Source organism: Erpetoichthys calabaricus, chromosome 14 (genome assembly GCF_900747795.2).
Source record: "Erpetoichthys calabaricus chromosome 14, fErpCal1.3, whole genome shotgun sequence".
In the NCBI taxonomy this organism is placed as follows: Eukaryota; Metazoa; Chordata; class Cladistia; order Polypteriformes; family Polypteridae; genus Erpetoichthys; species Erpetoichthys calabaricus.
In genome coordinates this window covers 23,872,501-23,987,154 of record NC_041407.2, presented here as the reverse complement: position 1 = coordinate 23,987,154, position 114,654 = coordinate 23,872,501, and the positions used below count along the sequence as shown (strand labels likewise).

The window sequence follows — 114,654 nt, the reverse complement described above, 5'->3', positions numbered from 1 at the left end:
GATGAAACTGAGGAGAGGAGTCAGGTGGTGAACTTTGAGAATTGTCTGCAATCCAACATCAGCAAAACAAAGAAAATGGTTATTGACTTAATGGTTATTGACATCAAGGAGCCTCTGCGCCGAATCATTACTTAGGGAATGAATCCGGAGGTGCAGATACCTGGGGGAACCGCATCAGTAACAAGTTGAACTAACACAGAAATGACTGTGCTCCTTTAATGTGGGAAGAGGTTCCAAAATTCTGTGATGGCCAGTGTGATGTTCTACACTGTAGTGTGCTGAGCTGGTAAAATCACTTCAAGAAAGGCCCACTGAATCAACAAGCTGATTAAGAAGGCAGGCTCTGTTATGGGATGCATTCTCAACCCACTAGGGGTAGTAGAAAATGAAAGAATAAAGACAAACTGATGACCAAAATGAACAATGCTGCACATCCTCTCTGTGACACAATAGCACTGAGGACTTCCAGCCAAGAAATTATTCAGCAAAAATGTGTCGAGAAACGCTTCTGGGGCTCCTTCATACCTACAGCAATACATATTCCTTAGTTTGTATTTCACAAACCACTCACTGCTCGGAGTCATTTTTAATGAGAGAAGTGCCACATAAAAGTAAGTTGTCTATTTCCTGAACCTTCTTTATCTTTAATGGAACCACGGTGAGAACATCACTCAACAGCACTGGGAGCAAAGCAGGAAGCAGTCGTGGATATGGCACCACTCCATCACAGGGCATAAGCACATCCATTTCACTTAAAAGGAGTCAGTTTAGAATTGCCAGTTAATCTAACCTGTAAATGTTTAGGATGTTGGATGAAACTGGGGTATCTGGAATACGTTCTTGTGGATGTGGTGAGAACATGAAAACTCTTTGCAGACAGAATCAATAAAGAACTAAACAAGGGTGATAGAACAGTGAGACAGCAGTTATGACTGACATAAAAATGAAGAGGCAAATGGAAAGCAAATTACCATTAGAATAGCTGCTGCTCTTTATGATAAATCCTTCAATAAATTAGTTTGCCCGTACAGTACAGTATATAGCACCCTAAATATCATAAAATATCTTAATTCCTAAACTGCATCAAGTAGGAATGTAACTTTTGAAGTCTAATCCAGAGCCAACCAATATTATAGAATATAATCTAACCCTGCAATGAGGCTTTTAGGTTATGCAGCGCATCCAATTTAAGAGCTCAATACAAGATTAGGCCACATTAAAACCATAAGAAATGAGTTAAGGTAAAAAGCTGTTAGTTTCAAACAGTTTGTTCACTTGGTCAAAATATAGGACACGATGAAGTGAAAGCCCGTCTTATTTAACATTAAGATAGTAATGGAAAAAGGAATTTGATTACAGTCTATGAAAGTAATGGGTAATGATCTACGAGTGTTTATTTTTCCTACATCATATTACAGTGAATTCAAAAAGTATTCTGACCCCTTTACTGTTTTCACATTTTGTTATACTGCAGCCTTGTGCTTAAGTCATTTAATGTTTTTCCCCACATCAAGCAACAATCAATAACCCAGAATGGCAAAGCAGAAATAGAATTTTATAAATGTTTGCAAACTTATTAAAAATAAAAAGCTGAAATATAACATTGACACAAGTATTCAGACCCTTTGCTACAACAATTGAAATCTGGCTAAGGTGCATCCCATTCTGTTCATCGTTGAGCTGTTTCTACACCTTGATTACAGTCCACCTCAACTGCTTGGAGATGATTAGGAAAGGCACACACCTTTCTATAGAAGCTGTGAGATATGGCCGGCCATTCATCCCGGCCGCCAGATGGAGCCCTCCTTGCAGCATGGAGGTGACCCGAATGCCAGCAGGGAATCATGTAGAGTGGAGTTATAATGCACAGCCCTGCTGGATACCATGGGGGCCGCCAGGAGTCGCTGCAGGGAGGCCCAGGGATTTATATTTTCCGTATAGCCCGGAAGTATTTCCAACTCACAGGAACGGAAGAAATGATATACTTCCGGGATGAAGAAGAAGAAGAGAAGTTTTTGCCTGACCCGGAAGTGCTGGATAATCACATGGACTGAGGGCTCAGAAGCACTTCCGGGTCGAGGACTATAAAGGACTGTGGGAGATCCCAGACAGATGAGCTGAGTTGGGAGGCAGGGTGGCTAAGCATCTGGGAGTGGAGGATTGAGTATTGTTTATTGTAGTGATTATTGATTTATTAAGTATTGTGGAGAGTAGGGTGCTTTGTGCACTTATTTATAATAAATATTCATTTTGGACTTTTATCTGGTGTCTGACGTCTGGTCTGAGGGTTCAAGGGGTCACGGGGACCCTTAAACAGTCGCAAAGGCCACACAGTTGAAAACGTGCATCAGAGCAAAAACTAAGCCATGAGGTTGAAAGAACTGCCTAAAGTGCTAACAAACAGGATTATGTAGAGCCACAGATCTAGGGAAAGATACAAAAAAAAAACATTCAGCAGGACTGAAGGTTCTCGAGAGTGCAGTGGTCTTCACCATTCTTAAATGGAAAAAGTCTGGAACAACCAGAACTCTTTCTAGTGCTGGTCACCCAGCCAAATGGAGCAAACATGGGAGAAGGACTATGGTAAGTGAGGTGACCAAGAACTCAATGGTCACTCTGGTTGGGCTCTAGAGAAGGGGAGGAATGGCCCCCCCGATCTGAACCCGAGCGGTGTTTTGTTATTGGACTTCTGTGCTCATCACAGATTGTCCATAACGAACACCATGTTCAAGCATAGGGGTGTTCATATGTGCACTTGGCACCAGGACACCCTAGGCCTCAGTTCGATGATCGACTTTGTGGTCGTGTCGTCGGACTTGCGGCCACATGTCTTGGACACTCGGGTGAAGAGAGGGGCGGAGCTGTCAACTAATCACCACCTGAGCTGCAAGGCGAAGCTCTCAATTTACCAGTCGATCTATGTTCCTACCCTCACCTATGGTCATGAGCTATGGGTAGTGACCGAAAAGAACAAGATCGCGAATAAAAGCGGCTGAAATGAGTTTCCTCCGCAGGGTGTCTGGGCTCTCCCTTAAAGATAGGGTGAGAAGCTCAGTCATCCGGGAGGGGCTCAGAGTAGAGCCGCTGCTCCTCCGCATCGAGAGGAGTCAGATGAGGTGGCTCGGGCATCTGATCAGGATGCCTCCTGGACGCCTCCCTAGTGAGGTGTTCCGGGCACGTCTAACCGGGAGGAGGCCCCGGGGAAGACCCAGGACACGCTGGAGGGACTATGTCTCTCGACTGGCCTGGGAACGCCTTGGGATTCTCCCGGAAGAGCTAGAAGAAGTGGCCGGGGAGAGGGAAGTCTGGGCATCTCTGCTCAAGCTGCTGCCCCCGCGACTCCTTGGTGGCAGGGCCCCGGGGGTGGATGAGATACGCCCGGAGTTCCTCAAGGCTCTGGATGTTGTAGGACTATCTTGGTTGACACGCCTCTGCAACATCGCATGGACATCAGGGACAGTGCCTCTGGATTGGCAGACCGGGGTGGTGGTCCCCCTCTTTAAGAAGGGGGATCGGAGGGTGTGTTCCAACTACAGAGGGATCACACTCCTCAACCTCCCTGGGAAAGTCTATTCGGGGGTTCTGGAGAGGAGGGTCCATCGGATAGTTGAACCTCAGAACAGTGTGGTTTTCGTCCTGGTCGCGGAACAGTGGACCAGCTCTACACCCTTAGCAGGGTCCTGGAGGGTGCATGGGAGTTTGCCCAACCAGTCTACATGTGTTTTGTGGACTTGGAAAAGGCATTCGACCGTGTCCCTCGGGGAATCCTGTGGGGGGTACTCCGAGAGTATGGGGTACCGGCCGCCCTGATAAGGGCTGTTCGGTCCCTGTACGATCGGTGCCAGAGCTTGGTTCGCATTGTCGGCAGTAAGTCGAACCTGTTTCCAGTGACAGTTGGACACCGCCAGGGCTGCCCTTTGTCACCGATTCTGTTCATAACTTTTATGGACAGAATTCTAGGTGCAGCCAGGGCGTTGAGGGGGTCCGGTTTGGTGGGCTCAGGATTGGGTCACTGCTTTTTGCAGATGATGTTGTCCTGTTTGCTTCATCAGGCCGTGATCTTCAGCTCTCTCTGGATCAGTTCGCAGCCGAGTGTGAAGCGGCTGGGATGGGAATCAGCACCTCCAAATCCGAGACCATGGTCCTCAGCCGGAAAAGGGTGGAGTGCCCTCTCAGGGTTGGTAGCGAGATCCTGCCCCAAGTGAAGGAGTTCAAGTATCTCGGGGTCTTGTTCACGAGTGAGGGAAGAATGGAGCGTGAGATTGACATGCAGATCGGTGCGGCATCCGCAGTAATGCGGGCGCTGCATCGGTCTGTCGTGGTGAAAAAGGAGCTGAGCCGCAAGGCAAAGCTCTCAATTTACCAGTCGATCTATGTTCCTACCCTCACCTATGGTCATGAACTATGGGTAGTGACCGAAAGAACAAGATCGCGAATACAAGCGGCTGAAATGAGTTTCCTCTGCAGGGTGTCTGGGCTTTCCCTTAAAGATAAGGTGAGAAGCTCAGTCATCCGGGAGGGGCTCAGAGTAGAGCCGCTGCTCCTCCGCATCGAGAGGAGTCAGATGAGGTGGCTCGGGCATCTGATCAGGATGCCTCCTGGACGCCTCCCTAGTGAGGTGTTCCGGGCACGTCTAACCGGGAGGAGGCCCCGGGGAAGACCCAGGACACGCTGGAGGTACTATGTCTCTCGACTGGCCTGGGAACGCCTTGGGATTCTCCCGGAAGAGCTAGAAGAAGTGGCCGGGGAGAGGGAAGTCTGGGCATCTCTGCTCAAGCTGCTGCCCCCGCGACCCGACCTCGGATAAGCGGGAGACAATGGATGGATGGATGGATAAAAAGATTACAATATGGCAACTCAGGCCCCTTTTTCAGGCAAGATGTAATACAGAAACTGGAGTTCTCTATGTTTATATACACACTCTAGGACAAGAAACAACATTGGTAAATCTTTAAATGAGAAATTTTAAATGTAAAAAATTAATAGATTCATTCAGGCTAGGGTTAATTTAACAAGAGAGAGAAGAACAATGTATGGTCAATATCTTTGGATAAGATAACTGTCCAACAAAGTCTTTTGAAGTTTGTAAGGAGTTTTTCTAAACAATGTGGGTCTGTAGACAGGCTGTCTGTCATTCTGAGAGATGTAAACAATCGTCATATCTGGCCATAAAACTCTTGTCTTTATTCAAGCCATGTTGTAATGTATTAAATTTTAGCATAAGTATAACTTCCCATTCTTTTCTCTCTTGCTGTGTTTTGAAGTTGCCCATAAGCACTATGACTTTAAAGTCCCTCTCACAGTGTCCATGGCTGTTGAAGTGGGCCGCTACAGGAACATCTGTGTTGCCACGTTTAATGTGGAACCTGTGGAAATTCATTCTCTGGCGGAGTGTTTGTCCAGTTTCTCCCACATAAGAGTGCAGTGTCAGGATATTTCATGCAGAGAATGAGGTAGACTACATTAGATGATCTGCAGGAAAATGATCCCTTTATGTGATGTTCAAGTCGGCAGTATGGTATAACTATACGGTCTGAATCATAAATGTGAGCACATGTTTTGCATCTTTTCTGTAGACCTGGAGATGTGCCATTTTCTGTTGGTTCACTTAGGGAGCTTCGGACAATTAGTTGTTGAAGGTTTGGTGCTTGTCTGTATGCCAGGAGGGGAGGTTCAGGAAATACATTTTTCAGTGTTTGGTCATTGTTTAGTATTGGCTGAAGTTCTTTTAGAATTTTTCGAAGTGTTTCAAGATGTGGGTTGTAGGTGACAACAAAGGGGGTGCCGGTTCTTGTCAATGTCAATTTATTTATATAGCTCTTTTAAAACAACATAGTAATGCTGTGGCCAAAGTGCTTTACAATAATAGAATAAAAGAAAAACAAAATAATTAACATAAAACAGAAACAGAAATAGAATATATGAACATAAAATAAAATACATAATAAATAGAAGTAATGTTATATACATAAAAAATAGAAGTAATGTTATATAATCACAAAGAGGAAGAAATCAGTATTACTGAAGGTCACCGAATGCAAGTGAATAGAAATGAGTCTTTAATCTTGTTTTAAACAGTTCAATTGTAGACGACTCCTTTATGTGATGAGGTAAAGAGTTCCACAGGCGAGGAGCAGCAGCTGCAAAGGCCCTGTCCCCCTTGGTTTTACACTTGGTACGAGGGACAACCAGAGACAGCTGACCAGAAGATCTAAGCACTCTGGATGGCTGATGTAAAACACACAGTTCAGATAAATAGGCAGGAGCAAGCCCATGTAAAGATTTAAAAAATAGCAGCAAGATTTTAAAATCAATTCGAAAATTGACAGGCAGACAGTGTAAAGAAGCTAATATAGGAGAGACAGAGTCATACTTTCTTGCCCCAACCAGAAAGCGAGCGGCAGCATTTTGGACCAACTGTAACCTGCGTATCAGAGATTTGTTAATCCCGGAATACAGCGAGTTGCAGTAATCGAGGCGAGAAAAAATAAACGCATGAGTAGCTATCTCAAGATCCCTAGAAGATAAAAAAGGCTTTATCTTACCTAATAGACGAAGTTGGAAAAAGCAACTCTTGACTACCGAATTTACTTGTTTCCCAAAAGAGAGGTTACTGTCAAAGGTAACACCAAGATTGCGGACTTGAGGTTTGGAAAAGACAGAGAAAGAGCCGAGAAGTCCAAGACCAATTTGGGCTTTAGTTGGTGGACCCACTATAAGCACCTCCATTTTATTTTGATTTAGGTCAAGGAAATTATTAGCCATCCAGGATCTTAATTCAGACAGACAGTTGTGGAGTTGATTTGTTTTAGAGTTGCAGACAGGAATATAAACCTGAGTATCATCAGCATAGCAGTGAAAAGCAATGTTAAATTTCCTAAAAATAGATCCAATAGGGTGAAGGTATATGGAGAATAAAATAGGACCAAAATGGATCCCTGAGGAACACCATATTTAAGAGGAGCAGTAGATGAAGAAGAGGAATTAAAAGTCACTGAAAAGTGTCTACCAGTTAAATATGACTTGAACCAGTTAAGAGCAGCCCCTTTGAGCCCAACAAGATGTTCAAGCCACATCAGCAATATTTCATGGTCAATAGTGTCAAAGGCAGCAGACAGGTCAAGGAGAAGAAGGACTGCCGCATCACCTGAGTCAGTAATAAGAGAGATGTCGTTGAACACTTTCAGGAGGGCCGTTTCAACACTATGATAACGCCTAAAGCCAGATTGGTAGATCTCAAATAAATTATTGGAGCTAAGGTGATCAACCAATTGATTATAAATAATTCTTTTTAATTAATTCTTTTTTTTTTCTTGTTGTCTTTGTTTTTATATTCCAGAAGGTGGTCTCTGGGTATGGCAGTAGCTCTTCTTATTTGAGTGTCTCTTGTTTTGGGGTGTAACCTTGTCTGATGAAATCTTGTCTGAGCTCCTGCAGTTGTTTATCCCGGTCTGTCGGGTCTGAGCAAATACTATAGTACCGTATTGCTTGGCTGAAAATAATGGAGCGCCTTATATGCTTGGGGTGAAAGCTATCACTTTTCAGGTAGGTCTGTCTGTCTGTCGGTTTGTGAAAAACAGAAGTTACAAGGGTGTTGTCTTTCAGTTGAACGGTGGTGTCAAGGAAGCTGACTTCTGTTTTTGAGTAATTCAGCTTCAGCTTTATGTTGGGGTGAAAACAATTATATTCATTATGAAAATGGAGGAGGTCCTTCTCACTGGCAGTCCAGATTATGAAGATGTCATCTATGTAACGGAGATACAACATTGGTTTTACGATGCACATTGACATGAAATCTTCCTCCAATTTTGCCATAAATAGGTTTGCATAGTGAGGTGCAAAGCGACAGCCCATTGCAGTCCCCATTTGTTGCAGGTAGCAATCTTGTCCAAAAGAGAATAGATTTAGTGAATTTTATCATTTCTATTGCTGACTTTATGGGTAAATCATGTTGTTTGGGGTACATTTCACATGCCAATATGCCATCATCATGAGGGATGTTTGTGTAAAGTGCCTCAACATCCATTGTGGCCTGTAAGGTTCCCTCAGGTAAGGGGCCTAAAGCCCCTTTTTTGTGGCCAGATATGAGGACTTTTTACATCTCTCAGAATGACAGACAACCTGTCTACAGACCCACATTGTTTTGAAAAACTTACAAACTTCAAAAGACTTTGTTGGACAGTTATCTTATCCAAAGATCTTGACCATACATTGTTCTTCTCTCTCTTGTTAAATTAAACCTAGCCTGAATGAATCTATTAATTTTTTACATTTAAAGATTTACCAATGTTGTTTCTTGTCCTAGAGTGTGTATATAAACACAGGGAACTCCAGTTTCTGTATTACATATTGCCTGAAGAAGGGGCCCGAGTTGCCTCGAAAGCTCGCATATTGTAATCTTTTTAGTTAGCCAATAAAAGGTGTCATTTTGTTTGGCTTTTCTCTACATTCATAATGGCTAACACGGTACAACACCCTAGTACTACTGATATTTGAATAACTCTCAACTTGTTACTTATATAATGATGCTCTTAGCCTTATATTTTGGCATGAAATAATCTATTCTTATATTTACACCTTCTTCCAAATAGAAAACAGTTATGGATTGAACGTGAAATATACAGTACAGTAATCCCTCGCTATATCACGCTTCGCCTTTCGCGGCTTCACTCCATCGCGGATTTTATATGTAAGCATATTTAAATATATATCGCAGATTTTTTGCTGGTTCGCTGATTTCTGCGGACAATGGGTCTTTTAATTTCTGGTACATGCTTCCTCAGTTGGTTTGCCCAGTTGATTTCATACTTGGGACGCTATTGGCAGATGGCTGAGAAGCTACCCAACTTACTTTTCTCTCTCTCTCTCTTGCGCTGACTTTCTCTGATCCTGACGTAGGGGGATTGAGCAGGGGGGCTGTTCGCACACCAAGACGATACGGACAAATGCTGAAAGATTACCTTCACATTGCTACCTTCTGTGCAGCTGCTTCCTGAAGCGACATGCTGCACGGTGCTTCGCATACTTAAAAGCTCGAAAGGCACGTATTGATTTTTGCTTGTTTGTTTCTCTCTCTCTCTCTCTCTCTGCTCCTGACGGAGGGGGTGTGAGCTGCCGCCTTCAACAGCTTTGTGCCGCGGTGCTTCGCATACTTAAGCCAAACAGCCCTATTGATTTCTTTGCTTTTCTCTATCTCTCTGACATCTGCTCCTGACGCGCACTCCTTTGAAGAGGAAGATATGTTTGCATCCTTTTAATTGTGAGACGGAACTGTCATCTCTGTCTTGTCATGGAGCACAGTTTAAACTTTTGAAAAAGAGACAAATGTTTGTTTGCAGTGTTTGAATAACGTTCCTGTCTCTCTACAACCTCCTGTGTTTCTGTGCAAATCTGTGACCCAAGCATGACAATATAAAAATAACCATATAAACATATGGTTTCTACTTCGCGGATTTTCTTATTTCGCGGGTGGCTCTGGAACACAACCCCCGCGATGGAGGAGGGATTACTGTATAATCATTCTTCTTCTTTTGGCTGCTCCTGTTAGGGGTTGCCACAGCGGATCATCTTCTTCCATATCGTCCTGTCTTCTGCATCTTGCTCTAGTATAATCATTACACTATACAATTCATAACCAACTTTGATTAGCTAGAGTTAATTACTTTCAGTTTTCTTTTGAGAACTGTGATTTGTTTCTGCAAAGTTTTGATTTGATTAATAGACATTTTAGAATTATTTTTTTCACAGACAATTCCACTAAAACTTGCTTACATTAGAGGCACTAAATGGAGTCATCACTCGCCCAATGTCACCACAGGATTATGCAAGTAATATTTCTTGGTTTTTTTTTTCTTATTACTTTACTCTATACAGTGTGAGTGTTATATTGGTTGGACTGGCGTCCTGACCAGGATGGAGACAGGTTCCTAGGAAATCCTGCCGACTACACCAGATATGACCAGCAAGGGGCACAGTTGTGCCCTCATCCAGTAAGGATGTCACAAGAAGGCAGCTCCTGTCTGCCGCACACTGGACTGCCAATGAATGATGAGCCCAGTTTGTGTATAGGCACTGTGGCGTAGTGGTTGATGCTTTGGTCTTTGAACCTCAAACCCTAAAGCTGTGGATTAAAATCCTGCTACCTGTCTGAGCAAGCCAGTTCACCTTCCTGTGCTACACATTGTATCTCAAATGTTGTAAGATGCTTAGGAGTGATAATAATATCTTGTACCGGATTTTCCATGTTTCCTCTCATTATCCAAAGATAATTAACTTAACTAATTGGCACTGCTTAAGTATGGCAGACACTGCCCTGCTGTGTGTCTGTTGTATGATAAGATGGATGACAGAATGGATTAGTTTTGCGCACTGGTGTGCAGAAGAGAGTCAGCATACTGTGAAATCAAAACAGAATAAACTCAGGTCAGATATCTCAGTAGATAAAATATTTGTACAAAGATTTTTAAAACCTATTTTAGGCAAAACAAATTACAATTTATTTACACTGAAGAATAGAAAACGTTTACATAATTATAAAAGCAAATGAGGGTCTCTGGTTCATACAAATCCTACAAACACAAACAAATAATTAAGTTCTTAATAAGTAAGAGTGCCTTCTGGTTTTCATTCCAAATGAAGCTCATGGCAACTTACATATCAGATTATTAGAAAATAAATTTACAGTAAATTTGAATTTCAGAGGAGTGAAGTCTAGTACTCCTATGAGTTAGTGTTAGTAAATTCATTTTCATAAACTGAGACCGTTGTGACAGTGTTTAAGAGGTGGCCTTAAATGCACGTGGCTAACGCTTAATGTTAACCTTTCAGTCTACCGAGGCACTTGAAGCACCTTCAGAGTTAAAAAAAAAAAAAAAATGAAAAGGCATTATTTTATTCTAATAGAAACTTCTTAGGGATCAAGGAGAAAAGGAAATGTCATTTAAACATGCAATCCCTTTCTCTACTTCAAAATCAAATGAGGAACTTCCTGAAATGTAACACTTTACCGTGAAGCATTTATATGATTACCTGTCTCAGAAGCAATGTAGCAACACCTTCATTCCTTAATGGTGGCAAGTCACTATTGTCCCTTCAGTCATTCATGATTCATTGGTAATTCTTGACTTGTATGTACACTCATGTATACATCTTTTTCAACACCTTAAAATAATTTTTGTTATTAACAATAAGCCAGCTGACCAACTGTAGTTGTCACACAACCATGAACTTATCACCAAGTACCCTTTTTTTTTTCCATTTTCACCAACAACTGTACTTTCTCTGAAGTGATCTGGGAGGGGTGGAATGCAGCTTCACAATAACGTATTCTTCATGACAGCAAAGCGAGTTCCTGTTTTACTGTAATCCTTTGTTAAAAATGATTCATAGTTTGGTGACATTGCAGCCTATTTCAAGGTCTGCACGCCCCAACTAAATCAGATGTAAAGCATACAGTACAGCTTCATGACCGAGATGTGGTGGCTCAGTTTTTGTTATCAGAATGGCTTTGTGAGACCTACTGGTCAGATCAAAGTGCTTCTGTGTTAAAGATATTCTAACAGGTTTCTTTTTTATTTACTTTCATGGCTTTGAGTCTTCACTCTTACATATCCAGTGTTTTTCCAGTGTTCCGTTGAATTCCCCGACAAACTCCTCAGATGTTTCTTTTCTCCAGTTCCAATGTTGTTTCCTAACGTATTTCCAGTCTCTTTTACAACAAAGAAATACTTGTTCTCTGCAGTCAACTGCAGCGTCTTACTGGAGTTCAGAAAAGGTCAAGGGAGACATAATTATAATTGTCACGCAGAACTGTAATTGAAAAAGCACCATTTGTTCAGCAGCCACACTGGAACTTGTCTTCTTGTCACCTTCGGCGTCTGACATTCGCTTCAGCTGCAAAACAATATTGAATGCAGCAGTTGTACTCAGTTATTTCTGGTTCAAGTCTGCTTTGTATTTTTTATGTTTAAATTATCATTAAAGAGAATAAGAAAATGCAACTTTCCCATTGAATCTGTAAGCAAAGTTAGGGCTATGGAGAAAAATCAATAAAGACAAGTTTTTTAAAACAATATACAGGTAAAATTCCGTGACAGCGAACTCCCAGGGACCTAAAAAATATTTCGTTGTAACGAAAATTTTGTTGTAATGAGATTCTGTATTTGTCGCTATAGTGCTTTCTTCAACTTGCGTCCAGTCGTTTGCAATCATTTCAACAGCTTATTTTGCGTTAATTTTAATGTCCTCCTGCCTACAAGTTATGCTGAAGAGAATTTTTCTCAGCATTTCCTTGTGATGATACACTTTCAGGGTGCGAATGATGCCCAAACCCAATGGCTGAAGCGCTGCCGTGCAATTGGGTGGGAGGAATTCAACGCGAACATTATCTAAATGTGGAAGCATGTTGTGGGCATCATAGTTATCAATCAGAAACCGAATCATCTTTTTTTTTTTCTTCATATTGTGAGGTTTCTGAACTCTTTTGAGGACCCCCCCCCCCCCCCCCCAACGGGAACAACACACTGAAGTGCATCCTGAAGCGCGATTTGTCCATTGTTGGTGCAGGGCAATAGGAGGCTCACAGCGCTGCAGTGAAGTGCCACAGAAGCAAATCATAAAAGATCAGGGTCGCGCTATAAGTCCCTGTCTTGCACCCCAAAACATGAGGCTGAGTCTCAGTACTTTAGCAAAACCAGCTTTACTTAGCTTGAAACAGGAACAGCACAGTTATTTATTGTAGTGGGATCTGCCACTCTGCTATACACAGACACAGCAGTCAGGCAGGGTCGTGCAGGTCAGTGATCAAGTAATCCTGTTATCTGCATTTACAATTTACGTGCTCCTAACCTTGCATCACCCATCGAGATCTTTTCTGTTTACTTTGGCAGAGAGACGCTGCATATCTGTGAGCCTGCTATTGCCCCGTACAGACGCGGAGATCGCACTTCGGGACGCTATTCGGCTTGCTGTCTAGTTGGGGGAGGTCCCAAGAGAGTTTACAAACTTCACATTTTCTTGATCGACTGCCGCATTAATAGAAATGTTTATTGAACCACATAGAAACTGCTTTTTCGACGTCTTCAAATGCAGCAGTACACATACATTTGCAACTGAGATTTTTCTTCTTTTTTTGCACTCTCTTTCAAGAAAACTGACAGTGTCGTTGGCCAAATTCCGATTTCACTGGCAACGCCTTTTTTCTTTTTGCCACAATCGAAAGCTGCAAAAATTAAGTTTTTTTCCTAATATGAACTGTTATCGTTTTCTCGTGTCTGCCGTTTCTATAGGAGGGTGACAATGAGTTAAATTCCAATGGATGTTATTCAAATGTTGACGAGCAATAAGCAAAAGGTATCACTGAAAACCGCAGGTAACAAAAAAGGCAAAAAACAAAAAACAAAAAAAAAAAAACAGTACAAGGAAAGTTCAAAGACAGAAAAAAAAATTAAAGTGTTTCTGTTTGGGGATCTGCTGAATGTACTTCGTAGTAACGAGATTTCTAAAGACTCATGTCATATGGGGAAACTGTCGGGATCATAAATATACTTTGTTGTAATGAAAATTTCGTTGTAAAGATATTCGTTGTAATGGAATTTTACCTGTACTGTAAAAATTTGATTAGATTGCTAATAGTGGCTTTCAACATAACAATAAAGAATCCAGTATTTATAGAGCTGACTGTAATATAAATATTTAAGTACAATATGAAAAATCTGCTTTTGAGGCATCCAAAACATATGAATCTCTGAAACAGTAATTGTATAATGTGCTTTTGTCCTATGTTCATTTTAGACAGACAATGCCTCATTCTTTTAAAAAAGCTGTTGTGAGTGCTATGTTGGATAGACTGGCATCCCGACCAGGATGGAGACAGGTTCCTTGCCAGGGCAGGAAGCCGTAATGGAAGGACAAGGATGGTCTGGCATCCCAATCAGGATGGGTGCTAGTTCCCTGCCAGATGGGAGGCCTGCTAGGAAAGACAGAAGGTGGCTGCTCTCAGGAGTTATGTCTTCCTCTTTGTCCACACGATGGCAGTGGTGGAACTCACATATGGATACCAGCAGGGCAGGTTGAGAATTGTAGTCCCATGGAACAGCCCTGCCACAAAAGGGAGCTGAGGGTGATTGTTAGACTCTCTTTGAAGAGCTTTCGCCTGACTCGGACATGCTTCCAGTGTGCAATGCTGTGGCAGAGAGGGGAGTGAATGAGACTACATGGGAGGAGCAGAAAGAGACAAGAGAACATACTGTATTATACTGTTGTGGAAAAGGATTTGGAGGTCTGTATAGGTACTGTGAAAATATTTCTGTTTCAGCCCAGGACAATGCAGTGTAGTTGTGTTTCAGGGTTTAGGGGCACAGTGGTGCCCCTTGCTGGTCATATCTGGTGTAGTCGGCAGGATTTCCTAGGAACCTGTCTCCATCCTGGTCAGGACACCAGTCCAACCAATATAGCACTCACACTGTACAGAGTAAAGTAATAAGAAAAAAAAAAAACAAGACATATTACTTGTATAATCCTGTGGTGACATTGGGCGAGTGATGACTCCATTTAGTGCCTCTATCCACTCTCTGAGATCTCTCTCATTTTCACACGTGAAAACAAACTTTCTGTCTGGTGTAACCACTGTGATTCCACACTTCCATTTGTTCCCTCGGGCTCCTTTAGGAAGGCTGTTTGTCACATCGTAGCCGTGCTCCTTCGAGCCAATGAACACAGAGCCCTTCTCTGTTGCATCCTGTAAAACAAATAATGTGAAAATGCCAAGGTCCCCACAAATACCAAATTATTTGGACTGAAAAAAACTATTATCATTTCCTATCTTAAATGTTTATTTAATACAACAACTAAGAAATTAATTGGAAATACTTTTTATTTTGGTCTCAAGCTATATTATACAATTCTTCTCCTATGATCCACCATGTCCTCTTATTGTTTACTATAATTTAGTTATTTAATTGCTGAGATGTACAACTGTAATAACAACTGGCTTATTCCCAAGATAACATAATGGTTGACACAGTCAACCATCAGATTTACCTTGGCACCCTCTATGATCTTGGCATCACTAGGACTGCTCTTTGGTGGACTGGGTCCTATCACTTGGTCAGATCCTGACAGGCAAGGAGATATGTCAAGGGTGCACCAGATAAGCACAGGTGTCCTCCAAGGATCGGTGTAGGGCCCTCTGCTATTCCCTCTATGCAACCTCCTCACAAGACCTATCATCCAATCCCATGATTTCTCTTATCACTGTTATGCTGATCATACACCGACCTGTCATTCCTTCCACAGGACCACACTGTATCAGTTAGAATCTCTGTGTGTCTCACTGTGATATCAATCTGGATGAGGGAGCACCATCTCTAGTTCAACCTGGGAAAAACAGACCTTCTTGTTATCTAAGCCTGTCCAACTATTTAGTACACCATCTCTGCTTAGCTCAGTTCATTACTGCTAACACCTGCTACATCTGTACACACCCTTGGGATGGTGATCGGTGACCACCTGTCCTTCATTGACGATGTTGCAACAGTCATAATCTTGTAGATTCACTGTACAGTAAACAGCATCCACAAGATCAGAGTGTATCTGATAGAGTATACAGCACAACTCCTGATCCATGCTTTGGTGTTGGCATATCTGGACTACTGCAACTCTCTGTTGGCAGCAGTATTATCATGCATTACCAAGCCACTACAGATACAAAATGCAGCAGCAAGTCTGGTGTTCAAAAAGCCGAGGTGGGCACATGTCACTCCTCTTTTCATATCACAACATTGGCTCCCTGTAGGTGCACATGTTAAGTTCATATCCTTGATGCTTCCCTGCAGAGTGGACAATGGGTCAGCACCTACAGTATCTCACAAAAGTGAGTACACCCCTCACATTTTTGTAAATATTTTATTCTAGCTTTTCATGGGACAACACTGAAGATATGACACTTTGATACAATGTAAAGTAGTCAGTGTAGAGCGTGTATAACAGTGTAAATTTGCTGTGCCCTCAAAATAAATCAACACACAGCCATTAATGTCTAAACAACTGGCAACAAAAGTGAGTACACCCCTAAGTGAAAAATGTCCAAATTGTGCCCAATTAGCCATGTTCCCTCCCCGGTGTCATGTGACTCATTAGTGTTACAAGGTCTCAGGTGTGAATGGTGAGCAGGTGTGTTAAATTTGGTGTTATCACTCTCACACTCTCTCATACTGGTCACTGGAAGTTCAACATGGCACCTCATGGCAAAGAACTCTCTGAGGATCTGAAAAAAAGAATTGTTGCCCTACATAAAGATGGCCAAGGCTATAAGAAGATTGCCAACACCCTGAAACTGAGCTGCAGCACGGTGGCCAAGACCATACAGCGGTTTAACAGGGCAGGTTCCACTCAGAACAGGCCTCACAATGGTCGATCAAAGAAGTTGAGTGCACATGCTCAGCATCATATCCAGAGGTTGTCTTTTGAAAATAGATGTATGAGTGCTGCCTGCATTGCTGCAGAGGTTGAAGGGGTGGGGGGTCAGCCTGTCAGTGCTCAGACCATACACCGCACACTGTATCAAATTGGTCTGCATGGCTGTCGTCCCAGAAGGAAGCCTCTTCTAAAGATGATGCACAAGAAAGCCCGCAAACAGTTTGCTGAAGACAAGCAGACTAAGGACATGGATTACTGGAACCATGTCCTGTGGTCTGATGAGACCAAGATAAACTTATTTGGTTCAGATGGTGTCAAGCGTGTGTGGCAGCAACCAGGTGAGGAGTACAAAGACAAGTGTGTCTTGCCTACAGTCAAGCATGGTGGTGGGAGTGTCATGGTTTGGGGCTGCATGAGTGCTGCCGGCACTGGGGAGCTACAGTTCATTGAGGGAACCATGAATGCCAACATGTACTGTGACATACTGAAACGGAAACTGGGCTGCAGGGCAGTATTCCAACATGATAACGACCCCAAACACAACTCCAAGATGACCACTGCCTTGCTAAAGAAACTGAGGGTAAAGGTGCTGGACTGGCCAAGCACGTCTCCAGACCTAAACCCTACTGAGCATCTGTGGGGCATCCTCAAACGGAAGGTGGAGGAGGCGCAAGGTCTCTAACATCCACCAGCTCTGTGATGTCGTCATGGAGGAGTGGAAGAGGATTCCAGTGGCAACCTGTGAAGCTCCAGTGAACTCCATGCCCAAGAGAGTTAAGGCAGTGCTGGAAAATAATGGTGGCCACACAAAATATTGATACTTTGGGCACAATTTGGGCATTTTTCACTTAGGGGTGTACTCACTTTTGTTGCCAGCGGTTTAGACATTAATGGCTGTGTGTTGAGCTATTTTGAGGGGACAGCAACTTTGTCCCATGAAAAGATATAATAAAATATTTACAAAAATGTGAGGGGTGTACTCACTTTTGTGAGATACTGTATATATATGTAGTGTCATACACATGCACATGAAAGGCAGTCAATGGGCTTAACTAAGGGTAAACCGCCGGGTCGGGGGTTGACAAAGTGCACTAATGTCTTTTTTCCCTCCTCTGCAGATCACCAGAAGGAAAGACCACTTAAACCCCAACCAGGTTCCACTTCTGTCTCCAATAAATGATAAGTAGTAACTGATCAAAAGAGGCATCTTCAATCAACATTCCTTGATCCAGTGTGCCGCAAGTGCTGTTCAGGGTAAAAATACAGAAAAGAATATCGCAATATTATTTCTTTCTAACTAACACCTTTGCAGTCCAAACTGGAAAAGAGGAAGCATTTTTGTTAGGTACAAGAAAATTGCCCAGTGGGAAACATTCTAAGGTCAAAGGATCATGAAAAAGACAGCAGAGTATTTCACAAAAGAGTAAAACGGTAAAGCTTGATTGGAGCAGCATGTGTTCATTAAACAAAACAGATGGGCATCCAGTTAGAACAGCAATAAAATGCCTGCAAATCATACAACTAAATTACGTTTTAACTCTTAATTACAAATACTTCAATATAAGCATCACTGGATAAGTCATTCTGAAATATTCAATACTACTGAACTGAGAGCAAAGCATGTAAGATACCAGGAGTTCCAGTCTGTAATGCAAAATTTCTTTAAAATTTCATGGCTGCTGGCTAAACATGAGTAGTCATTTAATGATATTGTACTCATCAACATATTTTTCTTGACAGAGCTGTGTCTGTTTGAAGGTTTTAGAAATGAGAACATGTAATTTGCCAAATCAGTAACTTGCAAATGACCAAGTAAAAGAAAAATAACACCTGCCTTTGAATTAATTTTATCAACTAAAAATCAACCAACATGGGGCATTGACATAGGTTTGAGTTTTGTGCAAGTTAAAAACATTACATTTACATAATAGTATTTGGTTCTTTATTATCCTACAATTGTGGGTTCAGAAAATTAATAGATGGAGATCTTCATGAGTGCCTCACAGCTCCTGAAGAATGGGTACAAACTCTGGCCCAGTCACTATCCACAGAACTGCTACTCACTGGATGCTTTTTGCATCAATCTGATTAAACTCAATAAATAGTTTTTAGTGAAAATCACAGGAGATCAGCATTACAGAAATACTCAAACCAACCTGTCTGGTACCAACAAACGGTCCAAATCAGTGAAATCACATTTTTAAATGTGTACATTAACTGAAGCTCTTGACCTGTATCTGAATGAGTTTATGCACTGCAGTGCTGTCACATGATTGGCTGATTAGATATTTGCATGGATAAGCAGATGCACAGATGTTCCTAATAATTTTCCCAGGCAGTGTATATTTACTCAGCCAATGCTTTTTAACCAAACTAACTTACAAATCATGAGTAACTATTACATTTTTTAATTTTATCTACAACTGAAGCAGATTAACTGAATTGCCCATTTAACGAGTCAGTCCTAGAGAATGAACTGCAAGGCTCACTTTTTAAATCCAACATCTTATTCATTGTGTCGCATTTCATAAACTTCTAATCAGAATAATGGATGATACATTGAAAGCTGTTCATTTGATGTATGTTACATCGTTGCTGCTTTGATTATCAATGGGTAAAGTGAATGCAGCTTGTGGACACATCATCATGCACAGTGGCTGTGCTATCAAATATTCTTTGACAGATGGTTCACTTCATTAATAGATAAACAACATATCCTCTTTAATAAAACCCTTTGTGCATCCAGGTGTCCGTGTGTGTGTGTCTTCTGGTGAAGTGCGCATGCGCGGGGCTTCTGGTGAAGTGTGCATGCACGGGGCACAGTGTGATGCGCTATATTACTGTCAGAGAAAGTTAGAGGCGTTTTACGGAAATACAAACCAGTATTACTGCGAGAGGAAATTAAAGGTACACAATACAGTGACGCATATTACAGCCACATACAAGCCAGTATTTACTGTCAGAGGAGATTAAAGGCATATTACCGACGCGCACGCCTGTATTACCGCCAGAGAAAATTAAAGGTATATTACGGACGTACAAGCCAGCGGACGTACAAGACAGTATTACTGTCACAGAAAATTAAAGACACACAATACAGGACGGCAGCCCACAAAGAACGGTCAGATCAGCAAGTAAACATCAACAAAAGAAAGGCAGAAAGAAAGAAAAATACGACCAACAAAAAGAATGAGGTCAAAGTCCCTTGCCATTTAATATAGACTGTTCCTACTAATGTTTATGGACTACTGTTCTAGCGCCCGTTATTGTAATGGGCTAAATGACTAGTTCTTAATATTACAATAGAATAGAAATAGCCAAAACTAGAAAATAGTATAAATATGTGAAGTCGCAGTAGTAATTGAAACATGTAACAGTGACTGCTGTCACTGTCCTGCTCCACTGACAGATTGAGGAGATCGTTCCTCCCCCAAACTATGCGACTCTTCAATTCCACCCGGGGGAGTAAACGTTAACATTTAACATTATACAAAGTTATTGTCTGTTTTTTACCTGCATTATTATAAATCTTTAATTTAATATTGTTTATTGTATCAGTATGCTGCTGCTGGAGAATGTGAATTTCCCATTGGGATTAATAAAGTATCTATCTATCTATCTATCCATGTAAAGAAATCAATTGATAAATTAATTTGCTTTGTCAAACCTATCATTTGATTGCAACACTGTACTGTATTTTGAATGAATTGAAGACTACAATCTCATTCATTTCAGATGCCAAACAAGGCATGCAATGGACAAGGGTAAAGAATGTAGAAGTGATACACAGTGAGAAACTATGTTAGGTAATACATCCATTTGGAAAACCCTCAGAATTTCGGAGAATTCATTAGAAAACCACTCACATTCCCAAGGGCAAAATTAAGGGCTTGTGGCTACTTACAACTTGTTCTCAAATGCACAAGGGAAGACTATCAGACATGCTCACATTATTTGAGTTCTGTCTACGAAACACACAGGACATGCATTCCCAGATAGCACTTATACCCTAAGTGCTATGATACTTTTTTGGATGTGCATATTATATATGCAAGTATACTTTATGCTTCTGTATGCCTTATACGGTTGAGTAGTGCTTACTGACAGTAATATTGAAGTCCACCTTCTACGTATGTGCGGTCACCTACCTGATTCCAAAGAATGTAGAATGAATTACTTTGTGGTAACATTAGACCCCTCATTAATGTGAATAACATGAATATTTGATGGCAATTACAATTTATACTTTTATTGTAGGCCTCATCTGGCATGTTTGTTAAAACAAGTTATCAAGAGTAAACATCCATAAAACTGAATGTATTTTTGCAGAGATAATGGAGAATTATATCTAGCACATTGGCTAATAATATATTTTTATTATTAAAATCTATAGCTACACAATTTCTATACTATTTATTCACTTTATGAGGATGCATATTTACATACTGTTTAAACTGTATGGTTATTCTGTGTTAAATAGCTACACACAAAGGATTTATTTGTCTGTATTATTTTCTTCCACAGACCATTACTAACAGGCTCCACTGCATCCATAATGTGCAAGAATTTTGCCTGAAAACTCCAAATCAGTAATGGTGGCCATGAAGAGAGAAAAAATTAAGCATCTTTCTCTCTGAGAAGCCATTACTACAAATCGCTGATTATCTTCATCATTTTCATTTTGTTGTCATAAACTTAATTCCAAAACAAACAAGATATGTTTTAATAAACCAGGAACTTTGCCACTTAAAATTGGCTATTTATTTTAAACTCTTTAGCTTTAAATTCTATTTTTTTATATTTGTTCACTGTAGGCAGCTTGGGTAAATGCAGTGTGATATAATATTACTAAATAAAGTAACAGAAAGTGAGTGAATGAAGCAAATGACAGCATGCCATTAGTGCAGAAAAATATCCTTAACTTCTAAAATTCAATTCAAAATCATTTAACACATGTTATGTTGCAAAGAGCACTACTCCAAATTGCTCATGTTACAAAAGCCACTGAATGTAAAAAAAAAAAAAAAAAAAAAAATTATATATAAACTGTATATACATATATTGTGGTGGACAGCGGGAAAGCCTGCCCAGCCGGGATGCCTGGAAGGACCGAGAGAGGGACAATACCTCCCCTGGACCACGAGAGGGCAGCCGCCCTGGTCCGCCTGGAGGATTGTGGAGCCCTGGATTGCAGCACTTCCGCCACACTCAGAAGTCCTGCCGACAGAAATTCTAGGTACACCCTGAGTGCTTCCGGGTGCTCATGCGGCACTTCCGCCACACCAGGAAGATTGTCAGAGTAACTGGAGCACATCCGGGGCATTATAAAAGGGGGCGCCTACATACACTGTATGTATGTGTATATATATATATATATATATATATATATATATATATATATACACATACATACATACACTAGGGGGCTCTGCCCCCTGCTCGCTTCTCTCGCTCACCCCCGGGTTTGGTTTACCGGATATACAATTTAAAGACATTGTTAGTTTCATGGGAATTGTTACATATGAATTATTTTCACTTTTATTTTAAAATTTTTGTAAAAACAATACTTTATTTCCGGCCCCGGGCGTGCTTACATCTCTTTCTCGCAGGACGAATAACGCTGCTCGAGTTGTGAAGGGGGTGCGGCTGAACGCACGCTAAGAGATGCCTTCGGATCATCTGCTGTCTTTCTGCTGCTAGCGAGCTGCCTGTTCTGCTTGACTCGCTGCCCGATCATTTCAAAGCCTGTGCAGCAGCTGTCCTTTTGCCATTTCACATCTCTGTCACTCGCGTTGTGAAGGGGGTGGGTTGGTGGTGAGGGTAACATTGGCTGAATGCACACTAAGGACAAGCAGTCTGAACATCTGCAGGCTTTTTGCTGCTGGTGAGCTGCGTGTTTTGCTTGTCTCTTGTCGTTGTTTTAAGAGCTGGGAGCACATGAAGCGTGTCTCCCAACAGCAATCCAACAACTGCTAGGTTAGATGTCACATGCTAAGGAGGTGCCGTCGGATCATCTGCTGTCGCGCTGCTATCATTCTTCCATGCTGTACTCTGCCCTCCCTCAATCGGACCTAACAGTCACTTAAAACAAAAAAGGCTTCAACTTGGCTGGGATGCTACAATACATTCGAATTTTACTGCTTTCATATTCTTTACCTTTCTCTGCATGTGTATTGCACCATCGTTTGTTTGAGCCTTTCGAATTCCACTGCCTTCATAATCTCTTATCTGCCTTTTTTTCTCTCCTACGCTTTGGGTCTCTTTTTTCCACGCTGCTCTTTCTTCTTTGCTTAACGTATTGTCCTTATACGCTTTATATGTGCTGAGAGCACAGGATCTGTGTATGCTACTTGCCTTTACATGACTAAGTCTTCCGTGCTCTTATTTGATATTGTTTGTGTCTCACGGGTCTTTTAAGTGTCTTCCGAGAACTTCCAAGAAGATCACGTCTCATCGACCTGCTTTTCCTTTCCAGGATTTTTTTTTTATATATATATGAGATAGATAGACACACACACACACACACATAAACACCACAGAAGCATGACAGGTCTCTTACAGGGACTTATGAGTCGACTAGAGTTAGAGTAGCTCATTTGTCTCCACCTTTTCCTAATTATAACACTAAATTCATGCATACACCCATCCTTCTTAGTCTCGTAGTACAGGCAGGTTGACTGGCCACCCTACTTGGTCATGCATGTCTCTTTTCTTATCTTCTCTCATTAGTTGTAATTATGTCTGTCTGTCAATTATTGTCTTTATTACAGAAACTGACTCCCATCCACACATAAGCATTTCCCTGCTTTTTATCCTGCTGCTAAGATGTTAATTATTATTAGATTAAATTAGATAAACTTTATTAATCTCATAGGGTAATTCAGAAATTCACAGCACATACTACATTTCTAAGTATTATATTCTACTAGCTATGGCCAATAGCAAATGGTTTAAAAAGCTGAACCTGATAAAATGAAAGCAGAATAATGAAACCCCATTAATTCATCACTAGCAACACTAAACACTTAAATACAGAGCTTAGCTCCATTCAGTTGCTGTCTTCATATCTTACCAGTGGGCACTTGAAGTATAGTAGTCTCCTCTCTTGAGAATCGAGGACAAACCACCGCTTTTTGAAAGGCTCTCTGTGCTAAAATATAAAATATTATTCAGTTTTTCTTGAAGTATTTAACAAATTCATAATGTAAACAGAAAAATACACTGGAACACATAACATAAAACATAAGCAGTATATCTTAAAGTGGGTCAGTTTATGCTGCTCCTGCAGAGATTTGGCTTTAAAAGCACTGGCTCTTGGCTTCTTTAAAAATAAAATGACTGCTATAGTGAAAGTAATGGACAAGTCAGTCAACAATCCTAATTTGATTGGCTAGGGAACTTCCAGGCTAAATACTGGCAGAAAGAGCCAGAAAGATCCTGTAGCTTTGTTATCAAAGAGACATGTGATTTATCTTTGTGGATGACATGCCAAGAATTACTCACTGAGAGAAAATGAAGATTATACAGTAAATGTTTAGACATACCATTGGCCCAGTTTTCTCCATGTAGCCTTGTTTTAAATAGTTCCTTGTTATCCACGGCAAAAGCTAACAGAGGAAAACAGAGACACATGTAGATAGCCCTAATAATAAATTGCTGTTATAGATTACTAATATCAGTAATTAAATGTAGCCAGCTTTCAGGAGCCATGTACTTCATCCAGAGACAGAGATCCCTCCTTATTTTGAAACTACAGAAATCATTCTTGAAATATATATCTCTATAGAGTGAGAAAATTTCAATCCTTGTGCATAGACTTCAGCAATGCAAACCATTTGTGAGAAAGAATCTGATCCCCAAATTCATGTCTAGTTTAACTGCACAATGTTTTAATTCTCGGGCTCTATGTAAGAAACATCTTACATTTACAGTATACGTGAACAGTACATTTCATATTACCAAATTGACTTCTTCAACAATCACAATAGCTATCAGGTAGAGTTCATGAAAAGTATTTTAGACTTCACAGTTATTGACCTCCTGGGCTATACGAATATAAGTCTACAATGGAAACATAATGTTTAGTTGTAACACAATGAATATAACTGAAATGGCAGGACCACTAGAAGCAAAGAAAACAAAGAAGACTAAAGATAAAAGTTTAGGATTCACACATTATATTCAAGAACATCCAATAATGTAAAGAGAAAACCGGCAACTCTAGGTAAAAAAAATGATATGGGCTCAAAGTGAGAATTCTCACTGTGCCGTGTCCATGTGGTTTCCAGAACAGGATTTCTTACTCTGTAAAGTCTTGAAGAGCTAAAGGTGCTTACCTTGTGGGGTCTGTTTTGGGGATGAGGGTACTATTATGTACTTTACATTACTCTGCATTGTGTAAAGTCTGAAGAAAGGTTACAAATACTGCTCTCCAAGCTTCTTTACATAGCAGACTTAAATAATAAAGAGTGCGGAGCTTCTGAGGCAGGTTTCTTTTTTTAAGCATGAGGCAACACTTTTTTTTATATATTTCTATATGCAGGTCCTGTTGGCCTCAGCACAGAATAACACAAGCACTTCCTGTTTTACGCAGCTCAATAGCAACAGCCAAAATGCTTGTGCAACTTTTAAAAATAGGTTGCTAAAGTCAGACGTAACTTTGAATTGACAAACAAGTATTTAAAAAGCTGTATTAAGTCTTTATTGGTTCAGAAACATCTTATATAATAGCAGACAAACCACCTGCATTGGGAAATAACACAAAACTATGAGTTCATAAAAGAGAACTGCCACTTTACATGGTGAATTTATTTACTTCAGTGATCTTCAATGCCATGATACTTTCACAGTAAATACCATCACAAAGTACTTCACTAAATAAAGACAGAACTAGGGCTCTGTGATGGACTGGCACATGTTCGAGTGTGTCCAGCGCCGGTGGGATAGGCTCTGGGCTCCTTGCAATCCTGAATTTGATTAAGCAGCATTGAGAATTTTTATGATGTTATGTTACGGTTCACTAAACTGTAGGTTCTTTTTTCTACTCTTCTTTAACTGGTCTCCTCTTTTGAATTCTGCCAGATTTAAGCTTGTGCTTTTTCTGATGTTCATATTGAATTCGTTATTTGAAGAAGAATATATCCCTCCCCTCCTTTGAAACAGAAAACAGCTAAGGCACTATCAATAATCTTGTTCACAATGGAAGGCATTTAGAATTTATTCGTTCCTCATAAGGTAAATGCTGAAATTCATATTGCTTACAAGAATTGATAACTACATAAAATGTCTGCTTTCAGAAAAGCTCACCTCTAAATCAGTGGCAGTGGGGAATGCAGTTTTCAGATAAGAAAAGCGAACTGCTCTGATTGCATTGTACCAGTGCACGATCTCCTAATAGAAAGAAACAGCAAAAAAAAAAGTTTTCAATGTTTTTTTTTTTAACAATGTGTATATAAAAACACACACACAAGTACAAACAGACAGTTGTGTCAAAGAGATAATTAATGGATAATGGATATGAGCTCATCGCCATTACAGAACTGTGACTGGTTCCTTATGAAAAATACAACAAGCCCTAACAAAAACCTAAATCTTTTCTTAATTGTTAGAGCTTAGGCATACATGAAAAACTGTTCTTTTCTTTTGTAATATTCTGTAAAAAGCCTGAAAAACAAGTTCTATTAGTATTACAGACACAGTAACACAACTTACAGTGCATCCGGAAAGTATTCACAGCGCATCACTTTTTCCACATTTTGTTATGTTACAGCCTTATTCCAAAATGGATTAAATTCATTTTTTTCCTCAGAATTCTACACACAACACCCCATAATGACAACATGAAAAAAGTTTACTTGAGATTTTTGCAAATTTATTAAAAATAAAAAAAACTGAGAAAGCACATGTACATAAGTATTCACAGCCTTTGCCATGAAGCTCAAAATTGAGCTCAGGTGCCTCCTGTTTCCCCTGATCATCCTTGAGATGTTTCTGCAGCTTCATTGGAGTCCACCTGTGGTAAATTCAGTTGATTGGACATGATTTGGAAAAGCACACACCTGTCTAGATAAGGTCCCACAGTTGACAGTTCATGTCAGAGCACAAACCAAGCATGAAGTCAAAGGAATTGTCTGTAGACCTCCAAGACAGGATTGTCTCGAGGCACAAATCTGGGGAAGGTTACAGAAAAATTTCTGCTGCTTTGAAGGTCCCAATGAGCACAGTGGCCTCCATCATCCATAAGTGGAAGAAGTTCGAAACCACCAGGACTCTTCCTAGAGTTGGCCAGCCATCTAAACTGAGCAATCGGGGGAGAAGGGCCTTAGTCAGGGAGGTGACCAAGAACCTGATGGTCACTCTGTCAGAGCTCCAGAGGTGCTCTATGGAGAGAGGAGAACCTTCTAGAAGGACAACCATCTCTGCAGCAATCCACCAATCAGGCCTGTATGGTAGAGTGGCCAGACGGAAGCCACTCCTTAGTAAAAGGCACATGGCAGCCCGCCTGGAGTTTGCCAAAAGGCACCTGAAGGACTCTCAGACCATGAGAAAGAAAATTCTCTGGTCTGATGAGACAAAGATTGAACTCTTTGGTGTGAATGCCAGGCGTCACGTTTGGAGGAAACCTGGCACCATCCCTACAGTGAAGCATGGTGGTGGCAGCATCATGCTGTGGGGATGTTTTTCAGCGGCAGGAACTGGGAGACTAGTCAGGATAAAGGGAAAGATGACTGCAGCAATGTACAGAGACATCCTGGATGAAAACCTGCTCCAGAGCGCTCTTGACCTCAGACTGGGGCGACAGTTCATCTTTCAGCAGGACAACGACCCTAAGCACACAGCCAAGATATCAATGGAGTGGCTTCAGGACAACTCTGTGAATGTCTTTGAGTGGCCCAGCCAGAGCCCACATTTGAATCCGATTGAACATCTCTGGAGAGATCTTAAAATGGCTGTGCACCGATGCTTTCCATCCAACCTGATGGAGCTTGAGAGGAGCTGCAAAGAGGAATGGACGAAACTGGCCAAGGATAGGTGTGCCAAGCTTGTGGCATCATATTCAAAAAGACTTGAGGCTGTAATTGCTGCCAAAGGTGCATAGACAAAGTATTGAGCAAAGGCTGTGAATACTTATGTGCATGGGATTTCTCAGTTTTTTTATTTTTAATAAATTTGCAAAAACCTCAAGTAAACTTTTTTCACGTTGTCATTATGGGGTGTTGTGTGCAGAATTCTGATGAAAAAATGAATTGAATCCATTTTGGAATAAGGCTGTAACATAACAATGTGGAAAAAGTGATGTGCTGTGAATACTTTCTGGATGCACTGTATATTCTTTTAGGATTAGCATCACCACAAGCAAACTTTAAGCTGGTGTAGGATTTGAACCCATAGTGCTGATTGTGTGAGGCAGCAGCAAAAAACCACTGTGCTGCTATATGGAGTTTCCATGCTCTCCACATTGTGTGGTATTGGTAGTCAGTATCTCAGTATACCGGTAGTATTAAGAAAGTACCGAAAAACACCATTTATTAAAATGGTACTAAACCAGCACTACGATAGTTTTGGTACCGGAAGTAAATTGTAGCATACAGGCACCTTGTGATTTGTCATATGCCAACATGATTGGAACTCTGAGGGGGAACCCTGTGCTTTGACATAATCTGTGTATTTCATTAGAAGCTAGTAGCATGCAATGAACGAGCAAACTACTTTGTTCTTGTCTTTGTCTCTGAACGAATGTATTGGTTTATTGATATTAAAGAGCAAATCTTTTCAAGGCATGCACAGGCCATGCTACATTTTATGTAACATTCCATGAAAGTCTGGAGTGATCGTCTTAACTTCACTTAAATGGCTGTGGCTGCTGTCTTCAGGAAACAGCCTATCAGTAAACTGTTTCATGGCGACAACCATAGCCAATGACTGACTTGGTAGGTGACAACAAGCACCACCCATTGATCGGTTCACTCTGACTGAGTGACAGTGACCATCTCAGTACACTGACTGACTGAATGAACCAGTATGCTCCCTCTACTGATCGGGAGAGAACCATTGCAAGTTTGTTCACAAACTGCAGACAATCGACTCGCAGTACAATACACTGAACTAGTTCACTGAAAGAATCAGTTCATGTACTGAACTGAAAAGAGACTTGCAGTACACTGAATGGCAGTTCAGTTCTCTGATGATATATGTACTGTATGGGAGACTGCATCAGAAAGGACGGGATATATAAGAAGCAAACAGTGGGAGATTAATCCAAAACCAACAATAATTTTATTTAGTCATACTTCAATGTTCTCACAGTTTTATCATGATGTGTGCACTATTCTAAGGTTCTATTTGTATGATTTGGTGGAGTGGTGGCTCTGAGTCTAGGGATCTGCACTGGCAATCAGAAGGTTGTCGGTTCAAATCCCGTAAATGCCAATAGGGACTCTGCTCTGTTGGCCCTTGAGCAAGGCCCTTAACCTGCAATTGCTGAGCGCTTTGAGTAGTGAGAAAAGCGCTATATAAAATGTAAAGAATTATTATTATTATTACTGATGAAATTTTACTTATTGTCACAATTCAATAGAGTATCATTATTATTATTATTATGTGTGAATTACTTATGTTGTTGCTTGCTTTTTATATTGTTTGGTGGTTAAAGTTGTTACACTGTTATGATACTATTCTAGATTTTAAACTAGAATATAGCTGCTTTTGAAGTGAACAAATCAGTGATTCAAAGATTTGAATCATTTTGGTGAACTGAATGAAATAAATCGAATCTCTAAAAGGAATCGCTTTGCACATCACTACTAGAAACACCACGGGAGACCAGTCCCATGTCTTAGTCAGTTTTTGAAGCAATAATGTTATATTGGTACGTTGGAAACTCCAAAGGGGACATTCGTTGTTTTGACATGAACAGTGCAGCAGAGCAAGTTGGCGCTGTTGTGTGTGGCAGGGCAGGGAGGTGCACGTGTGTGCAGGCTGGGGGAAAACAAAGCAGCTGGGAACCAGGTTGGGGATATACTTTATTTGCTTTGGCATCATTTTGGTACAGGTACTGAGGTGTGAAAGATGGTATGAATCCAACACTACTGTGTAGTGACTTTTTCTCTTGGTACTCCTACCACATTCCCAAAGAAGTGCATATTAGGTTAAGTGGCAATTGTACACTAGGTATGGGTGAGTGTAGCTGGTTGCATTGTTAGGCTTTGTTATAGCCTGACTAGGGGGCTCCGCCCCCTGCTCGCTTCGCTCGCCAACCCCTGGTCTTGGGTAACCCGAAATAGATTTGAAAGAGATTATCTATCTCCGTCAGTTGTGGTCTTTCGTTTTCAACCCGTGCCTGCTTTGCTTCCGCAGTTTCAGACGCGCGTTGTAGGCGCCTGCGTTCATTGATCTTATCCAGGTGGGCTCGTGTTTGTATCGTTGAGCTGTATTGTGTTTGAATTTGGTGTAAAGCGTTCAGCGGTTTGTACAATCCCAAGCAGCACATTATTCCTAACTTCACTCCGCAGTAGTGCCACTCACAATATGGCGGTGACGACTGCGCCTTCACTCCGCAGTAGTGCCACTCACAATATGGCGGTGACGCCTGTGCCTTCACTCCGCAGTAGTGCCACTCACAATATGGCGGTGACGCCTGCGCCTTTCGTACTATCTTTATGGACCTGTGGGGCCTCCGTAGCCTCTCACGTTTGACTCTGGGGTGCAGCGCAGAATCCTCTTTTTTGTGTGGTTGTGTCGTTAGTGGTAGCTATGGGCGCGTTGTTGCTTCATTTCTCATTCACGTTAGTTGAGCTCTTTCGTTCTTGGGCCGTGACTCCTTCGTTCGCGGTGGATACGACTTCGCTTGCAGTTTATGAGACGCGCGCCTGCGCAGTACGTCTCATGGTCCCATCGCCGTGTCCCTGCATCCATATCTGGTTTATTCTCGGTTAGTAATATGGATACCCATCAATGGTTTGCTGTTGCTTTTCACCTAATGTTTTCAGGACATGTTCTGGCACCTTAAGATGCTGAATGGGATTAGTGTGAATTTATACCCATAAACCTGCCAAGGACTGATAGGAAGAGAGAAAATTAAAGAAATTATTTTGGAAATGAATTATATTTTGTATATTCCACAAATCATTTCTATTGTAAGTAGTACCTGATGACTAGAAAGTTAGAAATGAGACTCCAGTCCAACACATATCTACTCTATATATATAAAATCCTAAGCGTAAAAGTGCAACGATTTTATGTGACTTTTTATGTCACGTTTTTTGTCACGCTTTAAATCAGGCTTATTTTAAAACCTATATATATATGTTTGGTATCATTCTTTTCAGAATGTATCGAACTTCAATATGATGTTGTTAGATTTTCAGATTCTTATTCCATTTTTAAATTCTAAACTAAAAAATATCAAGAACTCATGTCCTGCGAGACGAGATTTTGTGCCAAGAGATTTAACCACTCCCCAGGCCGGAAATAAAAGATAAAGAGTAGGACAGCTGCTGTACAGGCTTTTAAATGTTCAAAGCGCTGGGCGAGATCCAGATCATGCGGCACGGCAGCAGCAGTAAACCAGCAGCTAATCGAGCAAAGAGGAGATAAAAAAAAAAAAAAAACTGTTTGTTTTCCATTGTATCAACGTTTAAGAGGGGGTTCAGGAGGAGCAACCGCGTCTCCTTGGGGTGAATTCAGCCCCCCTCTTCACAACGCGAGCGGCAGAGACATGAAGTGGCTGGTGTGTAGTGCAGGTCCAGGGGGTTGGCAAGTGAAGCGAACAGGGGGTGAACCCCCTGGTACTAATGAATAATAAATTAGATCATTTAAATTATTTTTCCATGAAAGTAGTATGATAAATAATATTAGTATTGGGACAGTTTACCTATTTTTATACAGTCTACTACAATTCAAACATGTAATGCAGAAAAAAGAGGTAACCCCAGTGGAAACAGCACGAGAAGAAACTAATTTCTAGGCTTGCTTTTCATATAATCGAACAAAAAATTGTTTAGTGGCCTCAGTTGATGCTTTGACACCGAGAGTATAAGACAGGGCATTGTGTTGTCCTAAAAAAAAAAAATTGGGAAATGATTACTGGGGTTTTATACAGTAGGACGGCCTGCAAGGGCATGCTTTGCTCTTCAGACCCTATGTAAACAGATAATTGCCATCCTGATCAATATCCTAAAGAATGTGAAAACACTACAGCTGTAAAACAAAGAAGAAACTGACAAATCTGAACATGGTAGAGAAAAAGGAGTTGAGGAACAAACAACTAAAAAATAGGAAATAAAATTTGCAAAAAGACACACAGATAGTATCTATATCTTTAAAAAAAAGTTTAGAAAAGCCAACAGTCTATCTTAATATTTGTCTTATATTTGGAACATGGCAAATGCAACACCCACACCATTGCATACACGCTGAATACAAGCATGCTCAAGGACATTTTTGGTCATATATCATAATAGTTCAGTCATTATGAAAAAATGGAAGACAATAAAATAATGGTAGTTATTAAAATTTAGTAAGTAAAATAAATAAAATTCAATACAATGCAGAAAGCACATTTAACTGGCTAGGAAACCTAAAGGTGCCATAGGATCCAATTTAGAACATTTTCTCATAATTAGTTTATATTTCACACATTCATGCCATAGCTTATTGCCCTTACCTTTGCTTCTTCATGGTAGACAAAAATATTTCTTGTGTGTTCATCTTTTAAACATGTGAGCTGTAGACCATGATTGTGTCTAATCTTTTCAGGCTGAAATAATGCATTTAGATCTTTGACAAAGATCACTGCTTTGGGGCCTTTGGACTGTGACAAATGAAAAGAGAGTAAGGTTCATTCTCTGTGTGTATTTCTGCATTTCTTAGGAAATACAGGAGTACCTTAGGCAAACACCCAACTTTATTTTTTTTTATCATAAAGTAATGTTTCTGAAGGGTGTGATTATTAGAAAGCAAACAGAAAATGAAGAGCAATACTTGTATTAGTTAAGAATCGATTTAAAAACTATTGAAATACTCAGTTACTCAACTACAATGAAGTACTCAATTAAAAATGAGCAAAAACATTGGCGTTTAGAAGAGGAGTCACTGATATTAACTGTTTTCACAAGCAACATAACTTCACAAATGACATATTTGTAGATGTGCTATTCATATATTTGAGTGGCTACTGCTTTATTTAACAATAATAAACTGCATGTGTACTTTCTTTACAAAATTAATCTGGACCTAAAGATAGCCAAGCAATTTCATAAAGCAAACTTTCATTCAACAAGGAATTTTAATGGAGGTGGGAGCATAAAAAATGATTTTATCTTTCATATCACTTGATATTCTTTGTTTTAATTACAATTTATTATATAAGAGAATTGGTATCTCAATAATTGAAAAGGGCTCAGACTGTATAGTGTTCCAGAGACTGTCAGAGGACACCATGTCTTGATGTTCTAGTAACATTATTGGATATACCCTCACACAATTGGTGACCATGAAGTGAGAAGTCAGACCAGAGTGAATTAGGGCAAAGTGTCCCTTACAAGAGATAATGAAGAAGGATATTATATGAGGAAATGAACAAGCTACCCTGCTGGTTACTTAAGGACAAACTGCTGTAAAGCAAGGCCAAAAACTGTAAGAAGGTGTTACCATGCTTTTGGTTTGTTATTTTGTGTTTCTACCTGTATTCATTCGAATTAAGCATTTTAAACTTTATTTATTATACACTTTTGGTAATTTGACCTGCAGTTCTAAGTCCTGCAGACAAACAGAAGTCAGTCAGTCATTTTCCAACCCACTATATCCTAACACAGGGTCACGGGGGTCTGCTGGAGCCAATCCCAGCCAACACAGGGTGCAAGGCCGGAACAAACCACGGGCAGCACACACACCCACACACCAAGCACACACTAGGGACAATTTAGGATCGCCATTCCACCTAACCTGCATGTCTTTGGACAATTTAGGATCATCAGTCCACCTAACCTGCATGTCTTTGGACTGTGGGAGGAAACCGGAGCACCCGGAGGAAACCCACGCAGACACGGGGAGAACATGCAAACTCCACGTTGGGAGGACCCGGGAAGCGAACCCAGGTCTCCTTACTGTGAGGCAGCAGTGCTACCACTGCGCCACCATGCCGCCCACAAACAGAAGTTCCTTAACAATATTGTTTCCTTCATTTTCTAAACCCTTTTTTCCTTTTACCCAGCAGATCCTGAACCTATTAGGATCTAAATTCTGAACCAGTTTATTGCAGGGCACAGTCTTACACACAATCATTCAATCATTATTCAGTTTTAAAGCTGCTAATTAACCTTATAAGCAAATCTTTAGGGTGTTAACAGAAATTTTGAAGAAGTATACAGCATCTCTATATTTTTGGTAAGTAAAATTAACTGAAGGCATGTTAACACAGGATTGTTTAATTTATGCATGGATTCTGATGATAACTTCAAAATACGTTCTTCAATAAGAACATAAGTGCACAGGTTAAAGTTTAATTTAGATTAAATTTCCCACAGATATTATAAATATTTTTTACACTGGGACTATAGATCAAAAAAAATATCTGATAGTATAGTTGAAGTAATGATGTAGGAACCTTCAGATCTTAACTTGGTATTGTCAGATGAGCAGGAGTTAAAATATGCTAACAAATAGAAATGTTTAATCTCCCAGGAATACTCCTTTCCTGACCAAGACCTTTCACTTACTTAGATGGTGTCTCCGGCTGGGACACCCCGGAGGACCGGAAGAGGGCTTACGCCTTCCCCAGACCACATGGGGGCGACCGCCCTGGCGGCTATGGGGACCACAGGTACAGAGCTTTGAAGTTCAACCTTGTAGGGGCCCGTGGTCACCACCAGGGGGTGCCCCAATGCCTTGGGAGCTCTGGACCTCAGCACTTCCGCCACACCCGGAAGTGCTGGGGGGGAAGAGGATCGGGGACACCCGGAGTGCTTCCGAGTACGCAGCCGGCACTTCCACCACACTAGGGAGTGCCAGTAAAAGATTGCTGGGAAGTACCTGGAGCACATCCGGGTGATTATAGAAGGGGCCACCTCCCTTCATTCAGGACTTGAGTCGGGTGTAAGAAGGACGAGGTCTGGGAGGAGGCAAGGAGCTGGCCTGAAGAGAGAGGAGGCATTGTTGTTGTTGGCCAGGACTTTGGGGACTTGGGGACTGTGGTGCACAAATAAACGTGTGTGGGGTGAGTTTAACGTGTCTGCCTGTCTGTGTCTGGGTCATGTTCCACAATGGATAACAGTGTGAATGTCTACACATACACGAAAAGCAGATGGTTGTCTTTTCAAACTTTTCAAGTCAGTGGTTACTGTGCAAGTGTTTCTATGTGGGAGGCACATAATGTGTCAAAATCAAAGTGGACTTGCCTGATTGATGTGGATGTGATACCATGCCACCTCCGAGGTGTGAATGAGGCACCTGCCTGTCTCATTAGGTTTTCATATCATATTCTTTACAGGTATTTCTTAGAGTTTTCAAAAACCACAGATCCCTACCTCCTCCTTGTTGTAATACTTCAAAGTATAATCATCCATTGAAAGAATAAACTTCCGTCTTAAAAACTGGCTGTTTTCTTTCCCTCTTTTCCAAAGGAACCCCTGATGTGAACCTAAACAGTTAAAAAAGAGATTGTATTCAAAATATCCCTACCAGTTGAACAATGCTACTGAATGGAAACTAAAATTTTTTTTGAAAAGTACACATATTCAAGACACAAAGTAAATGTGTCAATGGGCTTTGTTTTAATGTCATTTACAACATTTTCCATCTCACTGCAAAGGTTTCAGCTCAGATAATAAGACCGAGATCCGCATCAGTAGTCCTGGGGCCTCATGTATAAACGGTGCGTATGCACAGAAATGTTGCGTACGAACCTTTCCACGCTCAAATCGCGATGTATAAAACCTAAACTTGGCGTAAAGCCACGCACATTTCCACGGTAACTCATTCCTTGGCGTACGCAATTTATCCGCCCGGTTTTGCAGACTGGCGGCACCCAGTGTCAAAGCAGTGCTACTGTTCCTGTGTGATCACCCTTTCTTTCTTAAATCCACATTCCTGGCGCGGCTTTATAAATACACTGAAATTAACTGCATATTGTTTATTAGTGTAATGCATCTGATTGTAATTAACCTGTAGCAATATAATGGTCCAGGGAATAGCCATAGTATTCCAAATACCATAACTGCTTTAGCGTTGTAACTCTCACTGCATCTTCTTTCAGCTGATCTCGTTAAGGGTTGCCACAGCAGATCATCTTTTCCCACATTACTCTCACTGCACCACTCGGAGTATTTATGTCACTGTATCTGAGTGGGGAATCACAGCAGCAGCTGATTGGAAAGAGAATTATCGGTATACAGAATGAAGCAGACGCTGCCTGAGCCACAGCAAACGCTTTAGTCCCTGTACGGACTTCACGGTTTAGAAACAGTTTCATCCCAAGAACTCTAAACACACTAAATCAGTCCATCAAGTGCTCCTTGTAGAAATGTTTGGACTTATAAGTACAATTACCCCACTGTAAACTTGCACTACAGTTATAATATTGCACAACCTGCGCCACTTTATAAAGGGTGTATTTACATGTGATGACGGTATTCATTTCTAAGACGAAATGCAGCAAAACATGTTGATTATATTATACAGATAAAACTTTAACTTCATTTAAATAATCTGTATTGTTAATAATTAAACATGTGAGGACACGGTGCCGCAGCGCTAGCTAGTTCAGTAATTGTTCCTGACTTGCGCTGTATTCTTGCTGGTGCTGACGCGACACTGGAAAGATAGACGGATATAATAATTAAACACGTACTACTAAGATATTTCAATGTTCCTTAAAAGTTTTGAAGAATCGAAGTTCTAAGCTTACAGATGGCTTCACGTCTATTACATAGCTTATTGTGTGGCGATTGAGTTTTTGGAGAAAGAAAAGTAAGGACAGGAATTGGAGGTTAGTACGTTTGAAAGAGACAGTACTGCTGTGATAAATTATTTCATTGAAGGTCGCGCACGGCGCAGCAAGCCTCTTGCGTGAGACATGAACAAGCACTGCGCCACCGTGTTCCCATGTTTAATAACATGCTTTCATTCCTATCATCATGAAAAAGATATCACGTATACATCTCAGTATTTTAATTATTCAGAGAGCTGTAATATCAAGAATGTAATGGATTATGTGTCCTGTCGGAGAAAGAGAAAGCCCGTTTAAAAAGCAGGTAGTGATTCATACACACAGAGCACATAGAAGATCAAATACAGAACAAAGCATTTAACATGCCACTTTAGTTACAATGGGATTTGAGAAACTAGTAAATTAAACAATTTTAAGATGAAGTTTATGATGTTCTACTTTAATGGCAAAATAAACTACGTGATTAAAGTGGAAATTTCGAGATTAAAGTTGACATTTCGTGCTTTTTTCCCCACTGTGTGCCTTTTTTTTGTCTGTACCCTAATAAGCTTTCATATGACACTCAGACGGTGGGCTACGACTCGCTTTTTCACGGCGACTTTGATATGTGATTTCTTTTTTATTTCGGGCACTGTGCGACTTTGTGAAGTTGAGCCTTCGAGTTTCTCCGACACTCTGTCACTCGATCAGCTTCCTTTTGTTGATTATACCACTGTTTAAACCAACAAATAGTACGTTTTTCCTTTGCCTCCACTTGGTATTCGCTGTAATTCTTATATTTTCCCCTGTGCTTTTCCCATTGTCTTTTCACAGAAGGCTATTTATATTGATTTGAATATTCAAAGAGGCGTAATTCTGGGAGGAGTTGGGGCGGGACAGAAGGCGCGTGCACGTGCGTTACTTTTCACGCTGATCGGGATTTATGTAGTGGAAGAACGTGAAAGTATGCGTGCGCACAGATTCCTGCATCTGGATTTTTCTGTGCGTACGCACAATCCCGCTTTTGTGCTTACGCCATGTTATAGTGTGAGTTCTACGCACGGCGTTATACATGAGGCCCCTGATCACATACTGTATCAAAGGGGTGGAGTGTCTCTTTTTATAAAGGTTCTCCCTGCATCATAATGATTGATTGTGAAAAGAACTTACCATAGTTACTAATGATCTGCGGCTGTGACTTGTCTCCAGTAAACTCCCGTCTCTCATATTTGGCTCTTATCCATTGTTCCTTTAAAACCCTGTGGATGAAACCACACAACCCTTTTATGAATATCTCTTATTTTGTAGCTCTAAAACCAATGGTCAGCCATATAACCAGACAATTTAAACACACTAATCTAACAGCCACAAGTATCATATTTTGTTCTATCTGACATAATATCCTACTATACTGTACTATACGGATTGAAGCTCTGCTTTTCGGAGTTATCATTAATACATCAAAACAAAGCATTCCACAAAGCAAATACAACACTAGTGTTACTAGTCAGAAACACCTCAAAATCAATCAAAGTTGCTATCATATATGAATAATTTCCTAAAGTGGAAACCAATACTGAACAAACAATTCTTGGAACTTACACACAGTCAGAACTCTTTGGTCGGTAGTAGAAGATTGGCACATCTTTCTCATATATGGCTTTTGCTGCATTGTTCCCAATGCATTTCATGTACTGAAGAGGGGAAGGAGAATAAAGCAATGAACACAAAAAATAATGCATATTTCAAATTTATTTTGAAATAAGAAGAAACCATGAGGGTGCTACTAAAGAGCATTGCTGGGAGCTGGAGGCAGATGACATTCCGAATTAATCTCTATATTCTAAACTTAATTCTGGCCTGTGTCCCCACCACCAATCCCATGATGTTCCACGGGGCGCCACCGATCCCAACTCCCACTGCCATTACATGGTTTTCCGGTGGAATCCTTCTGGATATTATTGGTTGCTCCTGCTCCCTGAATGCTCAGTAGAAGAAACCCGCAAGCCCTTTGTGAGCACCAGCCACATCTTCCATCCCCAAGGCTCACATTCCCATCCACCTGCTTCCTACCTGTCTTGTACCGGCTCTTTCTCACTCACTCCTGTGATTATCTCCATCCTTTAACCTCATACTCACTTTTCGTTTTCTCTTCTTTGTCCTTTCCCACGTTTTTTTTTTTTTTTTGTTCCTCTTCTTGTCCCATGCAGGGATCTTTTAACTTGCCTGATATACATGGATGTGATACCCTGCCACTTCCGAGGTGTGAATGAGGCACCTGAGTTACGCTCGCTTTCACACATGTATGTGCAATCAGCCAGGCAACCCAACCAACCCCAGAGTGAAGCACTCTTGCACACACCCATGTCTGATTGGAGGCTGCAGGCTACTGGGACCTGATTATTTATTTAAAACCAGTCCTACACCACAGACCACTTATCACATACATGAAAAGTAGATGGTTGTCTTTTCAAACTTTTCAAGTTAGTGGTTACTGTACAATTTGCACATGAGTGTTTCTATTTGGGAGTTACATAAAGTATCAAATTTAAAGGAAAATAATCCTGGCATACAAAAAATTGGAGATGTGGTCTTTCTGCATTGATGCCATTTTGTTTCTGCACACAAGTGTAGATTTGCGTACACATAAAGCATAAATTGGCTTTAGATCGCAAATACATTCCTATATTATCTCATCCTGATGAATTTTGTCTTGACCTTTTCCCGTCTACTGATATGTATACTATATATTTGACAATGTCAGGATTAGGTCAGAAGTGGAACTTACAAACCATACACCAAAAATAAAACAATAGTGTCCTATCACACAAGTCGATATTACTTTAAGTACTCTTGCCCTTCCAGGATTCTTATACAAACTGCCAATACAAACACTCACATATACACTGGCAGAGTGCAACATATTTTGCAAAAACATAAAATGTTTGATACTCTTTTGATCTTACATTTCAGACAATAACATTAGTGTTAATTTTGCTTTATAATTTAAACTTGCAGATACTAAAGCATTTAGTTCAAATTTGGTGACATTTGTGTACCACTGACAAAAAATTTAATGTATGTGACCATTCCCTGGTTGGGTAGTACGTTAACCAAGTACAGAGTTGACATCATAACTAACTATATTCATAGTTCACACATTTTTCTTGATATGCTATCTTCTTAAGCATGATGAACAAAAGATGTAGCTCTGGTCATACTGGACTTTGGCTACTTGATCATAAATAAAAAAGGGTTCCTGTTGTCGGAATGAAATGTATGGTGCAGAATTTATCTGCTCTAAAGTGTACCTCAACAAGATCATCATCCCAGAAGTCTAGCCGGATGGATTTCACCCTGCTGACTTCCGGCAAATTCCGATGGGTTCCTGAGCAGTTCAGACAAATGAAGATCCCCAGTCTGTATGAGGCCCAATCTGGATCTGAAAAAAACAATAACAGTACAAGCAGTCAGTGATAATTAAGCACATTCAAAAGACAACACATTCTAGGTCGAAAAACGACTGCTTTAAATGTCTTAAGTCAATCCTCATCTTTTAAGTAGCACAGTAAAGATTTGACTCTTTCAGCTTGTACTGCAGTAATTGAAAGGCAGTGTACATTTACATTTATTTGCTTTGTAGACGCTTTTATCAAAAGCGACTTACAAAAGAGGTAAACATAATTGAGTAACATTAGGCTATGGCCTGTTTGTTCAGCAACTGTAGTAGGATAGGTTACAAAAAATTTGATTGCCACAAGTAAAAAAAGATGTAATAACTAATAAATATACAGTCATGGATTACAGTCAATAAAGTAATTAAAATTAGTCTAACAACAAATTAACCAACAGTATAAAATATCACAGAGCAAAGTTTTGGTTTTTTTCCTATCAATTAGACTGATATTGCCGAACAGATGGGTTTTTAATTGCAATTTAAATACAATGAGTGAGTCAGCAGTACAGATGGAGGTGCGTAGGTCATTCCACCAACTACAAGCTACATAGGAAGAGAGTCTGGATTGAGACTTGATACCACATAGAGGTGGCATCACCAGACGCTGTTCACTGGCAGACCTGAGTGGGCGAGAAGAAGTATAGGACTTCACCAGGGTCTCCTTATTTTAAGGTGCTGACCCTTTGAGTACTCTGTAGGCAAGCAATAGGGATCTGAACTTAATGCGTGCTGCTACAGGGACCCAACGTAATGACCTAAACAGAGGAGTGACATGAGCCCATCTCGGCTGGTTAAATACAAGATGCTGCATTCTGTTCCATCTGCAGTGGCTTCATAGCACATGCGGTTACTCCTGCCAGAAGCGAATTACAGTAGTCCAGACATGACAAGCGTAAAAAGGGGTTTGGTCAGGTGATGAAAATGCAGAAGAGTGGTCACAAAACAGGCAGTGATCTTAGCCAGCAAGTACAAAAACATCAAAGCACCAAAGCTGTTAACCAAAAATCTAATTTAATAACCTAAGCAAAAAATTTTTTACTGATTATGACTAAGGGAAGCAAATATTGCTAATAGTGTTTTAGTCACATTCGAACTTAGTAGAATGCTGTTGTTTTAAATACCTTCTGGACAATGATGTCACTTCCAAGTATGATATAGTAGCATGGGAAATGCATTACCAACAATAATATGGCCACCGATCAACAAAATAGCAGTGGTCATGAAAAATTAAATGAAAAATAAATAAAATAAATAATAAAAATTATTACAACTACAAAATGGAACAAGAACAAAATGAATAACTATCAGGAACAAAACCTAAGAAACATTACAAGTATGTCTGTTTCCAGTTTTTCTAGTTTAGCCAAAGTTGTTTTAGGGATGAAGCCTTGTGTTTCAATTTTTGAAAACTCTTCACTGCCTCAGCTCCAGACAGTATGTAACATATGGACATGATTAGAAAAAATAAATTACCACATTAGCTGATGACACCACAGTACCTGGGCTAAGCAATAATTACAATTACAAAGTACTACGTTAATAAAGAGGTAGTGTGGCAGGTGGCCGGGTGTGGTCATCAGCCGCCTGCCTATCTAAGGGACCGCCTCCCTTCAATCAAGGCTGGAGTCGGGTGAGGAGTTGGACGAGGTCAGAGAGGAGGCGGCAAGGAGAGACCTGGAGTGTGAGAGAAGAAAGAGAAAGAGAGGTGGCTAAGTGAAGCCTGGACTTTGGGAGACTGTGGGGGTTTGTGTGTGGCGGTGCACGTAAGACTTTGTAGATACTATTGTGTAAATAAACGTAGGGTGATGGCTTTAAACGTGTCTACCTGTCTGTGTCCGGGCCGTACTATTTCACAGTGGCGTAGGCGGCAGGATGCTCCACCTGGGACAAGGCGGGGACCTGCATTTAAAAAAATGTCTGTGAATGGCCCGGCACAACAGGGGAGCTCACCCACGTGACGCAGGGGTGGCGTGCACCCAACCCCACAGCTACAGAGTGTGTGGTGGACCATTAGTGGTCCGCTGTTGGACTATGTGTTTCAGGGGCGGCTCAAGGACGCGGCAGCAGCAAGAGGAGCTGCCGAGAAGGAAGGGCTGTAGCTACGACAGCCGCAGCAGCTGCAAAGCTGGCCAGAGTCTCGTCTCCGTGTGAGGAAGGAGGACGAGATGGCCGCCGACCGGAAGTCCCTCCTTGCGACAGGCATGGGGTTGGATAGCGTGTCCTGTGTGCCCGCCAGCGATTGGGACCAGGGAATGTCCATCCCGTGCCAGCCAGACACCCGAATGGGCCGGAGGAAAGGGCCCATAGAAAGCAGTCAGCGAGTGGCACTGCTTGTCAGGTAAGCACACTGTCGACTGACTTTCTCTCCCTGGCAGCGATTCTGCAGCAGTTGCAGAGATGCCTTCTGCTTGCCGGATTGCCGCCACCTGAGCGATGTGCCCTCCAGGCAGAGACGCAGGAATCAGAGGGGACGGCCGTCGTGCCAAAACAAGTGCCGCTGGCGAAAGGGGAACGGCGCGGCGCTGGAACTTCTGAACCGAGGCGCACAGCGGGGATGGTGAGTAGGACCGCCCACGAAAAGCTGCGGACGCCGGGAGGGCAGGGTCTGTCCTTTTCCTATAGGCAGGCTCGAACCGTCGCGGCGTCCCAAAGTAAGAGGAGGAGTCGGAGGAAGAAAGCTGACTCCTCCGATATGGAAGGACGTGTTGCTGGGTGCACACGTCCCACGAAGGGCCGCCCTCTGCCAAGGCAGAGGGAAAACCCGCAGGCTGGGAGGTGAAACGTGAGTGTGCTCCAGTTGGCGGTCCCGTGGCGGGGACCACGGAAATCTCGGATGGGGAGGCCAAGAAAGAGAGAATCGGGGTGCCGGACGGAGCAGAGAGTGTTGGGCCAAGCAAGGAGGAAGCACGCCAAGGCGCTGCATCAGGGCAATGTCTCCGCCCCTTGTTTTTCTTTTTATTTTATAGGTCCGGGCCCTAGGCTGAGATATATCGACCTGCCACTGAGGAAAATCTGTCCTCGCGGGACGGGCCGCTGGCTCCGTGGGGTCTCAGCGTGCGGGGGAGTATTGTGGCAGGTGGCCGGGTGTGGTCATCAGCCGCCTGCCTATTTAAGGGGCTGCCTCCCTTCAATCAAGGCTGGAGTCGGGTGAGGAGTTGGACGAGGTCGGAGAGGAGGCGGCAAGGAGAGGCCTGGAGTGTGAGAGAAGAAAGAGAAAGAGAGGTGGCTAAGTGAAGCCTGGACTTTGGGAGACTGTGGGGGTTTGTTTGTGGCGGTGCACGTAAGACTTTGTAGATACTATTGTGTAAAACAAACGTGGGGTGATGGCTTTAAATGTTTCTGCCTGTCTGTGTCCAGGCCGTACTATTTCACAGTAGCAAATGTGGAGGTAACAACATTGTGACTTCTGAACATTACATCTTGCAGTTTCAGGAGATAGACGCTACATTCCACACTACTATGTTTTTAATCAGTTAGTGTTTTTTAAATAAAAATGATCTGTATCTACAATAGCATTTTCAAATCATTTATCAAAGTATTTTCATCCATATGAAAACACATATGACAAACTCACCCACACAGCATGGACATCTTAAACCGGGCATCCATTTTATGATTTTGGCACAATTTTAAGCCCAATTTACAGTTTCCAACACATTTTCGGAGTTGGTCCAAATTTCAGCCTTCGTTTTACATGCCGTACGAGTATGGTTGTAATGCCCAATTGCCTCTCACAACTGGGCTGTATCAGAATTTCTGTCAGGTCATAAATTTCACTCACCTGTCTTGTAATGTGAGCAGTCTCATGAGCCAATTTTTTGGTTCCCTTAAAATTTTCCAAAATTCACAGGGCTGCAACCACAATATGTGTGCACCATATGTGTATAGCTGAGCACCCACATGGTAGCATGTTAATCAGATTGAATGTGCTTGTGCAGATTGAACACATATACCACTGGAAAGTCTATCGTGTAGCATGAGTAGTCCATTGATGACAATTTCTAAAAGTTACACAAAATTCAATTTAAATGCATATAGGTAAGCAACACAACAAGCACCATGGAAAGCAACTCTTCTGTGTCAGCTATGTTGGAATATGCTTTTCTCCTGTGAAGGGTAATTAATTATTGAATCAGACATTGTAATGAGCAGAATCCAATCAGGGAAGAGGCACATAATAATCATGAACCAACCAAACCATGATGGAGTCTGTGCATTTTCAGAAATGTTCGTCTTCATTCACCTGTCTACACTGAAATGCCATGCTGGCCTATTCATAAGTCTCCAGTTATGTGGTGCACTTGTAGCAGGGCTACATATTAATAGTGTTTTCAATGTATGTGCTGAGTGCGTTTTGTTTCCATCGTTTGCTGTTCATATTGTGTGCATCAGTAAATGTTGTCCCCGTAAATACAGAGGGGACAGATGAGGGAGAGAGACCGCAGCCCCAGGATGGAAAGCACCTTTTCAAAATCAGTTACATCCGGCTCTTTACTATTTAAACGATCAGGAGGGAAAGAAGAGAGAGAGGAGGAAGGAGAAAGATAGAGAATTCATTAAACGACATCGAACCACCACTTCCTGCTATTCTTCTCATTACGCTTTGTATCCAGTTTGTTTTTCATTCAGCCGGATTCACTTCAGCTCAATCACTGCCAGAGACCCCAGGGTTGGACTTCATTATCTACCACACACTGAGGAAACACAATGAGATTGTTCCATTTTCTGGGAGATTCAAACACATCCATTCTTTGTTGATCAGTCATCCATATTCAGGACAGTAATATAACCGGACTCAAGTTCACGATCATTGTCATTTCCGTATTCATCCATTGTTGTTATTTGTGTTTTGTTATATGTTACAGGGGCAAGGGAGGGTTTGTTATTGTATATATGGTGTTTACACGTTGCTGCTTTGGTGGAGGGATATACATATATATATTTTTTCTACGTGGGGAATGTGCACTAGTGTTTTGTTATTGTGTTCCATTTAATATATTTATTCACTTATGTGACATACCTGCTTTTGTGTGCTTATGTTTAAACCGTCGATTGAGGGGAAAATATTATTTGTTAGAGGTACGGCTTGGTATATGTAGGTTAGCCTCAGTAATTCCTCCAGGCCACAGGTCTTGGTAGTGTAGCTTCTGGCTGGGTAAGGGGTCGGCCGTTACACACTTTCAAAAGGATTCATTTTCTTTAGTTGAAAATGCAAGGGTACTGTGGACATAAGGTGAAAATGGAGATACATATCTGTTTTTTGAACCAAAGACATACTAGTGTGTACAAGATCATTAAGAGCTACATAGAAGTTAACATCAGTTGGCCAACACTTAAAACTGTCTACATATCTCTCACAATTTGGTTTTGATGTACATCAGTGATATCATGCATGGTGGACCAAAAGTCTTGCATTTCGTGAGAGAGTCCTCTATATTAGTCCCATTTAAGAGTCCCAACTTATTCTTAAAAAAAATCTTTGTTTCACCTTTTAGACATAACTTCTTTTTAATTCAAGTAACTTATTCAAATGTTACACTGTGGAAAATTTTGCAAATAAGACATTTGTCAGCTATAAGTGAATGCTTAATCACTAACAGTGATCAGTTACAGTCAAAAAAGACAAAGATCTAACCATTCAGATGTGCTGCATTATAAGCTTAAATCATTGTTAATGTGCACACTGGTGAGATACTGTAGATTACTTTAGTATGCACCCTGCAAACCACAAAAACGTACGGTCTAATGAACAATCGAGCTTGAATTGCAAACAGGAAAAAGGGTGTATCATCTCCACCAAAGAAAGAACATTATTAAATTTTGTTTTTTTAAAATAAAGCGCAACTATAAGTAATATATTGTGACTCTCTCAAACTTGCTTAATGTAATTCAGGGTCACAGAGAACCAGAATCTATACCGGCAGATCTGGGTAAAGACAAGAAACAGCCCTGGACTGAGCACAAGTTCAACACAGTGTCCACTCATGCAAACACCCATATAAGGGGGGTTTGAGATTATTAATCAAAATTACAAACACATCCTTGGGGATATGTGAGGAAAACTCACACCAGGTATAAGATGCAAGCCCAGGATGTGGGATCCATGAGGCAGGAACACTACCCACTACACCATTGTGCTGGTCACAACTGTAAGTGAAACTACTTTTACTATTCATTTATTAAGCAAACTACTTTGTCCAAGGTGACTTACAAAGCAAAACATAATACACACAACAGGAGTGATTAGGAAGTCCAAAGTTTACAAGCAAAAGAGAACAAAACACAAGATCTCTAGTGCTAGTTTTTCCAAGAACAGATGAAAAATTACACCTCAAACAAAATCTGTGATGTTTGATTAGAGTACCGATGGATCAGTCTTTAACCTTAGGAGGCTTCAAGCGAAAACCAAGGTCAAATGTAACATCATCAACAAGCTTCTGTTCACGGATGACTGCGCCCTCAACGCTGCCACAGAAGCCGACATGCAGCACAGCGTTGATATCTTTGTCGAGGCCTGCAACAACTTTGGTATCACAATTAACACAAAGAAAACTGAAGTCATGTATCAACTAGCCCCCAGGAAGCCCTACGTGGAACCCACCATCACCATCAGCGGGCAGCATCTAAACGTGGTGGACAAATTCACCTACTTGGGCAGCACCCTTTCCAGAACTGTTGTCATGGACAACGAAACGAATGCCAGACTGGCAAAAGCGAGTACAACATTTGGCAGACTCCGCAGCACCGTGTGGGACAGGAGAGGTATCAGACAAGAAACCAAGACCAAGGTGTATTGCGCAGCAGTCCTCTCTACATTGCTCTACGGATGTGAAACGTGGACAGTATACCAGCGTTACGCCAAGAAATTAAACCACTTTCACACAATCTGCCTCAGAAAGCTTCTCGGCATTAAGTGGCAAGACAAAGTGCCTGACACGGAGGTTCTTGCCAGAGCAGACTTACCCAGCATCTTTACCACCTTGATGCAGTCTCAACTCCGATGGGCAGGACACGTAGCCCGTATGGGTGACAATCGGCTTCCTAAAAAGCTGTTCTTCGGTGAACTCACGCAAGGCAAGTGCTCCCAAGGAGGTCAACGTAAGCGCTATAAAGACACACTCAAAGTAGCTCTGAAAGCCTTTAACATCAATCCTACTAAATGGGAACAGACAGCTCAGGACAGAACCAAATGGAGATCAGCTGTCAAGAAGGGGGCTCAATCTTATGAAACCAGGAGGACCGCGGCAGCTGAACAACGCAGACAAGCCAGAAAAAACAGCATTAGACCACCGTCTGCCGCAACCATTCCCTGTCCACATTGCCAGAGACTATTCCGAGCACGCAGCGGACTAGCAAGCCACCTACGCACCCACCCTGATCTACCCCACCCTTAACCAGATGACTAGATGGTCCTTGTTGATTCGACGGACGAACACACACACAGTATAACAGACCTCTAAGTGGAGAGCGGACAGAAAGAAAGTATGAGCAATCACGGCATATTTTGTTGAGGCCTTTTTTAAGAGACGCTCAACATCACTAAAGTGTGAGCAGGTTGGATTATTATGAAAAGCTCAATACCCAGAATGGGACTGAAAACTGAGTCACACTGTCCGGTTTTAGCACTTCTGGTAAGAGCAAATGTAGAAATAAGGGGAGACCAGAGACGGGGAATATTGTGAAGTAGAGTCATGCAGGGATCTGTAAGTCAAGAACAGTTTTGAACTCAATTCTTGCTGCAACTGAAGCTCATGAAGAAAGAAGAGCAGAGGAGTAGTGTGGGTGAAATGAGGAACAGAGAAGATCAGTCATGCAGATGCATTTTGGAGAAGCTTGTGACAGTTGCTAAGAGCATTGCCATGAGAGAGTTGCAGCAAACTAGTCAAGGAAAAAAACCACCCTGAAGGAAAAGCTGAGTGGCACAGGTAGTAGTAGTAGTAGTGTTGTCATATGTGCAGAATACAAAGAAATTGTTACTTGAAGTTCATGTTTTATCATGGTGCTTACAAATGAAGCGATGTGGGAGGAAGGGTTGACTGGTGTAAATAACAGGACTGGGTCATGAAAGGAAATGTGTGGTTTAAATGATTCTTGACCATATCTAAGGGTGAGTTGGTGACATCATCAAGGACAATGCCTATCTCAAATGCACAATGTTCACCTAAGGGTAATCCAGATTGCAAAGCTATCTGTCCTCGAAAACAAACCCAAAATCATATAAACTCTACACTTCAATGTTATTGGGGAAGTGTTATAAAGGGCATGAGGCTGACTGGAATGTGTTCAGAAGAGAAGAGGAGTATATCATTACTCATATGGCTACTTGCAGTAATTTTAAGATTCCTTTCAAATTACTAGAAGGACCAGTATGACCAGCCCACCTTGCACGGTAAACATGCTCTGAACAATACAAGACTGGTAACTATAGATAGATGTGTAGAAGAAAGAATGCAGAAATAATTCAACTGTGTCTCTACATAAGTGGCAGGGAAATTTTGGCTTGACATGGGAACCACATACATTTCACAATCCTGGCAAAAAAAACTTGCTTATCAGAATAATGGAAGTCAAGACCTAAGGTGGAAGGCTCTATCTAACGTTCAATTTTATTCCTGGGCAGCAAACCAACAAACTATAAAAACATGGACACAAATAGATGAACATACACAGGCTTGGTCTGCAACAGAAATAAAATCCTGCAGTACTTCTTTATATTCATTGCTTTGCACCCCAATAAGTACAAGTCATCACCAATATACTAAAAACCCAATTGTGCTTCACTCAATCAGAATAACCAATGTAGGAAGTATTTTAAGATAGTGAAGCTTTTATCTGTGGCACCTCTGCACGAGAACCACCTTTTTCCACCCTCTCAAACATATGCAGTTTTTAATGCCTGGAAAACATTTGAGATTAAATCACTTAGAGATCTGCACATAAACAACGTCTTTGCATCCTACGAACAATTACACTCCAAATTAAACTTTCTAGAAACACATTTCTTTCACTTCCTTCAAATTCGAAACTTTTTTAAACAGAACCTGCCCAATTTTCCTCACCTCCCACCTACCTCTATGCCGGAAAAAATATTGATCAGTCTTGAGGACTCAGACAGCATTTCTGCAATATATAAAAACATTTTACAGTCCCTCCATTTCAAAGATCCAAGAGGACAGTGGGAGAAGGATCCCTTACTCAACATTTCAGAAAAGGAGTGGAAAGTAGCAATGCACAGAATTCACTCGAGCTCCATATGCACAAAGCATACAATTATTCAACTCAAAATGACAGACAGACAGACAGACAGACAGACAGACAGACAGACAGACAGACAGACAGACAGACAGACAGACAGACAGACAGACAGACAGACAGACAGATAGATAGATAGATAGATAGATAGAAAGAAAGAAAGAAAGAAAGAAAGAAAGAAAGAAAGAAAGAAAGAAAGAAAGAAAGGATACTTTATTAATCCCAAGGGGAAATTCACATACTCCAGCAGCAGCATACTGATAAAGAAAATATTAAATTAAACAGCACATCTCTCTCATTTAAAATTGTCGAAAATGTTTCCAGGGCGAAATCCAACCTGCGAATGCTCCAATCAAGTTCCTGCCTCACTGGGCCACATGTTTTGGGCCTCCAGCAAATGAACATCATTTTGGACCAAAATCTTTAAATGCTTTTCAGACAGCCTTGGTGTCACAATCCCTCCTAATCCACTAACAGCTGTGCTTGGTGGGCTCCCAGAGGGGCTTAAAGTGGAGAAGGACAAACAAACTGTAATTGCCTTTACTTCACTATTAGCACGTAGACTTATCTTGCTCAACTGGAAGAATCCTAACTCACCTATTCTAGTCAGTGGGTAACTGATGTTATATACCATTTGAAACTGGAAAAAATCAAATTCGCACTTAGAGGATCTTTACAAAACTTTTTCAAAACCTGGAAGGATCTAATCAATAACATTTTAGAATAAGCATTTAAATTGAGGAAGCAGGTTCTCTCCTCTCTTTAACTCCATTTATCTTCATTAATTTATTATTTTATCTATCCACTTGTTTTACTAGCATAAAGCTTTACACTGCTGGCCTAGCTCTCTTTCTCAGGGGTGGGGGCTGATTTATTTTGAACCTTTTTTTGTAAAACTTGAGTTATGTGTGTGGAATTTTATTTGATTTTAATAAAATCAATAAAATAAAAAAAAGAATAATGTTAATCATGGTGGTGAATTCAATACATAGTAAACAGTTAGTAAACATATTGTATTAGCTAAGAAGACCACCTCCACATCTTTCCCTTATAAAAGATGAGTCAAAGACTTTCTAGAGCAATTAACGAATCAAGGAGTGTGCTGCAGAAAGCGTAAGTCTTTCTTATTTACCATGGTGAGTTGTGCTAAATATTAAAATACTAACAGATGGTGTCGCAATAATGAGACATAACACAGATAAAGTTTTGGGGAAGCCACCCATGTAATAAGGTATCCTGGCTGCAAAGTCAAAAATGCAAAATACAGAGCACTGATGTGCTTACTACAGAGTCCACAACAAGACTGACACATAGGGGAAACGGTTAGACTTTTAAAGGGGAAGACAGGAAGTGAGGTCGTATGGGTCTGGCTCAGGATCATCGGCCATTGGTTCACGCCCGGAGGTGACATCACAGGGGCCAGAGCCGGTAAGGTCTTCTTCCATTGGCTCGGTCCCGGAAGTGACGTCATGAGAGCCAGGTGAGATCTCCCGGGAATGGTCTACAGGCAAGGGAAAAGAAGAATCAGTGCACTCTGCCACATCCCGGCATGCCTCAGAACTTCCTTCCCTCGAGCCCTTTAGCTGCCTCCCATGCGCACGTGTGTGACAATGGTCATCTGTAATTTTCAGAACTTAAAAGTTTGGCAGAGAAGTTGATGGCAAAGGTCACCACTGTTACAGTAGTACCACATAACTATACAGTCACCTTTTCATTATCTGCGGATGGAGATGTGAGAAAATAAATCTAACATTTACTACCTACCAATAAAATTTCACACACAGCCTTCCTCCCAGCCAGCGTAACTGTCTGACACCCAGCTTCTCTTAGCCAGGTGTTTGACTGTGCTTAACGTGGGACCAATGTACACACTGGGGCACTCCATTGGTAGTCAAAAATAACTGACCACAAGTAATCCTTCAAGAGAAGCCCACAAAATAATAAACAATAATGTTAATATTAGTTTATCTGTAGCATTGTTATGATTGTGTCTTTGTGATTTTTTTAGTGATTTGAAATTTAGGTTACGCATATTTCCCTGTTTGTAATCTGTTTGTTTGTGGTAATTTTTGTAGATTTTCCTCAGCGCTTTTCCGCACTTGACTGCAATTAGGGCCTATAACTTAAAAGAGCCATACACATTCCTGTAGTCTGCTCAGCCTCCCCGCTTTTGTTGTTTGGCTCCCCTTTTATTCTTCTTTCCTTCCTTCATGCTTTGTGTGAATTTTTGGATTTGACCATTTTCATTTTGATTTTCTGAAAATTGGCTTTTTATTTGTAAGCAATTTTTATTAGTTTTAAAGAGAAAAAAGGGAACAACCAGACATCAAAAAGACAATAAAGTCCCCATCCCACCAAACTGTTAATAGTTACAGGATAAAACAGTTGTGAATTATGCAAGAGTGCCACAAGTGGCATAGCCTCCTTAGCATTACATTTTCTCTCGAAAAAAAAGATGGAAAAAGTTGCCTTGAAAAATTACATATTTATTAAACCTGATCTTTCTACGGTAAACCATGCAAAACACTAAAAATACAAAGTCAGAAGTGTAGAAAGGATAATAATGATACAAATAATTTTCTGCTATCGGCTGATCCCGTTAGGGGTTGCCACAGCGGATCATCTTATTAATGATACAAATAATAATAATAATAAAACTATTGCTAATACAATATAGACTGTTAAAATGTATCATTGGTGTGGTATATCTTGAAGCATGGTGAAATACACAATCAGTCGTCACAGTCAGGACAACAGTAGGGTGATTCCTTGCGGATTTTCTTTCCAGACTGATCAGCTTTACAACAGCACACTGCACATGTGCGATTGACATGAGGGTAACTTACGGCTTCATCTGAATCACTTTCGATTTCACGATCCATTTCAGTTTCACTGCCTGAAAACAGATTCACTTCGTCATCACTGCTCATATCACTTGTCGAGTGAGTGCAACACCTGAGCTGCTGAAAAATGTTTCTTACGAGACGCCATTATGAGGCCAAGAGAAGATGTGTCTGCACCGTTGCCTGGGTAACACTTGGTACTGTCGCTTATGCAAGACGCGCCCCTATCACTTCCTTGACCTCAGAAGTCAGTGTCATTCCTATGCACTTTGGCACTTTTACAGCCCGAGTAATCCTTGGGTCTAACGCTTACGAGACGCGTCTATTCAGTTGTCCAAGTGACGCTCAGAACTAATGCTTTTAGCACTGTTTTTACAGCCTGAGTGATGCCTGGGTCTAGGAGTTAGTGAAAGAATGAAGAGCATAATTGAGAGGGGGTAGCCCTGTCCCATTTCCCTGAAGACGGGAAAGGGACGAGATAGCTGTAAATTGGAAAGAACTGATACATTGGGAATCGAGTATAATGTCTCACTCATGTTAAAAGAATACCTCCCTGCCAAACAGAATCTAGTACAGCCACAATGTCTAAGGAAAATATAGGTGGTGTGATGGAAACCGGGGCGACAGCAAGCCCCAAACAGCCAACATGAACACACACCAAGTCCCGGGTTCAAATAATGGATGATTTTTATTATAAATACCTCCAAAAGAGACGAAAGCACAGGATTCTTCTCCACAATTCCTCATACCACTGCACTGCCCTCCTCCAGTTGAATGTTGCATTCCTTCCTCCCAGCTCTGACTCGCCTGAACAAGGGAGTGCGGTCCCTTTTATCGAGGACCCAGGAGTACTTCCGGTGCCTGGACAACTGTCAGATGGAAGTACTTCCGGGTCATACGGAAGTACTATTGTAAGGAGCGCATATATCTGCTGTACCCCCTTGTGGTACCCAGGGACCCCAGCAGGACTGTTACCGGACTACACTTCCCAGCATGCCCTACTGGTTCCATACTGGGTACTGATATCCAGGACCATTGCCATCTACTGAACTGGTGGGCTGTTACTTGTCTGGCTCCTTCCTTTCTCTTGGTTGGGAAGCCCATCTGACTGTTCAGAGACTCCCATCCAGGTAAGGAACCATCCTCTTCTCTGGTCGAGATGCTCATCCAGCCCATGTGGCATTTGCAGTGGCTTATTAAGTGAACATACTAGTTTTGTGTGCAAGGGTAAACTTTGTCTTGGTAAATTATTGGATAATTACTTCACATCTGTTACCCACTGAATTGCAAAGTGCATGACTTATATTTTCTCTGTGCTTTACAATATTTAGGAGAAAGTATTCAAATTTAAAAGAACTGATCCATGTCCCTCTCAGATTTGTAATTGCCACTTTATTATGTTGTATTAAAGTTGGTTTAATGTTTTTATATGTGGGAAAATGTTACCCATATTACTAACCGAGAATGGTAAACCGGAAGGCATGGACGCAGGTACACGGCGATGGGACCATGAGACATAGTTTGCAGGCGCCGAAAGCGCGCGTCTCATAAACCGCAAGTGAAGTCTGATCCACCGCGAATGAAGGAGTCACAGCCCAAAAACAAAAGAGCTCAACTAACGTGAATAAGACATGAAGCAACAACGCGCCTATAGCTAACGATTAACGACACAGCCACACAAAAAAGAGGATTCTGCGCTGCACCCCAGAGTCAAACGGAAGAGGCTACGGAGGCCACACAGGTCCACAAAGATAGTACGGAAGGCGCGGGAAAGTACGAAAGGCACAGGCGCCTACAACGCGCTTCTGAACTAAACGTCCACACTACACAGCATGGTCCACGTGCTTCTAACACACCGCAAGCATAAACACGAGATAGTACAGAAACCACACAGATCCGGACTCCACAACATATGTGAATCACATTACAGTAATACAATATTAAGCACATTACAGTATGGTTCTCGCGCGTCTAAAACACCGCAAGCAAAAACCCGCGATGGTACAAAAGCCCCAAATATACGGACTCCACAACATATATGAATCACATTACAGTAATACAATATTAACAGTACAACCACAGAAAACACAGGCTCGACACCAGATGGGTAATAAGAATAAATGAACGCTCCGTATTAAACATACGGCATCCTCACACGTCCAAACTGCACAGCATATGTGAATCACATTACAGTGATGCATTACTAACAGTACAATCACAGAAAACGCTCCGTAATAACAGTAAGTGCAAATATCCATATTACTAACGGTAAACAACGTATAACTAATGGAGACACGGTCACGGCTCCAAAACGATACAGCTCGACTAACTGAGCTACCTGGATAAAATCAATGAACGCAAGCGCCTACAACGCGCGTCTCAAATGCCGCAAGCAAAGCGGGCATGACTCCAAAAAGAAAGAGCTCGACTGACGGAGATACAATAAGAGAGTACAGAACCCTACACGTCCACACTACACAGCATAGTCAAACCCGACATAGTACGGAAGGTGCAGGTGACTACAACACGCTTCTAAAGCACTGCGACCAATAACCCGAGATAGTACAGAAGCCCCAAAGATACGGACTCCACAGCATATGCGAATCACATTACAATAATTCAATACTATATGTACTCACGGAAAACACAAACAGAAGAGGCTTTGACGTCCCGCCCCACAGTCAAACCAGACAAAGTATGGAGTCCCCAGACGTCCACAAAGCACAGCATAGTCACACCCGAGATAGTACGGAGGGCACATGCGCCTATACACCGCAAGCTAAGTAGCCACGGCTCAGAAACGAAAGAGCTCAACTAACGTAAATAAGTGATTTTAACAGTAGGTGCAACACAACATATGTGAATCACATTACAGTAATACAATATTAACAGTACAACCACAGAAAACACAGGCTCGACACCAGATGGGTAATAAGAATAAACGAACGCTCCGTATTAAACATACGGCATCCTCACACGTCCAAACTACACAGCATATGTGAATCACATTACAGTGATGCATTACTAACAGTACAACGTCAGACAATGCTCCGTATTAACAGTAAGTGCAAATATCCATATTACTAACGGTAAACAACGTATAACTAATGGACACACGGTCACGGCTCCAAAACGATACAGCTCGACTAACGGAGCTAACTGGATAAAATCAATCAACGCAAGCGCCTACAACGCGCGTCTCAAATGCCTCAAGCAAAGCAGGCACAAGGTGCAGGCGCCTACAACACACTTCTGAAGCACCACAAGCAATAACCTGAGATAGTACAGAAGCACCAAACATCCGGACTCCACAGCATATGTGAATCACATTACAGTAATACAATACTATATGTACTCACGGAAAACACAAGCAGAAGAGTCTTCGGCATACACTCCAATATATCTCACACATAGATCTGCGCAAACTCAAAGACATTCTATACTTGCATTACATAACACTTACACTGCTATTCTCATTTAAATATATTACACAGACCTACAGATATCGTGACTGTGGACATGATTCATATGTAATGATTACCGAGACAGACAGTAATCTCTTTCAAATGTATTTCGGGTTACCCAAGGCCAGGGGTTGGCGAGCAAAGCGAGCAGGGGGCAGAGCCCCCTAGTTCTTTAATAATTTAAATTACTGAATCTACAAAATTGCATTAAAAATAAAGAATAAATATTATGAGACAACCAACTGGTGTACACCATTTTATCCTGGAGAGTTAATAATATGCCTTGATTTTATTTGTGGTTATTTCTATAGTTTACATGAGTGCTCACGCAGGTAATTTATAGATAAAACTGGTTAACAAATTAAGCAAAAGAAGCCACAGCTTTTTCAACAGAAATCTTGTTAAAGATAAACAACTTTTCTGAAATTGTTGTACTACTATCTAATGCAGTAATTGTCCTTCTAAAATCCATCTTTACTTCAGTGAAATATAACAAACTCAAACTGTGTTAAGTGAGTTGTACACTATTGTTGCATTTTATTATTCTTTTCTCTGGAGTAGGAGTGCCTCATCTATTGCTGCCGGGTATCCCAATAGGGGAGGCACAGCATAAGTCATACCCACACTCACTAGTAGCACAATTCAGGACATCACTGTGACACTGACAGCAGTTATGTACTAATCAAAGGCAGGATTGCATTTGAATGATTCATTATTCTGTAGTGTATTATTGTAGGAAAGAATATTCTGTGTCGTTTAAAAATAAAATAAATGTATTGTGTTCTGTTGACAAAGCCATGCACCGTCTCATTATTATAAAATATACTTTTACTTTTGGTATTTGACTACTCTTGAAAGTAGATACTTTTTTACCTTTACTCAAATATTTTTTTTAATTTAAAGATTTCTTACTTTGGCTTTTACTCAAGTATAACTTCTAAGTACTTTTTGCAACTCTGATCTTTCCTTGTAACATATAAAAAGTGGTGCAGATTACCTGCTGCACTGTGATCACAAATGAAGCCAGTCTCATCTTTATGCGCGAGCTAATGTATAATGGTTTGAAGACAAGTGACCACAACTTGGGACAGTAATTTAACGTTGAAGTTCATCAAGGAAAGTGGCATATAGCTGGAATAATCTGTCAGATCCTTGCTAGATTTAAGAAGCGATCAAATGATGGCAGAGTTTAAACTGGGATGAAGATGCATCTCACTAAAGCAGATAAAGACCAAAGGTGCAACAGCTGTGCAAGTTGTAACCAAAATGGTGAAACCACATTGAACTGTATCATGTCAGGCCCCGGAGCTTTAACTTTAGCGAGAGAGAATAAAGCCTACCTAATTTCATCTGTAGTTATCTGAGAGTTTAAGATATCGTCGCCACTTTGAGATGGTTTTGTAAGTTTCACAGTGGTGAGGAATGACTCTATAGTTTCAAGACAGGTACAGGGGAACTCATCTGCGTAGAGCTTGGAGTAAAATTCAGCAAAGTGTATATTAATTTCATACATATTATTATAAAGAGTGCCTAGTGTAACCCTACTGGAGGATATGGATGCAAAAGCATTGCGCCTGTGTAGTCTTACAGAAAGTAATGACTCGGCTTTGTGTCTGAAAAATAGTACTGTATATGGTGCAGGTATGTTGGATGTGAAATATAGCTTTCTTTAAATGACAATCGTTGAGTTCTACAATGACCTGAAGAGATACACGATTCATACTATGGATCAGATATTAGATAGCTATATTAGATAGGATCAGATAGCTGTCTCAAGTTTGTTTAAGAATTATTCAACATCAGATATTACTTTACAAGACTTGTGTGAGTGAACGGCAGCTAAAGCAATAAAAAAAGTCTCTTATAAACCCTTTAATAGCCATCCACATGAAAGCATGATTGCTTACCAAGTTTACATTTGCCTCAGTAAATTTGCTCAATTTCATTGAGAGTTGTCCGATAAATTCACTGCATTTCAGTAGAAAGGTGCTGAAACCGTGCAGGCCTATAGGGTAAAACATGGAAGGTAAAGATTTAATACAAGAAATCTGATCACATAGACAGGTGGAAGATAGGGATGTGTTAAGTTCGTAAGATGCTACTGTTCTGGAGGCAGTGGCGTAGCTAGGGGCGGGTGGAGGGGGCGGTCCGCCCCGGGCGGCTCATTTTTGGGGGCGGCATTATTGGCCAAAAGGCTCAGAACACTTCACGTGTAAACAGCAGGGTTCGGAAAAATATCACTCATGACTGAATTCTTTGATTTTCATCCACAAATGCTTCAAAAATCATTTTCAGACGGTATTTCTGTGATGGCATCAGACACGACAGTTGAAATTTATGAGGCAATAACAAAAATAAACAGATAGATAGATAGATAGATAGATAGATAGATAGATAGATAGATAGATAGATAGATAGATAGATAGATAGATAGATAGATAGATAGATAGATAATCCCAAGAGGAAATTCACAAATTCATTACACCGATAAAAATTTCTAGGAAGATTTCTAGGAGAACTAATTCACAATGTATAATTTTGTTTCGTTAACAATCTGAATGCGTTCTTGCTCTTCCCAACTGTGGGATATGGCCGGCCTGTCACACCGGCCAGCACCCCCAGGCCGCCAGATGGAGCTGTTCCTGCGGCATGGAAGTGCCCCGAATACCAGCAGGGAATCATGGACGATGGGGTTTTCCTTTACAGCCCTGCTGGATACCACAGGAGCCAACAGATGACGCTGCAGGGAGGCCCAGAGAGTTGTTTGTGCCCTATAACCCGGAAGTACGTCGTAGGCAAGGTGACAAAGGAAATGACGTGCTTCCGGGATGAAGAAAAGGACTTTTTATATGACCCGGAAGTGATAAGGAATCACAGGGACTGTAGGGTTGGAACCACTTCCAGGTCAGGGAATATAAAAGGACGATGGGAAATCCCAGACGCTGAGCTGAGCTGGGTGGAAGTGTGGCAACGCGTCTGGGAGTGGAGGATTGTATTGATTATTTATTTGATTATTGATTTATTGGAATATAGTGGAGTGGAGGGTGCTTTGTGCTCATATTATTATAATAAATATTCATTTTGACTTTTATCTGGTGTCTGACGTCTGGTCTGAGGGTTCAAGGGGTCACAGGGACCGTTTAATCTGTCACACCACCTATCACTTGTACACCACACCGGTTCTGGTTTTCGCAGCGTAATTATATTAAACTAATAATCAGAACACGGCTAATCAGTGCGTCTGTACTATATTCTTGTCTAGTTGATGCTTATAAATAATTATATGTGAAAAAAATATTGCTGTTTCTCTATATATAAATAAATCTATGCAAAATGTATCTTAATTTTTCTCTATACGTCATTTTAATTTTCTATTTAAATAGGTTAACATATTCAGATACGTTGGAGGGCGGCAAATTGAAGCCCCGCCCCGAGTGGCGTGAACTCGAGCTATGCCACTGTCTGGAGGAAGATTTGTGATGCATTGAAAAGATGGAGAATACTTTAGCAGATAGGTTAAGGAGTCAAAACAAACCAACAAATGTCAGATCAGACACAAACATGGAAGAGGCGGGTGGAATATGCTAACTGATTTGTGGAGGAGCTTTATCTGAAAGTGGGTCAATGAAAGAGCTTGCAGTGATACCCATTATAAGTTTCAAAATAAACAAATTACAATGTTTTTAGTGATGTCAGAAAAGAAAGTACTTTTATACAGTGTTGATGCATAAATCGAGCTGCTGCCAAGTTTTCTGCCACCCACCTCAGCTGTAAACTGTAACAGAAATTTCCCTCATCATCACTCCTGGAGGCAAGAATCTTAAGCTGTAGGGACTGTCTAACTTACTTCGTTTTACAAAACTTTAAAAAGATGGGGATTAGTAATATAGGCATATAGAGTATCATTTCATGCTATTTCGAGGTAGGTGATCATGATTATGATCATATTTTTGATATCTGATTCTTTACCAGTGGTCCTAACCATCTAAGAGCCACTCAAAGAAGGTAAAAAAGGACATGTTTCAGACATAAACATGTGAGGTATGATTTTAGACTATTTTAAGGTCAGTGAATGTGAATATGATGTTATTTTTCATTTTTAAACCTTTACTAGGGGTCTATGGATCTCTATCTGAGGGTAAAAAATGACAAATTTCTCTTACACTCAATAATATTTACACTTTAAACATTTAAACTGAAGCAGATAATTTAATATTTCAATCATCTGACACAACTATTCTTGTTTATTATGTACTTCTACCTCATGAAGTAAATCATTATATTTCTCACTAACACCTAGAATTAGAACAGCTTATGGGAATTCAACCTTTTTCAAATTTTTTTTAAACTTATAAGTGTTTTTACACTTTCCGATGATATCTATACAATGTATGAATGCAACTTTAATTAAGATGTTTACATTAAATGAGCTTTGTAGCACCGTTTGACTGGTTTTGTTTTAACTGTAATTTGGGGTTACTCGTGACCCCCTGGTCCTGCAGATAAAGATTTTCTTATACAGTTAACAATGACCACGCATTATTAAGGGGTCAAATTCCAAAGGAAAAAAAAAAAAAATGACATATCTAACTAAGCTTCATGTTTGTAATGTCTGCTATGAAAATACGAGACACATTTACAATTTAGAAAAACCTTAGAATCAATTTAAAATAAGGTTGAGCTTGAGATGTAAGAAGCTACTCCACAAAGAACAGGCTAAGAACATTTGAAAAGGGAGCTGGCAAAATCTAACAAGTGAGCTATTCTGGGATTGCATTGTGTGAAAAGCTAGCTATTAAAAATTGGTGGAAGCTCAACTGTAGCTTTTGGATTTCCTTTGCCATTACAAAACTTCTATATCATTTACGTGGTTTGGGAAACCAGCAGAGTTAAAAGTTGCCAGAAAAACACTGGCATTTAAAGGAACAGAAACATTGTTTCAGTACAACTGGTTTTCACAAACCACACCTTCATGCTAATCTTGACAGGGACTCAACCCACAGTAAAGTAATTAATGTGTTGATACCACAGCAGTGCCCAAGTTAATGAAGTACAGTAAATTACAAACTATTTTCTTGGGGGGGGGAAAAAGTAGGACACACTCCCAGTCAAGTACGGGTGCGGCACCATACTGGCAAGAAGTTGATCGACTAAACTGCACTTGTTTTTATGGTGTAATTAAAAAGCAAAGGGTCCAAGTCCAAATTCTTAATTACTATCTACGAACTGCTGGTAAGACAAGTTATAAAAAGAAAATGAAGAAAAAAATAATATACCGTATAGGAATGACATTGACCACTGAAGTCAAGAGAGGAGGCAAGGAGCAGGCGCTGAAACAGCGCATTCCCACACCCACCACACGACAAACCAACTCAGGATCCAGATTAGGACCCAAGTGCAGCCTTGCAACGGGTGACACCTCAGCACCACTCTAGTTCTGATGGAATGGAACAGTGGGAGGTTTTTTTATGGTGACTGGAGTGCCAATTCTGCCACCAACCCCCAAGTTTTTCCCTGCAGGTTGGAGAGCCTACATGCAGGGCTGGATGCAGATTAACATCATACCCAGGACGGAGCAGGTTAAGGGCCTTGCTCAAGGGCCCAACAGAGCAGAGGCCCTTTTGGCATTTACGGGATTCGAACTGGCAACCTTCCGATTGCCAGTGCAGATCCCTAGCCTCAGAGCCTGAAGTCGAGGAAGATCAAAAATATTCTTAAATTAGCAGATTGAGGATTCCTCCTGTAGTCTGCAAGACATAAAGACTATAAAGAAGCCAATCATTTTTTATCATGTTCGCAGTAATGGTGCTCTAAGATTTAATTAGTCAGTAGCTCTAAACCTGGCATCTTTGCAATACAAATTGAGATCTTTGTTTAAGAAATGTTTTACTTTTGAAGGTTCTCCCATGACTACCCTAAAATAGCAGCAAACTGGGCGATATCATGGATGAAAAGTACATCCATCCATCCATTTTCCAACCCGCTGAATCCGAACACAGGGTCACGGGGGTCTGCTGGAGCCAATCCCAGCCAACACAGGGCACAAGACAGGAACCAATCCCGGGCAGGGTGCCAACCCACCGCAGTGGATGAAAAGTGCTACATATAAATCTAAAGTAACCACACTTCGTAAACTGGACTTTCACATTGAATTTACCTCCTTCAGTTTCAGGACCTAAATGACACAATCAGCCCAGTCTGAAAAGAACCTTCCACTCGCTAAAATTTACATTTAAGATGTTATCTTTCTGAAAAGGTTGGAGCTTTTTATTAAAAAAAGAATACCAAACATGCAAAACAAACATCAATGTGTAGTTTTCAGTGCTCATGCACGTCCCCTTGGTTTTACGGAGTCTCTAGATTAGCATCCCTAAAACCTCACCTGCAAACCTGCAGGACAAGGCATAAAGCCAGCAGACTACACCACATCAACGATTACTGAGAATTTCACCAAACCTGGCTGCAGAAGTCAAGACTAACAATAACATGCAAAGAAGAAAAATAAAGAGAATGAGGGACTACCTTACAGATTCATTTTTAACTGATAAAAAAATTCTGTAGCTGAGACTTTAATCATTTATCGATGATATCCAAAACACATCTTGTGTACTGTAGGCAGTGCATGTTAAAATTGTTACAGTTTGAGACTTGAGAGGATTGCACGCTGTCAAAAAAGTATGTAAAGCAATGCATCTATAGCTTCCAATTCAGTTGTTCCAATACTATGCAAAACTGATTTTTATTTTATTTTCTGAATGCAACAATCTTGCTTTTGCTAAACACCATGTAGAGCAGGCAAGCAGATCCATAGTCAGTAGGACAATACAATTTACTTTTGTATAGCCCAAAAATCACACAAGGAGTGCCAAAATTGGCTTTAACAGGCTCTGTCTTTTGACAGAGAGTCAAGGCTGGGGGGCTAAGACAGGGGTCTCCAACACATCGCTCGCGAGCTACCGGTAGCTTGCAGCCCACCAGTAGCTTGCAACCCCATTCCAAGTAGCTCACCAAAGGGTTAATGAATCCTACATAAACTTGAAAACTTGATTAGATTGATTGAGGAGACTTCGTGCCAGCAAAGCAACCGGTCCAGATGGAGTATCACCACGACTGCTGAAGGTCTGTGCATCGGAGCTGGGGGGTCTTCTACAGCGCATCTTCAACCTGAGCCTGGAACAGGGGAGAGTCCCGAGGCTTTGGAAAACATCTTGTATCACCCCAGTCCCAAAGGTATCACATCCTAGTGAGCTGAATGACTTTCGGCCTGTTGCTCTGACATCACATGTGATGAAGACCATGGAGAGGCTGCTGCTTCACCACCTTAGGCCACAGGTTCAACATGCCCTTGACCCTCTGCAGTTTGCATATCAGGAGAAGGTGGGAGCGGAGGATGCCATCATCTATATGCTACACCGATCCCTCTCTCACTTGGACAGAGGCAGTGGTGCTGTAAGAATTATGTTTCTAGACTTCTCTAGCGCCTTCAACACAATCCAACCTCTGCTCCTTAGGGACAAGCTGACAGAGATGGGATTAGATTCATACCTAGTGGCATGGATCGTGGACTATCTTAAAGACAGACCTCAGTATGTGCGTCTTCGGAACTGCACGTCTGACATTGTGGTCAGCAATACAGGAGCGCCGCAAGGGACTGTACTTTCTCCGGTCCTGTTCAGCCTATATACATCGGACTTCCAATACAACTCGGAGTCCTGCCATGTGCAAAAGTTCGCTGATGACACTGCTATCGTGGGCTGCATCAGGAATGGGCTGGAGGAGGAGTACAGGGACCTAATCAATGACTTTGTTAAATGGTGCGACTCAAACCACCTACACCTGAACACCAGCAAAACCAAGGAGCTGGTGGTGGATTTTAGGAGGCCCAGACCCCTCATGGACCCCGTGATCATCAAAGGTGACTGTGTGCAGAGGGTGCAGACCTATAAATATCTGGGAGTGCAGCTGGATGATAAATTAGACTGGACTGCCAATACTGATGCGCTGTGCAAGAAAGGACAGAGCCGACTATACTTCCTTAGAAGGCTGGCGTCCTTCAACATATGCAATAAGATGCTGCAGATGTTCTATCAGACAGTTGTGGCGAGCGCCCTCTTCTACGCAGTGGTGTGCTGGGGAGGCAGCATTAAGAGGAAAGACGCCTCACGTCTGGACAAACTGGTGAGGAAGGCAGGCTCTATTGTTGGCATGGAGCTGGACAGTTTAACATCTGTGGCAGAGCGAAGGGCGCTCAGCAGGCTCCTATCAATTATGGAGAATCCACTGCATCCACTAAATAGTATCATCTCCAGACAGAAGAGCAGCTTCAGTGACAGACTGCTGTCACCGTCCTGCTCCACTGACAGATTGAGGAGATTGTTCCTCCCTCAAACTATGTGACTCTTCAATTCCACCCGGGGGGGTAAACGTTAACATTATACATATACAAAGTTATTGTCTTTTTTTCACCTGCATTATTATCATTCTTTAATTTAATATTATTTATTGTATCAGTATGCTGCTGCTGGAAAATGTGAATTTCCCATTGGGATTAATAAAGTATCTATCTATCTATCTATCTAGTCAAATTAGGGGTGGGCGATCTTTCCAAAAAATCATATCACGATCCTTTTAACACAAAACCACGATCCACAGTCTGAATTGCAATCTATCTTTTCAAACTCATCAAGACCTAAGTAACACTTGTCACACATGTGCGCTTAGGAGACTGTCAACAAGCCCAGAGGTGAGTGAAGTTATAACAGATGAAGGGTTGTTTGATGGTATTGATGCCTCTCTCTCTAAATTTCTAGAACCAAAGAAGACAAATAATCACTCACCAACAACAGTTCACATTCCAGAAAATGGCTGTCCATCCACTACTTCATCTTCCCCGTCACATCTGGCTTTTCTTGAAGACGTCACTTCCGGCTCCCAGATGATAATGTCACTTCCGGTCCTCCATTAATGATGTCACTTCTGGCTTCCGATGATGACGTCACTTCCCTTTTGATCATTAACAGCAGCCATGTTCTTGTATAAAAGCAACCCTCAATCCTCTGTATGTTGTCAACTGTTTGAATTTTTTCTACATTTTGACCAATTTGCTAGCCACCACAGCAATACACGGGGCCAATCCCCAAATCTTTATAGTTGTTTTGTGACTTTTTATCACACACTTTATTTTAAATATCAAACAAAGTTGAATTCAATTGGTCTCTCGTCCGCTAGCTAAGCGCAGTTAAGGAATACGATGCCCCAAAGCTGGCGATAGAGTGAGGAGAGCACATCCACACACACCCAAACCCCCCGCCCCTTTGGCCCGTTGCCTGTTTCTTGGATTCGCGCAAATAAATCGGCACCGCAAACAAACTGTGATACACAGCGAAATGAGAGAAGTCGCAAAATCAACCAGAATGTTCAAGCAAATTATAGAAAAAAACAACAATCTAAATCTGTTAAGTAGTTCTCTCGTGAAAAACGGACAGACAGACAGACATTGGATTTTATATATTATTTATTAATAAACCTTCAAAATAATGTGCAGTTAAAGTCTCAACAGCATTCTCAGCATTTCTGGAGCTTAGTAGAGCCAGCTAACTATAAGAATCTTCACCAAGCAGCTCTGAAAATGTCTGCTTTGTTTGAGTCTCCATACCTCTGTGAGTCTGACATGAATGTCATGACATCAAATTTCAGAACAAGACTGACAGACAAACATTTAAATGACTCCATAAGAGTGAACCTCAGTGGCTCCACTCCCCCATACACCTGCCTCTCTTGTTGACTCCATGCAGTGCCAGACATCTGACTAACTAAAAAACACATCACACTGTGGTGTTATGGGTTCACAGCTCTCCCAGCAAAGGCCAGCAGTTCTATTTAAATAATCACAGCGCTCGCTGTTTAGGAGGGGGCGTGGTGACTATAGCGAGCCGCAGGGCGATCTGCGGTGTGGGCGTTTCTCACCGAAGTGCAGAGGGGAGAGACTGCCCACATCTGTGATTGTTCCTGTGGCTAATGCGCTGCAGCTGCCATGTCCTCTCTGTGTATATACAGAGAAGCCCGAGACGGTTAGGGGAGGTACAAGAGGAAAAGGAAAGAAAGAAAGACAGAGGTTATGAAAGGAAGAAAGTAGGAAGCAGGAGAAAGAGTGCGCCGGTGCGAGTGAGCGAACGAACAAGCAAGCGAGCGAGCCTGAATAGGCTCGCAGCAGCTGAAGAGGCAACCTGGGTGTTAGGCCGACATCCCAGGCGTAGTAGTTGTTGTCGCTCCCGCAGAGTTTTATGAAGGACGGGAGTGACTGGAAGGTGGATGATTCTCCACGGATGACCGCGGGAATCATGACTTGGGAACGTAGTGTCCTCAACATGAGAGCCTTGGCCGTTGGTGGATTTCCCAGGTCACTGTCATGGATAGCCGACCGGAGCCAAGGATCGGAAAGGCGACTGACAGTAGTAGTAGTAGTAGTAGTAGGAGTAGGAGTAGGTAGAAGGCCAGCTGCATAAAGAGCGTCTCTCCTGTTGAGCAGCACAGATGGGGGTAGCAGGGGAGCCGCCAGGCTAAAGTGAAGAAGCACCGGGCTTGTCAACTGTTTTTAAAGACTGCTTCCTGTGGATTGTTTTAACCTCGTTTTAAAGGATAGTTGTTTTGTGTATTTTAACCTCCACGTTTCATTTTATGGATTATTTATTTATTTAATGAAGACTCTGAATTGCACAGCACTTTATTTGGACACTGTTTTGGATTATTGTTAATAAAAGCACTTAGCACTTTTAAACCATCCCCTTGCTCATTGATATTGCCTCACTGTCTAGCTCATCGGTGACATTACCGACAGTGTTGGGTTCAAGGGCTCCCTAACATCCGATGGGAGCACGGAGCTGAACCCGCGTCGTCACACACACATGTAACTGGATATGTGAATAAAGTGAAACTGTGACATGGAACACAATGACAAATGAATAAGGAATATCTGTGTATTTGTAATTGCATTGTTTTGTTTTGACAGCAGGCGGCACGGTGGCGCAGTGGTAGCGCTGCTGCCTTGCAGTTAGGAGACCCGGGTTTGCTCCCCGGGTCCTCCCTGCGTGGAGTTTGCATGTTCTCCCCGTGTCTGCGTGGGTTTCCTCCGGGTGCTCCGGTTTCCTCCCACTGTCCAAAGACATGCAGGTTAGGTGGTTTGGCGATTCTAAATTGGCCCTAGTGTGTGCTTGGTGTGTAGGTGTGTTTGTGTGTGTCCTGCGGTGGGTTGGCACCCTGCCCGGGATTGGTTCCTGCCTTGTGCCCTGTGTTGGCTGGGATCGGCTCCAGCAGACCCCCGTGACCCTTTGTTTGGATTCAGCGGGTTGGAAAATAGATGGATGGCTGGATGTTTTGACAGCCTTCATGTTTCAATGCCATAGTGTGAGATACACTAGAAAATGCATACAGACAAACAAAATGCACTTGCAGGTAAACTAAATATTGTTTGTGATGTTTTAATGCAAAATGTGAGTTGTGGACACCAACATTTTGTAAATGTTCAGGTAAATCAAGCTTATTCAGTTTGTTTGGGTGGAAATAAGCTATGAGAATAAACGTTAGAAAACGAGAGTAGCTTTCAGCCATTTTCATTTTGTAAAAGTAGCTCTCAGGGGAAAAAAGGTTGGAGACCCCTGCTCTAAGACAAGAAAAATGGAAGAAATCTCAGGAAAGGCAATTTGAAGAAAGACCCCTTTCCAGGTAGGTTTGGCATGCAGTGGGTGTCAAAAAATGTGGTAAATACAATACAATACACAGAAAAGTACACAAGTAATCCTCAATACAATATGATAGTACAATAGTAAGAGCCTACATGTCCTATTCAATGTGACCTCACACTCTGGGGCAACAACTATACATTTTAAAATGGAAAAGAGGTTAATACAGCACAAAAAAAATGAACAGTCCAGAACTCATGACGTAGTACCTCAAAAGGCAAATACTGACCCTCCACTATAATGAGCTTCACAAGTAAGTGAAAATTCAAGGATGTTCCTGCTTAGCTCTGCTAATAAAACAGCTGAGGTAAGAGACAGATTACTGGTATAATGTTGGTAAAAAAACTCATACTGTGAAATCAAAACCCAACCCGTTGTTTCTTTTTCCTCTAAGTCACTACAGTAATCCTGTTACATGTTCCTTAAAGTTGAGGAAAGAGGAACACAATGTGCATTGTCACCAGAAAAACAAAAATATTAACACAATGAAAGCTAAAATTAGAATGTAAAATGAAAAAATGTTCCTGAAAGGTAGATGGGGTGAAGCAGATTCTGACACCTGATTAAAAGAAACAGTGACTACACAAACAATAGTATGTTCTACAGGGTGATTTTTAGCAAATGAGACGCAAATAAATGAGGACAGGGCTGTTGGACATATGAGAGTCTCAGGCGGAGTGAAAAGCTTTATTCAGAGAAACATGTTTCCAATACAATGCATCTTATTGTTAAAATTCTAAACATGGATTTTCACTAAAAATAAAACCCACCCTTCATTTTATAAGGTTGAAAAACAAGAAAAATAAAATAACTGCTATTCACGCTCTTCAAGTTGAAATAGAATATTAAATATCTTATTAAGGTAATATTAAAGTTGGATGGCATTACATTTTTTAAATTTTAATGAGAACAAAACAGAAGTCATGCTATTTAGGCCCAATAGCACCAGCGGGACACCCTGCATCAACCTTTCCACTGTGGCTCAATTTGAGAAATCCATGATCACAAATTTAGGTGTAAAAATGGATTCCACTTTAAAACTTGATAGCCATGTGAACGCAGTGGTAAACTCTTGCTTTTTCAAGTTGAGGCGGCTGTCAAAAATCAAGCCTGTTTTGTCTAAGCGCAACCTTGAAACAGTGATACATGCTTTTATAACATCTCGTCTAGATTACTGCAATGCGCTTCTTCTGCTGCTCGATTTTTAACTGGCACAAGAAAGCATGAGCATTTTACCCCGATTTTGGCTTCCCTCCACTGGCTTCCAATTCGTTTTCGAATCCATTTTAAGATCCTTGTATTTGTTTTTAAATCTTTTAATGGGTGTGCCCCTCTTTATTTGTCGGAACTGCTGCACCCTTACGTACCATCTCGGTCTCTCAGGTCAGCAGACCAGATGCTTTTACGTGTTCCCAAGGCACGATGCCAACTCCGAGGTGATCGAGCTTTTTCAGTTGCAGCCCCAAAACTCTGGAACGATTTGCCGTTGCACGTTAGGCAGGCTCCTTCACTAGCTGCCTTTAAATCCTATTTAAAAACACATTTTTACTCTCTGGCTTTTAACCCTGTATAATATATTGGCTATTTGTATACTTTCTATTAAGAATCTCTTCAGTTCTTATGTGTTTATGTGTTGTCTTTCTTTGTACAGCACTTTGGTCAGCCTTGAGGTTGTTTTTAAAGTGCTTTATAAACAAACTAGCAAAATACCCGCGCTTCGCAGCGGAGAAGTAGTGTGTTAAAGAGGTTATGTAAACATATATATACATATACATATATATACATATCTACATATACACATATATATATATATACATATACACATCCACATATATATACATATATATATATATATATACACATATCAACATATATATATACACATACATATACACACATACATATATACATATACACATACATACATAGTGCGTTGTAACACGAGCTGTGATTGTTACATGGGAGGGAGACGACAAATCACAGCTTCCCGTTTTCTAATCGGGCCTGTGATTGGTGCTTTGACTGATGCCCAGATCCCACAGTATGTCCCCTTAGGAGAGGCGTTAGGCAAGTGTAATTGAATAGCGGTGCTGCAAGTTTAGCTTTACACCTGTTTTTAAGGCTTATTGACTGAAAGGGGCTTTCATGAAAAAACTTAGGGCTTTGCTACAGGATACACCCTCCACAAGTTAAGGAAGTAAAAATAAAGGTATATATTTCTATTTCTTCCAGATCGGCCCCAAGGCGTTTCACGTGATTACGTAGGAGGCATGATGACGCGATACGCGACTCCGCCCCCGTCCATTACAGTATATGGACAAAAAAGAGGTTCCAGTTATGACCGTTACGCTTTAAATTTCGAAATGAAACCTGCCTAACTTTTGTAAGTAAGCTGTAAGGAATGAGCCTGCCAAATTTCAGCCTTCCACCTACACAGGAAGTTAGAGAATTAGTGATGAGTGAGTGAGTGAGTCAGTCAGTCAGTGAGGGCTTTGCCTTTTATTAGTATAGATTAAATAAATAAAATACCTTATGTGAAAGTCTTGGTAAGAGGCTTTTCAATTAAAATAGTAATTAAATTCTAATAAAATTGAAATTGTAACATTTTTGTTAACAATTTTTAAAAACTATCACAATAAAACACGGGGCAGCACGGTGGCATAGTGGGTGGCACTGCTGCTTCACAGTAAGGAGGCCAAGGTTTGTGTACCAGGTCCTCCCTGCATGGAGTTTGCTTCTTCTCCCAGTGTCTGCGTGGGTTTTCTCCCACAGTCCAAACACATGCAGATCATAAATTAGCCCTAGTGTGTGGTTGGTGTGTGTTTGTGTGTATGCTCTGCGATTGACTGGTGCCCTGTCAAGGGTTTATTCCTGCCTTGTGCCCTATGCTAGCCAGGATAGGCTCCAGCAGACCCCTGTTCAGAACTAAGAGGGTTAGAAAATGGCTGACTGACAATAAAATTGAGAATTTAAGATTCAGACCTATTTCTGTGATCGCTTGAGCTCCTTGTTTAATTAAACAGTTTTTATTTGCTTTCAGTTATCACAGTTTAATAGGAAGCAGCAAAATTATACTTACCCTTCATAGGAAGGAATTTGCTAATATTTTTGAACTTTCAAATTAATATTTTCATCTCAGAATTTTTTGAGGAGTTTACACAAATAATAATTAATGATCACAAAGAAAACAGTTGCAAGATGACAATTGAGGGCTGACATATTCTGTGGGCAGTTTGCAATGATCTACTTCTGTGCCGGCTAGCCACATGGCTCCTTTGACCAGAGTTTAAACTCTTACTTGGACAGCGTCTGGATGGACGTTTCACATTCTTCCTGTGTCTCCAAGGGTTTTCCCCAGGGACTCTGCTTTCCTCACATATTTCAAAAACTTGAGTGTGGGTGAGTGCACCCTGCAATAAACTTGTGTCTTCTTAGGGTTGGTTACTCTCTTGAGGACTATGCTGTCAACATAAGCTACTGCTCTGCACAGCCCTATAATAGAATAAATGGACTCACAAATTACATGGAAGGACATTTCAAATGCTTTAGCCATGAGGCCTTGTGGCCACTTATCAAGGTTTATATCAGAACAATGAAAAGATAAATATAGATGTTGATATTTCATTGACAGTTTGCACTAAAAGTAATTACAGAATGTATTTTTTTCTACATCTCTTAAAAAGCGTAACACAAAGTTGGATATTATGTTTTCTTTCATATGAGCTAGGCATATACCCTGTTTATGAGTGTAATTAATCTTTTGGAAGCCAAATAAAATAAATTTCAAATTACGATATTTGATGCTAATAGAATGGGCTTCAGCTTTCTAGAACATTGTGCTAGAAATATGCAGGTTTAGAAAATGGAGAGGTGAATGGAATCATCTATTCTTTCTCTTTTTAATATATAAAGTACAGGGAAAGTATTGGAATCGTCCAAGGATTTGAAGTCGAGATTTTGATGAATCTCGACGTTTTAAACCTCTCTGACTTTCTCGTATATGAAGTATAGGGAGAGTATTGGGATACTCTAAAAATTTGTACGTTTTAGCCATTTTTGGAATTTTGTCCATGTGTCTGTGTGTGTACACATGATAGCTTGAGTACGCTTTCACTTAGGTCAACCAAATTTTGCAAACAAGTATTAGGTACAAAATGTAGATTTCTATCAACTTTTGGACTATTTCCGTTAACCGGAAGTGGTACTTTACCTTTTATTCAGTCCGATTTATTCAACTTTACTTTTATAATAATTGTTCAATATATTATTAATTTGATTTGATTTGTTGTTGATGGTTCTTTAATGTACATAATATAAAAATATAATCATCATCTTGCGATTTGCTCCTCAAATATCCATCCCCATATCCGAGTATACGAGAAATTCTAGGGGAGACCACTCCCAGTTTTTTAAAGCAACAACTGGCAATAATTTTTATTTTACGTCTATTGTTTTAAGGGTTAACATATTCACAGAGTATAGTTTCAATGAACTGGCCCTGGGGGATAAGTTTATCACTGCTGGTTTTATTCTAATCAGGTTCTTATCAAAGGCCAATTTACACCTTTAAATGCTCTCATTGTTTAGGTGTGTTTGTTCTTTCTCTACTAAATCAGTTTTAGAACTGTTTCCTCAAGCCTCAGCTTATAACTGGTATCAACCTGTTCTTGTTAACTACGTTTTGTTATTTAATTCATTGACTTGTTAAAGATTATTCATTTATTTTTTCCAAAACATCCATCTACCCACTGATTTGCTTAGGACAATTCATACATGTAAATAGAGAAAAGCCAAGCAAAATGACACCTTTTATTGGCTAACTAAAAAGATTACAATATGCAAGCTTTCGAGGCAACTCAGGCCCCTTCTTCAGGCAAGATGTAAAACATGTCGTAATCGTAATCATGTAGTCATCATCAATTGATCACATCTTGCCTGAAGAAGGGGCCTGAGTTGCCTCGAAAGCTTGCATATTGTAATCTTTTTAGTTAGCCAATAAAAGGTGTCATTTTGCTTGACTTTTCTCTACATTCATAATGGCTAACACGGTACAACACCCTAGTACTACATATAAATAGTAAACAGATGATATTATCTAATAGAGATTATGGGTATTTTTATATATCTCTCTATTATAAAAAAATCCTGGAGAGAAATAGTAGTGGCGTCGAGATGTGATCTTCGCGTTAAGATCACGGAAGACAGTTAAAAGCCCCACTTTAAAGGACCTTAAACATGAGACATTGTGCCAAGAGACTGACCCAGGACCGTCTCGCAATGATGTAGAACATGAGATTCTTGCAAGACACGCCCTACTTACAATCAATATCAAATAAGACCACAGGCAGCAAAACATTCAATCGTGTGAAGGATTTGAGCACACACAGATCCAGGGTCTCAGCGCATATAAAGTGTATAAGGACAATACGTCATAAATGAAACGTCGGTGACTAAGCGAAGAAGAAAGCAGCGCAGAGAAAAGAGACTCAAAAGCGTTGGAGAAAAAACAGCAAAAAAGAAAAAGAATAATCGAGGTGCAAATTCAGAAAACAAGGAAAGTAATAATCAGCCCGGAATTGAAACAAAGCACATCCAATCCAGCTCAGAATTAAAAGACAGAGTAAAAGACAAAGTAGAACTTCATAAACATGTTCACAAACGTTGGCGCTGTACACATGCAGAGCAGATTATGAAAGCAGTGGAATTCGAACGGCTCCCAAAAAAAAAAAAGCATATGCGCGATACAAATGTGGAGAAAGTTAAAGAATATGAAAGTAGGAAAATTTGAAAGTATAAAAAAAAGAAAGTAAAGATCGCAGTAGCACAAAAAAAAAACGGAAATTATTACTTGAAAAAGGGAAAATAATCACCACGGACCAGGTGTCACTGGAAAAAAAGCAGGACAAAGCGAGGTCAGAAATAAAAGACAAAGAGTAGAAAACAAACTAAAACGTCATAAAGAGGTTAAAAAACAAAGGGGCCAAACACATGCAGAGCAGGTTAAGAGATAATGAAAACTGGAATTCAAAAACGTAGGGGCGAAACACATGCAGAGCAAGATACAGAATATGAAAGCAGAAAAAAACGACAGTGTCAAAAAAAGAAAGTAAACATTGCATTAGTGCAAAAAAAAGAGAAATTATTACTCAGAGAAATAACTAAAAGGCGAATAGAGATCGAATATATGGACACAGATGATATGCCAGAAGTGTGTAAATATTGTAAGGCTTTGAAGTTTAAGTCAGAGAATTTCAAAAACGTGCTTTACCTCACATGCATTTATTGGTTACTTTGCAAAAAAATTATTAACTGCTGATGACGAAGATCGCTTTGTCTGTGCTGAAATAACAAACAGAGAAACCTATCCTGAATTATGGTACAAAGTCATTAAACACATGTCTCACTGACCGCATTTAAAAAAGTCAGCATATTGGGACACGAAAGATTCCAAATACAGTGGAACCTCGGTTTGAGAGTAACTTAGTTTACGAGTGTTTTGCAAGACGAGCTAAAATTTTTAATAAATTTTGACTTGATAAACGAGCGAGGTCTTGCAATACGAGTAGTATGTATACGCTTTGTCTGCTGAGCGTCATGTGATCACAACTGAGCTGATGGTCCTTCTCTCTCTCTCACTGCGGGATTGTGGGCAATCGTCTCCTATTCTCCGTCTGAGTCAGTGTGCCTCACTCATATAGTCAACATCCGTACGAGCGCATACCGTTTACTGCAGCATTGTGACTGTGTGTGTGTGTCCTGTGACGTGCGAGTCCTCGTCTTGCACCCCAAAACACGAAGCTGAGTCTCAGTACTTTAGCAACACCAGCTTTATTCAGCTTGAAACAGCAACAGCGTGGTTATTTATTGTAGCGGGATCTGCCACTCTCCTATACACAGATACAGCAGTCAGGCAGGGTCGTGGCCAAGTAGTACTGTGCCCTGCGCATTTATAATGTTCCTTGTTCCTTGTATCATGTATCGACGGCAGGCGCTTATAGCATGTCCGCAATCTTTTCGGATTCCCTTTTACAGCGAACTGCTACAGCGCTGGGAGACTGCGATTGCTTTGGGACGCTCTTCTGTGTGTCATCCCGTTGGGTGGAATCCCACAAGAGTTTAGAAACTCACTCACACCAGCCATGGTTCTTTTCAAAGGTAAAGTGCAGGTTAATTTGTTTTATGTATTTTTACTTTATATTTTGTATTAATCATTTTTATATGAATAGTTTTGGGTTGTGGAACGAATCATCTGAGTTTCCATTATTTCTTATGGGGAAATTCACTTTGATATGCGAGTGCTTTGGACTGCGAGCACGTTTCCGGAACGAATTATGCTCGCAAACCGAGGTTCCACCGTATTGTTTTTATATAAGTTCTGAAATAAAAGTGAAACTAATGAAATAGCAACAATTCAAAGAAAAAAAAATCTTAAAAGCGTGTATCCGGAAAAACAAATACGGGGGTTGGCGAGCAAAGCGAGCAGGGGGCAAAACCCCCTAGTGATTTCCTAAAAAAGAAAAAATGGTTAAAAGCCGAGTATCAAGGAAGCATAGCCTGGGTCCCAATGTGACTCATGATAGGACAAGTGGGATTACAAATGTGTAGATAAATGGATATTTTCAGGAAAAAAAATCAAAATACAACTTTTCACAAGCCATTTAATAAAAAAATAAAAATAAAAAGTAAACACACCTAAAAAGTTGAATAATAAATGCAAGTATTGGCTGATCTGAGTCTACTGATTTAGAAATGAGAAAACATAATCATGTCCTCAAACCCATGGTACATTTTTCAATACACCTTATCTAGTCATAGCTGGTGAAACACTAAGTCTTCTTCTGTGGGCCCAGTAAGTCAGGATGAGGTTTCTCAAAGATCTAAGGGCATGGTGGGAGTGAGATTGGGGCGAGGCTCATTGATAATGCTGACATTTTGTCCTACCTTCAGAAAGAGAGCCTGAGGTACCGGTCCTGGACCACAGAACGTTCCTCTGCCAGGAGGAAGGACGTGGCAATTGTGAGATCAAAAGGACTGAGGGGATAGCCTGGAAAGATTCCTACATGCACACTACATAGGAGGTGTCCCATTAGTGCTTCTGCCCCAAGTTCTCTGGGCAAGAAACACTCGACATGGCTAAGGAGTGACAGCCATCAGACCCTTGGGCCCTCCTGCAGAAGGTTACTATCTGGCTCTGTAGTGTTACTTTATTAACCCCAGCAGCTGCTTGAATATCTGTGTGTGCATGTGTTGGCAATCTAGCAGACCCACTGTTAATGCACATCTGTTCTTGTGAGGGGCGACAACTTTGAGTCCACAGCTTATCAGAACACTAGTCTGAAAACCCTGAAGTCTGGCTGTACCAACCTCAGTGTTACCAGGCAAGGCTGCAAGATTGAGTTTAACGACATACATTTTAGGCTGCACATTAGAGTTGACTTAATACAATTCAAAGTTGGGGTGGAGGTTGGGCTATATGGCACAAAGCTGGAACCAACCCTAGACCAGTTGCCAGTCCATCACAATGCCCACTCTTGGTCATAAACAAGCACACTCACATCCACATGGGGCCAAACTGCAGCCCTCAATTAATCTAACATACATCCATCTTTAATATCTAAGAGTACTCAAATGTATAAACTTGCCTTCAGTTTGAATTTGACTGGAATAAAAAGCAGCAGCTACAAATCAGTCCTCCAGGAGTAATTTTGAGAAGCCAAACTGCAAAAAAGATCATCGACATATCCACTAACCGATTTTCTGATCTTGTTTTTTTTATTACACGGTGGTGAGCAGCTAGAGCCTTTCCTTTAGCATCAGCTGCAAAAATTTGAAATTGTTTTTATTCAGTGTGCAAAAGAGCGAATACTTTCACTTTTAACCATGCCATACCTGAGCGAAAAAATAATACCTAACTGTGAATTGGAAAAGTCATGCTTCTCTGACTTACCTCTAGTGACAAACATCAGTGAATTAGCCACATTTCTCAAATCCTTCATTTAAATTTTAGAAAACAGATCACCTGGCACTGCAGCTGAGGCAACAACAAGGCTGCTGTTTTATTCCATGCCTCTGGCTCACTCTGTGTCACTTATTAAATCACTTTACTTGTCTGAGCCGAAATTGCAAAACTGTACTGAAACAGTTGTTCTGTAGTTGTGTACCTGTAAAGCCCCTTGATATATCCATCCAGCCATCCATCCATACATTATCCAACCCACTATATCCTAACTACAGGGTCACGGGGGCCTGCTGGAGCCAATCCTAGCCAACACAGGGCACAAGGCAGGAAACAAACTCCGGGCAGGGCACCAGCCCACCGCAGCCCCTTGATATAGTTTTCTACATATAAAGGTGCTATAAAATGTTAAGGCTGTTTATAAGATTATGTGCACCTGGTTCTTTTGGGGCGGGTATAAGGTGGGCTATCAATTTCTAAATGACATGTAAGGCTGCAAGTAATAACTTAACACCATTCATAAAAATATTGAGAAATAACAGTGTTTGATCTGTAAAATAACAATAACACATAAGCATGTTAAACCAAATGTCTTATAATACTTAATTGACTGTATCTGTAATAATTTTATACAGGTTCATTGAAAGGGGCAGTGTTGTGGTTATGGTAGCTAATGCTGCATCCTCATAGCTAAAGGAACTAAAATCCAATAGAATTTGCAAATATTGCCTGTGTCCACGTCTGTTTTTTCTCCGAGTTACAGTGATCCCCCACTATATCGCGGATTTTTCTGTGGAACATATCTAATTTTATACGTGCTTTGTACACTACAGTAGACAAAGAGTTTTGCATTACAGTACCCAGATAATTTCTTCCAAGGCCCGTTATTGGCTGAAAGAGGAGACTCAACCAATCAGAGTGGGATTTTCATTCTCTTGGGCTCTGATTGGCTGCTGCTAACATGGTGTAATCTCGCAAGAACAGCGAGCGTGGGTCCCCGACGTATCTCAGTTCTCTGCATATCGTGTACCTTGCTTGTGGTCCGATTGTTGTGAGCAAACTTTTTGTGAATTTTTCTTTTTATTTTAAGCCCTATGATGGCTCCCAAGCATCCTGCATCTTCTAAGCCTTCTGGTAGTAGTAAGCCTAAGCGACAGAGGAAGACCTTGACCATTCAGGATAAGGTAAAACTCCTGGATATGCTTCGGGAAGGAAAGCGTTACGCGGACGTCGCTCGCCATTACAAGTTTACATGTGTTTAAAGCGTGTGGGAGGGGTATTTTAAGGCTTAAACTATAAAAAAATGTTTATTTATATGGTCTTTCTATATCGAGGATTTTCACCTATCGCTGATGGGTCTGGAACGTAACTTCCGCAATAGGCAGGGGATCACTGCACTCCAGTTTCCTCACATATTCAACAAGTTGCTAATTAATTAAATTAATCAGAAACTCTAAATGGTCTCTTATGAGAATGTGTGCATTTGTGCTTGAGTGTGTCCTTTGAAGGGCTGATACGCCATCCAGAGCCTTTGTATGATATAAGAAAGATACATTCCCAGTGACTCCATAATGGATGAAGAGAGTTCAGAAAATGGATGGACAGGATGTATCAATAACATGAAACATCACAAGAAGCAGAGCAAATGCGATTTAGTACAGTATGAAGCTGACAAGCATGTGTATAATAAAATTAAAATTGGAGTATAAGTAGAAACAAATCAGGGTTGGTCTCCCCTAGACTTTTTCGTATACTCAGATATGGGGATGGATATTGAAGGAGTAAACTGCAAGACAATGATTATATTTTTATATTATGTACATTAAAGAACCATCAACAACAAATCAAATCAAATCAATAATATATTGAACAATTATTACAAAAGTAAAGTTGAATAAATCAGACTCTGCAGCTGCATGAATAAAAGAAAAAGTACCACTTTCAGTTATTGGAAATAGCCCAAAAGTTAATAGTTTTGTATATAATACTTGTATGCAAAATTTGGAAAGCGTACTCAAGTTATCGTGTTTTCATACATACAAACACACAGACATAATTCCAAAAAAGGTATTTTCGAACTCAGGGAGGGTCTAAAACGTCAAGATTCATCAAAATTTCGAAGTGGAATTTTTGGAGGATTACAATACTTTCCCTATACTTCATATACGAGAAAGTCAGGGAGGTCTAAAACGTTGAGACTCATCAAAATCTCAACATCAAATCTTTGGACGATTACAATACTTTCCCTATACTTTGTATACAAGAAAGAATGACATTAGAAAAGAGCAGATGAGAAACAGCTAAAACAAGAGAATCTTGTGCAGGCCAGTTCAGAAAGTTACAAAAAGTTCAAGAATGCAAAACTCAAGATGTTATACTTCCTCCATTTAAATGTTGCAGTTGATGGAGCTCTTTGAACTGAGCCAAATAATATGAGCAACAAAATTAAATGAATGTCAACCAAGAATTTCAAGATGTGAGCTTTGGGACAACAAGAGGTTTAATGGTTGTGAGCATGGGTCTGAACACCATCAGACTAACACCAGCGTGTTACACAAAACACACGTTTATTTTTAAGCACAGTCCCACACAGCACACAGTACTCCCAGCACCAAGCACCCTTAATAATAATAATAATAATACATTTTATTTATATAGCGCCTTTAACACGGGCCTTTCCTCTCCTCACGTTAGCTTCATCCTGCTCCCGCTCCTGACTCTAGCTCCCTGATTGGAGTGAGGCGGCGCCTTTATTTCCACTCAGATGTGCTCCAGGTGCCTGATGACACTCTTCCGGCAGCACTTCCTGGTGTGGCGGAAGTGCTGGCCTTGCACCCAGAAGCACTCCGGGCGTCCCTGGAAGGTCCTTTCTCCACCTTCTCAGGTGTGGCGAAGTGTCAATCTCCCGGGCTCCACGACGCTCGGGGTGCCCCCTGGTGGTGGCCACGGTCCCCAGTGGGCTTGAGCCTCCTTGCTCCTTCCCTGTGGTCCATCCAACATCCAGGGCGGTTGCCCCCTCTCATGGCCCGGGGGACATATAGACCACCTCCCGGTCCTTCCAGGCGTCCCGGCTGGGTCTGACCCCCAGCCTCCTGTGACAGGTTCTACAGAGTAGAACAGAGTCAAAGGTAGCAATTGGCAGATCTGGCTTGAATGAAAATTATCTTCTACTTGTAGGTGTCATGAAATCATGCTTGTACATAATTTTCTTGTCTTCAGTAAAATTTTCATCAGGAGGGTACAGCCAGCTTGTTATGATGTGCAATATACATCACAAAAATATTCCAATACAGCATCTTGAATCTGTATTTGGCTGTTTGGCTTTGATGGCTAGGTAGCAAACATAGCATCACAAATCAGGTCTCCATATATGGATGGGCACTGGCATATAAAACAAGCCTCTACACAATGGTTATTATCATTTATTAAAGTACAATGGTGGCCAACTTCATCTAGTGTAACTTGAACATAACACTACATTACTGAATTTCTCAAATTGGAGATGTGCATATCTGGTAAACTGGCAACTCTAAATGAGTGTGTGTCCTACACTGGTACCTCGTCCAAGACTTGTCCCTGTCTAGGTCCCAGTGCAGCTCAAAACAGTAAAAACAATTTTCATGACAATGTACTCTATAGGTGAGTTAGAAAATGAATAGAAGGAATAAGTTTTGTCACCTGCGGTGGGTTGGCACCCTGCCCAGGATTGTTTCCTGCCTTGTGCCCTGTGTTGGCTGGGATTGGCTCCAGCAGACCCCCGTGACCCTGTGTTCGGATTCAGCGGGTTGGAAAATGGATGGATGGAAGTTTTGTCACACAGTCCTTCAGGTTTGGGGCTTGAGCCAACAACCCTCCTGCCATTTCTCCACAAGCTTTATTTCTTATACAGTACCACCTTTCTATAGCCTTACCTTGCACCCAGTGCTCCTGGATTAGCACTGCCACCCTATGGCCCCAAACTAAATGGAAAGTTAGAAAAATGAATGGAATGGTGTGATCGTCCTATAGTGAATATCCCTAAGTGTCTTACAAATAATAATACAGAACAATTATTTCCTTATTTCTATGGAAAGATTCCATGGCATTGTGGACTTTGTAATGATGAATGAAACAAGACACTGTATATTAGCATCTTTTACAGCAAGATCTGAAAACATTTCACATGATATGAAAGATTTCAGATATATAATCATGCCATAATTTGATTTTGCACTGTTCAATATTTGGCAGCTTAAATGTACATTGCAAAAAATATAATGCCACTGGTCGAATAGTCTGTTTGGCTTTAATGGCTAGGATGCGTCACAGCATCACAAATAAGGTCTCCATATATTAATAAACCTCGGCATATACGTCAAGCCTCTGTGCAATGCTCGGAGCTTAAAGACTCTGCTGCTGATTTTCACAACGTACTACCTTCATCATAATTTCGGTGAGCAGAGAAGGAAGTATCTGCTGAAGCCAAGTACTTATAATCGAGGGGTGGCTGGCGATTCGATCAGACAGTCTCCCTCGTAGGTGAACTTAGGCCACCAGGGTGGGTGTGTTTCTATGGGCTCCTCCACCTGTTAGTTCGCATTTTTACTTCACCAGTCAGTCCGCCTCCGTCTGTTTGAATGTCGGCTCTCAGACCGTCACTACTCATTATAAAACCTGGCGACTGTCGTCAATTGGTATTTCGTACTTACCGGCCGCCTGGCAGTCCGCACAACGCCCATTTCCTGGCATTTTCAGTAGCTCCAACAAAACCTTCTTATTACGGTCCCGATCCGCCATGCCACTATAGCGCCTTTCCGCCGTGCAGGCGCTCAATGAATACGTGAGACAGGCAGGGAAAGTCACCAAGACACGGGAAGCGAAACTGGGAGGAGCGCAAAGAGACGGGGGCCAATGAAACGTAGCAGATGACGGACATGCTCTCGAGCTGTGAACGCGGCTTTTACGATAAGACGCCTTGCAGTCGTTGACAAGGCGACAAAAACTAACGGGGCGTGGGAAGCGCTAAATATAAATTGCCAAGAAGACAAATGCACGACAACCGCAAGATAAGTTGCACGAAATGATCTTTTATGTTGGTACAGTGTAACTTAAACATAAACAGTACATTACTTGATTTCTAAAATCGGAAACATTGGTATTCGGATAGCTGGCAACTCTAAAATTTCCCAGTTTGAAAGAGTGTGTTCTGCAATGGACTGGCACCCCCTGCGGCTCGGAATAGGAAAATGCTTTCCACGACAAAGAACTCTACAGGTGGTTTTAAAAAAAGGGTGGATGGAGTTTTGCCGCACAGTGTATCTGTGGTCGAATTTGAACCATCTCATCCATTTTTCTCACAAGCTTTACTTCTTATAACATCCTTCTGCAGTCTTGCGTGGCACCTGCTTACTGCCAAGGGCTCGGTTCAAGCCTTGCACTCAGTGTTACTGGGTAATCACTTGTTCCCCACCACCCTGAAGTAGATTTGAAGTTTGGAAAATGAATGCCTTATTGTGCAACCTTAACAGTTCAAGTCTATTGCCTTAGCCACGCACCACACAGACTGAAAGTGAATTACTTTCTTTGAGTCATTGGGTTAGTTCAGTGATAGGATGATATTTGATATATTGTGCTTCAATACCTAACAACTTAGCCTTTCATTTTGGTTACAGCATTCGTAAGATATTCTGCTTTGGGCTTCTCACCATTCCAATATACAGTGCATCCAGAAAGTATTCACAGCGCATCACTTTTTCCACATGTTACAGCCTTATTCCAAAATGGATTAAATTCATTTTTTCCCTCAGAATTCTACACACAACACACCATAATGACAACGTGAAAAAAGTTTACTTGAGGTTTTTGCAAATTTATTAAAAATAAAAAAACTGAGAAATCCCATGTACATAAGTATTCACAGCCTTTGCTCAATACTTTGTCGATGCACCTTTGGCAGCAATTACAGCCTCAAGTCTTTTTGAATATGATGCCACAAGCTTGGCACACCTATCCTTGGCCAGTTTCGCCCGTTCCTCTTTGCAGCACCTCTCAAGCTCCATCAGGTTGGATGGGAAGAGTCGGTGCACAGCCATTTTAAGATCTCTCCAGAGATGTTCAATCGGATTCACGTCTGGGCTCTGGCTGGGCCACTCAAGGACATTCACAGAGTTGTCCTGAAGCCACTCCTTTGATATCTTGGCTGTGTGCTTAGGGTTGTTGTTCTGCTGAAAGATGAACCGTCGCCGCAGTTTGAGGTCAAGAGCGCTCTGGAGCAGGTTTTCATCCAGGATCTCTCTGTACATTGCTGCAGTCATCTTTCCCTTTATCCTGACTAGTCTCCCAGTTCCTGTCGTTGAAAAACATCCCCACAGCATGATGCTGCCACCACCATGCTTCACTGTAGGGATGGTATTGGCCTGGTGATGAGCGGTGCCTGGTTTCCTCCAAATGTGACGCCTGGCATTCACACCAAAGAGTTCAATCTTTGTCTCATCAGACCGGAGAATTTTCTTTCTCATGGTCTGAGAGTCCTTCAGGTGCCTTTTGGCAAACTCCAGGCGGGCTGCCATGTGCCTTTTACTAAGGAGTGGCTTCCGTCTGGCCACTCTACCATACAGGCCTGATTGGTGGATTGCTACAGAGATGGTTGTCCTTCTGAAAGGTTCTCCTCTCTCCACAGATGACCTCTGGAGCTCTGACAGAGTGACCATCTGGTTCTTGGTCACCTCCCTGACTAAGGCCCTTCTCCCCCGATCGCTCAGTTTAGATGGCCGGCCAACTCTAGGAAGAGTCCTGGTGGTTTTGAACTTCTTCCACTTATGGATGATGGAGGCCACTGTGCTCATTGGGACCTTCAAAGCAGCAGAACCTTTTCTGTAACCTTCCCCAGATTTGTGCCTCGAGACAATCCTGTCTCGGAGGTCTACAGACAATTCCTTTGACTTCATGCTTGGTTTGTGCTGTGACATGAACTGTCAACTGTGGGACCTTATATAGACAGGTGTGTGCCTTTCCAAATCATGTACAGTCAACTGAATTTACCACAGGTGGACTCCAATTAAGCTGCAGAAACATCTCAAGGATGATCAGGGGAAACAGGATGAACCTGAGCTCAATTCTGAGCTTCATGGCAAAGGCTATGAATACTTATGTACATGTGCTTTCTCAATTATTTTATTTTTAATAAATTTGCAAAAATCTCAAGTAAACTTTTTTCACATTGTCATTATGGGGTGTTGTGTTTGTAGAATTCTGAGGAAAAAAATGAACTTAATCAATTTTGGAATAAGGCTGTAACATAACAAAATGTGGAAAAAGTGATGCGCTGTGAATACTTTCCGGATGTACTGTATCTAAAGCTATGGATACTTACTGCTGTTGGCTAGGGAGTAAAGATTCCGAAATGTAATTCACTCATGATTTCTTTTTCGTTTAATGTTTTAATGCATGTCAATTGTTTATAGAATTTTTATTCTGTAAACTGTGCTGGATCATTGTATTGTCTCCTTAGGATCTTTAGAAACCAGTAAACCCCCGATTCTCTAAATTATTGCAAATCCAAGAATGACAATTACTTTCTGTTCCTTCCAATCTTTGTAGGGATGTAAGATCATGGAGGGTGGGAGCGTCCTGGGAAAGTTTTCATTTAATGAAATAAATACATTTGTAGTAAAGCTGTTTCCTTTTGGAGCTGTGACTCGTTTGGTTCTGGTGTTTCAGAAGCGCATTGTAGGCGCCTTCGTTCATTGTTTTTATCCATGCAGTCTCGTTTTTGTTTTTCTATGGGTGTGTTGTTAGCTAGAAGTCGTTTGCTGTTAGGAATCATAATTGAACACCTGACCGCAGGCACTGTGGAGTAGCTGACTGCTGGCACTGTCAGTAGTCACCACTACCTCAAGTTTAAATACATACAACATATACAGATAGACGCCGCATTCACTGTGTTTCTCAGTAGACACGATACGTTAGCCTTATTGCGAGTGGCAAAAGTGCCATTTAAACTAATACAGGTAGATTGGAAACCGGGTTTCCTGATGAAAAAAACAATAACGTTTAAAACAGTATCGTTTACATACAACAGATTTTGGCGAATCGTTTAAATGCAATTATTTATATCCATTTATACACTAATAATCGCAATTATTAAATAATAATAATAATTATTATTATTATTATTATTAACCATTCCTCCCATATAAGTAACACTTCGGGGACTGCCTTCTTCTGTCTTCGAAACATTTCCAGACTTTGTCCTGTTCTTACGCAACACAGTACTGAAGTATTGTTTAATGCCTGAGTCACGTCACGTATAGATTAATGTAATGGTATTCTATCTGGCATCCCACAAAAACTTATCAATCGCTTAGAACTTCTTCAAAATTCTGCTGCCAGGATAATATCCTGCTGTTGTAAATCCACTGAACATATTACACCTATTCTCTCTCAACTTTACTGGCTCCCTGTTAACTACAGAATACAATACTAAATACCGCTCTTAACATTTAAAGCTCTCCACAACCTCACTGATCTCCTCCAGACTTACGCTCCTCTCGCTCACTCAGATCTTGTAATTTGAGAGTCAGTCTGGCAATATGGTGCAGCCTTAGTTTGTGGAAGACAGACACAACTAAAGACATGAGCATAAAATGATGGTTGTCAATTTCAAACTGTGTTTCCTCAATGTGCTCCTTGAGAAAAAACATCATCAAGTTTGAGACATGTTAACAGCTAACAACAATCTACATAGTGACTAAATACGTTAGCCAAAACGTTGTTTGGAGGCTCACTTGAGCACATAAATGCATAGCTTTGCTAGTTTAGCCTGGCTTAGCTAAAGTAAAGATTATAAAACGGGATTTTCTAACGGCCAAATATAACCAAAACGATTGTTCAGCCTTACCTATGAAATGTAATCCCACGGGATCTGGTTTGGAGCGTACAGTGGTTTGTACAATCCCAAGCAGCACATTATTCATTATTTCACTTCACAGCAGTGCCACTCACAATATGGCGGCAACGTTGACGTACAATTCTGCTAGTCATGAGGCGTCTAGTTATTCTATGTCTATGTTTAAATATGTCACCATGGCAACTTGTTGGCATGCATGCTTTACGTCAAGTTTAGTTTACAGGTTGTGTTGTTTGGGCGCCACTTACTGACTTTGGGAAGCCACTGGGTTTGCGTGTGGCATCCGTGCATATATACAACCTTTGTAAACATTACTAAATAAAGGTTTTATATGCGGTGGTGTGCACGTTCGGGCGGCGGTTGTATTGTGACCTGAAGTTTAGTTTACAGGTTGTGCTGTGTTGTTTGGGCGCTATCTACCGAGTCTGGAAAGCCGCTGGGTTTGACTCTGGGGCGATGAGTCGCAGTGCACGTGCGCTTCGATGTGTCCTGCGTCTGGCATCCGTCATCCTGCATCCGTAGATATATACAACCTTCGGTTAGTAATATAGATAGTTGTGTTGCCTTTGAAATCACTGTTTATATTTTATAATGAAAAAAGAAAAATTAATGTGCTTAGTATAATGCAGGGTTGCAAAAGCCTAAGACAATCTCATATGTAGTAGGTGCAAAGCAGGACTCATTCTTAGACGGAGCGCTAGTCCATCACAGGGCACACTCATGCACACTTACTCTACTGTTGTTAGTAGGTGTACTGTACAATGTCTGACCCCAAAAAATCATATGAAAAAACAAATTCCCCTCAGGCATTAACAAAGTTTATAAAGTGAAATATGTTTGGGATGTGGGAGAGAAATTAAAGAATAAGGAAAAACCCACACATACTGTACAAAAGGAAAACACACAAGTGCAAAACCAGGGGCGGACTGGCCATTAGTGCATTTGGACTGCGAACTCTGCTCTGGTCATGGGCCGGCCGTTTCATAAAATAAATTTTATGTACTGGTTACTGTTTGACATTAAAATGAATTTTCTAAACTACTAAACATTATCTGTCTTGTACTGTGATTTATATAGTTCTATATAATATACCGTATTACGTCATTAAGTTGTTTCACACAACGTTCCAGCAAAAATTTGGTCAAAACTGCTTTTTGCCAATTTCTGTTTCGATACCGCTACATTTCAGTTAGCATATACATTACTGCAATTTATTTTATCTCATATCTAGTATTTAAATTCTTCTGTACTAATAATAGATTATATATTATGCATTTTATTGTTCTACGGTCATCGGCGTGAGTGATAATTAGTGGTTTTCAGCTATGATTATTAGTAAGATGAAATAAAGTTATAAAGCAGAGGATAGGAATTTTTCATATTAGGATGGAACATTTATAGTTTATCGTTAAGTTAATGGCAAGTAGCGAGCCGCGTACTCATCACAAATTTTAAGAAAATTACAATGAATAATGGGCCAAGTGGGTCGACCTTGTCACCTCACTCATTGAAGGATGCCTGGGCCGGTTTTGAGACCCAGTCCGCTCCTGCTCAAAACAGACAGTGATCAGCCCAGGATTAATACCCAACCTCTGAGAGCTAACCACTGAGCAACAGCATAATAATTGTTAACATCTAGTGCCTTCGGAAAATACCCAGATCACTTCACTTTTTTAACATTGGGTTATGTTGCAGCATGGTCCTAAATTATTTCAATTCATTTTTCCTTCATCAAGCAACACTCAATACCCAGGAATGTTAAAGCGGAAAAGGGAATTTTGCAAATATATTAAAAATGTGAAAAATGAAATGTCACAAATGACACAACTATTCTGATCCCTTACGATGACACTTGACATTTTGCTCAGGCGCATCCCATTCTATTGACTGATTGAACATTATTATGAAAGGCATACACCTGTCTACAGAAGGTCCCACAATCGAGTCAAAGCCAAGTCATGAAGTTGAAGAAATTACCTGCAGAGTTTAGGAACAGGATTGTGTGGAGGCGAAGATCTGGGAAAGGGTATAAAACATTTTGCAGCATTAAAGGTTCCCAAGTACACACTGGCCTTATTTTGACTTATTTTTATTTATATAAGAGATAAAATATTCTAACTGTGGGAAAAAGTAATTGCCTCCTAGTTGAATCAGCCTAAGTAATGGGATATTTAGAGTCAGCTGATTGAACCCAGACAGTACAGCCAGTTCTACACAATGTAAACCTCACTTATGTTGACCCTTTACCATAAGAGTACAGTTGCCAGCTCTAAGGTTCAACGAACACAGAAAGCCACAACCAAAGGGCATTTCGGAAGACAGCAGGAAACAACATTGTTCATACACAGTATATCAGTCTTAAAAGGGCTACAAAGCCATTTCTAAAGCTTTGGGACTCCAAACCACAAATGGAAAACACTTTCTCACAGCAATGAATCTTCCTAGGAGTGGCCAGCCTGCCAAAACATATCATCATCCAGCAAGTCGCAAAGGCTCTAATAAACATCCAAACAACATTATAGCTCTCTTACCTCTGCAAAGACTTGTGTTGATGACTCCAAAGTTGGAAAAACTGAACAAACATGTGCTCCATTGGAAAGTAGCAAAGTAGAAACCTCTGCTAATTGCTGACATATAAATGCTTGTCTGCCATTTGCCATGAAGCACCTGGATGATCCCTGAACCTTTTGGGAGAATTCTCTATAGACAGAATAAAAATGAAAGCTTTTTTGATGATATAGGTCCCATTATACCTGACATACAGGAAACACAACATAAACACAGCTGGAATGTTACACCAACGGTCACAAGATGGTGGTGGTATTGTGATGGCATGGGGATACTCTGCTCACTCAGCATCTGGATGACTTAACCTAAATGAATGAAGAATTTTGCTTTGTATGAGGAAACTATTTACGATAATATTCAGTCATCTACAGTATATGTGAACTAAAGCTGAAGTGTAGTTTAGCCATGCAATAAGGCAAAAAATGCAAAACGCAAAAACAAGGTCACATCCTAATGGGGGGAAAAAGATGTAAAACTAAAATTTTGCATTGGCCTAGTCCAAGTCCAGTCGTATACAGTACCCAGTAGCAAGAGCTGAAAAAGAAACTACAAATGACTCGGATTTAAACCAGCTATGCAAGGAAGAATGAGCTACAGGTACTACACAGAGATCTGAAAGTGTAGGACAGACGCAGCCACTCAGGTTACTGCGGCAATTCAGTTTGTTAACACAGATGGACACGAGATCAATTCTGCAAAGCATGGAACACCTTGTGTTTTACTGTACACAGCAATTTTTCAAAGCTGCAAACGTCTTCTGTGTCCATTTAAATACTAACAGTTAATTCAAAAGCTGGGTGAGCTCTGGTTCCCCTCTGGGACTTCCAGGTCACTTCCACCTTTGTCTGAAATTCCATCTATTACAGGTTCAGTATTCTTTTTTGGAGCTATTAAGGTCTATAGAAAATCTGCTTACTTCTCACCACAGTCCCTTTTGGATCCCACCATTAACTCCAAAAGTAGGATGGAACCAACCAGTCAGATTACTGTAGCTATTGAGTCACACAGAGCAGACAGTCATCAGACCAGTTCTGTGAAGCGTGGAACAAGCTGTGTTTTATTGTACATAGCAATTACCAAAAATAAGTAGTGGGACACCAAAATAATTATACTGTGCTTCAAAGAAATAAAGTGTACAAAAACCCATTACTCTTTTAAAAGTCCCACTTACATATACATCTTAACATGAAATTACAGGTGAGCATAAAAACAAAAATGTTGCCCAAACTAACAGCCTTATATACCGTGTGTAAGTTAGATGTCTGTTCCTATGAGATCCCATTTACCAAAGTATAAACTGACAATTTTTATTTTATAAAAAAAAGAACAAACTTAGACATATACAAATAAAAAGAGAAAAAGGAAGGGAAAAAGCAAATACTTAACATATATTTTTTCCAAACCTACTACTAGATTAAAGATGACAGTCTTAAATTACCGAATATGATTGATTAACTCTCCACCTCTTTTAAATTTGTGTGGTACCCTTCAAGCTTTATCGCTGCATGTCTTGTGCTGTGTGATCCCTTAACCCACTCACACATGCACTGTGGCTCTCCATGCCAGTAAATTCAACATCCCATTTCAAACTTACAATCTGTTTTCTTTCACCCAGTAGTACAATGACCTTTGCTCTTAAACCATAAAGTAAAGATTATCTTTGACACAAAGAACCATAAAACAATTAATTCAAAGGGCAAAATGAACAGTAATAATGTCAATTTGTCAATTTATTTATATAGCACATTTAAACAAACATTGTAGTGCTGTGGCCTAAGTGCTTTACAAAAATTTAACAAATTAACATAAAACATAAATAGAAATAAAATATATGAACATAAAATAAAATACATAATAAATAGAAGTAATGTTATATACATAAAAAATAGAAGTAATGTAATATAATCACAAAGAGGAAGCCATCAGTATTACTGAAGGTCACTGAATGCAAGTGAATAGAAATGAGTCTTTAATCTTGTTTTAAACAGTTCAATTGTAGACGACTCCTTTATATGATAAGGTAAAGAGTTCCACAGGTGAGGAGCAGCAGCTGCAAAAGACCTGTCCCCCTTGGTTTTACACTTGGTACGAGGGACAACCAGAGACAGCTGACCAGAAGATCTAAGCACTCTAGATGGCTGATGTAAAACACACAGTTCAGATAAATAGGCAGGAGCAAGCCCATGTAAAGATTTAAAAACTAGCAGCAGGATTTTAAAATCAGTTCGAAAACTGACAGGCAGCCAGTGTAAAGAAGCTAAAATAGGAGAAACAGAGTCAGACTTTCTTGCCCCAACCAGAAAGCGAGCGGCATCATTTTGTACCAACTGTAACCTGTGTATCAAGGATCTGTTAATCCCAGAATACAGCGAGTTGCAGTAATCGAGGCGAGAAAAAATAAACGCATGAGTAGCTATCTCAAGATCCCTAAAAGTTAAAAAAAGGCTTTATCTTACCTAATAGACGAAGTTGGAAAAAACAACTCTTGACTACAGAATTTATTTGTTTCTCAAAAGAGAGGTTACTGTCAAAGGTAACACCAAGATTGCGGACTTGAGGTTTGGAATAGACAGAGAAAGAGCCGAGAAGACCAAGACCAATTTGGGCTTTAGCTGATGGACCCACTATAAGCACCTCCGTTTTATTTTGATTTAGATCAAGGAAATTATTAGCCATCCAGGATCTTAATTCAGACAGACAGTTGTGGAGTTGATTTGTTGTAGAGTTGCAGACAGGAATATAAACCTGAGTATCATCAGCATAGCAGTGAAAAGAAATGTTAAATTTCCTAAAAATTGCTCCAATAGGGTGAAGGTATATGGAGAATAAAATAGAACCCAAAATGGATCCCTGAGGAACACCATATTTAAGAGGAGCAGTAGATGAAGAAGAGGAATTAAAAGTCACTGAAAGGTGTCTACCAGTTAAATATGACCTGAACCAGTTAAGAGCAGCCCCTTTAAGCCCAACAAGATGTTCAAGCCGCATCAGCAATATTTCATGATCAATAGTGTCAAAGGCAGCGGACAGGTCAAGGAGGAGAAGGACTGCCGCATCACCTGAGTCAGTAATAAGAGAGATGTCGTTGAACACTTTCAGGAGTGCCGTTTCAACACTATGATAACGCCTAAAGCCAGATTGGTAGATCTCAAATAAATTATTAGAGTTAAGGTGATCAACCAATTGATTATAAATAATTCTTTCTAGAATTTTAGCCAGAAATGGCAGTTGGGAAATTGGACGAAAATTAGCTGAAACTCCAGGGTCTAATTCTGCCTTTTTAAGACAGGGGCGGACTGCAGCATGTTTAAGAAATGAGAGCACAACACCCGAACTAATAGAATCATTGACGATGGTTAATAAGGGGGGGCCCAACACATCAAAGGCTTCCACTAGGAGACGTGGTGATACAATATCCAGAGGACTGGGGGCTGGTTTAAGGGTGTCAATAGTTCTTTTTAGCTATTGATTAACAGTAGAAAGTTCGTAGCCCGTTTGAACAATGCCACGGCGGATAGTATCAATTTTGCTGACAAAGAATGATAGAAACTGGTCACATGAATGAACAATGCTATTTGATCCCATCACAGAGTGGGGGTGAATGGCCGCATTAATTGAATTAAATAAGACCCTAGGATTCTTTGAATGACGGGAAACTAAATCGACAAAGAAATTTTGTTTCGTTTTCTTAACTTCAGCCTGGAAATTGAAAAGAGAAGTCCTAAAAATCTGTTTAGAGACAATCAGTCCATCTTTTTTCCAACGCCATTCAGCAGTTCGACAGGCGCGGCGCAGTGATCGTGTATAGCAACTTAACTTAGCATATGCAGATAATATAAAGGAATACAAATTTCAGAAGTCTAAAACATTAAGCACCAGTAATGATAGGCATCATTGCTTTCATCACACCTCCAAATTTCCTAGCTTGTGGACTCGATTTTTTTACAAGGACAAAAGCAAAGCAATCCATTCCTAACTTGATATTTCACCACATAACGATAAAGCCATAGAGCTACATTCTGTAAGATATTCTTGAATTAGCATATCTCATTATTTTCATCCACACTTGTGCCTGATGGCCCTTTTACCAAAAAAAAAAACACTCTCTGCCCAGTAAGTGGTACTTAAAGGACTTGAAAGCCCATTTAAAAGCTGAGCATTATTTTTCCACAGGTTAATAGTTGGCTTTCAACTAATGTAAGCTACTAGTCTTAACTCCTTTAGGATCTCCTTGTAACAAAACAACTCCTATTTCAAAAGCGGAAGCATCTGTTTGAAGTGTAAAACTCTTATCAAGATCTGGACTCATCTAAATAGGTTCCGAGCTTGTTTTTTTTTTTAAATTCTTTAAAAGCATTTTCAAAAGCTTTAGTTCACAGTATTTTATTATGGGCAGTTTTGTTGGTGAAATCAGTCAAAACAGTGCTAAGAAGGCTCTAATCTGCATGCAAAGCCTTTGAAAGTTCTATACCACCCTTGTCCCGAAAGGTACCCCAGATATCACACCTTTGGCTTTGCCAGTGTCACACACATGTGATTAGGAGGCAGCTAAAGGGCTTAAGTAACGGTAATACTATGCCAGACCAGCGGGTGGCAGAGTGTGCTGACTGTCTCTCTCAGTCTCTTGCAGACCATTCTCGGGAAATCCCATCAGGTTCCAGCACCACTGATGATGTCACTTCCGGTCTCGAAGACGTCACGTCCGGTTCTGGCCTGGATGACCTCATTTCCTCTTCCAACCTTTAAAACCACCATCTTACCTCCACTTGATCAGTTCTGTTTTGGACTCTGTTTTGTAAACATTGCAAACCTTTTTCAAAACCTTTTGCAGCTAGGAACATATTATACGGGTGGCTGCCCCAAACCTTTGTGACTATCTATAGTCGATTTTGTTACACCAGTGAAACTTTGGATAGATTTAATTTAGACCAGTTTATTTCAGTCTATCCAACACTACAGACAGGTGCTACAAATGCCTTTCTATTATAAAAAAAAAATTGTAAATTTCTGTAGTAATGTCCTGACTTATTTCATGAAGTGTCTTGTGCTGTGTGCTCCCTTAACCCAGAAGACCGCTCACACACACGCTGCAGCTCCCCATGCCAGTAAGTTCAACATCCTCTTCACAGTTGATAATCTGTTTCCAACTTCTATTCCGTATTATACTGACCTTTGCTCTTAAACCATAAAATATTGATTAACTTTCATACAAAGTGCTGCACAACAGTTAATATTAAGGATAAAATTAATACTGTATCACTTACTTTCAATGTAACTTAAGCTTAACACTATGCAAGTAACATAAACACACATTTCAGCATTCTAAAATGTTAATTAACAGTAATGATAGGCATCACTGCCTTCATCGCAGAAACTGATATGAATGATAGGAGGCGTCTGGCTGCAGTCATTGCAACTAAAGGTTGTGCGGCCAGATGTTAACTGTAAAGATGCATTTACTTTTCACATTAAGCCAGCTGGTTTTGTACAACTTTGTTCATTCAGCAACTGACAGAAATAAACAAAAAAATTTTTTTTTTACTCAGATACCACTAGCATCCTGCATTTCTATAAAAGTGTTTCAAAACTTGCCCTACCAGCTCAGCCAGCACATGTCAGTATAGCAGACCACATTTCTAGGAGAAGAATTAGGCTCAAACAAAAATTCCTGAAACTGCCCGAGATTAAGAATGTTAGCTCTGATGAAATTAACACAGGACACCACATCTGTCGTGGAAGGCTCCCACTTACTTGCTTTGCAATACAATGCTTGCAGGTTCCGGCAGTATATGACAATCGGACACATATGGCCACATTCATCTGTGACCAACCACTTCTCTCACAGCAAACGCCACACTTGGAGCCCCATCGGATGTCATGCTGGCTAGCTTGGCTCTCTTAAACCCCAAATAAACCACACTTTGATTATCTTTTTTTGTAGATGTTTTCTTCCATTTTGGTTCTGTTGTTGCTCTGTAGTGCAGCACGCTTCTCTGTTGATACTGAACTGATTATTAATTCTACAGATGAAATCAGATATTGTGCCATATTTTGCACAATGCTGCTTTTCTCAAGTACCAACAAAAAAAAAAATCCAGAAACTTTTGACTTATTTTCCAAATGTAGCTATACATTGACCTCATTTCTCTGTCATTCTTGTAACTGTGCATTACAAATCACCTTTGCAAAAGTTTTATAAAGTCCTCCTCTGTGGACAATCTGCTGTTATACTACAGAATGGGCAGAGCGGTCACTTTTCTCTTTGGACACTGAACTCCTTTAATGTGGGTAGTGACATCAGTTACATCTTCTATAACTCTGTGATTGCCAGTGCGATCTTCTACACTGTAATGTGCTGGGCCAGTAACATCACTTCAAGAGAGGCCTGCCAAATCAACAAGCTGATTAAGGAGGCAGGTTCAGTTTTGGGATGCAGACCCACCAGGGGTAGTAGTGGAGGACAGAATGAAGGCAAAAGTTGTCTCTCTATTATAAAAAAAAATCCTGGGAGAGAAAGATGGGAGACGAGACAAGACGAAAAAGATTGGCCACAGAGCGTCTCGTGGGGACCTTAAACATGAGACTTTGTGCCAAGAGATTGACTCAGGACGTCTCGCAAGGGATATAGAACATGAGATTTTTGCAAGACATGCCCTACTTAGAACCAATATCAAATAAGACCACGGGCAGCAAAACACTCAGTCATGTAAAGGATTTGAGCACACACCGATCAAGGGTCTCAGAGCATATAAAGCGTATAAGGACAATACGTTATAAATGAAACGTCACCGACTAAGCGAAGAAGAAAGAGCAGCGTGGAGAAAAGAGACTCAAAAGCATTGGAGATAAAAAAAAAAAAGATCAAAAAAGAAAAAGAATAATTGAGGTGCAAATTCAGAAAATAAGGAAAGTAATAATCAGCCCAGAACAAGTGGAATTGAAAAAAAAGCACATCCAAACGGGCTCAGAATTAAAAGACAAAGTAAAAGACAAAGTAGAACTTCATAATATATATATATAACTTGGCGTTATACACATGCAGAGCAGGTTAGAGATTATGAAAGCAATGGAATTCGAAAGGCTCAAAAAAAAAAAAAAAGTTGGTGCGATACACATGTGGAGAAAGTTAAAGAATATACATGGTATCTTTTTATGAATTTTGACTATTTTTTCTTATGTTTTGTCCTTCATTCCTGGCCTTTGAAAGGCACGTTATAAACATATCATTATTATGTCACCCAAAACTTTCTTGGATTTTGCAAATCCAATATGAAGTGCTGTGGAGAACAGCATATCCCAGCAGCTCTGTTTGGCCACAAAGTTAAAATCAACCCTGGATATTGCACCAAACCACAAGGCATACTTATAATAATAAAGCCAAAGTCAGATTTCTTTATCTTTTACTCCAGCTTTACAAGCAATCAACTCAATAATTCCATTACCTCTGATTTGGGTCAACTATGCAGGCATCCTGTCAGATTCTTAATTATTATCAAATAAATATGTCTTCTGTTGACTCAAAAAGTCAATAATACTCCAAAAGCTCAGTAAACATGTTGTAATGCATATACATACAAGAAACAATGACGATTTTCTGAATTTTGGACTCCTCACTGTCTGAAAGTCTATCTCTAAAACTTTGGTTAAACATACATGTCATTTTATGTCTCTCACACTCCATAAAAACGTCTGTTGATAAGGCCTAATTAATAATAGAAAATATTTGGAGTATAACTAATACAATATTATAAACCAATACTTACACTTCTCTGGTCCTTTTCTCTTCTCGTTATCTTGATGTGGCACTGCTCTACTGACAAGCTGTTTTATTGCCCATGGAAAAGTCATCTCACGTACTTCATCGGATGGAAGATTCTTTCATAAGATTGGATGGCCCAGCACAGATTCCACTAAAGAATGACCAGGCAGAGGTGGTGGCTAGTTGACCAAGGTCTCCAAGACTGTGACCGTGTCTTACTATGTCTGTTATAGCCAATCGTGAAACCCCAGAGGTTTATTTTCTTCAGGGATGCCGCCAATTGCAGTTTTTCCTTTCCTCTCCTCTGTTGGCAATTGGCCATAGTCGAACAATGAATTAATGCCAGATATTCTTGGTTAATCAATTTCTACTTTCTTTTCTGTGTGTTTTAACAAATCTGTGTCTTCATATGTAGCAATTCTGTATTTAGCAATTTGTAAATTCTAAACGTATATTTTACCTGACAACTGCATTCACTAAAGAACGCAATACAAAAATAAATTGAAGACGGAAACCCGCATTTCATTCAGGTGTACTCTGTAACTGTTATTACTACAAATAGATCTTAATGTGCTTTACAATGGTGCATCTTTCACTGTCTTTATCATTGATAATTCTCTTCTTTTATATTGGACTTGTAAAATTCCTCTGGGTGCAGAACATTCCCACATTCTCCCGTCTTATTACTATAGTTGTTTTAAAATGTTAGTTTGTGCGCGACCTTCAGATTTTTACCGTAATCCTTTTTTCTCTCTGTGTAAAACGACATGTAAGCATCTATGCGGATGCCTCGAATGACACAATTTAGAAAGCCACACGACTGCACGGACGGAGATTCGTTGTGGCACCACCCGGATACCGGAAGTGTCGGACTAGCGGGTCACGTGATGTCATGGCGGCGCTAAAGAGGTTTTGCTTGCCGCTGTTTCGAGGTGAGTGAGGGGCGGCTTGGGAAAGCTGGAGATCAAAGAATTTTTTTAAAATCTGTATTCAAAACGTTTATGTAATGCATCTATTAAAAAAAAATAAACCAGAAATGCTATTTATCTGTTCATATTTATCATCTGCGCTATTTTCTATAAACTCTTGTGAGCGCTTCGGGATGCTTTCATTTAGAAATGTGGGATATCTTGGAATTCTGATTAGTCGACAAGGGGGTCTTGTTGAACGTGTGTGGTACACCCTCTGTAAACTGAGTCCTAGTAGCGGACACCTTGAGGGAAGCCTACGCTGACATGGAGAGAATGTTAAAATTCCACACGGTTGTGACTGCATGAATAGATAAAAGATAAAAATACAAACGGGTGTTAAGAGAGAGTCGAACGACTATAGATATCCCTTCGCATATAGCCGAAGTTAACCAATCTTTCGACCTACAAAGTTTAGTTTTGCAGCAGTGCCAAAGGCGACTCAAGTTGAAAGACAATTTCGGGTTGCTGCTGTAGTAAGAATTTGGCTTATAAACAGCACCGAGGTGCGGAAAAGATGATGATGTCAACATTAAAGGAAGGACGCCAAACTCAGATCTTGGAGGGCCACGGTGGCCAAATAGATACTGCTGCAGCTTTTCACCCCACCCACTTGATAATGGAACATTCTGTATTTCCATTTTAATTGTTTCTTCTTTAACAAGCAGCCAAACAATGACCGATGCAAAGCGAGTCACAAGATGACGACTGCGTTGAGATCTCATTTGCAACTGGGTCTTTTCATACAATATTTGTTTAAATGAAACATCTGAAAAATGAAGGTCTGAGCAATACTGATCTGCTTTGGTCCACAATCGGATTAGGATCAGTTTTGTAAATTACTGGTGTGGCAGAATGAGAATGGTAACAAGCCATCAAATTAAAAAAAGCTTCATTAATTGCTAAATAGGAAATTAACTGGAGCAAAAATGGTGGCCCTCAAGGACTGTTTGACGCACCTGAATTAATTGGTCATCCGCTGGCTTACTTTGGATCTTTATTTGACTGCAGGTTAAAGAAAAAAGCAATTAAGCAAGCCAATCATAATTACAGTATATTAACTGAAATTAGGAACAGTAACTGGACACTAATGAAGACATCCCTTTAACAAAAACCTGCAGCCACTGTGGCGCTCTAGGATCCGAGTGTGACTCTCTAGGACAGGGATGTCGCAGTGGCTGCAGGTTTTCATTCTAACCCTTTTCCTAATCAGTGACCAGTTTTTACTGCTAATTAACTCATTTTCCCTTCATTTTAATAGCCTTGTTTTAAGGATTCAGTCCTCTGAATTTATTCCTTTCTTCATTAAATGACAGCCAAACAGAAATGAGACATGAAACGAGCCAATGGATGACCAGCTAAATTGGGATTCCAAACTCCAACCAATCTCTTAATGAGAGGCCAATTCGTGCTGTTAATTAAACTTGTTATTTAATTCCATGGCTTATTGCTGCTCTCATTCTACCATAGCAGCTGTTGATTTTTCTGTTTTTTTTAAGAACACCATCAAGATGTTTTGGTGACCTGAGAGATCAACCTTACTGAGACCTTCACCTTTCTTTATTTTCAGATATTGCATGATGGGCACAGGTGAGCTGGTCATGTGGCGGCTCATTTTGTGTCTCGTTATTGTTTGGCTACTAAGTGAAGTTAATTAAAATTAAGGCAAAAGAAGTTAATCAGCTACACAACTGGTCAATAATGAAGAAGATGGTTAGAATGAAAACTTGCAGCCACTGTGGCTCTCTAGGATCTGAATGTGACTCTCTTGGACTAAAAGCTCTGTAGCACTTTGGGAGGAGAAGCACTGGAGAATATAGGAAAACATTGTCAGTCAGAGTACAGTGAAATTCTCACTTGCATGTCCAACCAATATGCATTATATATAATTACACGATGTTTGACATTTGAGCTAATATCTATTGTTAGAGAAAATTAGACTAATCATACAGGCCAAGTATATATTCACAGATGGATAACACAGTACACAATGGGTGCATATTTTTATACAACCCAGTTGGCTTAATTTAAGATCCTTCCTTGACGGTAATATATTTAACCTCATAGCTTGTATTTTCATTCTGCCATATCAAGTCGCCCTTAGATTTTTCCTTTCCAAAGATATCTTTCAAATGATTTGTGGCCCAGAGCTTACTAATTCTTAACCATTCTCTTTTTTTCTATTAATTTCTTTCCAAATTTGTTACTAAAACAGATATTTCATGATGAACATACACTTTTTTCATATAAGACTGTGGTATGTGGTTCCTTTGTCATTTGCACTTCATTGTTAATTGGCAGCTGGTTAAGAAAACGAGGCAATTCAAAAAGTGAATGCTTCTCATTATGACTGAAAGATGCAATTAAGGGTTCAAAATCTTCAGAAGTGCAACAATGTTGTTTGGAACAACCGCTGCTTCTGTAGTAATTGGTTTGGCACCAAAAAACTGCAGCCACTGCACACCTCCAATACTGAAGCAGAAGATCTTAAATTAAATGGAACCTGCACCATGTCATGACCAAATCTACAGCTGTTATGTTTTATGTTATATAACAGAAATGTGAAGCCACTTATGGAATAATGGAAGTAGTTTTTTACTCTTATATTAGCAGGGCTAGATGAAGTACACAAAAGAACAACTGCTACATATATGAAATACTCGTTTAAAGGAATGTAAGTAAGCACAGTGACCTTAAAAACTCTCCAACTGATGCTTTCTTAGAAGCATTTGGCAGAATGGCCTTGTGCAAAATCCATGTCAGAGCTACCATGTTTAGAAAGCAGTAGACCATCCATGCTTTTTCAAAATCTCCAGTGCACGGTGTATTGGGAGAGTTGCCCATTTCAGCTGCAGTGGGCACATAAGTCTAACCCTGGGCAGGGCAAGCGTGCTCATACAGAGCCATACTAGACTCCCCATTACGTGTAAGCTGTCTTTGGGAAGTTCTGTATGAACATGGGGAGAACATGGAAACTGTGCAGGACTTGGATTTGAGTCCAGGAGTCTGAACTTGTCAGGCAGTACCACCAAACGTACTACTCCTTGCTACAATATGCCACTGCAGTACTTGTAATTTTACAATTTAAACGTTTAATGCCATTGATAATCTTTTCCCTTTAATTATATAAAAGTGAACAAAATGTTATTTGATATATCATATAGTAGTAAAAAGAAAGATGTACAACCTTGTGTTTTAAAATATAGTAGGTTAAAAAGGACCGGTACTTTTGATCCGTAGAAGTTAGAAATATTTTCCCTCATCTTTCCAGTAGGTGGTAGTAAAACATCATCATATGTGAAGACTGTCAGTAAAATAAGTGAAAGGGTTATGTATACTGTACTGTATAGAGAATTAAATATACAAAAAAAAAAAAGTTTTTACCAATTTCCTGAAGGCCACATGTGCCCTGGGGTTCTGTTCTTTAAAAGAACTGCAGTAATATCTGTGGTATGTCAAGAAATTACTCTACATTACCAAAGATAACGGAACTTAATTGCAATTAGTTATAGTATACTGTATTAATAACTGCGGTGGGTTGGCATCCTGCCCAGGTTTGGTTCCTGCCTTGTGCCCTGTGTTGGCTGGGATTGACTCCAGCAGACCCCCGTGACCCTGTGTTCGGATTCAGCGGGTTGGAAAATGGATGGATGGATGGATGTATTAGCCCTGCAGTGGGCTGGTGCTCTGCCCGGGGTTTGTCTCCTGCCTTGCGCCCTGTGTTGGCTGGGATTGGCTCCAGCAGACCCCCGTGACGCTGTAGTTAGGATATAGCGGGTTGGATAATGGATGGATGGATGTATTAATAACATTTACCCCAATATAAATGTGTAGGTTATGATCGACTGTGTATACTTGTTGTGTATGCAGCTTTTTGTTTATTTTGGTTGATTTGGGTTTCTGCCTGGCATTTCTTCAGAGGTCAGAGCTAGCAGGGTAGAAGGTAGGTTGAGCCTCTAGTGCCAGTCCATTATAGGGCCCACTCACACAAATGTCTTTTGCTATATAATACAGTTTTTAGCAAAACTATTTACTTTTAAGAGAAACATTTTGAAGGTTCTACAGCACTGTTGTAGTGTGCATGTAGACCACTTTCTCTAGTAGGCGGAGTGGTGGCTCTGAGGCTAGAAGATCTGCACTGGCAATCGGAAGGTTGCCGGTTCGAATCCTGTAAAATGCCAAAAGGGACTCTGGGCCCTTCAGCAAGGTCCTTAACCTGCAATTGCTAAGTGCTTTGAGTAGTGAGAAAAGCGCTATATAAATACAAAAAAATATTATTATTAAAAATTATTACCTGGAAACATGTCTTACAGGGTGGTAGCATATATAGTGCCAGGAGACTTGGTGTAAATATGGTCTATTTAGAGTATTCAGATTCTGTTTTTTTTTTGATACTTCATTTTCTTCCTACATCCCCAAAGTATGCATGTCCAGCTAATTACCATCCCTTATCTGGCCTAGAATGAGTAGTGCGAGCGTGTGCTTTATTCAGGGTTGATTTGTGCAAACCCCTGCCCCAATCCTGAATTAGAATACAGGTTAAATATTTCATAAATAAATGTAAGATGACAGAAACATTACCCTTCTTTCTATCCTTTTTTTTAGATAGACAATATCAATGTCCTGGTAGTATTTTCTTAAGGTGGAAACAAACCCTGGGTGAGGTGCCAGTCAAAGCCAAGCATATGTTCATACTCACTTATACTGGGAAAGTTCAGAGTTGACATTTAACCAGAACTACACGCCGTTGGGACGAGGGAGGAAAACCTCACAAAAAAACCCCACCGAGACAAGGGGACAACTTACAAGTTCCACAAAGTCCATGCCGGTGCTGAGATTTAATACCAGCACTCTGCGGTGCCAGACAACAGTGCTAAACTATTGCACCATGATGCCACACTGTTAACAAAATATCAACCTGAAATGGGTTATTTTATAACTGATTACAAGCTTTGCTTCTAGTCTTTAAAATTCCTAAAACAAAAGTTAAATTGTTGCCATTTCTTAGAATATATAGATTTTACTACTAATACAAAGAATGCAGATGAAATTTTGTAAAGCCCAACATACCTTGAACAAGCTATATCTTTTATGTTTACCTTATAAACGTGTTCATGAAGGTCATTTTTAATATTTGTATTAATATTTGTTTTGTTAAGTTTGATATGAATTATTATGGTTTGAACTTTATAGTTGCCTACTAAAACATGAAAAGGAATATTGGAGACTCTGTGCAGAATGGATAGGATGAGAATCCATTATTTGGACTCTAATCATAAGAAACAACACAGAAGTGAGGACCTTCTATTTTGCTCCTTTTATGTATCTCCTCACTCAGAAACAACAAGGAATGCAACTCCTTACAATAACATGTTAAAAAGTTTTGAAATACCTTTCTCTGCCAGAGCACCCAGTTATTACTGGACATGTTGTGTTTTTTTGTTTGTTTGTTTTTTACAAGTATATGGCATTACAGTGATATTCACTATTACAGAAATCATAAAATGCATATTGTGCAAATGAAAGATTTAAATTCAAATTTCTGTCTTGTTTATTTAGGTCCTGGCTTGTTTCTCTGCCCTCAAGTCTTCTACTCATTTAGACCGAGTCGTCAGTGTACACTATGTCAGCGAAACTGTATTACATCTTCCACCCTTGAGCAGCGACCCTCTTCTCAGACTTGCTTTGACAACAGTGAAGACCAGAACCAGGCTCCGCTTGATTCTCTCTACACGCCTGAGCAGTGTGCGACGATTCTGCATGTCCTGAACACTGCATCCGAGAGTGAGCTGGCAGCTGTGAAGCTGCTGCGGGGCCGCAAGGCAACCAACATTGTTGAATACCGAGGCAAACATGGCCCCTTCCTTGACCTGAACAGTGTCCTTAGTGTTCCCCTGCTGAAGCACAAAACGACAGCTATTGTGTTCAGCTCTATCCTTAGCCCTTCTTCAGTACCAGCAAGGAAAGTGTCCAAAGGAACAACTGTAAAGTTCATCAAGCCCGAAGTGGATAGGGAAATACTAAAGGCAAGTAAGTCATTGCAAACGTGTGTGATGAACAAGAGCAAGTAGGGGTAAAATGATGCACTTTCACGACACATACCACTGCTTGAGACTTGGTTTGAAAACCAGGTGACTGAGATCTGCATTTACGCATTAAACCTCTTTAATAAGAAGAACACTTTTTTTTTTGTTAATTTATGTTTTTGTCTTATTTAAATGTCTCCAGAGTGCAGAGAGCATAGTGTCGATAGTGTATGGCACGAATAGGATTGCATGGGCTCACATGGATCACAAGTGTGTAGTCCAGGATTGGCAACAAGCAGAGTGTCCAGCATTCATGAGGGGTACCTACCTGGCTGCAGTGTATTTGGAGGATGTAAGTTGCATTTATCATATTGTTTCACTTTTTCAATGTCTTGGCTTAACAGCTTAATAAATTCCTTGCGGAAAAATAATGTTAACAGGTATGATCATCTAAACCTCAATTTAATACATTTTTCTGTGCTTTTTATCTACACAAAGTGTTAGATGCAGTAACAGGGCAAGACTTGGACGAAATGAACTTCATTAGAAGTAGAGTGAGAGGGTAGATCTTAGTTAACACAAGATTATAGTTCTGTTCTTAATGACAGAACACAATTTTCTTTACGTAAGACTTTTTACATTCACTGATGCCCAGGAAGTAATTGGTTAGTATACACTGCTCAAAAACAAAAAAAGGGAACACTTAATCATCACAGTCTAACACCAAGTCAATGAAGCTTCAGGGATATCAATCTGTCCTCTGAGGAAGCCTAAGCGATTGTGCATCAACTTCACCTGCTTTGGTGCAAATGAAAGTGACAAGAGGTGACCTGGAGAGGCAACAGCAAGACAACCCCCAAAATGAAATAGTTTGATAGGTGGTGGCTACATACCATTGCTCTCTCCTTATCCTTCCTGATTCTTTTCTAGTTTTGCATTTTGCTAGAGTCCTGGTAGCATGAGGTGGTACCTGCTGCCAATTCAGGTTGTAATGGTAATCCGGCTTCTCCAGGATGGCACATCCATACATGACATCACATCACAAAGTTTGCTGTGTCTCCCAGCACCGTCTCAAGAGCATGAAGAAGATAGCAGGAGATGGGTCTTTACACGAGGAGAGCTAGACAGGGCCATAAAAGGGTATTAACCATGCAGCAGGACCTGTATCTGCTCCTCTCTGTGAGGACGTACAGGAAGGAGTACAGCCTTAACAAAGTTACCTCTAGCTAGCTACGGGTGTGCGTTTTTCTGACCAAACTGTCACAAACAGACTTCATGAGGGCCCAATGTTCTCTAGTGGGCCCTGTGCTCACAGCATATTACTGTGCAGCTTGATGGGAATTTGTCAGAGCATATCCTTGGAGGGTTGCTCCGTACTCCATGTGCTAGGCTACAGTATCCGGACTGCTGTTAGGTACTAGGATGAAATCCTTAGAGCCATTATCAGACCTTACGATGCTACATTGGGCCCTGGGTTCCTCCTGGTGAAGGACAAAGCCTGGCCTCATATGGCCAGTATGTATAGACAGGTCCTGGATGAAGAAGGCACTGATGCCATTGACTGCCCCGTACGTTACCCCAGACATTAATCCAAATGAGAACCACTGGCACATTACGTACCGGTGCATTCGATGCCGTCAAGTAGCGTCACTGGTACCCTGATTCAGGTCTGGGAGGAGATACCCCAAAGGCATCATCCGCCATCTCATCAGGAGCACGCCCAGCCATCGCCGGGAGTTCATACAGGCACGTGAAGGCCATACACACTACATATTATGAGTTGCCATGATGAAATTCACGCAAGTAGGGTCAGCCTGTGATTTCAGTTTTTGACTTTAATTTTCAGTGTGATCTTGAATCCAGCCCTCAATGGGTTGACAGTTTTTGTCTCCACTGATCATTGTTACATCATTTTGTTCTCATTGAATTACACCATATTAATCAGTAAAGATTTTTCACTTGTATATTTCATTTGAGATTCAATGCATGATTTAAGTGTTCCCTTAATTTTTTGAGTAGTGTAAATCCTAAATAAATAAAGATGTCTCTTTCACAGGTCAGTACAGAGATAAAGTCAACAAATTGTCAAAAGAGCAGCGAATGTGAGTGTGTAGGGCAATCTTTAACTCCCTTTATGTATTACATTATATGATTAAGTATACTGACAAATCAACATTAAATTAATGTTCTAAGACACATAATGGAAGTGGTCTTATGAATGTGATGCACACCAATTACGAGAGGTAATCATTAAACAGCAGTTAGTCTCAATGTAGTCACCTGATGACCATGTATTTTGACACTTTTTCTGCATATAAAACAAAATGTGACACAATTTTGCCTAATACCCAATTCACGTTACAGGTACAGTATTTACAAGCCTGTTTTAATTTATGCTTGTCTTTTATTTTATTTTTTTTTTGGTAGATTTCTACCATCGCATCCAGGATTCCACAAGCAGATTTGTATATTCTGGAGAAAAGTGCACTCTCTCTTCAAAACACCAACTTGTTTCCCATTATGCTGCATCTACGTACAGTTGAAGCAATGCTCTTCACTCTGTTGGCTGCTAGGTTCAAAGAGGATAACTACCCAAGGGTACTGAACATGCAGCGTATAAGTGTTGGCAAGCATTTTGGTCTCATGGTGGGGGAATCGAGAACAAGTGGAATCACATTATTGCAGCAGATGTTGTGCGACTCTGTAATGCAGAAACACTCAAGGGTATATTTTCCTAAGGACATGGTGGTGCGGTATAAGAATATGTTTCAGCCAGGTGCAAGAAATCGAAGGGAGGAGATGTGTGATGCTTTACTACAGGCCATAGCATTTTATGAATTACTGTCCAGCACCTAATATTTAGGGTGTGAATTATGTGAAAGAATGTACAAAAGTACAAGACATCTGATGGGTGTGGGTGATCACAGTATGTGGATAGATAAAACACCAGTAAGAATTCTTCATGCACAGTATTTTCAAACACCTTTTTTCTTATTACAGCGCAGTATTTATTTGATTGAGATATGAAATCTGGCAAGTCCTGATCTCTATGTACAAAGTGACGTTTTTGAAACCATTTTCTGGACTTTGGCTTTTTGGGTGGGGGGGTGAGGGTAAAACTGTAGCATACATCTCAAAATGTATTCTACAAGGTTACATGAAAACCATTATGCAATAATTTAAAATGATTTTTGACCTAAGCTTTTGCTTGGAAAATTTTTATGGTCCTAAAATTGTGGTTGGAAATGTACGAAATGCATTTATAGATCTTAAATTATAGGTTAGTATGGTATAATAAACATACATATGGAGGCAGTACCTACCACATTCCAAAATCTTGGAGATTGTTAAGCAAAAAAATACATATGCTTGTAATTAAAAACAATACAAAGAAGAATTCTAACAACCAAAATACATACATGCATACATTATTAATCCTGTTTAATGTATTTCAGGGTTGCAGGGGTTTGAGGCCTATCCTCACAGCACTGCATAGAGTACAGGAAAATAACCTAGATAGGGAGGTAGTATGTTTCGTGACACAGATGTGTAACTTCCCACACTCTCCTCTTCAGTGGGGCAAATTTAGAGACCACAGCTAACCTAATCTGTCCGTCTTTGAGGATATGGGAGGAAAATCTACATCAGTGGAGGAGAAAATGTACAAACTCCATAGAGACAACTTGACACAGGATTCATTTGGAGGCTGTCGTACTAACCATTATGCCACCTAAATCCAATGTTAAAAACCTAAAGAGAGAACACAAAATTTAAATTAGAAAATACTAATTTAACCTCTTTGGCATTAATGTCGAGCAGGACTCCTCCTCAGATTTCTGTGTAAATATGGTTAAGTCTGAGTCAGACTCAGGTTAACATGTAATGAGCCGTTTTACAGTGTTAAGATGGAGTAATTCTTGAGATGGTATTCTGCCACCATCTAATGCAGTGGTTCTCAGCATCGGTCCTGGGGACCCCCTGTGGCTGTAGGTTTTTGTTTCAACCAGCTTCTGTTTTAATTGTAATCCTGGGCAAATAAGTGAACTGTTATTGTCCAGATTCTATGTTTTGGGAACAATATAGAAATTAGAAAACAAGGCTTGGTAAAAAAAAATAATATATATACATACTGTATACTAGGGGGCTTTGCCCCCTGCTCGCTTCGCTCGCCAACCCCAATTTTTGTTTTTCCAGATACACACTTTTAAGATTTTTTTTTTTCTTTGAAGTGTTGCTATTTCATTAGTTTCACTTTTATTTCTGAACTTCTATAAAAACAATATTTGGGATCTTCCAAGTTCCAATGTGCTGAATCTTTGTATGATAATTCAGGATAGGTTTCTCTGTTTGGTATTTAAGCACAGACAAAGAGATCTTCGTCATTAGCAGTTAATAATTTTTTTGCAAAGTAACCAATAAATGCATGTGAGTTAAACTCTGTTTTTAAAATTCTCTTGACTTAAACTTCAAAGCCTTACAATATTTACATACTTCTGACATATCACCTATGTCCATATATTCGATCTCTATTCGCCTTTTCGTTATTTCTTCGAGTAATAATTTCTCTTTTTTAGCGCTAATGCAATGTTTACTTTCTTTTTTTGACACTCTTTTTTTCTGCTTTCATATTCTGTATCTTGCTCTGCATGTGTATCGTGCCTATGTTTTTGAGTCTTTTGAATTCCAGTTTTCATTAACTCTAACCTGGTCTGCATGTGTGGCCCCCTTATTTTTTAACCTCTTTATGATGTTTTACTTTCTTTTCTACTGTCTTATTTCTGACCTCGCTTTGTTTCAGTGACACCTGGTCCGTGGTGATTATTTTCCCTTTTCCAAGTAAGAATTTCCATTTGTTTGTGCTACTGCGATGTTTACTTTTTTTTTTTATACTTTCTAATTTACCTACTTTCATATTCTTTAACTTTGTCCACGTGTATCGCGCCCTTTTTTTTTTTTTTTTGAGCCTTTCGAATTCCATTGCTTTCATAATCTCTAACCTGCTCTGCATGTGTATAGTGCCAACGTCCGGATTGGACATGCTTTTTTTTCCAATTCCACGTGTTCCGGGCTGATAATTACTTTCCTTATTTTCTGAATTTGCACCTAGATTATTCTTTTTTGTCTCTCCAACACTTTTGAGCAATGTTCCCTCTAAGGAGTAGCATATAGTGAGCAAAAAACATTGTTTATGAACGACATTTTGTTTAAGCCAAAAATTTATGAGCACCAACTCCGACGGTCGGAGTGAGCGATCGTGCGATAAGTACAAGCGACGCCGTCGGAATGAGCGATCGTGCGGGAAGTATGAGCGACGCTCTGAATTCGTGTGAGCGATTGCTCACGCGCTCAGCTTAGAGGGAACATTGCTTTTGAGTCTCTTTTCTCCACACTTCTTCTTCGCTTAGTCGTCTACGTTTCATCTATAACGTGTTGTCTTTATATGCGCTGAGAGCCCTGGATCTGTGTGTGCTCAAAGCCAAAACACAACTGAGAGTTTTGATGACTGTGGTCTTTTTTGGTTGTAAGTAGGGCATGTCTTGCAAGAATCTCATGTTCTACGTCATCGCGAGACGCTCTGTGGCTAGTCTCGTGGGTCCTGTAAGTGTCTTCCGTGATCTTAACGTGAAGATCACGTCTCAACGCCCTACTGTTTCTCTGCAGGATTTTTTTTATATAATATATATATTAAAATGTACTAAGCAGTTTATATGGAAATAATGTATTTTTTTTTAATTTTATTTTTAATGTATCTTTTTAACAATACTTTTCATTTTGATGTTCATTCTTTTTTCCGGGTGTTGTAGTTGTTTAATTAATCCATTGTTTAATTAGTGGGTCTGACAAAGTAGTTGCAGCCTTTCATGATTCAGTGTTTGCGAGCATGTCTGCTCTGCTCATTTTTAATTGTCATTATTAAGATACAATGAAGGGGGTAAAATATAATGAAAACAACAAAAGTGAGTTAAGTATTTAAATCTATAGCAAATGCAGAAATATTTCTAAATGTCTTATAAATGTAAAAATAATGCTGCTGTGCATTCTTAATGTAGAATAAGAAAAGAAAAAAAAAATCAGCTAATTAATTGAGATCAGTGTTATCAGTTGTCACGGATTATGAATGTGCTTGAAGCAAAAACCTGAAGCCACAGTAGGCCCTCAGGACAGACTTATAGAATCCCTGATCTAATGGATAAAATATTCTTTGAAAAATCGTTAATATTTCAATATGTTCTGCTTTATGATAACTCCTCAATATTCATGACTGGGCTGGAGCCTTCGACCAAAAACACAATAGCAAACGAAAAGCCGCAATGCCAGATTTAGAACAAACTGAAACATTGCTTGACTCAAGCGATAGTGATGATGATGATGTGAATTGGTCATTCAAAAATCCTGCACCTCCTTATTGCTCATTAACGTGTAACCCTGGTATAAAGATCTTTACTGGACCAAGGTTACTGTATAACAGTTGACAGTTTCCATACCTCACTTGAACGAACTGCTTGAGATTTTACTTCAAAGGAAAACTGATGCATACACCAAACCACTGTGAAATGCCTGGTGAATGGGTCAAGCTTCAATGTGGTGCAGTAGCTGTGTGGCAAAAAGGCAAAGTGATTGTGATCAAGTGGAATAACAAAAAAAAAAAAAAAGAAAAGAAAATGTCTGTCTCCTAACCATTGTTCACAATGTAGCACCTGCCAATGTGTGTATAAGAGAAAATGTGGAAGTCACTGGGCCATGTGGTGTGGTAGGCTACAACACGATGGGCAGAGTTGACCATGCGGGTCAGGAACTGAAGAAAAAAAAAAAAATCTTTTAACATCTGCTTGGATACTGCCTATGTGCATTGGTGACTATTTAACATCATGTCGCACGAAGCATGCATACTGATTTCTGTATTAGTATTGCAGTGGACACTAGATAGATCTGTCCTGCTGCAATGATGTTGACATTTTGGTATTCAACAGAAACATGTAAACTTTTTTTTTTTTTTTTGGGTTCAAAAAAATTCAGTGCTTACAGTATATTCATTGCCTATATGCTTTATTACTTCTTTGTCATTTAGGATACGTCTGCTGCTGTGCTTAAATGCTAGTTGATTGGCCAGGTCTCCACATAAGTCTCATACAGCCATCCTAATTACACAACTTCTTTAAACGCCCACCCCTGTAAGGAGTTCATAGATACCTATATATCTAAAAAACTTAAGTCTTAACACTACAGATGTGATGCAATTATGTGCATATTTTTATTAGTATGTGACCAGGTCCATTCATAACCACCTTTATTGATTATGCAGTACTTTGTGAAATGTAAAAGTTGGTCTGGGAGGTAACTTTTTAAAACTAAGGTAAGCTGAACACAATACATCTATAAAATACTGAATAAGTCATTCTTACAATAGAACTTGCACCAAACAGATTATGATTCTAGGGGAGAATATTTTTGTTATTTGAGGTCATTTATTGTAATAATCTCATAAGAAAAAAAGGTAAGACTCTGTATGGCTATATGATTAGCATATGCTGTAAGAATCAGAAGTCTAAACACACAATCCAAATAAACTGTAAACTCCCAAAGATCCCTGACAATATGTGAATGCCTTGACCGAGTTTACCTGCAGGCAGTCTATCTTGACATCCTTTGTCTACTGGCAGAAGTAGAAACTTTGCTCTTGTTTGGATGCTAGTAATTTAAACTTCACAGCTTGTAGTTCCAAACTTCTTACCGAGCGTCAATAGAGAGAGTTATTTGAAATGCCACTTACACTTCTTTCTAGGAATACTGCATTCAATAAATAACTTTCCTTTTAACCAAACACTGATACAAAACAAATGTAATGGATTTATTTAATGTGTACACTCTTTATAGAAAATATTGGCTGTTATACAGCAAAAGGATGCTTATGTACAAATGATTTCCAAAAGTAAAAACATGATTAATAATTAGAAAACTTCTAATCACATTTAAAGACTGCACTATATACAACGTCATTTATACCAGCATTTAAGTATTGAAATTCAACATTAAAATTCATAAATAGTTATTTTTTCCTTATAAATGTTGTGTCATTGAGTTTGACAGGCCTAAGGACTTAATATCTAACTTCGTCTTTGAACACATCAAGGAAAACCAGCTGCCATAGCATCGAGAACGGATCTTGGAAAATTCAAGTGAATTCCTTCCAAGTAGTGCATGAATCTGTTTGAGAGAATAAGCCATTAGAGTATGATTACTGATAAGTAGCCTTATTTCATGCCAAATAATTTGGCGTTTTTCTCCTTTGTGAAAAGAGTAGCTCTTACCTTCGTTTGAGTTTGCACTGCTCTCTAAGCTTTTCAGCTTTACAGATCAAACGAAGTACTGGAAGACAGTCCACAGCAATCACCTGTCTGCTTCCTGAATTTGCAAAGAGCCTGCTGGAGGTGATGGCTTCCATAACTTCTGATCTCTTCTGCAGAAGGCTAGTTTAATAAAGCAATAAAAAAGTTCAAACACTTTAGTTCAAAATCTGATAAGGAGCACATATGCTATACCATTAGTAGTTGTACATAAGCATAGTAAAACACCCAAGAAAACTGAAAAACAGTTTTGTCCTAAAAATCATTACCCATATGGTACCCTGAACATGTTAAACGTAAGATTGTGAGAGTTTACTTTTATTTTGTTTGATCTTTAACATCACCAATCCCAGAAACTAAAAATGTTGCCAGGCCAGCAACACAAGAGATGCATCCCAATTTGTCATCCATTGTTTCCAAATCTCTATAAAAAATAAAATTGAAGCTCCCACACCCAACCCACAGGGTGCTAACTTCAACTACATTTCTGCTGAACCATTTGCATGTAACTGATTTAAAAAATGTCTGCAAAAAAGCATACATCATACACTACAAACGTTTTTAGTTATCCCGATTTTTAAATGTTCATAAATATGTTAAAATACATAAAATGATCTAGAGGAATGAATATCCTTTGAGTTACCTGGGCTTACACATCGTTTGCTGAACAAGGCTCACTCCCCATCTGTGATCAGCAAGTGGGAGAGTGATTTCTTCAGTTGGATCACTCCCTAGTTCTATACACCGACTTAGTGTGCCATCTAGTGCCTTATCAATCTGCATATGGCATCTCTGAAAACTCAGTGCCTCCACCGTAGCCTTCATTTTAGTCGCACTATAGCTATGCCACCACACGTTGTTTTCTATTCTGGCCTCATCTGAAAGACCATTTTTTATTTCAGCAGCTGACCAACAGCAAACCCCATTATTGCAAGGTCCTTCTTTTTCATTTTTTTCTGTATACAAGGAGGAGTCCAGAAAAGATACATTCTCTAGGAAATCAGCCAGTGAATCAAGAGTTTTGGACACTAGCGCGCAGCTCTGTTTTTCTGATGGAGTTTTTGGTTTTCTTTCCTGTCTCTTTTTCTGTTGCTCGACAAGGTCGCGATCAATTGTTGCTTTCTTTTCAATACAGGAGGTAGAATGTGTTGCTGATAAAGTGACAAAGCTGTCCTCGGAATCGGACTGAAATAAATCCTCCTCATCCCGCAGGCAAAGCATTCGTTTTCTTTTCATCCTAGATGACAATTTCAAAGGGCTGGGGTCTGGGGACTGGTTATTATCCTCTTGTTTGGAAATCTCCATTGGACTATGTACTGTATCCTCCATCTCCCTTGTGTTGTCTGTTTGTGGTGTGTCGCCACATGCAGGAATAATTTTTACTGGCAAAGGGAGTAGGAACTCTAAATTATTGTAGGTAAAATACAGTTTCATATCCTGACATTCAACCAGCATTCTGATGTGCTCGTTCAGCTGCTCTTCGCTTGTAATCTTAGTCTGAAAGACACAATTTCAGTTCAATTAAAGACTCAGTGCATCTCAGACTATAAGCACAGAAAAGTATGCAAATTTTAAAATGCAAGGAGTACACTTGGAGACATATTTCAATTTTTCATGAGCTTAAAACTAGACAAACAATTCTAGCATACACAGGACTGATCCTCTCCCCACGATGTGTTTCAATAAATATATTAAAATACATACTTCACCGATTTCTGGTAGAAATTACTGTGTGAAATACAGAAGCCATTCACAAAAAACTTTGTGTACATTTATTTACATGCCTTTGCTTAACTATTTAATTATATGATGACAGGACACTATTATGTCTTTAATAGTTAAATATTCCAATTACATTAAATATTATTTTATGGATAACCTGAAATGAAGAAATGCTTAGTTGCACTGAACCACAAAAAAAATTATTCTATTGCTGGGAGAGGCAACTGTAAATTGGCCCAGTTTGATTGTGGGTGTATGCATGATTGGGTCTTATGATGGATTGCTGCTCTATCCAGGGCTTGCTCCTTCTTTGTGCCTTGTATAGCCATATAGACACAGACCTTCTATAACCCTGAATTCAACTAAGCAGCTTTGAGAATGTTATGTAAAAATTGTTGTGTTTGGTAGAAATGTATCTAACATTTTTGCTCAATTATTTTGAAAGCTGCTAACTGTATTTACTAAATATTAGGTTTAATTTTATATTGAACTTCATTCATCTTGAATTTCATTCAAGGAACACAGGGTGACAAACAAGAGTGGAGGAAGATTCACACAGGTAGAGTATATCCTATGCAGGAGGAAGGAGACTGGACACAGCAGAGTGGTGGCAGGGGAAAGTGTAGTTAGGCAGCATAGGTTGGTGGTCTGTACGACGATGTTGGATATCAAGAGGAGAAGGAGAGTGAGGGTAGAGTTAAGGATCAAATGGTGGAAGTTGAAAAAGGAAGACTGTAAGGTTGAGTTTAGGGAGGAGGTAAAACAGGCACTGGGTGGCAGTGAAGAATTACCAGATACCTGGGCAACTACAGCAGATGTAGTAAGGGTGATAGCTAGAAGGGGTGCTTGGCATGACATCTGGACAGGACAATGGAAGGAGAATAAGGCAATCTGGTGTTGGAATGGAGAGGTACAGGAGAGTATACAGAGGAAGAAGTTGTTGAAGAAGAAGGAGCAGGATAGTCAGATAGATGCAGAAAGTAGACAGGAGTACAAGGAGATGAGGAATAAGGTGAAAAGGCTAAAGAAAAGGAGGTCAGAGGAATGGTGAGGATGCAAGGAATAGAGTTGGCAGAGGTGGAGGAGTTTAAATACTTGTTATCAACAGTACAGAGTAACAGGGAATGTGGAAGAGAGACAAAGAAGACAGTGCAGGCAGGATGGAGTGGGTGGAGAAGAGTGCCAGGAGTGATCTGTGACAGGTGTGTACCAGCAAGAGTGAAAAGGGAAGGTCTACAAACAGTAGTGAGACCAGCTATGTTATATGGGTTGAAGATGGTGACACCAAAACACAGGAGACAGAGCAGGAGGTGGCCAAGTTAAAGGTGTTAAGATTTGCATTGGGTGTGACGAGGATGGACAGGATTAGAAATTAGTACATTAGAGGATCAGCTCAGGTTGGACGGTTGGGAGACAAAGTCAGAGAGGCACGATTGCTTTTGTTTGGACATGTGCAGAGGAGAGATGCTGTGTATATTGAGAGAAGGATGTTAAGGATGGAGCTGCCAGGTAAGAGGAAAACAGGAAGGCCAGAGAGAAGGTTTATGGATGTGGTGAGAGAGGACATGAAGGTAGTGGGTGTAACACAGCTAGATGCAGAAGACAGCATGATATGGAAAAAGATGACCCGCTGTGGCGACCCCTAACTGGAGTAGCCAAAAGGAGAAGGTTTAACTTCATATATTTAAAATTGACCTATGCATCTTGTGTTACTTTTCACATAATCATAGTTCAATAAGTATATATCTGATTCGACTTTGCAAAGAAAATGACTATTCAGAAATTGACCCCAAGTCATGTACATTCCTAAAAAATGCACATTAACACGTAACCAGTCTCCTCTAATTCCATTATCCTGTAATCATGAGCAGCATGATAATTACCTTTAGAAAAGAGAGAAGATCTGGTGAAGTCTTAATATTATGTAAACCCAGCAGGCTTTCTGTGCTTCCTTGGTCACAAAGTGGTACATGATGCAACTTTTCATTACCTGGTGGTGCTGTAAGAAGAAAAAAAATTAAGTTTATTGTTAACTTTGATTGAGGTATTCAGTTTTGCTATCAATAAAAATTTATAACAATTCAACACTCGGCTCGAAAATTGAACTTTAGCCACAAACTACCCCACAAAAGTTTTAAAAGAAAATCACAATACAGCACAATAGCAAAAAGCTGAAGTCTGAGGAATGAAATGTTACCTTGACTACAAGTCTGCTGAACCAAAGCATTACTGCCACCACTCCTTATCCAGAACTGCAGGTGCAGCAAACTCTGACGTATATCACAGTTATTCCAAGCAAGTAGAGATGCACAGTCTTTCACATTGGTTT

The 114,654-nt window shown here is 40.4% G+C and overlaps 3 protein-coding genes across 4 annotated transcripts in view; 1 reads left to right on the top strand and 2 right to left on the bottom strand.

Moving 5' to 3' along the window:
- Positions 1-10,460: 10,460 nt before the first annotated feature.
- Positions 10,461-80,913, bottom strand: adap2 (ArfGAP with dual PH domains 2). Its single transcript, XM_028818852.2, has 11 exons — positions 80,739-80,913; positions 39,652-39,782; positions 37,943-38,034; positions 37,511-37,599; positions 34,941-35,053; positions 32,081-32,227; positions 25,723-25,806; positions 23,961-24,023; positions 23,489-23,566; positions 14,509-14,737; positions 10,461-11,892 (listed from the first exon to the last, which is right to left on the bottom strand). Exons 1-11 carry the CDS (start codon positions 80,824-80,826, stop codon positions 11,864-11,866), a joined length of 1,143 nt encoding a protein of 380 aa, XP_028674685.1. The 5' UTR covers positions 80,827-80,913; the 3' UTR covers positions 10,461-11,863.
- A 15,138-nt stretch (positions 80,914-96,051) lies between these two features.
- Positions 96,052-105,293, top strand: tefm (transcription elongation factor, mitochondrial). Of its 2 annotated transcripts, none has more exons than XM_051936309.1 (4): positions 96,052-96,196; positions 101,792-102,266; positions 102,463-102,610; positions 104,686-105,293. In XM_051936309.1, exons 1-4 carry the CDS (start codon positions 96,157-96,159, stop codon positions 105,112-105,114), a joined length of 1,092 nt encoding a protein of 363 aa, XP_051792269.1. In that variant the 5' UTR covers positions 96,052-96,156; the 3' UTR covers positions 105,115-105,293. The 2 variants fall into 2 exon arrangements, 1 of the variants encoding a protein (XP_051792269.1); XR_007936666.1 differs by having other exon boundaries at positions 96,053-96,196; positions 101,792-102,262; positions 102,461-102,610; positions 104,686-104,831.
- Positions 105,294-110,086: 4,793 nt separating this feature from the next.
- The window catches only part of atad5a (ATPase family AAA domain containing 5a), a 30,398-nt gene continuing 25,830 nt past the window's right edge, over positions 110,087-114,654 (bottom strand). Inside the window, exons 20-24 of the mRNA XM_051918935.1 lie at positions 114,523-114,654; positions 114,209-114,324; positions 111,247-112,100; positions 110,568-110,726; positions 110,087-110,463 (exon numbers count right to left, since the gene is read on the bottom strand). The exon at positions 114,523-114,654 is cut by the window's right edge and continues 49 nt beyond it. Of these exons, the coding sequence (XP_051774895.1) occupies positions 110,385-110,463; positions 110,568-110,726; positions 111,247-112,100; positions 114,209-114,324; positions 114,523-114,654 (1,340 nt within the window). The 3' untranslated portion in view covers positions 110,087-110,384. The remainder of the gene's footprint in view (positions 110,464-110,567; positions 110,727-111,246; positions 112,101-114,208; positions 114,325-114,522) is intronic.

Bases quoted from the DNA above. Each gene is read 5' to 3' on its own strand.
- tefm (XM_051936309.1), top strand. From the start codon at position 96,157: ATGGCGGCGCTAAAGAGGTTTTGCTTGCCGCTGTTTCGAG. The intron at 102,267-102,462 runs GTCATTGCAAAC...ATGTCTCCAGAG, and splicing joins GAAATACTAAAGGCAAGTAA to TGCAGAGAGCATAGTGTCGA. The intron at 102,611-104,685 runs GTAAGTTGCATT...TTTTTTTGGTAG, and splicing joins CTGCAGTGTATTTGGAGGAT to ATTTCTACCATCGCATCCAG.
- adap2 (XM_028818852.2), bottom strand. From the start codon at position 80,826: ATGGCGGATCGGGACCGTAATAAGAAGGTTTTGTTGGAGCTACTGAAA. The intron at 39,783-80,738 runs GTAAGTACGAAA...TGTTTTTTTCAG, and splicing joins TGCGGACTGCCAGGCGGCCG to ATCCAGATTGGGCCTCATAC. The intron at 24,024-25,722 runs GTGAGCTTTTCT...TTCCTCTGTTAG, and splicing joins CCACTGCCACTGATTTAGAG to CTTTTGCCGTGGATAACAAG.